The sequence below is a fragment of the Neodiprion virginianus genome, chromosome 6 (assembly GCF_021901495.1).
Source record: "Neodiprion virginianus isolate iyNeoVirg1 chromosome 6, iyNeoVirg1.1, whole genome shotgun sequence".
NCBI classification, from domain to species: Eukaryota; Metazoa; Arthropoda; class Insecta; order Hymenoptera; family Diprionidae; genus Neodiprion; species Neodiprion virginianus.
In genome coordinates, this window is record NC_060882.1 from 27,521,194 (window position 1) to 27,637,845 (window position 116,652).

The 116,652-nt window shown below is 44.5% G+C and overlaps 1 protein-coding gene across 2 annotated transcripts; it reads right to left on the reverse strand.

Moving 5' to 3' along the window:
* Positions 1 to 1,350: 1,350 nt before the first annotated feature.
* LOC124307914 (Kv channel-interacting protein 1-like) lies at positions 1,351 to 105,093 on the reverse strand. 2 transcript variants are annotated; one of them, XM_046770096.1, is made up of 7 exons: positions 104,858 to 105,093; positions 103,855 to 104,011; positions 103,697 to 103,771; positions 20,063 to 20,251; positions 16,931 to 17,004; positions 6,477 to 6,689; positions 1,351 to 1,794 (listed from the first exon to the last, which is right to left on the reverse strand). In XM_046770096.1, the coding sequence occupies exons 2-7, from the start codon at positions 103,976 to 103,978 to the stop codon at positions 1,684 to 1,686; spliced, it is 786 nt and encodes a 261-aa protein (XP_046626052.1). In that variant the 5' UTR covers positions 103,979 to 104,011; positions 104,858 to 105,093; the 3' UTR covers positions 1,351 to 1,683. The 2 variants fall into 2 exon arrangements, with proteins under 2 accessions (XP_046626052.1, XP_046626050.1); XM_046770094.1 differs by lacking the exon at positions 104,858 to 105,093 and adding an exon at positions 104,105 to 104,302.
* Positions 105,094 to 116,652: the final 11,559 nt, after the last annotated feature.

Consider the following 116,652-nt stretch of genomic DNA (forward strand, 5'->3'; position numbering starts at 1 on the left):
ACACGTTGCGTGCAGTCTCATTCTACTGGAGTATTTTTCTTCTTTTTTTTTTCTCTTTGTCATTCTTTTTTTAATATCATTATCGTTATTATTAATTCATATGTTCCTTAAATCGTACATAATCGTACCTTTTTGCGATTGTGATGCTATGTGTGCGAGGACTGTGATCAAGCGTTTCGAATCTCGCGAATAAAGTTTGGAAAAGAGAAGAAACTAAAATAATACATATGAAAAAAAAAAAAAAATGGCAGTGAATACAATAGCTCCATGAAAATAGAGTGATACTGAAAAGGCGTTGAATCGTGTGAGATATTTTATAAAATTGAACCTCAGCATTGCGTATAAGAAAATTTAATTCAGTACGTGATTGGATACGATTGATCATTTTATATTCGATTGACAACTGTGTCGCGTTTCCTGTTGTACAATTTCCACGTGTTAATTTGAACTAAGCAGCCCCTGGAGGCGGAAATGTTCACAGAATAATTTGCGGTGTGTACTTGTGTACCTTTGTGTACGCATGAGGGTGTTTACCATTTGATGCATCAAGAGTTCTGAGGACTCCGTCTGACGTCATTTCCGACTGTAAAAATGTGTGACTATATGAGTCAGATAGACTACCGCCTGTTTACTGTTTTTGCAATTCGATAACCGGTCATTTCGTTCAATCCAACCCCGTTCAATAGAAAATTGCGACCAGATTCTACGGTTTGAAAACTATGTTTCGACTGTTTCATAGTAATTTATTGTTATGAAATGATAATCGATGATCCTTGCACAATTAGGACTGCACAAACAAACAAAATAAAAAAAAAAAAACAATTCGCAGTTCATGCGAAACGGATATAAATTGCAAACTATAAAGATATAGAGGTACGAGTGAATCTTTGATAGCGTGTTGCACGTGTCTTTGTGTTTGCTTGTCGGCATAAAGTGTGCGGCATGTTAATTTATTAATGAATCCCATCCATCCGTTATTCACCCTACACGTATATCCTCCTTACAACCGTGATACTGTAATACTAGACTTAAATAAATATACATAATACACGTAAAATATTTGGCACCGTCGTTTTCTCATCAAAACATTCGTGAATACCTTACACCTATATACTCGTATATGTATAACGTGTGCCCGTACCGTGCGTATTATACAGTCACAATACAACCATAATACACCTACAAAACACGTTTCCTGATTCTATATGTATAACATTCACCGTCATCGAAGGAAAAAATCATCCAGAATTCCATCTTGCGCAACTCTCGCGTCTGTAAATTCAAACTCACGCTCCCGGTCCCAAATTTAATATAACATCCAGATCAGAAATCCCCCCCCCCCGACCAACTCACATCAATTAGCTTCGGAATCAACCTTCCTCGATACAGCATTTTTCACTTTCGAAGGAATTTGCGGCCAGGCTCGAATGATTTTAAATCGGACTGTCCGGGGGACGGAGAACGGAAAATCACACCGTTTTTCCCCGTCGCCTCGCGGTCGCTGCACCCTTCCACAGCTCGAACCCGAGGGCCCGAGGACTTCCGGTAATGGGTCACTTCCGCCACGGGCTTGTCCGGCTCCTCGACCGCCTCGGCGAGGCGCAATCGTCGGGCTCGATTCCACGATTCTCGTTGACGGAGCGACGTTCAAGTCCAGGGCGCGTAGCGGGGCCGCACCGAGTGTCAGAAGGCCGTGTCCAGGGCTGCCATGCTCGCCGAAATGTCCGGATCCTCGCGACACGCGTCCAGGAACTCATTAAGCGTCACCACTCCGTCCCTGTTGCCGTCCATTTTCTGAAATACAAACGCGAGGGAGTCGTCAGAATCGCTCATCCTCTCGGACTGACACAAATTTCCCAGAGTTTTATCCCATTCACAGTTTAGATCAATCGAAGTTGCCTTATAATAATTCGAGAGGTCAATCGGTATATGCATCGAAACCGTCGATTAATTGATTAATCGCACAGCGCTAGTTTGCGCAGAGTTTCAGTTCGGTCATTGCTGTGTATGAAATGAATTCAGAACTAAACGGATTCTCTTAGAAGTTCATCGAATGCGTTAGTGTAAATCTTGAAAACACTCAATTCCCGGACAAAATAAATGAAATTGAAGAGAAAGTGCGATCATTCCGAGAAAAGTACGTGAAACTTTGGGGTTTTGTCTCACTAATGACATTCAGGGGTCAATTTGACCGTCTAAATCGGAGTATTGTTATCGGATATCCCAGTTCCTATTGTTGGCTTAGGTATAGTCAACTTTCGGAAATCACCAGGTCGGTGAATATGGTGAATTAATTTAGGAATATACCCACATTAATTTACCAGTTTGTGTGTATAGGTATATTACGACTAGCGATAAGCATCCGATTCCCCGATATGCACTGTCATACTTCAGACATAAATGCAAATGTATAACTACATTATATCCGTATGATAACGCTGCATCCTAGCAGAAGGATAATTGCGGATGTAAAGGACTTTAACGATCATGTAATCAACAAATCGCTACGCGACTTCCTTTCACTCGTTAGATTTTCACCTAACAAGGACGGTATTCGGTCGATTTCTCCGAATTAGACTAGACTAGTAGACTAAAAACTAAGCGACACATATTTTTTCTTATCTGCCATTAAACACTTTAAGGGGATGAAACCACCCTCCAAAGTAAGACGCGTCAAGGGGCAATTTGGTAGTTTCACTGACAAGAACGTAATATTTTTTAACCAGTCAAACTGGAAAAGTTTTTTCACAACGAGAAATGAAACATGTAATTTTCTCAATAAAAAAAAAAAAAAAAAACTACAACAAGCTGCCAAATCGTCCCTTGACATATCTTATTTCACTGAGTGGTTTCATCCACTTGAGATAAAAAAAATACGTGCTGCTTAATTCTTAGTCTACTACAACATGTTACAAAATATCTGGGATGCCTTGCCAGAAGCAAAAACGAATGGATCACAGAGTTTGAAGGATTTCTTCTTTTTATCGAACTGCACGTTGTAGAAGTAGAAAAAAATAGTTGTAATGAATTTTTTTACTGCCAATTCTTCGATCGCAGTTTTTTGTACCACTGCAGACTTCGGACCGTGAACAATAATATTCCTGAATATTCGAGCACAACGTTACAGTTGAAAACGCGTGTCTAGCTCCAGGTTAGAGTTCGAGTTCTAAGTTTGAATCGCTTCTCAGGAACATAATGAAGTTTCAGCGACTATTCAGCCTGTACTACGATCCGTTAATGATTTTCTCGAGTGAATACCTCCACGTTCACTCTTGCGTGAAATTTATACGGAATATTACGAGATAGTAATTAACGCACAGGCATGAGAAATGAAGTAAAAGCAGACTTTGAATATGAGTAGTAGAACAAAGGTCATAGGTGTACGCGTGTGGTTGTTACAATACCCGCAGCTAGAGTTTTCACCGTGTTCAATTTTGGCCCAGCTGGTTATTTCGTCCCCTGCATCGGTCAGTTCGCCTCGGTCGTTTTGTCGCGTAATTAAATTGCGGCCACCTGAAGGGACGGACGAGTTTGCCGCGGAACAAGGGAGATGCGGATAATTTAAATTAAACCGAGGTCGCCACCACGGCCTATATTTAGATGCATTTCAACGTTGAACCGCTGATGACCCTTGGGCGTGTCTTCATCAGGAGTCAGGCAACAGTCGAAAGCCTGAAGATGTTAGGGAATCTGAAATTGAGTGCACCGAGTTCAGGCTAAACTTCATCAGAACTCGATGATATTACCTGTGACATCCTGGATATTACAGTCAACCCAAATTTGGAAGCACAAGGAAATTCCAAAGTTTGTATTTGTCTGGAATTTAAAGTCGACCGAGGGCATTTTTCACCCCGGTCCATCGCGTCCGATGAAATCCTGTCGGGGTTTTCGAGGCGGCAGATTTTCCCGAGTAATTAGCAACCCTGTTGCAAGCAAAGCTTCTAGCTCGTCAAACATAATTAGGGAAAGCAGGTCCGCTAATGCATCTTCGGCTCTTCGCCGTTACTCCGTGGAACTTGATGACGCTCGAAGCACGCGTTAGTTCGTCTTTTTAAAAATGTGTCAGACAGCGAGGCTGTTTCTTTTCCATTACGTTATTACGTCATTACTTGTCGAACGCTAAAATTTATGAACCAACGTCCTTATTTCCATATCGAATTTTACCACCTTCTGGATGCCAATTTTATCTTCAGGGAACCGCGACACTCCCCGCTTCTCTCAAACTCTTTTTAGGAGTCGGTGGGACCCTTAAAACTTTTCAATTGCATACGCATCAAATGATATTCAGGTTTTTTTTTTATAGAACGTCGTACGACGCGTCCCAAGAGAAACGAAACTTGATCAGTCCATTCAATTTAAATCCACTTATGCAAATTTCCGGGTCCGTTGGAGGTTACTCTTCCAGGTTGACTAAATGAAATAAAAGTGAGTTCGAAAGTTTAAATATTCTATGGAGTAGGTAATTGCTTGTAATGATTCGTAATGTCGCATCTGACACTTTGGGATTTGTAAACCTACGAAAATATTGTGCAGATGAACAGCTGATCATTGCATGGTAACTTGACCCCCTGCGGGATAAAAACAACTGTCCGTCTGCTTATCTTGTCAGCGGGACTTTTTTGGGGGTAAAGATCCATATCACGAAAGCTGTGAAATTAAAGCACCGGGTTATTCGATTCCTAGCAATAGCTTCACTCCGACAGAACGTCTAAATGCGAAAGGTTGAGTCGTTTCAGAAATCTTTCCGCACACGTGATTCGGCTTGAAAAGACTGGCTGATGGGTGTAATAAAATCGCATTATCGAGAGCTTTTCTCTGGGCACTTCAGCCTCCGAAGATCGCTTTTCCTTACTCCATGCTTATCCGAAAATTCTAACGAACGATCATGCCGTTATACATAAATTACATTAAAATAATGACAAAACTTCTCGATATATTTTATTTTCAATGAAAATCTTAGCGCTTAGTTGCCTTTTTCCATACTTACATATATGAGGATTAATCTCGAGACCTTCGGCTTTTCCCGCGATCCTGCGGGGTTGAGTGTCGCCCTTTAAGTGACGGAGGTGGAAAGATTTATGGATCGCGATTCTCCGGCTGGCGGATATGGAAAGAAGACATGTGCATGTGCTAGAGCTGGGTTCTTTCACCCAGATGCGGGGGCGGCTTGATCGATGGCTGCGGTGTAGCGAGTCGAGCCAGTTAATTCCGTCATGGACTGGCTAACTAGCTGCAAATACTCGCATAATCACCGCGCTCATGGAAGAGAGACACACTAGACTCGTTTCTAATTGTCGAGACCAAGGTTCGCTGCCGGGATAAAACACGCGCCGCAAACTTCCAAGCACCGTTCTATCCTCCTCCCCCGGAACGCTAATTGGCCAACCTTGCCGAAGGCTACCCTTAACCGATTGACTCGCCCTCGTTTCACCCTGTGGTTTCTACAACATTGAGATGCGGAAAGCGTGTCTTTGTTATTACCTCATTTCAAGAGCTTGTATCATCCCCGCAAGGTTTCAACATTCGGGTGAACGGCTGAGTCGAAAATCAACCGAACGGATCTGACACCCTTTCGGAACATGCTTCTATCCTTGACCGTTGATCATCGCGGTATCGACGTTTCTCTACCTACTGAGGATAAGACGAAGAAGTTTGGTGTGATTGAAAAAGTACGAATAACTCGACTAGGTGATGAGAAGGCGAGTGATGTAAGGAGACGGTGGAAACCGGAGATTTAAAAGTTGAGCGTCTGGAGGAGAAGTGTACCGCTGGTACCTCGAGTTAAAGTAATTTATATACCGGGGCGACGAGAATCCATTTCCTGTAACCGGCTCCCCCTCCCTCCCATACAACGAAACCTATTTCGACGGTATCGTTTTAGTCCTGTTGGCCAAGCCTCGTGAGGAGAGGATAGAAAGAGAGACGCTGCGGGTCCGTCTGGTTTCATCTCGCCACCGAAACACGACGGAAGGATATGGCCGGCGTGTTTGTTTGGCAGAGTAAACCGCTCTACTTATCCAAAGCAAACACCGCGTTGTTCTGTCCCTCGGTATCCCGGAACCCGCAGCGGGTTCCGGGCGAAAGAAAACGGTGAATAAATACACAGCTATGTAAAACCAGTATCAATTCACGGAATAATCTCTTTTTTCACACCCATCCTGCAGCTCGGACCTGCGAACTGTTAGACCGAAAATGCGAGCTTGTGGATCGGCTGAAAAAGCTTTTTCAAGAACTTTGAACATCACTCTCACCACAGGGACCGATGACATCAGGGTGCGGGATATTTTCCGCATTGCGGGATTCTCCTAGCTCTCTTACGCGGCATCAAAATTTGTCTTCCACCTTTTTGACGTCTGTCTTTTTTCGAGCTTTTGTCGTGTGCATGTAACTCGGTGATTTATGAATATACTTGTACAAATGAATCGCGAGATGGGGCGGAACTCGTATCATGAGCCAAGAGCGGAGATAAATCATACCTGGAACATCCGGTCAACCTTGTCTCGTATTCCATCGTGATCCAGGTTCGGGTCGGCGAATTTTCCCATCAGATCGTAAACTGCTGTGACGATGTCAGTCATCTCGTCCCGCGTTATGCAGCCGTCACCGTTTATGTCGTAGAGCGAGAACGTCCAGCGAAGTTTTTCGTCCATCGAACCCCTCGACAGTATGCTCAGACCGGTGACAAAGTCCTGCGTGTGTACAAGGTGGAACAATTTAATCACGTTTCAGAGCTAAGTGGGAAAAAGGGTGTATAAAAATGGCTGAGAAAGTGAGAAAGATGGAAACAAACAACGGTTCTCGGCGCAATGAATAAAGAAATTTGGAATCTCCGTGTCTATGGGGTTTTAATCCAAAGCATGATTAATGAATAGAATACTAGGAGTTATCATCCTGACAATTAGGATCAGACATTTTCAATCCAATCGTAAGTCAAACCAAAGAATTAACTTGCACAGTCCGCGTCTAATCGGTGATCCAATTTCCTTAAAGATTTTCAAAAGAATAGTAAATTAGCAGTTAAAAGCTCGTCCTTACTAAGACTAGTCAGCTGCATGCGTATGTATACATAATCTGGACCCACAACACGATCCCGGGTAAATCATCGGCGAAACCCTTGGTTTTACGGGCACATATAGCGAATTAGTAAGGATTATCGCTATGCTCCGGGTAATGAGCGGTGGGTAATCTAATCTAGTTAGGTGATTACAGCTTCGTAGATCGAGGTGGGAGGCGGCGAAGGTGACTAGTAACGAGTGAGTGAGTGAGCGAGCGAATTTGAGCTTGAGCTTTCACTGGGTGTCTGCCTCGCCGACACGCAAAGTTTGAAAACCGCGGCTTCGCGTGACGCGATGCGGTTCTAAGCACGCCGAGAGAATTAGTCGAAACAATCAGGCCCGAACGGCCACGTTGGCACTAATTCATGCCGAATGGAAGACACTTTTCAACAGCATATTTATACGTGTTTGTACCCTCGTCACGACAGGCGTTGAAGCTTGGTTAAAAGTCTTAAGCCCAAGTAAATTGCACAGTGCATAAAAGATACAAGAACGTGCGCGCGAAATATTCAGGACTTCGTCTCGTGTCTGGTCCTTATTTAGAATACGTGTCCTCGATTTTAATGCAAAAGAATTCCGCGCCTGTCTCGGAAGCCGTTTCGAGACCTTCGGAGCTGTTTTATTTCACAGCCACTAACAAGCGCGAGGGATGATTTTCCGAGTAAAATATATTCCGAAGAGATATTACTTGTGCTCTGGACTAGTTGCAATACGGGGTAAAATAATAATTAAAAAAAAAAAAAAAAAGAAACAAACTGTTTATAATTTTGTATTCGTTGTTTTTACTGTCAGCGCGACGGTAATGCTAGGTCTAAATTCAAATTGAAATTCGCGGCGTTCGCGTCACTGTCTCAGCGTGGCGTGACGTTGAAATATCTCGAAATTGTGAGAACTGTTGCAGGTTACGATGCCAGGAGACCCTTGTTCCGCGGAATGAATCGTCCAATCTTAAGAGAATCACCGCTGTTCGAGATAATTGATTCTCTCACGCTCATTCAGCTTCCTCGACGCACTTTGCGCGCGATCCGAACGACCCCCTTCGCTGCAGTGTATTATACTATTAATTTTCTTACTCCCTTTCCCTTCCGCCGTTCATTCCCCCTGCTCCTCCCCCTCTGCTTTTCCTCCTCGCCCTATATTTTCCTGACGGTTCGGCGCGATTCGGTTTCACGGTTCGATTTTGCACGTGCGATTTGATCGGGGGTTGAAAGCACCGATGCGGATTGCCGCGCTTGCGTTCGATATAGGCGCAAGGGGTTGCGGCGATATACGCACGGAAATGGTCCAGAAGCAGTGGAAACAAAACAAGACCGTAACTGAAGGTAATAACTCCGAGTACGTCGAGCGACGAACGACGGACGAGAGGAACGAGATCGATATCGCGATCCCCATGGCAACGACTTCTGTCAGTTCGAGTACTTTTCTCCAAGCTTTAACCGTGAATACACATCGTGAATATACCGATACTTGCATTATGTATCCGTCCCTCACCGCCAGCAGATAGACGTCAGCCGGTGCTACGTTTATTACTTCGTCGCACGTTTACGCATTTTCACTTTCGCTCGCTACGATCGTTATCCGTTTATTCTCAGACAAACTGGAACTTGGCCGAAATTAATAGAGCGGTTGCAAAGTCCACCCCAACACTCTTACCTCCATACTGTTCGAGCGGGGCACGTCATTTAATTTTATTCAAATTTCCCTTTTCCTCTACTCCGAATGCCTGAAACGTTTCACAGGCAGATAGCTGGCGATCGGTACTTCCCGCCAAAGTTACCGCTCATGACTGTCTTACAATCGAGTCAGTATGAGAGGAAGCGGTTACTTTGTACTAACTTTACCGCGGTGGATTTGAGCGGTGAAAAACCGGTCGTTATCTAATTTTCGAAGAAAAAATAACTCGCGATTATTCGGGCAGATGCGAATGAAAGAATTCTTGATATCAAATTTTGCAAGTGAACAACGATGCGATTGAAACGGGTTTTCGATAGTTGACAAAAGCCGTTCGAAGCAAACAATGCGACATCCTGGCAACTCGGATTCAAGGTAAAACGATTTCGGTGTTCATGAATTATTTTCTTTTTCCCTTCACGTGTTTTTCTATCAAGTCACGCTGGAAGCTTGGCCCTTTTTCTTTCATCCTGGGAATCCTTTCAGACCGGGAAACTTCTTTCACAGGAGTCGAAGCTTTGACACGCGTGGTTGTCTTATTTTGTTTTCATACACATTCACGTCCACGTTATGATGTTTGTTTGCCAATTTTCATTCGCATATTTATTCTTCTTCTTATTCCATTTCGTCTTTTTTAGCTCGCACTCCGAAGCTCGTATATTTCCGTACGCCTTTCAACTTCTCGCAAAGATTCGCAATGCAGGCAGCGGATCTCTTCTCTCAACTGTTTTATGTACCCATCTCTAACACAGTCGATTGACTTGGCAAGGACTTCCTCTGAACTGAGTCTACTCGTCGACACCTCCTTGGATTCAACTCACAGTTTCGGTATAACTATGCAGTGAGGTGGGTAAAGTACGCGAGTTGTGTAACGGTGTCTATATAAGGGTATACATATAGTGTAACCTAGGGTAAATGGCCTTGAGAAACTTATTGCCGTACTCATTTTCTCGGTAACTACTCGTTCAATCTCTCCTCCCGTCTGATTTATGGCCGGCGCTGAAGTGAGCTTTTGACGCGAGGTTGTAATTTTTGAAGTAAGGGAAAAAAGCTCTCCAAAGTTGTAGCAAAAATTGTAGGAAATCAAACAGGAGCAGAGCTGTGGAAAGGTGGGGAAAAAACTGTCATTTATCCGTCCCGGCTCGAGGATGTCGAGCCTCCTGAAATAAAAAAGCTCGATCCTTAATCATCATAAAATATGGTCTCCGATTTATGGTGTCGCCGTCGCGATTCTTCCGCGAGGATTAAGCCCAAGAAGACTAGAAAAGCGAATCCTTGGAAAAATGGCCCGAGTTCTGCCCGAGTACAATATACGAGGGAGTGACCACCGCATCACCCTCGAACCGGCGAGGGAGACAATTTCATTTTTGCGTCATAAATCCCGGCGAGGAAGCTCTCGGGTCTGTCGGATGAGCGGGCAAAATAATTGCGGAGAAAATTACAGGGTAGAGTGAACAGTGAGAGGATTTTCAAGAAAAACGAGAAGTATCAAAAATGGGACTCCGAGTGGTCTTCGAATGCAGCCAGCGGGGAGACGCTCGATGCTTCGGTACAGGACCCTAATTATAGAAAACTTATCATTGTTGTAATAACATAAGATTGTTCGTTATTGTTATAATCAACGCTACCGCTGTTACTCATCTATTTCCTTGGCAAAATTAATTTTTCTTGCCGTGGTAACGGAATGTCACGCAAGTTTTCAAATAATAAAGTGGAAGGAGAAAGTTGGAGAAAGCGAGGGTGGGATTGTTTCGGAATAGCTGACGGGAAGCCTCGGCCTCTTGTATAAATTTTCGCTGAACAGTAAATCCGCGACATACGTCCTTACCCGACGTCTGTACTTAATCTTGCTTAACATCCGGAGGATCCGAACTCCGGCCCTTCCTGCCACAATTCTAGGCTCCTTCGAGCACTTGATCTCGCACCCCTTTCTGGCTTCTCACCACCAGCGAGAGTCTAGAGGTGAGCCGATGTTACTAGCACGAGTCCGTCAGCCCGCGTTTTGCTATGCGTCTTATTACCCAAGGTAAGGTGGCCAAGAAGGCAGACGCCTTGTACTTGCTGGGACGCCGTTACCCGTTTGTCCGTTTCTCGTACCGGGGCTCGTATAAATTTATGTGCGCTTCGTATTCCCGAGGGAAATCGGATTAAGATATTTTATCAAATTTTTTTCCCAAGAGTAAAAGGTTGTAGGTACATAAGTCGCGAGGCGTAAGGCCGGCTTTTTTCTTTCGGAGAATCTTTTTCTTCTTCATTGTTTTTCTTTTTCTTTTTCTTGTTATTTTTTTTATTTTTTTTTGTCTTGGCAGACCGGCGTAGCTGCTCGGATAACGAATCTTGAAGGATATAATGCCCGGAATGATAAAAGATTTCCATTATTTCTTCACGTACCCACTTGTCGTTCCCGATTTTTCATTGTCTTCAAAATTCCGACGAAAAACTCATTAGCCTTTACAAGAAGCGGAACATCTGCTGATGTAACAAGTTTCCGCAGTGCGTATGGGGCGGTGGTGCCAAAGTTATGAAATTTTTTACCGAGCTTATAACAAAGCTTTTTTTCACAATTGACGAGCTCGTGAAATATTCAGCAATCCCTGAACCGTTGAAAATCGTAAATTATTTCCGCTCATCCCTCTCCCCCCCCCCCCCCCCCCCCACATAATTCGAATACTTAGACAACGATTTACGATGCTCCCGTAAAATTTTTTTCGTACGTACCTTTGCGAGAAAAAAATACGTCCGCTGCATCGAAACGGTGGGATCGATCGCTCCCGTTTCACGCTGATAGAGTTCGACGGACGGTTAATTCTTGATGAGAGGCTTTGAAATTAGAGCGAAAAAACAACGAACGATAAAATATAAAGCCGGAGGTCCTCGGGGGTTGAAACTACCCCCGATGACTAGGCTAGCCAAAGCCACCGCAACGGCGTGTGTGCTCAGGTAACACGACGGGGTGCCACAAACCGCAGCCGCAATCTTTCCCTACGGTAATCGCCGCTCTAAACTTGCAGTGGTTAAAGCCTTCTCTCATGTAAAAGCAGTCCGGGTCTGTACGCCAGCACGTGCTTGTTCGAAGACTGGAACGGATTCAAGGCGAAAGGAGAAAAGAGTTGAGTAACAATTCCTGGAGCAGTGACCTGTGTGTAAAGCAGTAGCAGTTATCCTTCATCTTTAAGATTTCATAGCGAAAATCCCAGGTCAAAGTGATCGCTGTCTATGAGGCTGATTACACGCGAAAGGGTTCGGGAGCTAATATTTAAAGATAGTTGTACGTCACTAAGATATCGGCGAATATACAAAATATTGGAATTATGAACTAGAGCTTAGATATCAGTAGAGCTTAGATTCGATTCATTTTATTTGATGATGATTCGATTCATTGACAAGATTTATCGTTTCTATAAATTCACTGAAACGTTTTTTTGTCATCGATGAGTTGATGTTGTTGAATGTCAAATATGGTAACATTGCACCGATAACGATTGTGCTCAACAAATCGCAACAATGAATTTACTACTGAAAAAAACGAAAATATATAATATTCCAACGACTTTGTTATAGAAACAGATATTCTTAGTAAAATGAGCCATCGTTGGGTAAAATCCAGCAAATGTACCAGGCTTTGACAATTTGGATTGGATTTGAAATGAAGTATAGATATCCAAGCTTTTATTTACAACCCCACTATTTTCTATCTCAGTATTTTCAAAGAGATCGTCGTAGCTTACGAACGTAATAAATTGATAAAAATCCATTGCACGACTATCTCTTAATAGAATTAATAAAAAGTATCGGTTTTCGGCAAACCAGCTTCGCTGAGAATGAAATATTTTTCGATAAAACAATTTTCAATCAGGTCGTGAAGAATTGACTTTTTTATCACGATCCTATTTTCACAGACCAAATTCGGCGCCCAACTAATGGCGCGACAATTCGGCCTGGGGATAGTTCACCGACGGATAAAGCGCACGCAGCAAAGTCCCCCCATCCGTTTGATTTGGATTAGAGAGAAGTCGGGATCGACGAGTTGAAATCCCGGTCGTAATTCGGGTGTTCAATTGCGGGTGGAGCGAGGTTTCGACCATGTCCATTGCCGAGCTCAGGCCCTCCCGACTCCGCGTAAAATCCGGATGTTTGGTTTGATCACGTTGTAGATTGCGGTGGAGGGTGAAAGAGAGAGATGCCTGCCACCCTCCAGCTGCTTGTCACACCCGCAGACCCAGGCGTGACCGATTAGCCGTCAAGCAGTGGTCGAAAGTTGAGGGGTTTGCTCCGAGAGAGGATCACGGGGGTCAAACTTTGACCCATTTCCTGCGTCATTTGCGGCCGGAGGAATTACCGATAGGCTTAAGACGGATATGCGTCGACCTTCGAAGATGGGAGACACTGATCGAGCCGCCTGGGAATCTTCCGCCGAAATTCGTGATAGAAATTGACGACGATCACTGTACAGAAATAGCAAATTGATAATGGTTCACGAAAAGACTTTGGCGCTTTCACTTTGCGGATAGACTTTAGGACGTTCCTATATATGGTCCTCGGTACGAAGACAGAATATTCCAAGTCCATCCTTGGTTGGATTGCGTTAGTTCCGCCCGGACAAAGGGGGCGGAAAAAACGGGATCAGGCTTCTTCTTATGGAAGACCTGTCGAGGGGCACCGAACTGATAACTTTGGGTTTGAAATTGTTCGTGCGAGCGAGCGACATTGGCTTGGGTCTGTGGGGGAGGAACTTTGACGCTGAACGACCCTGTCCCTTATTCACCCCCGGTCGGTATTCCCGAGGCAAATTATTCCGCAGTAGGCAATCCGACGGTCGCGTTTGCTGCCCGGGTCAAGCCGGGTGAACCAACTACACGAAAAGGCTCTCAGGTCTCGGCCGACGATGCAACGTAGGATGATGCTCCACAGGTATCCGAGTAACTCGTTCCCCAAGAATACCGCATTCCCGTTCCAATTTCACCCTCCGTTTTCGAGCCAAAGTGCAGCCCGCTCGGCTCTCCTCATTTGACTTCTAAAATTAGGGTGACGAGCGAACCGGTTGCTCTCCGAGTTCCTGGACGTTCGTTGCGAGCTTATCCTGGCGAGTGTTTTCCCTGCTGACTGTGCGAATTGCGAACGGTTTTGTGACTTCTTCTTCGGGGATAAGAGCAGCGGAACATGAGGGAAAGCTCGGAGCTTCTCTGTTTATCCCGGCGTCAATATATAAGCCAGTCTTTATTCGAGGAGATTTTACTCGGACTTTGGGCTCTTTGTTATTTATACCGCGTCGTTGGAGCGTGGCTCGAATGGCGGAAGGGCGATATGTATATACGGGTTTCCCAATTTCGACGCTGGTCCTTGGGTAAAGGGTGGGCGGGAAATTCGGGGTTTGCACCCTTGTGGATATATAATTTGGCGTGTTCCTATACCGAAGAAAAATATAGTCATTTTGTCAGATTATGAGTATCTCGGGAGTTGGGAGGTATAAATTCGCAAAAATTATGCTTATCTCGATTCGACAGAATATTAAAGCTTTTGAGGTTTCTTCATTCTGAAAACATTTCCCGTTGATGGTTTAACTGCGCGAAAATGTCAAAGAACTGACGTTTCATTACGGATGTAACAACGGTAAAACAAATTGCAAACATTCGTCTAGATTATACCAAAGAAAAAAACAACTTTTGCAATTGCACGTGTTAATTTTAAATACAATTTTCAGCACGTGTATCGTAGACTCAATAATTGTAGGTTCGTTTTGTTACCGAGTCAATTATTCTGAACTGATACAATTATCGTGACGTATATCTGAATTATTTAGCGACGAATTCCGGTCAGTGGTATTGTTCATAAATTTTTAGGCGACACATTGCTCGCAGACTTTCAAATTGTATTTCCAGGAGAGTTCGAACATCCAGGGTGAATGTTTGAGGGGTTAAATTTGGTCCGGTCAGTTTCACCGAGAGGGATAAAATCGGCATTCCTTTATTCGGCTTTCGCGCCCCGTCCGGCGCTGCATCTTTTATTTATTTATTTATTTATTTCTTGGCAGCGCTGGCCCCGCAAGTGCAAATTCCTTCGGCCCTTCGGAGTGGCTTGGACGCGCGAGGGAGAAGGGATGGGACGAAATGAATGGAAATAAAAAACCACCCCTCTACGCGTAACCAAAGTCACGTTCAATCATTTCAAACGAGGTACCGAAGTGCTCGCCCTGCCTCGAAAAGAGCCTAGGCCGCGCTTTTGAAGGGATTTATTAACGTCGGGCTTTGGAACGCAGGCAAGTTTAGAAAAAGTAAGATTACCCGCAGCCATGTTCGTCTGGAACTAACAACCGGGAATTAAATTGAAGCGAGTATTCAAATGCAAGAACGGCAATCCCCATCGCATATATGTAAATACACAAGCACGTATTCGAGCAACGTTATTGCTTCGCACAAAGTCTCGGAGATAAATTGATGCCAGCAGCTGGTCCTTTCGCAAATTTCGCGACACACTTCCTTCCCCACCCTTTTATCTCGGGAGTTCTTTCTTATTTCACGTACTGTCAGAATGCGTTTGACATTCGCCGAGGTAAGATTGCCCGAAATTATTCTCCTCGAATTTTTTTTCTGCTCTCTCACAAAATTGACAATTAAAATCGTGTGTCATACAAGACCGTGATCGATGGCGTAATTGCTATCGTACACCTGAGTAATTTTCTGCTGTGATATTTGGCTGGTGATTTCAACCAAGGCTCCGTTTTATTTCTCATCCAAGAGTTGAGCTAGCTTATGTCCATCGGTTCCAGAAACAAATTTTCGTCCGATTCAATCTTCTTCGGCTGTGGCGTGATTGAAAATAAATCACGAGCACAGCTACGGGATACATAATACACACAAATGCGTATGGAATTAGAGAAGAATCCATTGGAAGCAGGGTACTCGCGTGAAACAATGAATTATAAATAAGACAGATAGATTAGTACCTAATATCGTAAAAGGTAAAGCTGTCACGTGTCGGGCGTCGCAGGCGCGGAACTCCAGTGTTCAAAAGTTAGAAGATAAAGGCAAAAAACACGAGGCGTCGAGTTTTCCCGGATCCGCAGTAATGCAACTAGGAGTCTAGGGTCCATTTTTGGTGTTACGGAAAACCCGCTGCAAGCCGGAGCCCATAAATTGCTACGAAACTGTCAGCCCAATTATCCGCTTGTCCGAAGCCGTTTGTGTTCATGTCCCCGTTTCCAAGATTCTGCAGTAGCAACTAGCCGAAGCACCTCGCCTATTATTATATTCATATCTACTCGGTTGTGCCAGTCGTAACGGAATCCACAAACTTGCGACCACAGTTCGGTAATTCAATGCTGGATTTCTTTCGTGCATCGGTAATTTACTCTGCAATTACCGCGAAGCGAGTGTTCTCGACGAACAAACGTGCGAAAAATTCACCCTCTACCGAGTTTCGCGGCTCGGAGGGGTGGTGGTCAGTTTCACGGTGCACGAAGCTCGGCTGAGGATCAAATCTTCCTCTCCGGAAACTGAAATAGGGAACGTGGCTGAAGTATTGGAACGGTTTTCCATTACCCGGGCTGTCAATACTCCGTTTCAACGTTTCGCTGACGAATTATGTGCGCGGCCAGTCTCTTTGTCGAAGGTTCCGATGAATCGTTCCTCGTTACTGAAACGTCGGTAGTGCCGAGGCGTGAAGAGACCGAGTATAGAATGGGAAATCAAACGCGAGAATCGTGGAGTACTCAGCGTCACGTCACGCGATAAAATAGAGCTTGCGGTTGTTGTTTCGTCGCGATCGCGCTTCTCTGGCTTCTGGCTTTGGCTTTAATCGGGAATCACACCACAAACCGCGTTGCGTACACGTCGCTGTTTTTACCGATCAACAGCAGTCGTATGAGGGCAGCGATTTCTTGTTAGATAAATAAACCCAGAGCGGCTTGAGCGTAAAAGGTATGACATCGAAGGGTGAGCTTCCGATTTTAGGGAAGGAAATTTCGAAGAGCTGGGTTATCCACCCATCCGGAAAGCAGGCGCACTGTTCCTTGGATTTTTCGATTTAGATCACGCGAGATAAGCTTTTAGGGTGCACAGTTTTGTGATCACTTTTCATAAAGTGTAGGAATATTCAAGATACAGGGGAAAAGAAATGCGGCCTGCAGTTTTCGGATACCGTCTACGAGGACTTGTCCGCATTTCTCGCGGTAAAAAGGCATCGTAACGTTGTGTGAAAGTACTCACCTCGAAACTGAGTAGACCGCTGTGATCCTGGTCCAGGGTATTGAATACGTAGTGGGCATATTGGCTCGTGTTGGCTATAAAAAGAAAAGAACAAGAGGAAAATGTTGAGTCAAGATCGTCGTGCAATTGCAGTCTGGAAATTGAGTAATTCAAGCTCACGTGGAGGGTGGAGTTTCTATATTTTCAGAGTCGAAACTTTCCCAGAAATTTCAGCGCTTTTTGTCGGGAAAAACTACTATATTCTACTCGACTCCCACGAGACTGGATTACAGTGCCAGCACTCGTTCCGATAAGACGTACTTTCTAGGTTTTCTTTCAACAAGTTATCGGAGAACGGCAGCGTCTACATAACGTCTCTTTAACTTACCCTTAGCGACGATAGTTTCTTGTTGGCCGAAAATCGAAGCCAGGATAAAAGAAAAACCACAAGGAAACTAAAAATGTAAAACTTCTCGCTAGTTGACAGTTGAGGTTGAACGAGACTTGCAAAAGTACCAAGAACGAAATTTTATCCTTTCATTAATTGGAAGTCAACGATACAAGTAGTGACGTACATCAAAGTGAATCAATAGTCGAACACGTTATTCTAGAGTCTCACAAAAACATGAAAGAGGTTTTAAAATGGGAAAATACGACCTGTTGCAAATATATAGACTTTTGATTTTCCGTCAGTATTGTTACTAACGTTGCGTCGTTCGCCTCGGGCGAATCGGAGATTGACCTCACAGAAACAGAACTAAAGCGCCACGTACGCATGGTTAGAGAAACCTTTGGGCCATGACAGTTTTTACCTGGATCAAAGGAGTTCGGCCTATGCGAGAGAAGTAAATGTATGAATTTTCCTGACGATCCAATACCGCTACTGTGTCTAGGGAGTACCTAATTACGAGAATTCAACACATGGATTGCATCGGCACTTTGACCAGCAGGATATGCGTTTGTTAACGTTGTTTGAATAGCGGCGTTTGTCCGTACGGCGCACCTGGGACAGAGGAATTTAGTCTATTCCGCGTAAAAGTTTTAACTTCGCTTTTATTCTTTCGCCGAGTAGGTATCCGAAGTTCCCCCTTTGATGCCGCGACTAAAAGAGAATCCCGAATGAAAGGGACTCTGTACAGTTACGCCTGCAGGTTGTTAAATGCAATGAATTCCGGCACACCGCACACGCGATTAATTGTTCAGTTGACTCGTTGCGAATACGCGAAACTGGCGCTTCCAGAGCAGGAATTTGGACAGGGGAACCATCCTGAAGTACTTCAATGGTCGGAATGACTGGCTCTTCGGGAAAAGGAGAGTAACTGTGACTTTCTTGCCCGAGGAGATGGGAACCACATTCAATTTTTAACACCGCCTTCAATCTTCGAGCCCCGAATTAAGGGGGATCGCATTTTATCGACCCTGGTGAACGCTTCATTGACTCTTGATGAGAGGCATTCAAACGCACTTGCCGATGCCCGGATTTTGGACGATCGGCTAGACCGACACGTGCGTAAAACGTGGAAAGCTCGTCGCATCTTCGATCGGTGCTTCAGGTTCATTGCTTTTTCCGGGTTCACGAGATACGGCGGCTTGGCAACAGCCGATGACAAACGTGGATGGAGAAAAAGGCGAGGGATAGAACGGGAAGAAAGAACGGAGCGAGCGACCTTCTCAAGAATTAGTCCCTTAATCCTTCGGTTTGTAGGATCAAACGCTTATCCAGCAGCCGTGGACACGGGTCAGTCCCGGAATCAACCTTAATGTGAGGTGGTTTGACCGGACCATCGCAGGGAAGCAATCTAAGATGGGATGTGAAAGTGGCTTGAGAATAAGGTAGCATTAATTTGAGAAAATGAGATACGCGGTAAGCGGCTGTCCTCTTCTTTCCAAATATTGTCAAATTGCAAATTTCGATTCTTAGCTTCGGTGCGTCGATCAACTTATAATGCGTATATAATTTGTAACGCGAATAAAACGATTAACCCGCCTGCGCTGTATCTCTCTGGATTTTTTTCCCACAATATATCCATAATACCTATCGCAAATCCTCATTTATGCCAGATTCGGTATCATCACGTTGAGCAGAGAGGATTTGCTGATGATTCGATTCCCAATGCGCGTGCTAGTGCCATTGCACACGTAAAAACGAACTCACACGCGCACACTCACGTTTCACACTTTGTTTTATTAGACTGTTCGTTAGTTGGTTCGATCAACGGATTTGTGTCTATCGAACTACGCCACCATTACTGGCTCAATTAAAAACATAAAAATTCTCCACTATAACAACGCTGCGTCAAATAAATCCAGCAATTCAATCAAGTGAAACAAGTTGTCCAGAGTGAAAGGGCCCGGTCATAATTCACCTTAATGGTTCGGCAAAAATGTACTCACTTAAAAAATGTTCTACAAAAAACTGCCAAAATCCCGATTTCCACAAGTCACTACGTACGAAATTTTATCTTCGTATTTTCGCTTGCCTGCTGTTGTTGTTTTTTTTTCTTCGCATTTCCCATTTACTGATTTGGAAAACGTGATTGCGCATTTCATGCGAATACTTGGAATAACAGAGCGTTAATGGAATTGAATTCGAATACTCGATGACAGTGTATATTGTCGATTAATAGAGAGATCAATCAAACGGCAGAACCGCTGCCGGAATGATTTGTAAAAATGGATCGACGGTGCCAGCTGCCAGCCGGGAAATAAATCTATACTGTGGTAACATGACGTGACTCGAGTTCCGGTCGAAAGTATCGAAAATCGTCGAACGCAAATGGTTATTCGTATACAAGCCTGCAGCAGCGGACTTCCCTCGACCTTTATTAGTTTCCGAATTGGTCAGTTTGTCGGGGATCCCCCGGCGACGAAACGGTGCCAGAAGCGGACCGTCAGGCCAGCCACGAAACTCGGAGATTCCCGGTCTTCCAGTGCCTGCAGAGTCCTTCGACCCATTGGCAACGATCAATGTCGAAGTGGTCGTTGATCCCGCGACCTTCCATCTCTCAAACTGGGTAAACAATTTTCCCATCCCATCTGGTGATATTTCCCCGTTTCGTTTCGAGAGTGAATAAACATCCCCAAAGTCGACAGCCGGCTCGTCAATGCGTGGCGCATGAATTTTAACGAGATCCAGTATGGTGACCGACTTACCGCCCTGCGGGAAGAACTGGGAGTATATGCACTTGAAGGTCTCCTCCCGGACGACACCCGTGGGACACTCAGCCTTGAAGCCCCGATATATGCGCTTCAGCTCAGCTTCCGTGAACCGTGTCGCCCGACAGAGACTGGCCAAGGAGTCGGGCCGGTACCTGGGAGTCTGTTCCTCCTCGTACTCTGAGTCTGGAAAACCAAATGGAATATTAAAGCGGGTCAATTTGTCGGTATCTCTGTTCGAGAACTAGGTCAAAGGTTCGGAGTTGCCGCAAACCGGAAACCTAGCCGCCACGACGCACTTTTCGCCTTGGGCAATTAGGGGTGGCTGACCCGTTGCGATAAAACAAGAATCGAAAGGTGACCTCGGTCCAAGACGGGGTTGTACTTTAAACCGGATCAATCAATGCCGAGTCAGGTTTTCATGGAGCTTTATTCAGGTTATCCGGGATTTTAATACGCCCCTGTCTGTCAACGAGGTTTCAGACCCTGATCCCGATCAATCATGTTCAGTCCTAGGAGCGCAGTTCGTAAGTCTTACGTTCGATAGATGAAGAAGCTCGATCTCTTTTCGAGTTTGATCCGCAGGGGTTGGAATGCTGAATGCCGAATGCTGAATTGCGGATGCGGTAACTAAGAACACGCAAGAGAGGGAGGGGGGATAAAGTTAACAGGTGAAACATCGAAGGGGTGAAAGCCTTCGATTCATGATATATGTCTACATCTTTGATTTGGAAGCGCGGGCTGCACCCGAGGAGTCTTTCACGTTGCTAGGGGAGCCTCGAGTGGACTTCTACATCAAAGTGACTCTTGTGTGTATAAGGACATCTGGGCGCATTGCACAGACTCTCGTCGAAGTTGCGAGCCCTCGGGGCTGCTTTTCATATATCCTTCGCTTCCCCTGGAGGAAAATATTCTTCCGTCATATATTCACCGAAGGTCAACCTCCTACCCGCCTCAGTACTCGACTCCTCGAGAGACAACCGTGGGCAAAACGTCCTAGGAATAATTTAGGTACAAGAGTTTAACATTCTCCGATATTTGGGCCACGGCTAAATACGAGTCGAGTCCTCGTTTCGTGAATAGGAAAGCGTTTCCACATCGTATTTGAGATTGGGCCGTCTTGAGGGATCAGCAGAGTGAACCGGAGGAAGCCTTTGAACTCTTTGGTCGTGTCCGTGGAATAAAGAGTGTCCAAATTGCGGATTTTACTGAAAGGGTCGTGTACCATTCTTTTCCTCTTGACTTTCTCGTTTACGTTTAGCCTTGTTTTTCACCGACCTTGTCGTCACAGCAATTAGCGATATTACCGAGAGGATCACGGGCGAGAGCTGCTTCAATGGATACCATGGACCGGAGGAACTTTTCCGAAGCATATAATGATGCCTTGAGGTGAGTCTAGACCGAGATGAACGACGACCAATGGACCGAGAGGTGGGAATATTTACTCTTGAGATTGAACCCAGTACAGAGATGTCAAGTTTTGCGCACGGCGAGAGCCGAGGGGTATTTTCATCCTGTGAAAGTGAGGATTAAGTAATTGCCACCGTTGTTGAATGGCTCCGTGATTACTGATTTCATTTATCGAGAATCCTTCGTTATATACGCGAGTTCTAATTTGCAAATTGATCTACCAGTTGCAGCCCCTCCTACCGTGTCCCGCGGTCTGTTGCTTGTTTTCAGTTTGTAATTTGTGTTCCATTGTTCTGCCCCGCGGGGAAAACTGAGAGACCGAATCACGGCTGCACTTTAAAAGTTGCATGGAACCGTGTAACGAGATAATTAAAGGGTCAAGCAGTCTAGCTATTTCCACGAATTACGTAAAGATGTTACTCTGATACACTGCGTGTCTTTGTTCCCTTATAGATGACTCAGGGTACAGATGGAGCCTCGTTTGCACAGCGATGTCATTTCTGTAACGGATCAAGTGGGACTTGACGAGCTCACGTTACTTTGACGCACATTTTGAACAGTGGTAAATCAAACGGTGTTAAAGTAGGATGAGCTTTTAAAAAGTTCAAAATACCTTATACATTCGATGTTTCCAATATGCTTCATCGCGTGACGATGATCGGTGAAAAATCAGGGTTGAGTTTATGGTGTTTACGAGTTTAGTTCGTTAGCAGATATTGTCCGTGGTGGAAATATAGTGTGTGTAAATCGGTGGAGTTAAAAACTAATTCGAACAGTAAGCGTGCAAAAGAAAACGGCTCATTAGAAAGGAATTGGTAGCAATAGGTAGTCGTGACAGTATTTATCGGCGAACAGTCATCCCCTTTTGTCTCTCTCCTTGAGGGGTTTATTTACCGCTTCAGCAGAACAACTCCCGTCCCTTGTCAACTTTTTAGCGGGTTTTCACAAGGCGGCGGGTCCAACGCGTTCGAAACAATGCACTGCACCCTTTTTGTCCCGGGTCTGACGCTAGCCACTGCAGAAGTAAGTGTAGGTAGACGACATGGGGTGCAATTAGGTAAGGGTAGGTACCGCCTGCTTTAACAATGAGTGGATACAGCCACCCAGCGCGATACGACGGACGTGTCACGACCCGGGGATGAATCGGGCTCCTTTACAAACAGTCCCAGTGCTCCATACACATCGGGCACTTAACGTGAGACGTATTCCACCGGAGCGACGCAATCTCGGCAAATATGCCTTGAATGTGTACGTGTATAGCTAACCTGCTGCTGTGGAGGTAGACGTACAGTAAATAACTTGGCTCGAATAAACATGCGCGAATCTTCCTGCACCTAAGCACCATATATTATTTCGCAGAGTTGTAGCATTGCTCTACTAACGGATAACTACAAGTTTGCTGAGTGGACGCATTAATCAGGAAATAAGGCAGCTAGCCACGCTGAACTTGAGGATGTTAGTAGTAATCGGCGTGTGAACGTGAGGGGATGATTTACATATAGAAATAACTTGTCAGTTTTACCAAATATGGCGATAATATATGGAGGAACGAATGGCTTTTTTTTTGTAATCAAAGAAACGTCATTTTATTCAAGAAAAATAAGGCCGATCAATGTCATACGTATTCAATTCATGCAGTCGAATCGACAATACGTTGCTTTTGCCATATTTGATAAATTCAACAAGTTTTCTTCATTGCTTTTACCTCGTATTGTTTACTGACGTATTGAACGAATACCAGTTAAGGATGAATCGGTCGGACCACCTGAATCAGAAGTTAGGAAAAGACAAAAAAACAGTTTGATAAATCTTTATCCATATTATTCTTGCCAATTATGGTGAATACGAATGAACCAACGTAACTGCTGTGAATAAGACAGAAATCTGTGCAAATTCGAACAACTCAAGCCAATATATCAGCAATTTAGGAGAAGGTTTTACAGTTAGAATTTTCAAAATGGTTAAGCTCTGGTATTTTTGATCCGATTCTAGTGTTTGTGGGCTCATTTCACATGTTGACTAAAGTCCCACATATTGTCCGAAAAACCTTCAAGAAATCTCATGTTATAATACATTTAACTTTGCCATTGTTGGCCCCAAGCCTGGGTATGAAAGGAGGAGGGTTGGGTATGGAACCAACGATCCTACCTCATAAAAACTTCACTATTAGGATACTTTACGAAAAAGTCTCGGAACGCAGCTGAAATTGTTGATATCTTAGCCAGTGTTATTCGAATTTGCCCGGAATAATGTCTATCAGTTGGAAGGAACGTTGTTTTACTCGCGCTTCCCTATGATTGGTGCCAAATAACGTTGTTGGGCAATTTCTTCATCTCTTTCATCAACTTTTGATTCAAATGTCCTACCGACGATTGTCCCTCATAATCGGAAGGTCGAATTAGATACCTAGAGCAAACTTGACTCCCGTCCAGGCTTGCCGAACATAGTTGAAGAGCCTCCTGTAGAGCGGTCTCGGTGGTCTCTTGGGCGAGGTTCCCTCTTCCTCGTCGTCGATGTCCTCAGGGTCCGAGGAGCCCGGTACCGGGCCAACGCCGGTCAAAGTACCGGCCTGATTTCTCTCCCCGAGAATGTTCACGACCTCGCGGAGGCCAGGACCGACGCCCTGAAGTCCCGGGGGGTAAGAACCGGGGGCGGCGTTGGGCCCGAGGATGATTCCACCCCCTGCGCCACCTCCCAGGCCCCCCCGTCCGCGCCCCCGGCCCCGACCCCCGCGGCCCCAGGCGGTCGCATTTCCCTGCCGCTTTTTGTAGGAGGGGAGACCCACCACCGGGCCGCAACCCCCCGCACTTCCGGCGACAGAGGAGCTGATGGTGGCGAGGCAGGTGGAGCCCCTGCCGCCCCCACCGCGCTCCAAGTCACGCCGTCGGCACACACCCTCACCTCCGTCAACGGCTCCGCCGCTGCAACCCCCGGTGGACAACACCACGGCAGGCCCGAAGATACGCCCTTCACCGGGACGAGAGGCGGCCGCCTTTCACTCGACGTTGGAGAAGGATCGCTTTCCGTCGATGCGGAGTCTCGTTTCGGGGCTGATCGCCAAACTGGAAGACGGGGGTAGAGAACGGGTTGAGCGGAGATCGGGATTTGGAAGAATGTACACTGAGTCCCGAAGGACAGCGGGAGAAAGGCGGACTGAAAGACGGGGCCCGGGCAGTTAGTGCCTCAAGCATTGGCCGCCATCTCGAGACGAGGAACTCGTTGCAGGGACTGCACGTTGAGACGCGCGTTAGTTGGATCCGATCTCGAGGACCCAATGTTCATCCCCGGTTTTCCCGGACTCGAATTTGTCTCTTCACTTAACGGATTACGGAACTTCCAAATCCGAAAGCGTGCGTCGAACGCCGGGCTCAGGCTCAATCGACGATGACGAGGACGACGACTGAGCGAAGACGGGGATTTTAGGGCTTGAGGCGGTGCGGCTTCCGTGGCAATGACATAGTGTGACACGGCCCTCCGCCCCACTCCCCGGTCTGGTTAGTCTGTTAGTATCTGAAACAGGCAAAGAGGAAAGCTTGCGTTAGAAGGAGTTACCAAAGGCGGGATGTGGTAATGATCGTCGGCTGGCGTCCCTTCGACTGTCGCTTACGAGGAATGTACTCCGGGTGTATCTCACCGATTTTCTTCATTTTGTAATATGTTGTAGTATATGCAAAACTATCAGTTACCGATCTTTTTCTATCAGCCAATTTAGTCGTTCAAGGGTAAAAAATACCTCTGAAGTTCACTTTAAGTCTTAATGATGGTTTTTACCCGTTAAGCAGCTACATTGGCACTTGAGAAAAGGACGTGTTGAATAATTTTTGATTTACTACAACATATCGCAGAATGAAAAAAGTCGGTAGGATACACCTTGGACACTTTCCTAGTCAGGAAGGCTATTTTAGTGGTTAGAAATTAATTTTAACCTTGCAAGAACTTCCAAGTTCAGTATCACTAACTGAAAGTACAGTCATAACGGGTCGATACAGCGACAATTTAGGTAAACTGAGGTGCAGTCGCACCGATGAATCAGTAGGTAGAGTGAGTAGTGTCTCTGCAATGACGAAGAAGTTCAGCTAGGGCTTCTGACAATAAAATGATGGGAATTTCGGAGAGTTTTCGGAGGTTGTCCAGCTGCGAGAAACGTGACCGATTAATCACGAAGCGAAGCTGAATGCTTGCAGGGAATGGGGTGAATATATTCGCACGTCCGTAGGTGTTACATATTTCCACGATTGAGTGACGAGTAGCTTGAAATTTATTTAAGGCAAGGGTGCGATTTTTCATCCTCAAAATAGCTTGCAGTTAGGGTTTCAAGTAGATTGCCGTCTCGGGGGTGGGAAGAATAATAGGAGGCGAGGAGGATTTATTGGCTAGGTGGCGTCGTGGTGGAGGCTTGAACCTGCGTTGTCGCTTATCGAACTCGGTCATAACCAGTCTCAAGACTCTTCCCAGACCTCCTCGAGTTCGTCTCGGTGGCATAAAACAAACGCGTCTCTACCGTTCGTCGAAAGTTCCTTTTTCCTCCCTTCCTCTGTTACTTCTCCCTCTTCACCGTCCTTCGTCGCTGACGGAACAATGCTGACCTGATCCAACCTCCGCGATGTTGCTCCTGGTCCTTCGACCGTGCTCGTCGCTGCAAGATCCCGGTATTATAGGAGATGCGTGGCGGTAAAATGGGCTTCGGGATTTTCGTTTCCTGGGTCATTTTTATCGGCAAGAAAGAAGCACCCGCCTCCGATGCCGCCCCTTTTTATCACCGCTCTTCTCCCTCCCGTTCAACCTCCTCAGCAATTTCAACACTCCCTTATGGAATGGCCGGTTATTTTCCTGCACTCGAACATCACGGAGGATATAATTACACGTCACGACGTCTGCAGGTCGCGTTTGTGATTGACGATATTGGTGTGTAATCGACACGGCGTTGCAGTTTCATCGGAAAAGTGCGCCACGCTGTTCGTGACTGATTGAAGTGACAGGTTTCTCTCTGTTTGTGGAGAGGCAGAAGCGAGCCTGTGTTTGTCCATATGATCGACCGAATGTTTGGCAATTAGTCAAGCTTTCAATATTGGTACAAGTCCGGCACCAAGCAGTTGGAATCGGTAAATCGAGGGCAGTCATGATGTTAACTCGTTACCAACTCCACCGCGTTGCCCAGACAACGAGTCTCGCGAGGGAGGGAATTATCACTGGCTAAGCGTCGGGTGATTCTCACGTTGAATTGTTGGCACGTTGCCGAAAACGATACAACCCTCTAATTTCTTTCTCCTCGTTTCTCGGGGTTCTTTTTTTCTCCTTATTCTTTTTTCGGAGAAGGTGAGGGGCTAAAAGGAAAGCCTACCCCGCAGAGTTCGGGGCGCAAGAAAGAATCGCGAATAGCTTTCTCTCACCCCCGCGTCGCGCAGATGCGAACTATAGCGGGAAACGTAAGCTGACGGAATATTCTTTCTGATCTGGAAACAAGGATTTTCCACCTTGTATATATATATACATATATAATACAAAAGGATAAAGTCAACCGTGGAAAGAGCGGGGAACATCGAAATCGGAAAAGTTTGTAGAAAAACAAGTTTCAGCTTGTAGTTTATAAGTCTTATTTATTTTCATGTATCGCTTTTTTCACTCTCGAGATCAAGTCGCGGAGCTGGACGGAAACTCTATCTGCCACTGAGCCGGAAGCAGAAACGGACCCGGATGGATTACTGCCAGGAGGCCGGGAAAAAGACGGGTTCCAGACCAAGTGGCTAACGATAAGAGATCCCTCGGGCCAAAGTAACCGTTACTCATCGTCAGATCAGGGGGAATGGGATCCTTACCTGTAGGAAAGTAGGAAAACGTGTGCGAGACGCGGAAGAAAATTTCTCAGTGATTTTTCCCGGTACATAAATTGTACGTAAATGACCGCGTCGAAGTTGCTTGACTGTCAACAATTTTCCGTTGATTTATATTCGGCGATAGATTTTATCCCCCGCTTTTTTTTTAATTATGGACGGATACACAACACGTTTCCAGTTTCCCCCGCAGCTTCAGATCGTGAAACAGTCACCTGCTACCCTGGGAAAATACAAGTATTTTACACAACAACTTCTGCCGCATCTCGTCTCCGTGTTTACTATTTTTTGAGGATAGAGTTGAATATATTATATACGCTTCGAAACTTTGTTTACTTATCACGCGTATTGTTTTCTTCAAAAGTTACTATTGAAAATACGACTCGACCGAGTGTATACGTATTCTTTGTGAGAAAATTCATATTTCTTTTTCAAATTTTTGCATTTTTATCTCAAAAGTTTATACTTGTATCGATGATTCAATCGGATAGAGGTTTCTATTCGAACCAGTGAATAGTTTCAACTTTTTTGAAAACCGATTCATACTGCTCAAATCACGCGCATTATGCGCTGATTAAAATAATTTGTTTAAAAAATCAACTTTGACGAACTAGAAATTTGTGTTTCTTTTCCGTTTTTCGAAGCTGACAACATAAACACGAAATAAAAAAACATAAAATTGTGCTGAAACTAATTATCGTCACTGCAATCTGCGTTCATTTTGTCCGTGTTATTCTATCGCACGTGTAGATTGATGAGCGTTTTTCATCAGTGCATGGGAGCGAAAAAAAAAAGAAAAAAGAAAAAAGAAACATACATTACCTTTGCACAAGAAACGAAGGGCGAACAGCATATTGGACCGGAGGATTTGACGTTGACGTTATTATCCCGGAGTTAACGCGTAACTATCGAGGTGTTAAAACGACACGTCAAGCTCGGCAGCCGTACAGCGGCACAAATTTTCATCACCTGAATGCAGCCGCGAAGCGACGCAGCGGGGGTGTTAAATTCGGGCTGCTGCCATACTCGTCGAAAATTGACGAAAACTGTTCGCGGTTGGAAATTTTCCGGCAACACAGCTATCGGCCTGCGGGGTTTGAAATTTCGAATATTTTCACGCTGCAATAACAAAACGACCAGTTTCACGCAGCACCCGCCTGTCCTGCTTATTTAAACAAATGGGTCGCTGGTAACGCCCTGCTGAGCCCGCTATTTTGTTCCTACTAACCAATGGCCCATCCATATTTTCCCCAATTCTCTCCTCCACCCTTCGAGTCTGTATTTCTATATCCTTCGTCGGGCCAATTTATGTGGACAATTCGAAAGGTCGAATTTTTGTCAAAGGTTTTTCACGTGTGACATTTGATCTGGAAATTTCACCCCCGTTACGAAACTTCGTTTACGCACAAGGCGAAACGTTGCTGCAGCGTTGATTTGCAGTATAAACTGGTATTTTTATCGATATTTCGATCTTTTATTTGCCTACGGAAAATGTATTTGCATTTATTTCATCCTTTGTTCTTCAGCATATTTTTTAACCTGCAGCTTACAATAAAAAATTTGATGCGTATGTCTAACTTCTTTCAGACACTTTGATCTGTCCAAAAAAAAGGCACTCTGTTCTTCGGAGATGGAGGCAAAAAAAAAAAAAAAAATAAGCAGACAAGAAAAATTACAGTCTTGGAGAATCGGTAAAAATATTAACAAGATTTTCTTGTCTCGGGAGAATGTAATTCGTTTTTCGTAATATCACGAAGGGGACTTTGTATCGACAATACAATTTATATCGAAGTAATGATCCTTGGAGGAATAAACTCCCCGGCGCTTAAATAAAAAAAATGGGGCCGGTGCTACTCAACCGAGGCGAAATAAGGGCTTGATCACGATGTCGAACGTCGCGTCGAGGGCTGGTCCTGTATCGAGGGTGGAACGGAGTTATTAAATTAGATGCACCCGTTCGTGACCCGCTGGATCGATCCGAGAATCCGATTCCATGTTCATACGCATTTACGCGAGGGCGTGACGTGCAGCTGGTGTAAATATGCGTGCGCGGTTTTTGTCCGCTCATTCTGAGCCGGGCGACTTGAAATGGCAAAAGAAAAGCCCCCGGTTCAACTTTGACACGCATCGATTTCACCCGGAATCCGAAAAAAGATCAGCTCGCGGTTTCTCCTCCGCGATAAAGCTCATCTATGTGAAATTGTTGTTCGGAATTGGATTGATCATGGAAGATGCGAAACTACCTTCTTACACTATAAAAAGTGTCGCATAGATTTGTAAAGTTGTACGTTAAGAGATCACATGGGCGGGTGAAAATTTTACCCAAACTTGTGCAAGTTGTAATCAGTTCGTAAAAAATCATACGAATTTCATTCTGAACAGGAATATTTCCGCCAACTTTACATAGCTTGGTGAAAATTTTGAACGAATTTGTACGGAATGTAAATTGAATCGGAGAAGTTGCCAGTCTTACGCTAAAACGTGTGAAATTTTACACCAGTAATTGATTCACGTTTTTGACAGTTTGAATCTTGATCATCGATCTAGAGCGATGATCGGTACTGTTGGAGATGAGATTAAATTGAGATTTTGAAATGGAATGAAAAAAGAGGGTCAAGTAGCTGACTGCACCCATCGAATTACTTCAGACGCAAAAAACCGTGGTATTAAATTTTCCATATAACCTGTACAGCTGAAAAATCATCCTTCGGGGAGAAAGTTAATCCGATTTTCGTACAAATAGTGTGCATCTATAGGTTCGCGGCTTATTTCTGAAAACTGCAGAATGTGGCCTTCGAGTTGAAGACGAATTTCGAATCCTTTTCCCGGGGAATGTTGATTAAACTTTGATTAGAGTGCGGGAATATAATTGAAGCGAAAGGGAGACGCGTGAAAGCACCGAAGTTGAAATTCTCTCGCAGATCGCAGAGCTTCCAATTAATTAATTTCCCGTTTCATTCGCAGCCTAGCTGCCTGCAGAGATATCTCGAGAGGTTTTTCCCCCCTCTTAAACCATCGCTCGTGAAACCTTGTCGTGAAAATCAAATTTTTTCCCTTCCTCTTTTCCGTTCACCCGTCGATCGATCGCAAGCTGCAACTTCGCGGTTGTCTTTGTACGTACTTGCCCTCATTTCTTCCGCGATATCTGAGCACCAGCTTTGCACGTTTTACCGCTGCAGGCTGTTATTACGGAAAAGATGAACTTCGTCGAAAGTTCAAGCTGCTTAAACGATTCTGCAACCAACGCGGAGCTTTTTCGAGCCAAGACACGCGGCTCGCTCGGGGAAAGCGACAGGTGTAAATAATGATCGATTCGCAATTTCCTCGCAGAAGTTCTCTGGCGTTCAATTCAAGTTCGCCAAGTTCGCGCGGCCGTCTGACTGCAGAGCCGATCAGGCTGGATTTTAAAGTCGGCAAATTGAGGGGCTTTTTCGGTGGGCCGGATCTGAGCGAGCTCCGAGAGTACTTTCCAGATTGCGGAAAGGATACGCCGCGGCCTCTCGGCGTGATTAATGAAAAGGGGGAAAAGCCCGAGGCTTGCTCACCGTTACGGCAGGTTAATTTTATGATCTTAGCCTCGGCGGCAAATCCACCCGAAATCGGCGTAACTTCGTTCCGTTTAATATCACTCTTTATAAAAGAATAAAGGAAGAGAGAAAAAAAAAAAAAAAACAAATGTTAAAAATTAAAAAACGGAAGGGAAGAGAAAAAAAGAATCGCATGAATTAATTAAACGTTTTTCAACGCGTCAAAGAAAAATTCTCATTCTCTTCCTCTCTTGCCGCTGTATTCAAAGAAACGACCGCATTATGCTTTCCTCGGCTCTGTATACTCGCGGTGGTAAAAAGTCGCGATCGTTACCTCGTATCTTCATTTGTACCACGCTTCGAATTCGAGGTTTTGATGCCCGTTGGATCGAGTTCGGCATACAACGCTTCGCCGGGTGTGCAACCCTCATAAATATCCGAGAAACAGCCCTGGTCGCGTCCGCGTAGGTATTTATCAGGCTCCGAACGAATTTCTTTTCCTCGTATCGCGCTCCCTACGACATACATTTGCTCTCACGGCTCGCTTCGGCTCTGTATTCCATTTGAAACGGAGGGAGAACGAAGATAAAAGAAGAAGAATAAGACTATCAAGGCCAGCGTCGGTTTGCCATTTGCAGAATACCGACGTGATTTCGTTTGTATCGCGAAGAAAGGTGTATAATAAATATTGGTGTGATAAATATGGCAAATGGCGTAAATTACACGGGCCAAGAAAAAATATATCTATTTTTTTTTCGAGTTTATATTTAAACAGATGAATTGTGATTCTATACATCGAATAATAACCAAAATCATCATTTATTAGTTATAAAGTTTGATTTTGTCTTTTTAACGTTGACAAATACCACCGGTCACTCGGTTTTCGAGTCTGAATTCTAGATGTCAAACTTTGATCACTTGTATTGAAAAATTTAATTGCGAAACTGAATTTTGTTTAATTCTTATTTACAATACATGTTCGAAAAAATGGACAATTTTTTTTTTAAATCCTAAAGATTGTTCTGGTTACTTACAAAAGCAAACTTTATCTCCTAAAACTATTATATTTCTTATTACTTATGTGAAAGAAATCAAAATTTGATATTTAGAACCCATACTCAAAATTCGTTTTTCTCGGTGTTACAGATAGAAGTGCAATCTAGAAAGTCACGTCGGTGTTATTTTATCAGAAATTCAAGAACTAAACGAGGTGCTTAGACTCGTCTTTTCGACGGAAGCACTCGCTGCTCGCGTGTCTATAACACGGGAGACAGGAATGAATAATTTATCGAAGTGAGGAAATAACGCCCCACAACACGACACGGACATTCTTTCACGAGAGAAGATATATTCGAATAAATGAGATAATGGAACACACAAACACACACACACACACACATACACACACGCTCTCTCTCTTTCTCTGAGAGTCGAGGATCTAGAAACGGCGATGAGTTAAACGGTACTCCGGGTTGATAAACGCACCGAGTTACACAATTCGGGTAGCTAATTTACCAGGCATGAGGGGAGAGTTTTAAAAGGGGTCCTTTACCCGACGGCCTTGGCTTCCTTGTAATCCTTCCTTCCTCGAGGGTCAATGAGGTCTGTGAGGCGCAGGGTCCTTCTTTAAGGAATTTGGGCATGGCTCTTATCTTTTTATAGAATAAAGAAGAAGTTAATGAAACCGAGTTCAGAAATATAATGTAAGTGAATTCAGGCAGAAAAACAGAGCATATGCTCATCGGATAAATGAATCGCACAGTTGCGATTCTGGAGAAGAAGTGCCGGGGATTCGTCTCGATAAAAATATATGAAACGGTAAATTTTATACTTGAAAATATCCGGTTGATTGAGATATTCTGAAACGGAAATGCAACTCGGTTTTCATTGCAAAAACTGGTGAAACATATTTAATTATTTCTCTTACGATTTCTTGAAATTCTTATTTTTCTACCGATCTAAACAAAGTTTTATGATACGTGACCAGAAAAGTATTTTGTTTCGAATTAAATAACCGAGCCAGGAGCTTTTTATACGATTTCCGGTCGAATCGTCTTAACCGAAAGCTCGAAAAAGGGACAAAAATAGTAGGAACGTTGTTTCATTATTGGAGATTTTCTAAACGTTATCTTCTATTTCCTCGATTCTTGATTTGGACGGTTCTGCCAATACATCCTTAACAATGATCCCAGCCATTAACTAAGTTTCCAAAGTTTTATGAATGCGTTTAGCGCGAGACAAAAGGGATCTGATGTGAGGAAGGCGATCGATGCAGCCTCCCGGGGCTGCTGATTACGTTAATATAGATCTGCGAAGAAAGGGAGAGAGAGACGCGAGCTGGAGCCAATTACGAAACAACCTGGTTAAATCTTCGCCGGTTTATCGTCCAATTATCGCGTACACGCGCCGCCACGCACATCAACCGCGTATCTGACACGCGTTCGGCTAACCGCTGGGGCATGTGTCGATTAAAAGCAACACAAGCCGCCAGAAACAATACGCATGACGGTGGCTTTCGGTGCCCACGAGTGGTTAACTCCCCAATCAATTAGCCCGCTGCAAGCTCCGGATCTTCCTTCAATTTATACCGGAAGCACTTAACAGTTACAGGAAATTTCGCCCAGATCCTCGATCTGCGAGATATTGATCCAAGAACGAGATGCGGTGCTTCATTATTATTATCGGATGGCATTGATTTTTAATCGCATCGTTATTGCGCGTTGGTTGCAGCTGTTTGTGAAAAAAGTCTCCGGAAATCGATCGCGGAGTAATTACGTGTACGCTTGGAAAATTGAAAGACCCAATTATAATATTTATATCTATACATTGATCGGGAATATTTTTTTTTAAAACGACTCGCCATTCTCCGGCTGCGAATTTCTTAATAACGCAGTTTCATTACACCGGCTTTATATCTGTGCAGGTCTTTCGATGTCTTATAATCGGTTGACGAGGAGGATTAAACTCGTCGGGAGAAAAGTTTTTCAATTTAAACGACCAAGTTGTACCTCACTCATTGATTTACCTCTCGTTGCTCTTTTACTTTCCTTTTTCATTCCGTGCATTTATTCCTGGCAGCGCGTAAAAAAAAAAAAATAATTTCCCGTGCGTATATCACCTGTCGGGATGAAAGGGGTGAATTTTCATCCTCGAAAATTGGATTCACTTTCATTTGTCTCTCGTTCGTGTGAGTGGGAAATAAGAAAGAGCAGAATTAGAGGAAAAAACGAGACGGCAAGATAAGGAGACTTGGAAACATTGAGTTCGGTTGTTTTCCGACACGGATAGGTGGTTCCTTATTTTCAATCCAATTTTCCCCGGTGAAGTTTGTACCAGATGCTGCAAAACAGCAACGAATTTCAGAATAATCCTCGGCATGACAGAGAGAGAGTCGAAACTTCGACGTTCTGATCTATTGTACGAAATATTCGCCAACCTTATTCAGTCGTCATCCGTCTCCGGGTTTTCCGATTTCTGTTTTCCAGCCCGCGACGCCGCGAAAGGTTGTGAAAGGATTCGGTCGATTAACACGAAGCGATGCCGAGCTCCATGCAGCGGTCCCTGCTCTTCGATCTGCTGCACGTATTGTCCGACATTCAGATTTCAAAATATCTCGCTTGAGAGCGTCAGCGTTCAGCGGAATTACTCACCAGTCTGTGTACAGATTTGCTTCAGCAGCTTGATAAATGCACGCTCGCTTAGATTCCATCCACATGTATACAAACGATGCAATTCAATCCCGCGTAGGATGAATCGTCAAGTCTGGCATGCACGGAAAGCGGGATTGAATATAACACACAGTCATACTCAGATACCGTATCTTTGATCGGGGAAAACGACTCGACTGTAAAATCGAATCTCATCTCAACCGAACGTCAGTTTCAGCATCATGTGCACGACGCCTCAGTTCTAAAATCAGTCCCATACTGATTCAACTCCTAGTGATTGGACTCGAGCTGTAATGCCTGCTCGTGACATTTTACGACCTAATTTTCCGAGATGGGATCATCCGGGCTCCAGAAATACAAGGTGCACTTTCACCTGATCCTCATCGTTACGAAACCTTCTCCTCCATTTCCTTCATAAAACCCCAGGAACTTTGCTTCTCTCTGGAATCTCGCTAGTGGAACCTCCGAAGGTTGTCAAATTGCAGGTGTCACACATACTCACACATTTGCCGAGGCGTTAGTGCGGGCCTTGAGCACCCTTTGACGAAGGACCGTGAAAAACTCGAGTCGTAGAGGAAGAGGAAGCGGGCTCGTTCACCGGGTGAACCTGGGGGGTGTCCCTGTAGTGCGAGTGTTAATTTTGCTCGGAGGTGCGAGGAGCAGAGCTTGAAGCCGAGCGGCCGGGTGGCGCAAAACGCGAAATTAATAGGCCGGCTTCCGCAGGTAAACGTTCATGACGCCGGTGGCAACAGGTAGGGGATGCATTACTTATGTAACCCCGTCTGCGGCTCAGGCCGCCCCTTTCAGCCTACCGGTGGACTTTCGAGGTGTAACCAAGCCCTCGAAACGGTCCTCGAGAGTTTTCGCTGTCGCGATTCCTCGAATATCGCGATAATTAATAGCGCGGGATAATTCTTGCAGGCCCCCGAGTTATTCCCTCGGGTATTTTTAATCGTCGTCCGAAAGCTCGGCCGCCCCTCCAACTTCGTTTCATCGTCATCTTCCTCGCCACGTGATCTACGGCTACGGTTCACTTACATTAAAATAATTGCTCGCCAGGTTGTATAGTGAAGCTTATGAAGGAAAGTGGAGCTTGTAAAGCACGGTAATTAGAGCTGCTATTATTATCGAGAACAGGGCAAGGTTGTCTTTCGGGATAATTACTCATCGGATCACACGCCGTTCCTGCATCGACGTCACGCTGCTTCGTGTAAACAGCAATTTACCTTTTCTATCAACCGTATGTTGACAGTGTGAAATTACTGTTACTCAAGTGTCCAGGATGGAGAAACTGCTTGGCTTTCGAGTCTCTGTCAGCTGTAGAGCAGCTCGACTATCGCAGCTATTACGATAACCCCCGTTCTTTGAACTCCCTTTCGAAAGGGTTTCGGTACAGGTATCTTTTTCAACGAAATACAGACATTCGAAACGATAAGATAACTTGTACGAAATATTTTATACGGGCTAATTATCGCTACCGCTTCGCTACAGATTCGATTATTGTCTGACCTACATTACATTGTGTTCGCCACGCGTTATCCGGGCCGCTAAATTCTCCTATATATGTACGTTTAATGGGCAGATAGGTACTTGGACGTTAGTAAGCGCTCCGTTTGATCCGCGTCCTCTGCTTCATCATCTGAAAATCCCTGAATATTCATGGGCTCGTCGCTCCACCGTCATGCTTCACTTCATTCACGCATACTTCCGCCGGTTGCACGCTAGGCTCGCCTTTCCACCGGTTATAGATCGAAATTCCAAACTGATGTATCGCGCGAGCGATCCACGTATACGTATATACATGTATATAGTCAATTTCCGATGATGACACGATAGCATTTGACACTTTTTCGAACGCAACCACTTTGCGGCCGTCTCTCTCTCTCTCTCTCTATCTCTCTCTCTCTCCTCTCGAATTATCCGATACTCCGTGAAGCGGATATTCTCGTCTCATTGATCTACTTACAATATCAGGATTTTAATTCGATTCGGACCAAGTATCAAAATTTTTTGTATCAATTCGTCAAGAAATTTCGAAAGTATACAACATTCTTAGTCATTCTCGTTTTAAAATTACAAGCATCGTCTTTCGACGTAACAAACGCTTTCGTAAAACAGTTTCTTACCAATTAGTGTAAGCAACTTTCAACGAGGAGGTTTCTTCAACCGTGCTAATAATTCCAGCAGTCACGGATAATTAGTACCTTTGGACCCAGTTTTTTTTGCTCAACCAACGATCTGACAAAAATCCATATCATCGAAGCAAATGAATCCGTGCAATTCACGTTTTATACACTCTCACGTATTCAGGCGGCAACATGAGCCAGCTGTTAACGAGGGGTGGATTATTCGTTCTTCTCGCTTCCTCGCAGCTTCGTCGCATACCTGTAAATACAGGATCACACCTGTGTGTTGTGTTTTCGTAGAGCGCCTGGCTCTACCAGGGACCATGAAACTTGTGCCTGTTGTGAGTATATTTGGCTGCGTGGGGTGCGAATTCTGCGAGCTTCTATACGCCGGAGCCCCTGCATCCCTCGAGCGTGTTTCGAAGGGTTGAAGGTCGAGCACTCAGGGGGCGTATCTGGGCTCGAATAACTGTGAAAATTAATATCTGACATTTTGCGAAATGACGGCTCCCACTCGAACAGACCGAAATATACACCGTGTTGTTTCCATGTTGTGCGAAAGCGTTACGTGCTGCAACGTAGATATCGTTCTTTAAAATATCTCGAACTAAGTAATTTGGTGCCTGGAAAAATTTAATCGGTCGCATAGTCGGTGCGATTGAAAAACGCTGGATCAGGCTCTAGATTTTTCAATATTTCGATTAAACGTTGAAACGAAATCTATTCTTCAGTGAGCCGCGTGGTGTGAGAGGAGAATAAAGGATCGACAGGGTTTTTAATCCAAAAGAGTGTCGAGTTCTCGGGTGAAATAGGGGAAACAAAATTCCGCCCTTCGTTCTTGACTGAGTGAAGAGAAAAAGAGAGAGAGAGAGAGAGAGAGAGAGAGAGAGAGAGAGAGAGAGAGAGAGAAAGGGAAATAAAACATCGATTGTCTTACGAGGCTTAGAGTAGTACTAGTACACTCAGTTCAGGGCCCCTCAAGTACCAGTGGAAAAATAATTCAATTCACCATCTGACACTTAAAAAATATCGTTCAGACTTAGCGCGCGAAGAAAAACAAAGGAAAAATATTCCCCCTCGCACGGTTCTTCAAACCCGCGAGCAGAATACGCGCGTGTATAACACACGAAATATTTCTCAGAGGTTATATCGCACGGAGGCAAGGTGGGGTGAAACAAAACTTTTTACCCCCCCCCAATTTTTATGATTCTTTTTTAACTACGTTTTTCGATCGGTAAGATATTATAAATCGACGCTCTTTTTTTACTAGTTTCAAATAATACGGGTCTGCAGACTTTGCTCGACTTCGACAGGATTCAATAACAGTTTGTTTTTCAAATCACCAATCTCCAAAGCTCCAACTGCAACAAAGAAACTTCTGATTCGAGAACATTCTAAGAGAAACAACGGCGGTGGGGTTCGGTTACGTCGAGTTAGTTAGCGAAGTTCGTTGTGGATAGGACGAAAAAACAGTGCTAGCCAACATTTGAGGGTTGTAGTTTCATCTGAGGGGGTGTCGAGGGAACCGAACGGTTGCCAAGGACAGGGGATCCCGGCTCGAGGAGTATCGTGCGGCGAGCGAGTCACGCGTGATCAATACCAAAGGACCAGAGGAGCCGGAGTAGGACAGGGGTAGTAATCGCGAAAGCTCTCGTTCGTGAAACCAGAGCCACGTCGCGATAGTTGGGCCGGATTCATGTCCTGTGGCGTCGAAGCCGAGCCTGGAATCATCCCTAACACCGGCTATTCACTACTCGGAGTACCGGATGCGTTTCGCACTCAACAATTTCGGGCTTCCGGCTGGTTGAGGTTACGGTCACTCGATGGTTCCACGGCACGGTGGAGGATGTCAGAATTCGGATCAGAGACGGGAGATAAATTCACGAGAGGGAAAATGGTCTGTGAAATGTTGGAGAATCGATCATTACGATTTCAAGTATAAATTTATTGGAAACAGAGCGAAGACTGGAAATACTGAATCCCGTCGAAGTAGGTCGAATCAGCCGAGGTCGTTCGTCAGGGTTGTTGATTGCAGCGGGACCGCAGGATGGATTGAGGGACGCGTAAATTATGCTGCAACTGCCGCCATCGGGTTAAATTTACGATCGACCGTTTCGAGTCTGGAAATGCAGGGAGGGTGACCGGAGTGCCAAAGAATGAAAATACGAGGTTCTCAGGGAACGGAGAAGACAGGAGGTGTACAAATAATAATTGGAACTCGGGGAATATTGCAGGAAGTCGGGAGTTCGCGAGTGGATATTGATTGGTAGAGAAATGAGGTTCATCTAGCAGCGAACCGACTGTTGAAGGAGTACAAAAGAGGAGGAGGAGGAGAAAAAAAATATAATAATAATAATAAACGGAGTGAAGAAATGAGTCGAGAGTACGAGGAGAACGGAAAAATGTAAAAAACTGTCTGGTGAAAATATTTCTTCCTCGTCGTTATCGGACTTGGAATTATCCTTGGTTCAGACAAAGAGAACTAAGGCTGTAACGAAAGGGTTCAATCCAGTATTTGGTGAAAAGGACATGGTGATGCAATTCTCACAGTTTTGTTACTTGCAACACGGTCCGATTCACTCATTGTCATATCATTTTTAGCTTAGGAACAACGGATGAACAACGGCGACTGTGTTGAATAGACGAGATCGAATTGTGCCGTTTATTACACAGGTTACAGTTTTGCTAATTTTTTTGTTTGAATATAACTTGATAGGAGGCCAATCGTTTATGACTGTACTCACTGTTAGGCTTGAATAAATAAAGAAATAAATGTAATAGACGTTATTTCCATCACAGTGGACAAGGATTTGCGAAAAGAGAACGAATACCGAATTGAGGTCGAGAAGGGTTCAAGAATTAAAACAAGACACACGAGATTAAAACTCCGTTGATTACAATTTATTTCGAACATTTCTCAGGACTATGATTAAATTCCAGGATGTAAGAATCATTGAAGAAACTGTACCTGAATTCGTGGACAAGCGGAGTATTGTAGAAGGGTAGAAAGATGGACGAGAAGTTGTTTTTAAAAGAAGCAGAAAGAAAAACAGAGATGAAAAAAGAAACGATATAATATAACATATTTCTTCATTTTGCGCGAGGCAGCAAAAGACGTGAGAAAATCATCGTCCCCTATACTTTTTGATGAGAAACTTTTTTATCAGAGCGTCGAAACTTGGATCTTCCATTAAAAGAATGAGACTCGATTTATCAACTGCTCAAACTTTTTTCCCCGACCCTCAAATCATTTTCTCGGGGCCACAGAGCCGTCGGGGGTTGCGTCCCGCCTGAGGTTTTCGAGCTTGCAGCAGCTTGAGCTTCCGCGAATTTGTAGCCTTAATATCGGCGGCGTCAAGGCCGCTCCGAATTAGCCCCGAGACTCATTTTAAAGTACAAAGGAAAGGTGCGAGGAGAACAAAGGCGGAGGACACGGCGAGACGTATCGTAGGAGGTTTTTATCCCTGGGGATGAGCCGGGAATCCTTTGTATCGGCAAGACGGGAGACGAATGCTGCAGGATACTCGAGTCCATATTTGCATTTTAACGAGACGAATCGTGGCGGGGGAAAAGCGCGATGGCCACCCTCCTGTATTATTCAAAGACGTCATACGCCGCGGCGGCGGCGGCGGCGACCATGTAATTTTTAAACCCAAAGCTTCCGCAAGCTCTGCGTCCGATAAACAGATTGGCTCGCTCTTACTTTCGACTGCAGGATAATAAACGGGCAGCGCGGTGTGAATCGAGATCTTAGGAAGAGTGAAAAAACCGATTGAAAATTTTCCAGCAGTGTTATGGGATATTTTCGTTTCATTCGCGTTCACTTTTTCTCCTTTTCCAACTTTTGATTAGACTCATTTATTCTTGAGGACACGCTGTCGAATCCCGTTTACACTGTAGTTTTGCTCACGAATATTACAATTGTAAGTAATACAATTTCTTATTCGTTTAACATTCGAATGATGGAATGGGAAACTTGTAAAATACAAGTTTCCAGTAGAGTTTCTAGTCGTATATCCGCATTTGAACTTCTTTCATTTCCGAGACCCAATGAATTCCCACAAAGCAAGGTTAACTGACGTATTTTCTCCTCGTTTTGATACCCAAACGAGTGGAATCGTACGAAAAATTCGTGGAGTTAGAGATGCTCTTCAATTAACCGGGGTAACGGCCTTGGGCTCATTCTACGGCAGAAATTTGTCGGTTTTTTCCCAAAGGAATGAAACTTTTCTCCCTTTCTTGAGGTAAAAAAAAAAAAAAAAATCGCGTCCGGAATTATTGCTTTTAAAATTCGAAAAAATGAAATGCTACAACGATACTTCAGCTGATATGTGAAATTGTTTTCACTCCGATAGTTTGTTATTTTATCAAAACAGCTATTGCGATTGAAAATGTAGACAAAAGACGCGTTTCTTGATGGAATAAAAATGAAGCTATTGCAGGTTAAGTTTCTTGCTAAATTTCGGTATTCAAAGGGCTATCATTTGTAGTCCGTAAGTGATGGTGGCCTGTCTCGAAAAGACGTCCACGTACTTAGCGGAAACTCAAGAGGCGGAGTAGCCCTTAACCGTGTCCTTGGAACAAAGGGCGAAACGCTCCTCCAGGAAAGAAACTCGAGATTAAAACGAGGAGGTCTACTCTGATAATTGTGAGTTTTTGGTCAAAGAAACACGGTAAAATTCTGGCAAAAGCGTATTCGGGTCAAACTATCAATCAGTCGTAGCGGTTTTTCTCGGGTCAAACGAAGACGAAGCCGCCCAGCGATCCAGGCTGCGTTATTGTCCCTGTGCCGAGCTGAGACGCAACAAAAACCCTCTTTGAAGATCGGAGCTTAGATGCGAAGCCGAGAGCTAAGGAGGAAGGCTCCTCCCCTCTAATTTCTTACCGGAGTAATTAATTGCTTTCGAGTAGTGATCTGGCAATGAGAGAATCCGTTAAAGCCTCTTGTTCTCCGGCTTGGAACCGATCCTTGTTTCGAGGAATAAGCCCTCTTCTCATTCTCGGTTCTCCTTTTCCACTGCAGGGTGGTGACAATTGCCATCGAATTATCGGACTTTCAAAGGTATCGAGCAGCCAACTTTTCCCAGGAGTTTGGAAAGCTTCTTGTACTGATTTTTAAACTTCACCACCCAGCCATTGAACGTGTCTGTCGACTGCAGTCACCGATATCCATCGACGCTTTGGACGATTTTGACGCACAAAGGCCAGACAATTTAACTTTCGTAACGGGGCAACTTAGATTGGCACATTCCAATGAAAGCCACCCTCTCTTCGATTCCGTCAATCATCACCAGTGGGATGGAGGGCCGAGTACCAATCGGACAATACTCATTGTCACTCTACGTTATTGCAAATTCTCTGGAACTGACTTGACGGCCAATCTCATCGTCTGGGTATCCCGATCACCGATCGAGTGACCATTGCTGTAGAAATCTGGATTCCAAGTTTCTGAATTAAAAAACAAACTCTATGCCAGTCCCGGATTTTGTTAATTATTGCTTGACGGCCAAAAATATGCACCGATTCTCACGTCAAGGAAATGCGCAGGATTCCGATGCTTCGATTGAACGTCAGTTAAGAAATAATATCGCATGAAAAATTTAACCATTTGAACGTGACGGTGGCTGTCTTGACTTTCTACCGAGCGTTCGTCCTTGTTCCGTTCTTAGAATCCGTCCTGCCGTCTGAAGTTGAGTGTGAAACAATCACTGAAATCGATGAATAAACCCCACAAGAGGTGATTTATCGTCCGTCGCCAGTTGAACGCTGCACATCAGATAACGAGAAGGTATACACGAATCCCAGCAGTGGTAGCATTGATGCGGGCTAAATTCACGGCATTATCGGCTACTCGGTTGATCCCACACCTGAAGAAGTTATTGCCTCTGTCACGAAGCACTTTGGTATCCGAGAATCTTCTCCTTTCTTTAAGAAGGCGGCACTTCAAGATCACTTCTGATTGCAGAAGTAGAGGTCGTGGGACCCACATTCGAGAAAAACGAGACCAGAGAGTCGGGGATGTTTTCGGACCGGATGACAATGGCAATCTCATTCCGGACCGAACGGAGGACAGGAACACTTTCACCACAATGGGCACTTCGACAACGGAATGGTTCTTCGGTGTGAAAACAGAAATTTGGACCTTGAAGTGGAGAAGCATAGCCGGTAGAACACGCGCCAGAAAGTACGAGAAGAGATAATTCGAATCCGGGCACAATCAGCGGCGCGAATCGTTGGCCAAATTGCGTGCAGCAGTCGCGTCGGTGATTATGAACGTATAGATTTTAATTAACCGAAGTTCGTACACACGCGTTTCCGAAGCACGCACATTCGTGCCGAGGAACTTTTACGCAGGTCCAATGTACCTGAGTTACAAAAGTGATTGGTATAAATAACGGGCAGTAATACCACGGGGGCCCTTGAGGCACCTTCGCGCTGGGGTTGCCATATTCCTCCCCTTGTATGTAGCCCCGTAGCCATGGCAACAGGTGGCGAGAAAGATCCCTGGCTCGACGGAGCCTCAAACCCTGTACCGTGCTTTCTACGCTCATCTCTCTCGTACACTTTTACGACGCTGCTTTTTTACACTCCTGCCGCTCAGTACTGACCCATTATAGAGCTTTGAAAGTGAGTCAGAAAAGTCCGATCAATTACCAACTGGAATCTCGACTAAGTGGTCCTTCACTTCTTCGAGCCTCGAATCTTGACAATTGACCTTCACGATGAGCTTTTACTCAAACGCGTTTCCAGAGCTGTGGGGTATGAGTGATAGAAAGTGAACGATTCGGGAGTTCTGGTCCATGAACGTGAGGCTTAGACGAGAAAGTGGTTCATACAGCGTACTAGTTGGTCAACAGTCAACGGGAAGATCAGACGTTGTTGCAAAATTCATCAACGAGGGGCTCGGGAAGCCGGACAAGAGCTGTGGGAAGAGCATCAAGTTCAGGTTTGGCTGATTGCTCTGCGGATTGAAGGATTATGAATGTATCGTCGGGTCGAGCGGTGTTCGAGCCGGGCAATCGATGGCTTCAGGGTCCTCGTCGGTACGGGATTGGGAGTAGTCGATGCGGTGAGTCCGGGTAAAAGTTCCAAATTTTCAGAGTTCAGTCTGATCGTTGCATCTAATATGGAAATTCCGAATTTTTGAAACTCCGGATGGTCCAAATTCTGACCAGGGCGAAGTCTTGACTGTTTCAAACTTCAAGATATTCGGAGTGTTGACCGTTTGAAATTTTGACTACTCGAAGTTTCGATCATCCGATGTAACGATCAGTCCGAACTTAGACGATGCGAAACTTTGACTCGTGCACCAATCCAGAATGCTTGTTATTCTACTTCATCGTCGTTGTTGCCAGTCAATGTCCTGCATGTCCTGCAGCGGTGTTCTTATCGAGGCTGCTGATCAATTCGATTTGCCGTAGATGGCGGCCCGACTAATCCGATCAAAGTTTCTTTCCGAAAGGCTTCTTGATGACCTCTTGGTCACTCGGTACAAACGGGGAATCAGGACTCCACGTTGTATATGGTGGTGGGTTTGGCTGTCATGGACCACGTCCAGTCCTTCCGCTTTGCGCAGCGCCACGTAGTTTGCAGCGGGGTTGTAAATGCATTTCGCTGCATTATACGCGATAATGGAGACCTAATTAGGAGATGGCCTGAAATAACCTACACCGACGAATGCAGGTCGTTGTGAAATTATAGTGCTCTCGGTATACACGGACCACGGAAATATTGTGTATGTAATTGCTTTTACTCGTACGGAACGGTAATGAAATTCGCGTTGAAATGGCTCTGGGGCCAGTTCACGTGGTCGCAGTAATTTATGGTCGAATTTATCATCGCGATTCTCTATACAGTGAACCGTATCATTGCAGCTTAGAATACAGAACAATAACGACGTCAAATTTCGCGAGTAGTCGAGTTGTTTTTACTTCATGGCTTGCAGATGATGTAAACATTTGTAGTTGTCAAAGTTTAGAGCGTGTTTCATCATCCTGCGTGTATCGTGTGAAACGACTTTGACCGGCAAATTTTCGACCCGACTGCGGTTTAAGATGCTCTTAAGAAATGGCAATTTGCAGAATACGCGTAATCCCGATATCACTGGAACAGCTGAATATTTCAGCGGCTTCTGATCTTCTTGAAAACAAAACTTTTCGAATGCCTTTTCTTGGATATCCTTGAAGAATCAAATATGCAGCACCAAGACGACTGTATACATATAATAATACGAGGAGAGAACTCAAGCCGTATCGCATTTGCTGAACGCGACTGCTCGCGTGCGTTTTCTTCAACGTTCCTAAGAGGCTCCGACGGATGGGAAAAAGTTAAGCCCCTACATCAAAGGTCGGGAAAAAATTATATCCCACTGGGCAGACTCGCACTCAAAGAAAATGGCCATCGAAGTTATACGTGTAAAGAAGCTGGTGAATCTCTGACAAATACCGCACTCCCGGTTTTTCTAAACCACATCGTTTCCGTTCCCATTAAATTCCAGCGACGAGATCGGTCTTCAGCGAATCGCTTCCCGTATCTTGGCAAATCGTTGAGACGACAGGAGAATCTTCTTCCTCCAAGTTTCAGGGATAAGAGATTCTGCTGCAACGCTGCATCGTCGTATAGCTGCTCGGAAGAAAAATCCCTCGGCCTTGATCCCGCATTCAGCAGCACCGCCGCATCCACACAGCCGGATTTTACCGTTCGACGAGATATAAAAGCGAGCCCCGAGTTTTCTTTATTGGAACGAGATATCCAACTTGGCATAAAACCCGCCGATAAGAAACGATCGGTAACTGTCAGGCAGGCGGGGATCTACCTACGTATACGATCCTCAGTTTCGCCTCGGTTGGAGGTTTCCAGTTTCCAGGCATAATATATAAAGAAAGCCCGAGTCTGGCCAGCGCCACCGATTTTTTCCCTTCGGTCGAGAAATTTAGCTCCGTTGGGTAATTAATTATATCAGCTGTATAATTTCCTCCCCAATTTGTCAATGGTACCCTACTCTGCCGTATTCCTTTCACCCCCGATGTTCGGACTGTTGCTAATCAACGGAGGAGTCTACTGCTTCTAATTAGTGTTCAGAGAATATTAATAACAATGTGCACAGAAAAAAAGAAAAACGCAGAAAGAAAAAGTGAATTAAGAGAGAAGTTAATTTCAGTTGGTATATATTACGTAAATTTGCGCGAGATATGGCGAGGCGTAGGTACTCCTATTTTATCGTTACTCCCAGCTCCTGCTTCTCCGCTGATACGTATAAAACTCTCCGTTAAAAAAGAAAGTTTAAATCTGTTCTTATAATGTATTTTAATTTCTTAGTTTTTTCACCCCATCTTTTTTTTTTTTCTTTTACCTGCTGAGTGAAATAATCGCGAATCTGGGCGGCAGGTTGCCCGGGATGTAATGCTTTTTTCTTGTTGGCGGTCCCAGCACGGTGCGCCTGCGTTTTAGGGGTTGGCAAGTTTGGCACCTCGCCGATATTCCGCGTCAAGTTTGTTTATTTTCCTTGTTGCCATTTCGAATGAGCCTCGTTCCCGGATTAATATTTGATCCTTGGGGGCAGCTGCTGCGCCTTCTCGATAACCGGATTGTCGATATTGAATTCATTTAGTTGTCCATTTATCCGGATGTTGCAGCCTTCTTTTCATTCCGGTCTTTTGCTTTTAACCCCGTAAAAATTTCCGATAGCGCTCTACATATATCTCGAAATACGACACCTTTCAAATCCCAAAAATCCTAAGTTCAATTCCTTTCTATTTCCCGAGTGTGAAACGGTCCTGTACAAGTTTTGTTATTCAACTTATCTCAGACGTGATTCTAAAATTTCCCTCCAAAAATCTGACGTCAAATTAGCATTAGAACTTTTGTCTCACCTCAGTTAATTTCGCGAACTTTGATCCGTCCCTCTTCTGAAAAAGTATATCACCTGCAAGAACAGTTGGAATTCCGTCAGTTCATTCATCCCGAGAATAACAAGAGCCGAAACTTTCTATCTATACGTACACGACGAGTAAATAAAAAGTTTTTCCTCGACTTGTCGACGCCGACTTTCGACCCCCATGCACTGTGACTTACTCGTGAAATAAAATGGAACTCGAAGAATTCTTTCCACGTCTTTTGCCAACGCGAGGTGCGCAATTTGGCCGAGGAATTGCGTAACCGGTATCAGGATCATTACTGCCCCGCCTGTGGCAGCTGTGACACGATTACGGCAGGTACCTCGACGTTTCGTGGCTCGACGCCAGGCGTCTGCAGGCATCTCGTGACGGGCGCAAGAGGGTGGAGAAAACGACACGCGACACACGCGACCTGTAAATCTTCGCATCGGAAACAGTCACCTCAGTTTATCCCCACCGGAAAAGGAACCTTCCCCATATTCATCACAGGGTCACGGATGGAAGATTGATCTATCGGGTGAAGAGAGCTTGCGATGTATCAAAAAATCCGCTTGCTCCCGATACGCGTGTAAAAATTTTCTCCCGTTATTCAAACCGTCGTACGAAGAGAAAATTATTCACGCCAGGTTGTGAACAATATAAAGTTCGACGGAATTTATCGGCTCTGTACTTTGTTATCGGTATACTATATTTCTTATCAATTCAAAAAATCATCAGGAAGGAAAGTATCCAATTTACTGTTGCCATGGGATGAATCTATTTGCACGATTGATCGAAATTGCGTTGTAGAAATTGTCGGATTGTGGACGGAGGTGCGATATTCGGAATAATTTACATTGCGGAACGAGCTCTGGGCGAGAGCGGTCGGGTCTATTGACATGCAAACGGAATGTAGTTTCCCATTTGTTCGTGCTGGAGATAGATGCAATGTTGTATGCACGGCGGAAGCAATCAGAGTTGTTCAAAAGTCACATCTAGATTCAAGGGATTCCGAGTGCGTCCTTTATCTGCGGTGACAGCGTGCTATTACAAGCTGGGCTGTCATTGAGAACGTAATCGCGATAAAGTTCTATAGACGTATACCTAAAGATCCGGATAAAAAATAATGAGCATTCTCCGGGGCGATCACGTGATAAAGAATTTCTTTCGAAAAAATAAGCAAGAAGTGAAACGAGGGGGAATAAATTTCTGACGGACGTCATCGACTCGGTCTCATTTTCTTCAAGATTTCGCAGCGCGTCGTCGATCGGGATTTTATATTATAGACTGTTCGTCGATGTATTAAAATTGGCTCGACAGACTCACCTGTTCTGGTAAGTATATCCGCTCGGAACAGTGGCCGGATAAAATTGGTGAGATAAGAACATTTCTACTCCGATATATATATGTATACGTATACATATAACTTCGGCTCGTCAAAGAGCACGATTTTAATATTCGGCTTTATCTCTCTCAGCGAATCAGACATCGGAGAGGAAAAAAATCGTTACCGAATTGTAATCCGCATTGCTCGAAAGGAGGGAGCCGAAGGCTTTTTCGTGCAATCAAAGTGAACGAGTTCCATCTTCAATTCCGTGAATACCGCTCGAATGAAACTTCAACGTTTTTCTCGTCGCTCTTAGGCAAGCGCCAGAGCGCATAACTGCAATATCGAAAAGTATTTTCAGTACACTCGTACAATGTATGTATTTGTTTGGGGCACGCGATTCTCCGCCTCTGTCGTAAAAATTTTTATCGATCCGTTTTATTCGTTTCGAGCGATCTTTATTTATTACAGTTCGGCTATCGGCACTCGCCTCATGTCGCAGAGACGTCAGATCAAAGTGGAAAAGTTGAAAACACACGGGAAAAACGCGACTGCTTGCATCATCGCTCGCGCAATGAATAAAAAGGCCGAATAAAACTGTAGCGTGGAAAATGCGAAGACAAATTTCAGCTCGTATTACCGGGGACTCGGTTTTTCTCTCTCGATCAAAATTTGGCTCGGTTCGATATTCGGCCGGCTGCCGGGCGATATTAAAAGATTATTCAATAAATCTGTCAGAGTATATTGATGGGAGCTTTTCCCTCGTATTACAGGGTAATAAAACATCTCAGTCTCCATCCCGCCCCTGTCTCTCGATCGCTCTGATGCGGGATGATACTCTCATAATCAGTTTATATCACCCCGTGAAGAATCTTCTTTTTTACACCGAGCTCGTGGCTCACCATCGTATATATCTGATCCGCCGATTTTAATCCTCGTCACAAGATAACAGCTCTGACTCGAGAGCGTCAGGTTGACGGGATTTTGATACGGGGAGAAAAAAGTCATTGAATCAAATAAATGTGCGCTCACGGGTGGCGAAGTAAATATTTAATATTTGGGTTAATTCAAGATCTGTTCGTCTAACAAAATGTTTAGTTGATTGCGTTGAGTTGATTTCACAAATAAATATTTACTTCGCCGCCCGTGAGCGCGCGTTTAGTTGATTCGATTACTTTTTTCTCTCAGCGAATGATCGGACGATATCTCAGATTCGCTGGTTAACACATGTGTTTACAATTGCCAAATGGGCGCGTGCAAGGAAATTCGGGAGGATGTCAGACCCTAGGAACTTTGGTTCGTCAAGTGAAATTTGGCGAGGAACGGGATCGGCGCATATTGACGTTGCTCTAAGTGCCCCAACGTTTACCCAGCAATAACCTAGAAATCTTTGGATTAACAAAGAGAGTGGCTGAAGATGAACAAACAAAACGTGTACAAAGTTCGAAGCGAGATGCCAAAGGGCAGAGAGGAATCGAGGGGGAGCAGAAGAAGAAGTTTGTTCTTCGAAGCAAAGTTCTTCCGAAAATCTAAATTTTCTTGTACACCAACTTTCGCCCATTTTCCATCTCTCGTTTTTCTTTACAGCCCAATTGCTCGGAGTTTAAATTTCCCCGGTTTTATGTCCGGCGGTGAATCGCTGAATACAAAGTTCCGCTCGTCTTCGAACCCAAGCGTGTATAAACTTGCGGTAAAATCGGTCCACGATTATGTGAAAGATTTCGATCATTTAACTCCGTCTCCGGAGTTAGGATCGGATGAGCGATTGTACGATTTGCCTGAAACTTAAAAAGGTCGAAATCAGGCAGAAGATGCGAATACTCGGAGAGGGTGTTTGGCTGATGCAAAAGGTCACGAAGGCACTTGAAGAGGTGTAGAATGTTCCAACGAGTGCTTTTCCCCAAGTTTCGATTGCGGAGCTTGGTACCCGGTGAAAGTTTACCTCTTTTAAAAGATTTCATTTCATTTCCCGCCGCAGGAAAACCGGCTCCGACAACACGATATATTTCATACTCTACTACAGCATAATGTTAACTTTTTTCACCTGAAAAGCGGGAGAAAAAGTGACACATTATTCCCTCTGAACTTTTTTCCCTCCTCTACGGTAATTCGACTTTATTCCCTTGTTACGTAATGCACTGTGACATCGGTAAATTCAACGAGGCTTGAGAATTTGACCGTAAAAAAATGAGTCGCAGAAGCGAAGAATTCGCGCATAAAACCGAGGAAACGAAACGGCGGCGTGGCTTTCTCACCCTACCGCATTAGCATTAAAATATGGGAAATATCGGTGGCGCCGACGGAGGCAATTAGGCGGAGACGTCGGCACCAAAGACTCGCGCGGTTATATCGCTAACGATCTCTCGCAGGCTTGAAGTGAGTACCGCACACCTCTGCTCCTTGACTAAATGACAGGCTATACAGACTCTCGCGCACAATGGAAGTAGTCAAATTTACACGACCAATTTCTCACCGCCTTTAATTTTTTTTTATCCACTCGCGGTTCTCTTACCGGACGATAATAAGAGCTCGCAAAGAGCGACACGTTGTCAGGTCGTTAGCTCAAGCCGGGCAATTGATCCGTGTCATTGATAATTCGAAGGGAATCATTTGTTTCAAGCGACTGGTGAAAGAAACATCTGGGTAAAAATAATTTTTGAAAAATTATAGAACGACTTTGCAGGTGTTGGCCTTCAAAAATATAAATGTGTTTTACTTCTAAAGTAAACTAAATTTCAGATAATACTAAAGGTGCGAAGTAACGATTCTTCCTAAATATAAATCGTTGCATCAACGTTGCTAACTGCATTCTCATAATTATTCCTACTAATTACTACCGTCCGCAGTTTTATAAAACTTTTCCCAAAACACTATATCCGACACGACAGATCGAAGGATTGACGCAATACCGCGAGTCGAGATTTAAGATCTAATACCGAGTTGGGATGAAAAATCTTTCCCGCTAATCCCGAGGGCATTAATTATTCCGGCACCGCAGGATCACTACTTTCTTATAATCCGCGTTTATTATTCCTGTTTCGTCGCGTTAACGGCTCTGCTGGGTGTTGATCTCGAGATAATGAACACGGATTACCGGGTGCGTTTCGCGTCTCTCGGCATTATTCATTCGGCTTTCAAAATTTAAATTAGCTTCGCACTGTTGTTGCTGGAAAGCTTTGTCAAGGCTGCTTTGTAAACGCGCCGCCATTGCGTCATTAGTTTCCCGGTTACTATAATAAAGCCCAGTTTTCAGAGACTAAGGATAGTTATAGCGGTTATGTGTATACAAATTTTAGCTGTCGTCTATAAACCAACTTTGCAATTATCTTGCTGGTTAATTAAGGACCATGTTTGAAACGTACTGAAATTATATTCGCTCGAGTAATTCGACAGGTTTGAAAGAATACTTTTATCCGCTGGTGCCGACTCAAGGAAACGTGTTCTTCGTACAAGAGGTTGATTGCATCAGTTTAATTCAGAGAGTCAGATTCTCTGGATTGCTCCTCCAGCGGAATTATCATCAGAAGTACCTAAGCTTGAATTAAATTTCCTCAAAAACGAGTTTCCGCAAGTGTCGTGAAATTCCAAAATTGATTTACGTATCCGATTTTCATTGCTAGATTAGCGTTGTTTCTTTCATTTTTCCTGGACGCTGCTGTATTCTTTACGATGTCCAACAAATCGCAAAAAATTGAATCAAACATTGTTCGCAGCCCGCACAATAAAATCAAATGATACTTTATCTCACTGAAGATTTATGCCACAATACTCTGCACGGTGTTCATTACGAACAAAGTAAGTATTATTTGAGGTAAGCGTTTTCAGGGGTGAACTTTTTTCCTTCCGCACAAAGTCACGCTCTGAAAGCTGCAGCACCGCGATTTCCGTGTTGTGGGTGGATAGTTGCCGAGTACATTTGGAAAAAGCTCGTTCTGAAATGGTGCAAATTCTCTCCTTAACGTTCCCTTTGCTCCTCCCCACATCGCAAACTTTTTTATTTTTTTTTCACCCCCATCCCCCATCTCACTCTCTTCTCTTTCTTCAAAAGCCCTTCGCGCGTTCAAAAGACTCTTTATTGTTGGTGTTATTTAGCGAAGGTCGCGAGTATGCGTTGAGTGTGTATCGACGGAAAAGATTGATCGGAGCTGCGTCTCCCTCGAGCGATATACCCCGCATGTCTACCCACTTCGCAGTATCGTTCAACCCCAAACGAATTCCAAAACTCGTGACCCGGCAAGCGATGCGTCGTAAATAAGGATTTGCCGGACGAGCCAGTCTTGACCCTCCGACTGGACGAGCATAAATCGGCTCCGGTTTAGCGTCGCTCTTGTATAACACGCAACGTTACCGACTAAAAATTGTTTCCAATGATCCAGCCCTGTGTTTGTTTTTTTTTTCAAAAAGCTCCACTCTACATCGGTCGGTCGGAATTTGCTTTGTACAGGGTGACACGTGACGCTTTGCACTATATAATCTTCTAGTCTACGAGACGGGGATTCCCCCTTTGCAAAAAACTTTACCCCCGACCTTTGGAGGGATGGTTTTAAAGTAGAATCTTTTTTTCCACCATCCCACGTCCGTGTTCGAAGTGCGGTATTTTCTTTCTGATCTAAATTAAAACTGCTTGGAGGGTGGGTCGAGATTCAGGCGATTAGTAAATGTCCAGGAAGGGAAGCTTCGGGGCAATGTGAAGGATTTGATTGATTTCAGGTTGCGAGATACGAGCGTCGTCCATATTCGGCTAGTCATGCCGACGGACAGATCGGCCGATCCCATTGCTCGATGGCCCTCGAGGGGTGCGTGCGTCGCGGCGGCGTCGAGGGGGAACGGCGAATCTACTTCGCGGTCGAATATCAACCCTTCCACAAAACTCACCCTCTTTCTTTTCGGGGGAGGAAAGGTCCTTCCGGGTTCTGAATACCTACTTTCTTCGGGGCGCTTCGCGACTCCGACGTAATTACAGAGACCGGGGGTGAAGAGGCGAAGAGGCGAGGCGGTGAGGAGGTGAAGAGGAGGAGGGGGGGGGGGGCGCCATTCACGAGCAAAAGGCAGAGTCGGGAGGCTCCGAAGCACGGCCTCATTCTGTCAATAATAATCCTTGTTCCGAATTTTGATCAGTATATTGTACACCGATATTGATGTAAGATTGAAGACCTTGCAGCATTGTGCATCGTTTCGCCCGCGGGGTCATTTATCCCAGCAGTCACGGTACGTACGAACGAATGTACGATGCACGTGATAATTTCGATTTATTCCGATGATCTGCGAGTGAGGCACACGGTGATCCAACCGTTGGATGAAGGGATGGGAGAGGAAGTGAGATTAAACGAAAAAAAAAAAAAAACCGAGAGTCTGCGGAAGCAGGAAGGTTGAAAAGGAAGAGGGAAAAATACTGGAGGCAACTTGTGGCGAGAGGTGGAAAATTTTTAAGGTTTAGAATGTAAGAGCTTTGAAAATTAAGCTCGGTGCCGCTTTGAGACCCCGACTACTGTGCACACCGTGAAAATTCTGCAGATGGCCGTTATAAAAGCGGTGATGAAAACCGGCCGGAGGGGGTTTGCAGCCGGGGGCGAGGAAGGAGGGCATTCGCCGGTTAAAGTACGTAACGCGATGCGTAAACGAGCCGGGTGAATTCGTACACCGTGTATAAGCCGTGCAATAAAAAAAAGCTGTTAAGGGGGGGGGGGGGGGGGGGGAGGATCGGAGAGACGAAGAGAAAGGGATGAAAGTGTGTGCATAAGGTACGGAACGAAATATATAAATGGAAATGGAACAAAAGCGAGGGAACGACCGCTGGTCCATCGTCGCGAAACTTTTGCATACCATGCATATACATGTGGAACAATTTTTTTTTTCCATCCCTTCTGCCGAATCCTCCGGAATTTCTGTAGGGTTCGTAGGAAAAGATCCTGTTTTTAACGTCTGGAAATTTTTATTTTTTTTTTCTTTCTTCAAACGGTATCACATCCTTGCAGCGTTGATGGAGGACGATCTTTTTTTCAATTTTTTTTTCTTTCTTTTTCTCGGTGAGTGACGTAGCGAAGAAAGAGAGCGAAATGGTGGAACGAAAATGTCGCAGTGGCTCCAGTGGGAAAGAATAACAACAGCGTGTGAAGGGAAAAGTGGTGGGAGGAAAAAAAGGAGAATAATAAACGAAAAACTCGAAATGCGTATACGACGTCCTACTGATGTGTTATTCACATGAGAGCCGGGGTGAAGTGACGGGTCGCTGCTGTGACTCGGGCTCATTCTGTTTTCTCCGTCTTATTACAACCCTCGAAGAAACATCGCGGCTTGTGCGACGCGAGAGAAACGCATCCCTATGATTTCTGTCTGAGCCAACTGAGCCTCTTTTCACAACTGTGGCACTCCGGGCTGTCAGCGTTTCAAAAACTTGGAGTAAAACACGGATTCAGTCAAGTTTCGGCGGAAATGAAAGAAGAACGTTAATAGCGAGGATTCGGTTCGATTCGCAACTCGATCCTGATAGAAACTGATACTGCACTGTATCGGGTTTTAGAAAACGTGTAAAGGTGTAAAATCCGAGGATTTTTGATTTTATTTCATATCTTAGCAAGTCGTAGGTTGAAAATTAATTATAATTAATTGGTCGCGTGTTTTACTTTTGAATTCGAAACGATAATCGAAACAGGTAGAAGAGATTGAAAAAACGTAGTTATTGTGACGTCAGTTAACAAGTTAAAGTATGTCTGTATGCAGTAAAATTTTTGCTGCGCGTAAATTTTGCAATTACCGTTTTCAATGTGAATGAAAAAATATCGTACAGTTATTTCGAATTGCTCGCGGTAGTTATTTTTCGGCAAAAGTGTTTCAGTTTTTGAGAATTTCCTAACGCATCGGAAGCCTCGTCGCTACATGTTCGTATCCGTGAGAAACGGGAGAGGCGCGGATTACAGAATACGTGGTAAATTGTAAATTGGCACATCGATGGTGGGGTGAATAATTGAGGAGACTTTAAGGGAGGTGAAACATGCACGAGTACAGAGAAATACGGTATCACTGCGGATGCGAGGTCTCTTAGATACGTTGCGAACGAACGTAATTTCTTGTACGGCTTACATCAAATATTCGAAACTCTGGTAATGCGAAAAGTTTCGACTTTCCTATAGATTACACTCCCACGTTATCCTTCTGCATTTCTTGCGATATTGCGCAGCGCTGGAAAACTTGCAGACTCGCAGCTTTTCGCTGTATTCACAATATTCGCATTATTCGACAGCGATCCCGTACCATTCATATTGTGAAAACAAATTGTTTCACATCATTTTATCGTTCGATATCTACTTTCGCAAAAATATTTCAACAGGTATAACGCATTTTCGACGAGTAGAAACTTCGGGATCGTTTCCTCAGCGCTTGTAGGGAATAATAAAATAAATACACCGACAGGGGAGACGGAGAGGAATGTTCCATATAAATTGATGCCAATGTCATCTGAGGTAAATAGATAAATGGGGCAAAGGGTTAACCGCGTCGCACCCCGACGATAAATGTTGAACGACGACGAGACACTTCGGTATCTACCCCTCGTATCTTGGCATTGCGGGGGCCATAAATATTCGATGCGAAGTCAAACTGTAGGTACATACGTACAGGTGGAACATTTTCTCTGGAGCTTTTTTCTCTGTACCAATTTCTTTTCTCTCTCTTTCTCTCTCTCCGCGAACACGAGAAACGTGGCGCACGATTTCTGGTCTCTGCGATATTAGAGGCGCAGCCATATCTCGGAGTTTCGTGAATTTAATCATTTTCAACCCCGGTGGTTGCGCCAGTCTCCCAAAAATTTTCCAACCCTTGTCCTCCGGACGCATGTCAAGCTCCGGGATGTCGCAGGGCTGCCCTCTTAAGGGCGCCTCAACAGCGCGGCATATTTTCGTATTTCCCCGTGGGTTCATATTTCAGCCCTCGTATGGCACCTCCGCGTGATCTACGTTCTCCTTCGGTTTTTATTCCCTCCCAAAAATCCCCACCACCGCAGCTTAACTCGCGGCCCGGCATGGCAGGGAGAGCGTGCTGAGTCGACTTGAACGTATGAAGTAAATCAGCATTGCGCATCCGCCTAAGAAAGCTTCGAAATTTAACGCTGAGAGCGGTTATCGAGGATGCAGGATCGGTGCAAGCTTAACAGCCTCTGTTCGTGATCGAAGACGAAGGACGGACAGTTTTTTTTTTTTCTCTAAAAACGGAGAAGAAGGAATTAAACTAAAAATTTTCTGTTTTTAACACTCTGCGGAATCGGATATCTGAAATCGAATCAACTTGGCTGGCTCCATTCTTCACGATAGCAGCTTTCACTCCGAGTGCTTCGTGCGATCAGTGCCGAAAACCACAGTTCTAAAACCCCCAGCTGCTGTTCTTCCGAGATAACCGCTTTTTTAATGTGATTTACAGCTTGGCGGCTTCCACTTTACGGTCTTATCGACCCTGTTCATTCTTTGTGTGTTACTATAGCAGGATATCTTTTCCTCAAAATCGTTCGAACGAATATGGCAGGGGTTTGTCTGTCAGGACGGAGCAAACAGAACAAAAAAAGAACAAGTCTGCGACTACGAATTGTAAAATCCACCTGACCCACATAGATGCAACCCTCGCACTTTCCCGGTATCAAAACCATCCAGAGATCAGATTTGTTTTCATTTTCGGATTGATCCTTTGGAACTTCGTTTCGCTCGGAAAACATCCGATCGGCTTGAGTGAGAGAAGCGAGATATCTTCACCGTTGAAAACTTGGCGAGATTGTTTGCGGGTCCGCGAAATTGAAGGTGAAATCAACGATTGGCGGGTATTCTTGAACTGGATACCCGTCGGGAAAGAATCATGAACTTGATCTTTGTGACGTTAGTGATAACGATGCATTTTTCGGAAAAAGCGTTACTTCGCAGCTTCGTGGGATCGTTAGGAATACAGTTAAATGTAAAAAAAAAGAATTCAAAAGTTACTCAATACATTTTGAAAACTTGATTTCTTCAATGTAATTCTAAAATTCCCGAATGATGATTTTTACATCAGTGTTTCGTGACGTTAGGGAAATGCTACGGACTTGGATATCTTTAAACATTAAAGTCCGCGAATCACGATCGCGCAAAAAAACAATAACAGTTAGAGTGTACGTGCAATTCTGAACAGAAACATATCAACGCGTTTCGATTTTACTCAAACATAAATATATGGCCGGAAAAATATGGCATGCCATTTCTTCATTTTCGCATAACATTCATCGGACACACCATATCGGTGTGTGATTCTTATGAATTACATGTAGAATACGGCTACTACGCCCTTTTTCAAGGTAACATAGAAGAAATTCACCGCAGTCGGTATTGAGTGACTTCAGCATTCCCTTGAACTGCGATCCAAGAAAGAAATTGCGTGTGAATCGGTCAAAGTGACTTTTTGAAACAGAAACCAGGAGATGGTTTACAACCCATTGTTAAGAGACTTGTTTCCACAACATCGCCTGGGGCAGTTCTTTTGCATATTGGCTATTTGAATATTTAACGAGATAATAAAAAGGAAGAATTACATCTTCAAGGACCTTCGTGCCTCCCTTTGTTCTCCGCACATTTCTCACGACTTTTCCGACTCTTCATTGTCCGGAAAATAATTTATCGTCTCGATTTCAGGCCATCGCGTTGTACAATCGAAAAAACGGCCTCTTTGCACTCTGGGTCATTAAAGGAAACGATTATTTTCCCGTCGTCCTGTCGCGGCTGATCAGTAACCGACCTTTTCCACTCGGTCGACCCGCAGCTCAAAGACTTTCGGCTTGAGTTGTATAGCTCATTCGTTAATTAACGGACTGATACGTCTTGACGGAGGTCCGCGGGACTTGGTGAATCATTTATAACGACGCCCTATCGCATCACGCATCCGTCGTCAAGTAACCGCGTTGGATTGATGGTCATTTTCCGAGCTCGATTTGTACATGCCCAGCTGCGGAAGAAATCCTCCGATAAATAAGTGTCAAGGGATGTAGAGTGAAATATTTTCTCAGTACTGTTTTTACAGTTAATTAAAATCTCGTTTCAATTTACCACTTTTGTTTGTATGTAATTCATCGCGCTTCAGATACTCTGGAAATATTTTTCACAGGGAAATTCCGAGCCGGCCGAATCAACGGAATCCGTGAATAAATGTTGTTTTGACGATGATTTTGCGATTATAATTTCACCGCGTTGTTTATTCGCGTGTGTATTTGCTGTTTGTTCAGTGTGGAAAGTTGAAATTGACGGAAAACTCGGTGTAATTATTACGGACGAACTTCGGAGTGTTTGTAGAGCGATGATTAGACGAGTTGGCCTATAAAAATATGTGCCCACGTCATTGATTGATCAAATGCAATTCTGATCAGGGGATAAAATTGTCAGCTCGCTGCGAGGATCCGGAGCCTTCGGCCCTCGTCGGGCGATGTTTGTCTTGCCGTATTATTTGCTTATTCTCGTTCGCGACGCGAAGCTTGTTGGCAATGAGATTTTCCCGCTCTTTTTTCTCGGTTTTCCACCCACATCATTGTTATTGTTATCGTACCGTATACGTTTCCCGTTCTCCGTTTTCGTCTGAGGCGCGTCTCTCTCAACGGTACATAAAAATACAACAAATTGGATAAAAGAAGAACGGAGCACCGCCGCGTTTTCTCCACCGTTGAAAACAACCCCGGTCTTATACATTATTTTATCAGTCTCTGAAGGAATAATTCGGCTCTTTCCTTCTGTACGCCTCGCTCTATCCATGTCGTACTCTAGAAAAATACGACAAAGGAATACCTTTGACGCTATTCGTCGAGTACCCTGCGTCGCCGAATTTTTTCATTCCATATTTACACTCGCGAGGATTTTCTCAATGCGCTTTGTGAAATTTTGCAATTTCTTTGAAAATCGTTATTGCGAAAACTCAGAGAAGGAATTGGCTTGTCCCTTCCGCAAATTGGAAATATAGTAGAGAATCAAAATCTTGGTTTTTGCAATTTGGGGAGATTGATTGACCGCTAATCGATACTTTTTAATAATTTCATTACGATACGGTCTTACATTTAGTAACTATTCACCCTTTGTAACACTATCAAGCCACGAAGATCTCCTTGACGAAGTAAACAGAAAATATAGAGTTTCAGCCAATCAACCTTTTTCAAACCCCCCGCGAAATTAGAGTCTCGTTGAAATTATGTTCCGAAAAACCGTTTATGTTAGTCAAACAAAAATTGATGACACACGAATAGGAAAAAGTTGAATTAAATTTTTCCTGTCGATTGTCGTAAAACGGAGAAAAATTTAAAAAAAGTAAAGGAAAGAAAATTGCTGAAGATAATTGTTTCCTCTCACCGGAAAATTAAGGTGCATCATTTCTCCCTAGAATAGAGATTACCTAGAGAGAAGAAACTGTTTGCGCCTAGTTTCTGTTTACTCTGACGGCGTGAAAGCTGCAGGTAAGAAGCAGACAACACCGAAAGGAGAAGGGTGGTTACATTGGCTTCGCAATTAGAGCCAGGTAGCAGGATTTAAGACTTATTTACGATCGTGGCATCTGGTTCAAGATCCTGCAGGTTCGCATTTAGCAACGGGCAGCGAAGGGGTCGGAGGTGAAACGAGGATAATAAAAGCGAAAATGTGCGCGGTGGCATTTTATTTTCTTCCTCCTTTCACAAACCACTGTCTCGGGAATATTACTTATACAGTTACCATTGTTGCAATTGCTGCCATTGTCGTTTTTCCCTTTATGATTATTATCATTATTGCTATCATATCAGCATTACAGCCACCTGCATGCATGTACGTACGTACGTACAATTTCACGGTATGCGAACCTCGCTTCTCTACTTCCGCAATTTCAACCGCCGAGATTACCAACCCCTGGCATATTTTTTATTTTTCTTATTCTACTTTTTCTTTCTTTTCCAACCTCTGCGTCATCTCTCGCTGCCAGCGTTGACTGAAGTCGCAGTCAGCTGACTGCGCTTTTTAATCTTTCCTCGCTTGCGAGTCTTATGCTTATATGCCCGTTATTGAGTGTACCTGTATCGAGAAGACGCGACGCTGCACGGCGCAGCTTACTGCCACTAATTTTAATATAAAGCTATTCGTCCTCGTTTCACCTGTCAGAAATTTTTAATACCCTAATAATTAAGATTTGAAAGCATTTAGAAAAGTGCCCGATTATTAAATTTCACCACTTTTCTTGTCTGTTAGATGAATGACATTAATGCGGATTAATCTCGTTTCAACTTTGTCATGGGAATTCTATTAAGATTATTTAATATTTAGGTATAATACAGTTCCTTTTCGTACATTAATTAAGTTTAGTCAGTTCTCTGACTCAACGTTAATTGAAAATTAAATTGAGGATCTGATCAACGTATAAATGAAATGCGAACTGACAGCTTAATTTATACTTCGTTTGATAATTCGAACCATAACACTTGTTGCATTTGAAAAACTAGTTTTGTGCCAAAATTACCCAGATTTCTACATCCGCACAGTAATGAAATTTGAATACCTTTACACTTTTTTACACCTTGATTCCACCGATCCTGCACCATGGTAGAATAAAAAAGGGTTAAAATCACGTCACGGGATTCTTTGATCTCTTCAATTTCCTCCACTTCTACTTCTCCATCGCACGCTACATCCGACCTCCGGGGTATAAAAATATCCGGTGCAATTTTAGCGACTGCAGGAGGATTTCGTTGACCGTGTGTCAGGCGACTTAAGCCACCGTGCATCCCCTTGTCTCTGAGGGCCGCAGACTTTACCTTGCATCGTAAATCTCTCTCCAGCATGGCGATCGATAAGCGTTTAACGGTTCATCCGGGCCCCGATCCAACGTCCGCCTCACCTATTAATCGCCCTCAATCGAGCCCGAGCAACAAGGGATGAAAATCGGCTGATTCGGCGCCTCGTTTTCACAAACACGGAGAAACAGGGTAGCGGCTCAATTTGGATTTGAAAACTGCCCGAGATTTCCCGGTTTTTCAGGTTTTTTACAAGATTGATCATTCTGAGAAGGCAATAAAATATTCGGGGCCAAGTGATCACCGATCTCCAAACACCCCTCGATTGCTTCTATACATCGCAGCCGGCACGAGTTGTTAGGCACGCGCTTTGAGGGCCCGGGGGCAGTTCGTTTGGCATCGTTTCAAAGCGTGTTTAATTGCTCTCTTCCCCTTTCCACCTTTTTTTTCTTTTTTTTTTGGCACATTAACGGCCGGCGGATAAATCGCGCCGTTTCCGCACCCTCGCGTCGCGCGTATCCACACCTGGGGTTTCCTGACGTATGGAAACAGCCGGAGTGATCATTTTTCAGAGAAATTGTACAATCGTAATTATGAAGTTCGGGGTAACGAATTTGTTTTCGCTTTTTTCTATAAGATAGGACAACATCGAGTCTAAACTCGTATAAAGTCGGCTATTATTTGGAGGCAAAGTTTGACGGGACAGATTCGATCGTGCAGAGCAACGTTCGTTCGTCGTATCTTGGTTGTTGGATGTTGAAAACGGCCGAAATGATCGGGTATAATATTTGCGAGGCTTGGTTGGCCGGCGTGTGGCCACAGTTTGCATGCATGTTTTATACGGTTGCGGGGTAAAACGAACATCGAGTGAGAGCTGCGGTGAGGCGGGAATGTGTCAGCAGCATCGAGGGTGAGTTTTGGAAGTGAAAATAATAAAAAAAAAAGAAAGAAAAAAAAATGGAACACAAAAGAAAAAATAGATTTTGGCAGATAGCATTTGCGCGAACGAAGAAACCGAGGTGCGATTTAATTTCAGCGAGTTGAATTCCGACACCAAGCGGGTGACCCTCCAGGAATAATTAAAACGGTCCGCCGTTGGAATAAAACAGCCCTTGGCTCTATTTGAATTTACGTTTATTGCCCCCGACAATAAACAACCCGCCCCCTTGAATTCCAAAACTTTATCGCGGTCGCGGTGGGTACGCGACTCTTTATTTCCCGCTTTCATCTTCGCGGTCTGCGGGGGTTCCGCAAGCACTCAGGGTGTCCAGGCTAAGAGGGTTTTGCAAAAAATACCAGCCGTATACCGCGTTCTCGAAATTTTATGACTTTTGCGTAATAAACAGCCGCGCGGAAAGGAAGAAGAGAGGCGGAAAACTTACGCTTCCGAAGTTGTATCGTATACGTCACACGGAACTTTGGCAAAGAGGGAAATCCAATTTAACCTCAGTTTGCTAGAATTGTTTTTCTTTCGTTTTCAATTCAGAGAAACTCACTTGTTCCAGTAGACAACTGCGCGTATCGTTAGTTTTCCTTTTCCTTTCCTTTCCTTTTTTTTTTTTCGTTCAATTAGGGAAAGAGGCGCCGAGAGTGATCGTCGAATTAACTACGCGGTCAGCCGTCTTCCTCTTTCTGTTAACATTTTCGCAGATGGATGTAATGGAGTCTCGAGGGATTCGAAGCTCGTTCCGAAGAAGGTTCGTGAGCCTCGGGGCTTTCCCGCGCGGCGGCACAGCGGAAGAATGAAAGAGTGAATTTGGTATCCCGGTCAGGCGTTCTCCTCACTTTTCACGGTTTCAATTTGACCCTTCACCGCGGCGAAACGATTCGTCAAACTTGTCTCGACTCTGCAGGTTCTTGGGAACTTTGCTCCTCCTTGTCAACCTTTTGCCCACGGTGTTTGGTGAATTTTCTCACCGCCAAGGTTCGATCCTTCGATCTCATGAGAGAAAGGAAACTCCGTTTTTCTTCGCATCCGTTCAAGCGATATCTCACGAGATCTGCGTCAACGCGAACGGCTTTCGCAAACACTGATCGAAACTCGAATCGCCTCCTCTTTGACCGCAACGAGGTTCGCTCGAAGGAAGAGGACACGGAGGATCCCTTGTTAACCAATATCGAGCCAACCCCAACCTTCGGTGCTGAGTAACTTGTTTCGGAAGTTGGGTTTCCGTCCTGAATTTCACTCCGATTGGGTCCGATGGTTGAATGTATTGGTTAATTACTGGCCGGCCTCGACATTAATAACTCTCCAGGCTTATCCCTCCCTATCTGCTGCTCAGGAAGAACCTAATTTCACCGAGAAACGGGGCGCCAAAAGAACAGTATATAAACAGCTTTCACGGTGGAAATGGAGAAACTCGCATCCTATGAACGAAACAAGTATTCCATACCAGACGAAAGCTCTGTCAAAGACGTGTAAAACAAGTTTTCACCTTAGGAGGGATGAGAATTAAATAACAAGGAATGCTTTTCGAATTCCCTCAAAGATCTTAGGGAATAACCGCGTAGCAGCACACACGCGGTTATTATACAGAAGAGCTTGCAATCTCTGCAAGGTGAGAGTCTGTTTGCTCAGCGATGAATTAATTCTGTGCGACGGACGTGAGTCGGTCTGCGCACTTGGTTGCACTCTGGCGGGTTCCGGTTTCCCTCGAAATCGGGTGAATAATTAAGTATCAAATCTGGTAGTCTCGGTTTTGCTCTCTCTCTCTCTTTCTCTCTCTTTCTCTCAGCTCCGCAGAAACTCGGAGAGGTTATCTGCCCGTCAGCCGTCACCGCGTGTAATAAAATCGTGCATAAGTTGAACCCCCAAGCCACCGCTTAGCCTCAGTTTCCTCAAATTCATCCATGAATGATTTCCAGGTTTCTCTCAGAGACGATCTACAGCAATTCCTCGGGCAGTTTCCGTCGCCGCTTCAAAGCTCCTGCAGTTTGGGTACTTCGCCCGAGCTTTCCCCAGAGCCGCGAAGCCGAGTTGCACCTCCTCCGACGCTATAATAATAATTAGTAACCGTCCCGGCGGATGCTTCGCCAACTGAAATTTCGAGCTACGCGCGCTGAGGCAATAACGTGTTTAATTTTCTCCTGCCAAAATGCACCGCAGGCATATTTCCCTAATTATTATTCACGCGATCGCGGTTTTCGGAAGTTAATTTATCGCTCGAGTACTTCGTTTTTTTCATTCGCACTTCCAGATTCTCGCTATTGGGAAATAAAATTTCACCCGCCCGTGTACGCGGTGCTTTAATGCTTCAATTATACATATACTGTGATCAACGTTGCTTTTCAGAGGGATTTGTCGTGGAGGTTTTTAAAAAAAATATAACCCTGAAAAAATAATAACACACCGCGTGTATAACGACTTTATCCAGGTATAAACGGAATGAATTTTTCAGGCCAAGATGTTTATTCAAAAGCTCAAAACTTTTATTCTTATTTTGCACAAGTTCTTGAATTTATCACAGCTGTGCAGGGTAGGCTCGGGTTCATAAATAAACTCTGCAGCGTACCTCGGTGGTTCTGAATTAAAATTGTCACCGAGAACGCCTTACTTTGTTTAGAGTATTCCGATGAAGTTAGGAGTTTTATCAAAGTTTGAATATCATTGCTCCCGAAATTCCTACTCGAAATGTCGCCACTTTCGCTCACGCAGAAGCGTTTACTAAACCTCGGCAAAGTACGATGAAGCATTCTCGACTGATCTGGAGGAGAGGAAAATTTGGCAGATTTGTAAAGTGGCGGATATTCGGGAGACTCGTAACGATAACCGAGTCCATTTCGGCCTGCACGACAGGCTTTGGCGCATTTCGCGACGTCGTTCCAGGCCAGAACAATTTGCATAATTCGGGTTGTTTGCTCGGTGGCGTAACTCCCTTCGGTTCTGCACCGATCCCGTGGGTCGTTGGCGTTTACAGCCCCGTGCATTATGTATTAATTTCGGTCGAATTCGCGTTACTAACGAATAAAGCGCGTCGCTTGACTTCGATTTGTCCCATCGTCATTGCATGCGTACCGTTCTCCGTAAAAGTCTCTTTGCTAAGATCTCCCCCCTTCATTTTATCAATTTCTTAAGCCACTCGGTAGAAAATTGCTTCTGTACTATAAAAACCTGCTGCAAATTGACCCTTTGACATATTAACCCACGCTATCCGACCGAGACGCCCGGCTGCGCGGGCTAAATTTCCTCCAAGGGTATAAAAGCCCCGAAAGCTAGCTTCCGCGGGGACAAATAAAACGACCGCAGCGGCAGCGAAGCGGTTCATCAATTCTTAAAAAAATATTTACCCACTTTCACCAAACCGGCAAAGTTTTATCATCGTGAATTCGAATTTATCGTACAATTTCCCATTCCCCGTCACGCTCGTACGAGTATATACGCGTGAGTGTTTTTTTGCTTCACGCATACACCGACCGTTTTTAGTGCCGAAACGTTTATCCTGACATGAGTGGTAATTCGGTAAAAAAAAGTAAAAGGGATCAAATGTTGACACGAGTAATTATAACGCAACTTCGACGACAAAGAATTTTTTTTCAATTTTCTAGACAAACAATCGGGCCTAATGGGCTGTTCCCGAAATTATTTGTCCCGAGATGATTAGCCGCGCGTAGACGGGTGAACTTTTGAGGAGAAATTTGGCTGAGACGGCGTTGTCTGCCAATGAATATTCAATCAGCCAAATTCGTTGATCATCCGTTATTGCCAGAGTTTCCCAAGGGGGTTAAAGGGGGGGATGGATTTTGGTGCCGCTTAGGAGGGCCGACAATGAGCCAGGAAAATGTTTCGCAAGGGATGATTGATTACACGCATATACGTATATGTATACGTATGTACGAAGCGGAGATGCCCGGCATCGGGTGCATTATCCCGTTAGCGTCGTCGAGCACTTGGATTAATTATTTCCCGTCACCCTTGGATCGTGCCCTCGTCCGGCTTTTCAAGAGGCCTCCGGTGTTAATTCGAGGCATTTACGATGCTCCGAGGTTTTACTAGATAATAATTCAGTCCCTCTACCGTGGCAATAACTAGCCCCCGCGGAATAATTTTCACCGGAAATAACGAGACTGGAATAGGTGCGGACTGTCGGAGGTATTCCGTTCGCACGTTCAACGGCAGGGTCACGGTCTTAAGGGCTTTGGGAATAGGGTGAGTACACGTAAATTTACGGTGGCTGCAGCTCGGCCTGGAGAACGATGCGGTAAACGTAACAACGAGGCAACGCTGTCGAATCAGAGCCGCGATTTAAGCACAGGGACATTTACACACCCCCGCCGCCCCCTCGAGCTTTTCGCCTCTCGAGATAAGCAGGAAATTGGCAACGAAGTCGGCGTAAAAAGTACACCGAGGTTAACCGCGAGAAGAATTGCGGATATATCTCACTGAAATCCTTCTGTAAGCTGTCTGCAAATCCCCCGAACTTGGCACCGTTGCAGTTGCTTTCCGCGGTCATAAAATCCGAGAAGGCGTCATCGCCGTGGTCGAGGGACGGAAATGGGCATCGAGAAGACGTTTAGGACTGTTTGAACAACCGCGGATTCCTTTTCTTTCACACGATATTGCTCAGCGTGCGCCCTTTTCATGGGATTATATTTTATTCCTCCCCCCGCCCCCATTCGCTTTCTCACGACGTTATTCCTGTAGGTACCTGTTACGCCGTGCAGCCAATCAGGCGTGCGATCGATCGTGTACTTCAGGGGACTATCAGAGAGAGGAAGAGAGAGAGGGAGAGATGAGGGATGATGCGGCGAGAAGTTGGCTTTGAATCGGTATTGCGAAGAAGAATGAATTATTGAACGCCGGTGCGAGGCTGAAGGTCAGATCCATCCGATCCCACCGCTGTCACCACTTTTTCTGATCTTGAAATTGATGCGGTTTTTACGAAGAATCGAAGGGTCGCGGAGTGAGTGACGTTTTTTACAAGGTTTCGCGAGGAGAAGACCCATGTGGCGCGCGAAAAGGGTGGAGGTAGTATCCGAGGGGTGGCGTGTTGCTGGCTGTAACTCGTTTCGCAACAACAACAACCAGGCTGCGCGGCAGCGGTGCCATAAATCTGGGAACCTTGACCCGGGCACTATTTTGCTCTTCCTCTTCTCGGAATTTATGTTCATTAAGCGCCTGGTGGAACTTTTGCTTCGTACGCGCAGGCCTAGGGTGCTCGTATATTTCAACTCGACAATTGCTATTATTTACCAGGCCTGCGGAACCGCTCGGTTTATCGTAAAACAGCCTTTGCCACGGCGCGTTCATCCCGGAAGGTTTCAACGGAGTTGGGGATTGATCCTCAAGGGTTTCTCCTCTCCTTTTCGCAAACTCCGGGATCCATTCATCCCTTATCTTTCATTCGAAACGGACGCTAAGTGTGTTTACTGGCGATCGAAATTACCCACCAATAAACAACTAACCCTTCTCCTTGCGCGAACAAAGAGGAGACTGACGGTATAAGTTAACGCGTTTGTTATTCGCGCTGACTTTTATCTCCACCCCCGCGCTTCGCGCCGAGAGCTTAAACCAATCATGAGAAGAGCTCACGCGAGCAACGCAACACTGCGAAATTGGACTGAGGAATGGGATGAAACATTAAATTCCTTCCGTCCGAAAGAAACCAGATACAGGCTCCTAACTCTCGTTAGTTTAAACTTAATACAAGCGCTGGAACCAAGGGTGAAACTGAGCGCCCAAGAAGCTCCTGTGGGAATCCAGATCTGCCCGGGTATTCCGGATTCCATTATATCCCGGCTTTCATCGTTTCGCTACACTGTACCGCGATTAGTGCTTGGGAGGCATTCCGTCTTCCCCGTAACTCCGTTGAGAGGAATTCCGCGCTCTGTGTACTTCGCGGATTTATTGACCGACTGCACTCGCTGTGCTGCGTTATGCCAATCAGTCGGCATACGGTTTCATGCGGATGCTCTCGGATATTTTGCAAGGAGATTATGGGGACCGGGAGACGGGATTTGGTTGCAGGCGACAAACGGGCATTCGACACCGTAACGCCGCCGCGCTGGCGGATCTCCCCCTTCTCATGTGCTTCGTAAATTGATACCAGAGTCCATAATCCCGGGGTGGATCGCTCGTTCAAACGAAGGATTTTCTCCTCGCGGGAAAACCGATCTCGCCGGGATGAAATTCTATCGGGAATCGTCGCCGTCTTCTTTATCAATCTATATTTTTTTCTAATTTTACCTACACGCATGGCCCGACGGTGTATATCGATAAACGGTAGATGATGAATCCAGAAACTCAGTATAGCTAATTTTACCGTCAAAATTAAACAGGTTGATTGACCAGAAACATATCATTTGAACTTTTTGTATATGTAAACATGGAAACCATAGAAACATTACGAAAATAAAGATTGAAATATCGATGCTTCATTTCAAATGGTTACAAGATTTTTCAACATTGCGTTGATATTGAATATGAACAACAAATAAAAATTTCAAATTTACTACTGAAAATAAAAACAACAGTAGCTAGCTTACGAATATATAACGGCAGTCTAGAGAATACTCAATGTACGATTATTTCATGATAAAATGAATAAAAATTAACGTTTTTTGGTCAACCGACCACCTCAAGCTGGGATTTTGTTACTTCTAAAAAGTTGTATGCGAAAATGTTGTTCACAGTATCCTGTGAACAATGAAAACCAGTAAATTTTTAAAAGAGGTATCAAAGCGGTTTCGAATGAGCAAACACTCTGGATATAAAAAAATAACGACCAAAGAAGTATACAGGATACATTCCGTGTTAAATTTTTTCGAATTTCTCACCCTCGGTCCCAATCTCGTTTTCTGATTTATTCATTTCCTCGTGTTACGACCTCGGATTTGATACCCCCGAGCGACTGGAAATGTCATCCCGTTTCACCGCGTTGGAAGTGGGATAATAAACTTCTGTAGTATATTACTGCTACCAATTTCCATTTACAAAATATACAACCGGGCACTGAATTCAGTCGGAGTCAAATGCGGAGTGGAATAATCATTTGGGTACTTTCAACGATTAACAATGTAGGGCTTTCTCCTCTCTACGTTCATTTACAAACTGCGCCTCTATTCGTTTCGATAAATCTCCGCAAACGCGGCGTAATTATCCATATCACGCATCGTCTAAAAGCAAGATGAAGTTTAATTTCGGACGTGAGAACGGAGGGAAGGCATAAACATAACACGTGAATCGTATTCAACGATGCGCAATTAAAGCGACCGAACTGAATTGAACGCAATGCATTTTGTATAAGTATTGTTCAGAGCTGGTTAGAATGCAAGCTCATGTTTAAGCTCTTCCCCGAAGTCTGTAGCGTTCGGATCGTTTCCTATTGTTTTGGGTGTATTGTTAAGGAAGTGTACCAGTTATTGACCCTGTCCCAATTATTGATCTTTTTCGGTTGTATCTGTTCGATCCTTAGTTCTAACTTGAACAAAAACTCAATTTCTAGAGTTCAACGCTCTAGCAATGGGTTTTAGTCATCGAGAAATTGACTATTTACGCGGTAAATTTACAATATTGTAAACCAAAAGGGTCAACAATTGGGTCTAAAGGTGCCAATAACCGGTACACTTACCTTAAGTTGCGAGTCGGGTACATCCTCTTGAAAATTAATGCACTGTCGTAATCCAGCGTGAGGAATTCTTGTGTGCTTTTCCCTCTTTAAAAAGCACGCGATAGTGGGAAGCTCGTTCCAGTTTTCGGGGTGTGGAGGGAGGGGCGTTTGGAAAACGACGCGGGCGTGCAGAAGCTACTTTCGTAAAATATTGACACAAGGGGTGTCGAGTAGGTGGAAGCCGACTACGTGTTAGGCGGGCGTCCCGACGCCCCGCGACGCCGACGCCCCTCGTTATTGCTTTATTTTACCGAGGATGCGAGATCGCCACGCGTCCGGACGGCTGTACAGTACCGGAAGTAGCGTGCCGCACCACCTTCAAGATTCACTTATCTTCGAGCCACGTGTCTGCGCTCCTTCACGTGGCGATGATGTAATTCAATTCGCCATGGATCGAGTCAGATGGCGAGATTCTTTGTATCCAATTAACGCTTCTTCCAATTTCTGACACACCGGCTGACTGCCGCACTTCGGTTTATGTCGCCTGACATTTCAAGGATCATATAACGCCTCAAGGAAAGCGAACAAGGATCATATTTTTTCTCTACTCCGCAGTAATTTTCCCATTTCTTCTGTCCGACGGACTGTCCGATTGTTATCTCTGGGGCATCGCTGTCTGCACGCGCGAACGTTGAACTGATGTCGATCACTTTTGCCGAATTTGGAAATGCACTAAGATCTCGTAACTTGGCGATTGGTTTCTGCGAAATACTCGTACATGCGAATGAACTCGATGTACAGGTTTTATGAAATTCGTTTCAATCCGTCGTTCGTGGTTACAGAAAAATATCAAATAGCTGCGACATTTCCACTATAATTTAGGCACCGTACTCCATCAATCCTTCAAAGAAGTAGCTACCGAAGAGAAACTTTGTCTGAACTATGTATTCTGTACGTACAAACGTAATTGCTGGTCCTCTATAAAAATCTCCATCGCTTAAAGCCTGACCGATCTGAGAAACGATCGAAAAATCACACAGATTCACTCAATTCAGTTCCGTAGCAACGGAGTAAAACCTCCTTTACGAACGAGCTGTGAACACTGCAAAGTAAAAGCCAAACAAACGTAACTAAATAAAACGAAAGCCCCGATGGTAAACGTTGAAAGAAAGAAAGTCGCGGAGTCTCGTACCTTTGGGAAAAGTCGTGGATTTACACAGTGACAATTGCGTATACAAGAGGAACGTCGCGTCGCGTCGCACACGCATCACTGAGCCTGATCCGATGGAACACGAAAAACTTTCAGGGGATGTTATACGCGTCTGACAGGTTTGCAATGCTCGGAAATGTATTTATTTGTTCGCTGTCTCTCACTCTATATATTTATACATCTATCGTATTTATTATAATGGTATTAGTCAACCGGGTGGGTCTTAGGCAGACGCCAAAACCCACGCAGGGTGAGGGGGAGGTTCTTAGGTCCTGTATAAACCAGGCAGGTATCGATGCGCCTTTCGCATCACGATACGTTGAAACAGTAAAACTGGGTCGTACCCCCTCCCCCCATATTTCAAGATGGTGTCGGGACGACGTTGCGTCCTAACGCACAGACCCGAAACCCAGGGATTGCATGCTTTTCGAGGGATAGAGAGATCAGGGAAGGGACGCGGACTCGCCGAATATTGCGCATTTGGTATTCCAGTCTCCCTGGATATACCCGCCAACACGTCTCTATTATGCACCCATCGGAGCTGATTAATGCGGAAAGTTCCGGGTAGCTTGACGTGGGTGAAGTGTTCAGGTATCCTTGCTGTGCGCATTCCTCTACATCCGCGATGCTGAAATCACCCAGCGTTGAATCCGGACGAACGAGTCATCTCCTCGATCCGAAGATAATTATTCATAGCGGCGTAATATCGTGAATGCTGTTATTTTCTTAAGTTTGAAACGATTCTACCGCTCGGAAGAATAGAAACAGTGTAACGTAATAACTGCGACTTAAAGGTACTTCGTTACATTAATATCCTTACTTAATGATCTATTCATTTATTCATTTTCGTTCAATGAGTTCGTAAAAATTATCTCTGTCGAAACGTAGAATCCAAGCTTACATCAAATTGTAGAAAAATTACGTGCTAGGAAGTAACAGGAATTGAAAGGCGATTAATTTTCAAACAAAACTAATTCACATACTAATGTGTAGCTCTTCGATCCCTTAAAATTGTGTTTTCTTTGTTCTTTTTCTGCTCCGTTTCTTTTCATTCTCCTTATTTCTCAGTGAAATAAAGAGATGGGCTACTTTCGAGGAAAGGCCGTACGTGCGGCATAAACGCTTATATGTATTTCTTTGATAGCTTTTTCCCAAGTTTTACGACTTGGAGAAATATATTACATGCATTATATGCATATTTTTTCCTCCGTGTCTCGCATTGCTCATCGGTTGTAGTATAAAATACAAAAGCGAAATGAAACAAATTTCGGTATAACAAAATAACCCCGGATTTATCGTATATACGACACACGTATACCAGCGAGTGATGTATTCGTGCATTATTATAGCGTTTGAAAGAAAATCCCTTCTATGTTTCGTCTACAACACCTTTGTAGCTTTATACGTACGCCTGAAACTCGACCCCCTCGCAATATCAACTTGAGCAAAATTTCCGAGCTCTTTACCGTTTCTCAGAATTCAAATAACACGTGGAATGACGCGATTTTTCCACCTCACATGGCTAAGCTTTACGACAGCGAGGAAAAAAGGGGGTAAAGAAAATCTCGTAAAGGGGTTTTAAAGAGAGTCGGCTGAAGTCTCGGCAAGGATATCTGCTTTGAAATATAGTTTTTCAAATGTGTTCTGAAGGTGTATAAAAGTAGCCGTTTACATGTTATACCGCTTTTCAACCGACGCATAACAACTTTGCGACTGTTAAAAGGAGGATAAATGCATACATCGCATCCTTTAAAGACCTTTGAATCTAGCGCATTGAAAGCTTCGCAAACGTTTTCCCGAGCGTAATCAAACTTTTATGTATTTCAATTTTACCCGGTAAAAAACTCTTTTCCGTATAACTTTATAAGCGCGTATTAATTCTTAGATAAATTTTCCTCAAAAACATCGCTATGACATATCAACCTGCTTGACAAAATATCGGTTAACAGAAAAAATAAATCCCTGCCTTGTCATTGGCCGCACGTTACTTTTCAGCCAGAATTACGTATTCGAAACATCGCTGTCTCTTCATTATTCCAAGCTGCAGCCACTCACTGTTGAACGTGTTTCCAGCCAGCGTTCTCTCCTATCGGCAGAGTCTGCGGTATCTGCGGCAGAGCCTTACGGATGCAAATAAGGTGTCCAAAATGCTGATATAATAAAATACGGTGGTAAATTAGAGAGGATCAGGGCGGAGCTTCCGTGGCTAGAGCAAACAGGATGCAGCGAGTCGTGCGAAAAACAAAAATTCCGAAAAGCGCCGGAAGTTCGGACGTGACGCGAAAGCTCGGACCTAGAGGTGTTGTTTTCGCTGACACGTCCTCGCTGGGATACTCGAGGGGCGGCAGCGTATGAAAACTAGACCAGGCAGAAGAACAACGCCCCCGGCAAGGCAAGTCTGCGAAAGAGTGTTAAACGCTACGTGTTGCAAAAAGCGAGAAGAACGGGCTTTGCACTCACAGTCGTTCTCAAAGAAATGCAAAACCTCTCATCACCGGATCCTTGGAAGGAAGAACAGTCCCTGAGGTCAGCGTGTAAAGTGATTGAGAATAAAGAGCGACGAAAATGGACGCTGAATAAGGGATGATGCACGGCGGAGGATGTCGAGGTGAGCTTTTCAAGGATTCGTCAAAATTCTGTGTTCGACATTTTGCGAAACGTCGACGCTGTACCCGCCAATTTTATGATCGAGAATTTCTACTATCTCGATTATTTTCAAACCCCCCTGCGCGAGGGTTCGAAAAATTGTTGTACAAACAGCCGGAGCTTTTGGCTTATTTGATTATCGGCTGAAATAACAAGACATCAGGGGATGTTTCACCCGCGCATTGCGTGTACAGCGTTATATACCTACTGGAAGCTTGGAAACTTCTCACGGCTAACTAGCTCCGATGTTTATAACGTCCTAATTACCCGGGGAATACATGCGGATTATTATACAAAGTTTCAATATTCGCTTCGGGAAAATGAAGACGCCCTCCAGCTTGGCAGGCGGTTAAACTTTCTCAGTGAAATCTGCGTTGGCGGAGGATTTTCTTTTCCTTCCTTTTTACTTTTCTCTTACGCTGCGAAGTCACGGCAAATTGTGCATTAAAATACGCCTTCCTGTTATAATTGTCGCACATGTGACGTTATATCGTTACAACGAAGCCAGAATTCTCGTCTGTATTTTCGTATACGTAACACATATCCATCGAAAGGAGAAAATTTCCCGACGCATGGGAAACTGTGAGAATTTCGGTAAGCTTACGACTAGCAACGTCAATCCGTCGTGCAAAAAAATTACCTGATATACACGTGGAAGAAGCTTCTGTTCGCGTGCGAAAGATACGAGCCTGCAATGAAGAAGAACTCGTAAATGTCAAACTGAAAACGAAATTTCCCGGCGGTAGAACAAGAAAGATGTTATGGCGGGTGGAGAGTTTCATTTGCATAAAAATATTTACCTTTCTTTTTATGCTACAGAGATACCCGCTTTTACAGACGAAAGAGAAATGTGCAATTTCGTTTCAACAAATATTTTTACAGTCCTCTTTTATCTGGATATTACCGTAGAAGAATCGAGGTAACAATTCAACGATGCAGCCGTGTATCTCGATTCTAGGTTTATCCGGATACTAAAGGATAAAAAAAAAGGAACTTTCAGAACCCGCGTAAATTCAATTAATATATGACGGCAATTATGATATTTTTGTATCTGGAAAATGATGCAGTATTTGGGATAAAATTTCGCTAAATTTTCTTCGTTCCACGCTGAGAAAAATTTCTAAGGGTCTCTTTTTGCGTGGATACAAAACCGAGGTGTAGTTTGTTCGCGAACACGCCATACTCGGCTTATCAATTCGCGTATCTGCAAGCTGTTCGTGTCAGGGTTGAAAATTCATTAGCGTAAAAAGTGGTACAGGATATTAAGTAATTACATAAACAAGTTTGTACCAAAGGAATTTCAGCCGGTCAGGGGATCTCAAGATATTGATCAACCGGCTCGATTCCAGGAGATAAGAATCGAATCGATGCGAATTCCCGTCCATCTTACACGAAGAAACTCTCCCTCTGCGTTCGTTTTTTACCGGCGCTGCACGCGACGAAAAACTTTTTATTGCTACCTATAGACGTACGGAAAAGTTTCGAAACGGTGTTTATTTCGCGTTGCGTGAAAACGAATGTTGTCGATGTTGGAACTTTACTGTTTGACGGGATTGAATTTATGTATGAAGAACGAAACAACAAAAAAATAAAAGAAATAAAGTTCCACCGTTCAATTTACACACGAATTTTGTTGTTGGCACAGTGTTTTATACCTATATCGAAAAAGAGTTCCACTCTTGGAAAGGTACATGCAAAGTTAAATTTATTTTATCGTTCCTCTATAGCTACACAACGTTTAAATGCGTAACATATTACTTCGATGCGCATTTCAGCTTCATGGCTTTACGTTAACACCTTTTGCTAATCCATTGTTCCTTTTCGATTTACTTTCAGGTATAGGAATGCCACGTGAAATCAGACGATCTGGATCCTACTTTGCTAGCTGAGAGACAATTTTTAATTACTGAACTCCTCCAATTTTAATTTTCAACCCCATACCGCCCGCGCCCTTTTCTCCTAGTCCCTCCCTCTTTCCTCTCGCACATCCATAACGCCAGTACTCCGAAACCCCGAGTTTACACTCGAGCTCGCCATCCAGGATGCTGCGTTACAGCCATAAAGGGGCGCGTAAGGGTTGAAAAATTTTCGGTAATTTTGGCCCCGAAATTTGACGGCGAAGTGCGCATGGCTCGACCGTTTCATCTCACCCGGGTGACCAATACACCTGTTAAAAACTTCTCGCATGGGGATGTAGAAATACTTGGCGCTTCGAACCTGGCACATCAAACTTGATTTTCGTGGGCGTAAATTTTCGACCGGAGTGTGACAGCGCGTAAACGAGGATGTAAAAACGAGGAACAAAATCGTTACTCACGAGTGTGGATCCGGCAGATTTCCCATCAGTAGTAACAATCCAAAATTTGTCCTTTGTTGCCGTTTGTCGTGTCGCGTCTTTGGTGTACCGCGTGTTGTGCACACCGCGGTTCCCGGCGCTTAGCCTCGGTGCTAAGGTAAACAATGACTCTGACTCTTTGGAGGTGCGGAGGTGGCAGGCACCTCTCAAAATCGTACGTAAAACGCACGGAGTGTGCGTGTCGAAGCGTTGCGGGGCGCGGACTGAGCGAGGGAGAGAGTTAAGAGCAACGACGCCGACGCCGACGCCGACGTCTGCGGCCGCGCCGCGCCGCGCCGCGCCTCGCCTAGCCTTTCTCGTCTCATCGTCAGCGCCAACGCCCCTGCGCACTGGTATCACGTCCCGATGATCGTCCGGGGTGTGGGGTTGTTGCCTGCCCGTTTTTACGAGAGTACCCCAAAACGTGTCCATTCTCGAACAACCGAAAGCGCTAGAAAAAGCTCGAAAGCGCAAACCCTTGCCACCTTGCCGTGCACCGCCTCACTGAGCCCTCTTACGCGGATGTTACGAGGAATGGTCAAATTCCGGTGCGAAACTTCTCCTCAACTACTCTGAAAGCTCCTTCGGTTTTGCCAGGTGTAACCTGTTTTCTAGAACCTGTTCCGAGCCTCCGACGTGTACTCAGGGAACTTTTGGCGTTGGGCTTCTTAATTGAGGTTGTTGCAGCGGCTGACCCGTATCGGTAAGCAGCTAAGTTTACAAGCTACTTTGCTCGTTTCTTGGTCACGTGGCTCAAGGTCGCGTGGACGAGATGTTGTTCGAAACATTTTCAACGGACACTTTCTTGTTGCGAAGTTCGTCGGAGCAATCGTATGAGGTGAATCGGTTACGGCTGATGGTCTATAAAGTAAAGTTATTCAAAGGCGAAGCGAGGTTGGTATCGGTTTTCGCCGGTCCGATGAGCTTGGGTGAAGTTTTGATTATGCCGTTGAGTTATGAGTGGGTACTAGCCAAGTAGATAGTTCGCCTCACGATGGAACTTCTTGTACTACAGATGTAGACCGTTGGGTACTCGTTAGTTGATATCGCAACCTTGAAAGGTAAATGTGCCAAAAAGCCTGTTGATTCGGAACCCAGTCGCCCAAGTGCACTCGATCCGTCCCTTTGAAATCAGCTACTTCATACCCAAGTGCCGGAATGCATTTCTGCCTTGTCACCGTCCGGCTATGAAGGATCAAGTAAGTGGAGACGCGCTCAAAGATGCATTACCAAAGTGCCACCTAAGGTCCAAAGAACGCGAGAATTCGAGTCCCACCCTTCAGAATGGCCGGTGGTGGAATATGAGGGTCAAGGGTCGAGGGTGGGTGTTGAAGGCCCGGGCTCATAACGCCGTAATCCCGGTTCGCACCTGGCGTAGCCAAGGCGTGAGTGAAAAGGGATCTAGAGATAACCGATCGCCAATTTTGCACGCTCTCTGTCCTCTGCAAATCGATGCTTTCCTGACTTCAGACTCGTGTATACAGCCAGTCGGTGCCTTTTCGAGTTGCCTTCGATACCCTTCGTGATACGGCGATACGATTATCTGACCGGACAAGCGCCACGCACGGAACGCTTCGGCGCTCGTGTATCACCGGATCATTTTACTCGAAGCTTCGTGACGTATCTGCGTCTTCACGACGTGTTCCTGGAGTCTTGTTTTTGTCGGCGCGATCGGGAGTCTCGTCGGCCAATGAAACACGAATAAGGGTGCAGGGCACCTATGTCGGTTGGCTCGAAGGGCGAGGCATCGCGAGCGAAGAGTCGATAACCCCTCGAGCTCACAATCGGATGGTTTCATAGCCCAACTTGAGAGTGACCATAAACCGACTTCCACTTCGTGGTGCCGTAGCCTGTAGCACCTGAGCAAAGATCCGACGAATCTGAAATTCTGCGTACCTTTTGAGGGGCGGTTTCATCCTGGAGGTAGTAGTCGCATGAATATTTACACTCAGGAACGTGCAGACGACAAAGCAAATATTCAATCTCGGTATCAGCTGGACTCAGCTTTCAGGGCTTTTCGTAATATACCGCCAACAAATTTGTCCCATCTCGGGAGTTTTTGACGCGACATCGATGCTATCGATGAATTGTTTGAAGAACCACCGAATGATACATTGATCCGGGAGTTTCCACGGTTGCGCTATTCGCGCGGAAAAACCTCAAGGGCCTTTTGGTATCATCCGCAATGAAAACTGCCCCAACTTATTCGAATCGAAGGGGATCATTTGTCTGCCGTAGTTCATGAATTGAATCGTCACTTGCTCACCGCGATCTGGGCGCGTCTCTCGCCACTTCCTTTCGGGGTGTGAAGCTGTGGAACCACACGTACGCTTTGGCGGTTATGGTGCACGTACGTACCCTACATGGCGGTGAAAATGGTGTCAATAATCACCCTATGATACGAGTCAAGGCACGTATCCTTGCATCGCGTAGACGGGCGCACGAGGAGGCGATCGATTCATCTTCTCTTGGCAATTGCTTGCAGAGCGTAGGCAAGACGTGCCAGTTCCAGATAACGCGCACACCAAATTGACAAAGGCCGCATCACGCACACTACGAAACCAGCCCGAGCCCTAGTGTAGCAAGTCAAGTCTGCAAGCCAGCCGCTCTGTGTAGCCTCGGAATGTTGTTTGATCGGCTTAGTCTGGAACTACGTCACTGGCTCTTGTACAACGGCACACGTGTGTACACGCGTTAACTTCCCATTGGTGCACACCAAGTGTCGATAGACTTCAAGCCGTGAAATGCCGAGGTGCTGTCCCTGATTCATCCACAGTTGTGGAAAACTTTACGATCGGTGTAATTGTTCCGTTCCCTCGTCGTTAGGCTCGAATTTCAAGCGACAAGGGACCGTGGATTAATTGAGATTCCTGGGATGACCCGAGGCCCTAGAGTTTTTTTCGGATAATGAAGCGGTGACGTTCTCCTGTATGTACGCATCTGCATAATTGTGTTTCGGGCTGCGGGGTTCCGCTTCCCAACGTATAACACGACACGCAGGACCATCGTCGAGATTAGCGGAGTCCAGAATATGGATTTTCTATAATACCTGTCCCATATTCATCGCGCGCGCAGCTCTTCGTCTTCGGCTAATAAACTTGATTCAATTTGACTCTAATGGATTCAACGCGAGCTCGTGCTTTGCTTTTTCAATCTTCATTATACGGCTCAAGTTGTCCCGAGTCAATGTTCCGCTACCGCATGGTTTGGGGAAACTCTTCTGGAATGAAAGGGACTGCTCGTCTTTCCAGGCTATCACTCGGTGACTGACCTTGCGTCAGGGGCCTGAAAAGATACGAGGATATTTTTCGATCGCGAGTTTTCACCGTCGCATATCGTATTTTGAGGGCCTTGAGCAGTTGTCAGTGCATCAATTAATCGACGAACCCGGTAATCTAAAATGTTCTCATATTTTCGAGGTTCAAATTATCCGTACACTTTAGTCCAATAAGGCTTATAACGACAAGGAGGATTGAGGAGGAAAATCTTTCACTCGCTCGGTTGTGTCACTTTAAGATTCCGGTCGGATTTCCGAAGCCCTTAGCCGATATTTTCGAGTGTATCGTCGAATTCGAAGCGAAGCTCGACTTTGGTTACCGGCCACATGTATAGTCCAGAGCAATCTAAGCCCTGGCGGAGTCGGTGGAACGAAACCGTTGCGGTTGGTCGCGATTTGTACCTCTCGAGAAAGTTTTATTGCTGGGAAAGCAGTGGCGCTGCGGTGTTGAATAATTTGCTCGAAGCCTGAGGGGCCTCAGTCTGAGCGTCCGTTGGGTGGGGAAATACTTTTTCATTGATTCGGGAGATTTGATTACGAAATTTCCCCAATTCTGGTCCGACTTCAATGCCGGGGTATTCCCATATCATGCCAGCTACGCTCTCTTCTTCACTTTTTCCCTGCCAAACGGGCGATCGATTCTTCGTTTGGCCGGGGAATCGTTTTACAAGAGAGGCAGGATGCATCGTCAGATAATTTTATCACCGCTCCTGGCGAAAGTCTTATCGAACTTGAAGTTTGTCGGGCACATATGCGCTCCCCACAGATAAAGGTCTAATTACTTGTTATGACAAAAAAAAAAACCTGGCTACGTGCCAGCGTCTCTTCGTAAATTGTGAAAATTCAGGAAGATTAAAATTACACCGGTTCGTATATTATGTATACATCCCTCGCGCAACCCACCGACCTCTTTTATTTCGATGATCGTTACCACTTACAAATTCGCTTTCCGTTCACCCTTTCTTTCACAACTTTGTTTTCACGGGCTCTCCTTCTTCCAGGTTCTTCATCGAGCCCTTCGGACAGGCGAGCATCCAGCCGCATTTATAATCCAGACGCACGCAGCAGACGCAGTAAGCTAAGTAGGCCGATTTTGTTTCATCGGCATATAAACTTGCTTTCATTGGCAGTCCTTCGCCGTCGGACGAGTCCCCAAAGGCCTCGAGGATACAAAACTCGGATACCTCAGACCGACGTATTGCAAAATTTATCATCGAGCCAGCGTTCTGTGGCCGTTGAGCAGTCGAAATCAGTACAAAATTGTTCCGCTGTTGCAGGTTAAACGAGGACTGCGTGAACCGACCGATCTTTGATTATCGGTTTCCGGTGGAGAGCCGAGAGAGAATGAAAGAGCGCTCCGTGTGTGGCAGCGGTGACTTTTTCGTCCACCCTCGAGCATCGTTTGGCCAAAGTTCGATAATTGGGAGCGATATTTGATCCTGCAGCTCTGCAGGTCGAATTTCCAAATACAGGTAACTCAAAGTCGTCGGTTTTGATTTCCCACGAGGGTTAAATACGGGGTAATAAGTAATTCCGTGACAAAATTTTGTCAGAAATTTGGAACGGAGTGCAGACAAGTGGCAGCAATGCATTTCACCCGGGAATTCAGTCGAAAACTCGCGTTGTTGTTGCTTATTTTGAACCGGCAAGAACCCGCGGTAGCAACGTGCTGATATCAGGGATGCGTAGGAGAGATTTTTCATCCTGTTTGCATGGTTCGTTTGCCGCGAATCCCGCGATATTTTTGTTCGAGCTGTTTTGTATGCGTACAGAATTCTCTGGGCAATGTTCGCGGGAGCGAATCGTGAACGGCGGATGAATACGCACGTATGCGCGATGGATATTTCTCGCGGGGTGTGAACAGCGAAATCGATCGAGCTTTTCGCAGGCGAATTTCGCTTCTTCGCGAATCGACGCAATTATACACCGTGTATGAGCTACCGCAGCACCGGTACATGCAAACAAAATGACCAACTCTTCGACAACCGGTGCTGAACGGAGCAGGACTCGATCAAGGAACGATTGAAACCTGTTGGAGGCAGCGATTCTCTACCTCTTTGAGCCCCTCTGCCATTTCAGGGTTTCCAACTTCCATTATCGGATTCCATCTTTCCATTCTAGGCACTGGAATTGCACAGTCGATTTGCCGGTAAATAAACGTGACGCTGTGCACGGTGCAGCTATTTTCCGTTATTACCACACGCGAGGGACTTTTGAGCTCGCGGATCGAGCCGCCCGTCATTCTTCATTTTATTCGCTCTCATTCACGTCTCGGCATTGTCCCGATGCCAGGTAATTGTTTGAACACTCAAGGCGGACCGTAGAAAAATTGATCATCGCTTCGGCGTCGCGAACAGTCGAGTTGTTCGCGAAACAGAGCAGCGGGGTGTTTGGGATAAAACGATTAGCAGCAGCTGGTTCAGCGATGCGCAGATTTGACGGTGATTTCGTTAGTTCCCCGGAAGCGTCACATCGGATTTCAGGGTTCCGTCAACTGTGAAACTCGAAAGCTGCGGCGAACCAACTGGCTCGAGTCTCGAGTAAGAGCGAGGAGATGCTCTGCCTGTTCTTGTTTGTACGGCTACTTCGCAGCGTCTGAGAGAGAAGTAAATCGATTTGCCAACTCAAACTTGGTTAAAACGGCTGTTATAGTCGGAGGCATGGTTAGCCTGGGTGTATTTAACTCCGACAGCTCATGCCGTTGAGAAAAACATTCCTCTGGAGAAGTCGACTCGCGGTTGACTCTGGAAATGAATTAAACACAAGCTGGTCTTTATTGGCGGTGCTGCCGGTGGCCGAGGCTTGAGGGAATTCCTAATTCAATTCGATAATCCGCATTCATGAATTTAGAACAGACAGCGGCTGATGGAAATTCTTCGACCCGAGTTACGTACGTCCATTTACTAGTTTATCAGAATTTCCTATTCACCCGGACAGACAAATTCCCGTCGGTTTTTGTTGCCGGACGAGTCATACCACTTCATATTTCAATATTTTACGAACTCCTTCAGGGCACAGTGTGGGAATCCAATAACTGATCAGATATTCAGCTCTACAGGATCGCGCCAACACCCGTCGGACACGGCAATATGATCGATTCGGCTCGGCGTTAATATTCATTCGATGTGAAACGAGGAAGAAACTCTTTCGGTGGAAGTGTTGAACCCACGGACAGCCAGAGATATGCAGAGAGAAGGTGGCGGAGGGAAACGCTGGGAAGGAAATAACGAGGTACGAGCTACCTACTCGGATCGTTGCACTAATTAACTGTCCCCTTCGACCAGCTGTTAACGGTATTGTGCTTCTTTGAACGGTTTTCGCCGTTTGCAAACGAGCTGTTCTTTCAACGAGACCGTAGTTTAACGTCAAGAGCACGTTCTCCCGTCGAGTAACCGACAATCCGAAGCCCTCCCGTTTTCCAATTACTCCTCGAACTGGTAATCAAGCTCATTTTTCTCGCGGCAGATCCTCGCCACGTGTTTCTTCGAATTCGGCGCTAATTCGCGGCGGCAGATTGCCACGATCACCGAAACGAGCGTTCTCGCCCCGTTCCGGTCGTTCGGCGAGGCATCGATTCAATTCTTATGTCATTTCGCCCTCGTTTGGGAAAGCGTCCCGATTTTCTCACGCGCCGCGCCGCCTCGAGGCCTCTCCGGGAATCCGGGGCGGGGGAAGGAGGGACGAAATTTGCCAGACAGCTCCGGCGGCAAATTTCGATGGAAATAAGCCGGGCGTCTTCTTCGCGAAACATCCCCGAGAGGGCCGAGAGTCATGGACGGAAGCAGACAAGACGCAGAGCGAGACTAATGAAATATTTCTCTTTCAACTCCGTCCTCTGCTCGAGGTCCGCGTACGACTCGCAAGCTCGGAGAGCTTTCGCGACCGCCGCGGCAGGTTCGTGCGTTACGTTAATTTTACCCGCTGAAAAATCTCGCGAGATTATTGTTACGATGCGAATGAAACTCAACCGCTGCAGGCGAATTGATAATCAAATAATTTTGCGGATGATTTTAAATTCCCTACCGCGTACCCTTATCCGCTTACCCCTAATTGGATGAACGCTAATTCGGAGAGAACGACGCACGGCGCGCAGCGTCCCGCGGGAACGAAAAGGATGAGGCTGAAAAGATTCGGCGAAATGGGTCTCCGGAGTATATACGCTCTCGCATCGACCATTTCGACGGAGTACAATTTTATAGACGGCTCAGGGCGGCAGAGAACCGACCAAGTCCCGACGGACTAGCTGCCGTGTCTTATTCCAAAGTCCGAAATAATTCCGACGACTCCGTCACTTTGTCTCCCCGATTATTCACTGCTTCTTTTCGAATCACGCTTTCGCTAATGCTGCGAAGCTCTGTTGAACTCGGCCTGGAGTTTAAAGCTCAGTTCTAACTACCGGATCAATGGTATAAAAGCTCGAAGCTTTAAGGGTCGTCAATTTTTCATTACATTAAAAGTTGAACTCACCCGCCGGAAGTTTCGTTATAAAACTGCGGTCGGCTGCTCCCGGCGTAGTTCTCCCAAGTCAGAAATCAAGTGACGCGTTTTTCTGACGTCTCGGATAGTTTTATATCTCACTCTCGCCAAGCAAGAGCAGTTGCTCGAACAGCTATATATCTTATTCTTTCCAGCAATCGATGAGCATGTGTTGCGATCGGCAAGGCTGGTTATTCTTCTTCAAACAAGTTTTATTTCCTTGGGAATAGTGAATATCCACCAGGAATATCAAATACCCGTGCTGAATTCTAGATATATTTAAAGATACCCAACTGCGGTAAATTCGCTTTCTCACAATTCTGGAAATTTCACTGTACAAGCGTATCTCTCCGTGATCTTTTATTCTCCATCTGTTTCCCCGATGAAGGTTTATCTATATTCGGAAATACTACTCGTCGATGATACAATTCACATCATCGAACATATCTTTCGGTGGAGAACAAAGTATAGCCTTTCTAACATCGTGCTCAATCACAAATTTTGTATAGAGGAACTTTGCAAATGCTGTATTGCACAAGACGCTTACACAGCATTACGATACTTTCCAAGCGGAATAAAGCTCTTAAAATCCCGGCAGTCCAAAGGTGATAATCTTAACAAAGATGAACGGGCATTATCTGATGAATTTTCTCACCGAACCGCGATGGGAGTTGCTGTGATTTAAACGAGTCAGGGCGGTAAAGTGAATCGACCTTACAATTCCAATTGCGCTACGAGCAGCCGTCGAAAATCTTTCCGAAGGACGTGATGTATCAAGTACTGACGAACCAGGGAGAAGCGAATCTCAGTTGGGTTAAGCACGTGATACGTCACCGAGCAGGAATCGATCGGGGCTTTGATAGATGCCGCGGCATTTGATGTAACCCCTGAGGGAAATGGGTCCATCATTGATACGCCCGGATCGCGATACATTCGGGAGCCCACATCGTTTGCCGGTACGACATGCGTGGAAATCAAGATTAAAAACGCCGTGTCTAAGATCCAGCGATTAAGGCTCGGGAGCTTTTCTTCATACCGGATGCATGGATAGCCAAAGCCGAGGGCGGAGAGTTGAAGAGACAAAGGAAGTCGAGTGTTTGACGAAGAGAGGCACTGATCCCGATATGCGAGTGGGCTCTGCTTTTGGCGCAGAGAAGACTTTCGCGGATGAGAGAGAGAGAGAGAGAGAGAGACAGGGAGGTATTAGAGGGAATTAAAAGCACCGCGAGGAACGGAGGGAAATAAAAACGCAATAAACTCTGCAAGCGCAACGATAAGAGCTCGGCGATATTAAGCGGGAGAATATAATACGTGCTAATTGGTGCAATAAATTAAATTCGATCGGATATCTCCGTTCGGCGTAGGAGAGGAGGGGGATGTTCTGGGAACTTGGAAAGTTCTCGAGGCACAGAGATTTCAGATACGAGCTTTGCAAGCTTCAACGCCCTCGGGCAAATCAGAGCAGCGAGAAATTAGATATATACGTATATAGCCCTATATAACTATAGATAACCTATTTTTTTATTTTTTTTTATTTTGCATACAGACTCAGAGCTCTGGAATTGTACGGTTTTTTCTGCTTTCTTTTTTGCGTTTTATTTTTTCTCTTTTTCCGGGGCTCGAACCGATTTTGAATAAAATTTATTCACCCAGTCTTATCCAGCGACGGTGAAGCTGAGCATTTTACTCGATTAACGCATCGTTGTTTCTTCACTTTTTACCCCATCCCGTTTTGAAGCGGTTCGCGTTTCAATCCGCAGATATTGTTGTCTGTTTGTAACAAATCGTACGCCCGGAGGTGGATCAAAAAATATTCAACCTTCATCTCTCTACATCATTCAGAACCATGTGCCGACTTTTTCATTCTCTTTTTTAGAATCGCGCGATTTTTACCCGCTACAAAATCACTCCACACGTAATTGCCCCTTACTTTTACGCTCCAGAGGCGTGTAATCATAACGGGCGATAACGTCTTGCCGTTTTTTTTTTTTTTTTTAAACCTTCTCCTTTACGAAAAATTTTAACCTAAAGTAATTTCGTACAGATTATACGTTTAATACCGAATTAATGCGGAGGATAGCGCGTTTGCGGGGAGCAATAAATCTCCAGGCGCGATTTCAACCCCCGGGAGGAGAAAGAGTCCCGGGGGGATAGATAGAGGATAAACTACTGTAACGTCGCGACGTGTACCAGCAGCTCTCCGCAAGGCTGTACAATTCTCGCCCCCGATTCCGAGTCATAATTATCGATCGTAAATCGCCCATTGCTCTCGGCGCAATTAAATACGGCCAGGACGAGTAGATTGAGCGAACCTGATCCCGCGGAATTTAAAACGACTCTCGAAGCGAAGCGTTACGCTCCGCGGTTTCCGCCCCATCGGCGTATATAAAAGTGAGACGCATGCGGCTCTGAAAATAAATTGCGTTTTATGGTGACGCGAGCCGGGGGTCGTTCGAAGATGAAATTGAAGATCAGTTTATGAGGCAGTTAACGGGCCCTCGGCTTCGCCGCCTCCGTCGTTAACTCGCGAGCCCCGCTCTGAGCCCGGCTCACATGTAACACTCGTCGTTAGGGAAACGCCGGACCGCGATAACGCCGGCGTGTTATTGAAGCGCGGATTGGTCAGAGCGTCTTTGCCGTTCTCAACTCCTCCACGATTTCAGATGCATACGTGTTACTGCTGGACGACAGCGAATGAAGAAGCAGGAAATTGCACCATGAGCTGCAGCTTTGAGGAAACAGCTCGGATCGTATATGAAATAAATTGAAATATACCGGGAGTATTCTAATCAACAAAGTTCCCGCGGATCGCCATGCCAGAGCTGAGTGTTCACCCGAATGGCCAAAAAAGTACTCGGTGTATTAATTTTTAACAATAATTTACGAGCGATCGAGTCCCGAGTGAAATACGACGATGAAAATCTCCTCTTCTCGTTTTTTTAATTACAACGTCTGATGATACTTTTTTCTTTTCTTTTTTATTTTTTATTTCGTTCTTTACTGCGCCCTTCATTTACCCCACACCCTCATCGGAATCCCAATAAAGATACCTTGATAGGTTCGAGAGTATTAATCACGGTGACCGTAATTTCTCGCGATTGATGATCCTTAATTTTTATACACATCCAGTAATGGCTCGCGGCAGCAGCCAGAGACTCGAACTGCATCCCTTAATTATTCCGTAGCTCGTGAACCTTTGAGACCCCGGCTAACCTCATTTGATCAATTCATGGTGGAAGTTCAGTCAAGCCCGTTTGAATTACTGCAGACTTGGCTCTCAACTGGGAATTAAAGAAACTATGCGCCTGTCTGCAACAACTTAACTCTACTCTGTAATCAATTATGCAAATTCTTCACTTGTTCGTGAATTTATTAGCTTGAGAGTAACTTTCTAATTCTGTGAAAAACTTTCAACTCAAGCTCTTGCAAATTGGCGCTTTAATCGCTCGATAGCAACTGAAAATTCTCGACCTTGAAACGTACGATTATAAAAAATCATCGTACTACGTCAAGTTCAACCGAATAGTTCGAGCTTTAATCCCTCCTCCGTATCAATTCGAATTTTCGAAACACCTAAACGTCGTACAATTTTAAAGACCCGTTAGGGAAATCTGATTTACTTCACGACGTGAATCAATTTTTCATTTCAAATCTTTCATAAATTTAGCAAAAGAAATTTCAAACAATACATCGATGATTTATTGGCTCTGAAAAAGCATCCCGGACCTCGTGTCATTGGGGACCGCCCGTCTCGTTGATCATTCAAAAAGCAAAAGCGTTTTTTTTTGATTTTTTCCTCGGAGAGTCTGATCGCCGCTTCGCGAAGTGAAACATATCCCCTATTTCCGAAATCCGTACAGCGGCGAACAAAGAAAGCGATACGCCGTAGGGGGATGTTCGTAAGGGAGGTACAGCTTTATCATAATCACCGGTGTCCGAGCCGCTGCCTGAACTTCGCCGCGGATGCTCCTTGTAATACCTTCTGAAAATCTTGAGGAATTGGTATTCCGATCCGCCGTTTTCCCCGCCGATTCCGAACTTCCCACCGCGATAGCTACCATGTGAATTATTGATTCATTCGGTCCCCTTCTCTGTCCGGCTTTCACCCTCTTCCCGCCCTCCTCGGAGTGTGTTTCGCATATATTTGAATAAGACACCAGGCGTGATCACGTGCTGAAAATTAAACGTGTCGCTTACTTTTACCCCCTGCATTTTTCATCCCGGGTTTCAATCCGAATCGTGAACAGATACATCGGTATCCTTTCGCAAATTCCAACCCCTGTTTTCTTCATTTCTTTTTCATTACACTGTATTCTTATCCACATATTTTTGAGCAAAGGAAAAACTTCGGCGACTGTCGGATAAGAAGAGAACAAGGGGTTGAAACGGAGGCGGAATTTACGCAGTAGTCAAAATTGGTGAACATAGCTCAGTTTCGCGGTCGTTATTTCCTCGGCTGTTAATTACTTCACGTACTTTCTGCGGTTTGACCGCAGCCGAAATTCGCGAAACGAGCTTAAGACTCAGGTTCGTGTCTAATTCGCGTGGATAACAAACGCGTGTCAAAAACAACAAATTGAGGCATAGCAACGACGTATGAAGGAAAAATAGACGGAGAGGTGAAAAAAGAGGGGCGTAGAAAAAGCGGATGAGCTTAGTGAGCAGACGCCCGTTATTTGCGGCATACTTTTTTCCAGCTAACGTTGCTTGAACGCTCGTATATAATTTGAGAAGTTTCCTCCGGCTGATGTTCCTCTTTTATTTCACTCGTTTTTCACCATTCCCCGTCCTCTTTATCCTTCTCTTTCTCCCGCTCTCTTAATCGGCTCTCTAATTCCCGCCGGATTTGCGCACTCGTAACCCGAATCTTTAATTCGCTTTCCCGCGAGCTCCATGGGAGAAAATTCTCGAGGTATATTAATCGGGGAAAAAAAAGGGAAATCGGACAGGATAGATAAAAACAATAAAGAATTGCTAACCAAGAGAGTAAATGCAGAGTATAAATTGCATGAATGCAGTTTTCGTTTATTTGGATTCGTAATCGAATTCAAAACGTTCACTGAGTTATTTCGAAGACATTCGACAGATAAGTTGAGTGAGTCTGATAATTTTGAAAGATTGTTCCATTCATCATCGAAAGTTGAGAAGACGTCGTTGATATTTTTTATTCATGTTAAGCTATCGATTCACTGCGAAAAAGTAATTCTTACGTTTCACTGTCTTTGCACATAAATCGCAGTGTCGAGATATGAGCAATTCATCGTTATGATTCTGCTCGTCGCATCACTGTGATTTATCGGGTTACTTTTTCAAGAAATTTTCACCAACGTACAGCCATTTCATTCTTAATTTATAGTCGTGCTTAAGCACAGCTGCGCAGTCGAACGTCTTACACTTTTTTATTCCCCCTACACTTTGATACCTGAATTCAAGATTACGGGAAATTTCCGGAATTTTGAAGCAAAACGTCAAAATGAAACGCAGTGTAAATTCATACAAAAAAAAAAAAAAAACTCCTTCCCCTGAAGCGTCATCATAAATTCCCGGCGGTAGAAGCAACAGATGATTCTCCGCCTCTGCGGTGTCATTGCATCAGGCTGGAGAAAAAACGCACTGCACATGTAAAGCACTTTGCATAGCTCACTGTGAAAATTCGGCCGTGGCATTTTAGCGGGCTGCACTTTTTCAGCAAAGTGATTCAATAATCGCGGAAGCTTTTAAAAGCCGTAGGAAAAACCGACACGACACTCGAGGCTGGATTTTTTCACCGTACCCTGCGTCAGCGAAAGAAGTAACCGCGTCTATCAACCCCCCGTGATGAACTCGAGTACAAAAACAGGTGTGCAAAAAAAGATGCGTTTAAATTCAGAGGGTACAAATGCAGGGGGATGCGAGAGGAAGGAAGAGGGATAGCCGGGACGTGCAGGGCGGATTTAGCCGATCCCCGACCGCGTAATTTATATGCTAATGTCTCCCGGTGACGGTGCGGAATCGACGCGCCCCATCGCTTCGCGTTCAAGGGGTCAATTCGCGATGGAAAACGAGCAAAGAAAAGCCCTCCAAATCGCGACAGCTTCGAAGCGCTCTGCCTAATCCCACTAGATCACTGGCAACTCGCCACAGAGTCTTTCGCATCCTCACGCACGCAGCCGGCATCAAAAATCGAAGAACTACGCCCATCTGCTGTCGGTCCGCGATATCCTCAAACGCTTTTCGCCGTTTCAGCGAAAGATTTTACAGGGATGAAAATAAAAAAGGAGAAGGAAAGAAAGAAAAAGAGAAGAAGCAAAAAAAATGTCGCGAAAGAAAGGAGAAAGAGATCCGCAAGGTGGGTGGGGGAGCTTTCTTTCCGAAAGGGGTAAATTTCTTTCAAAAGAAACCCCAGCTTCGTTGGATTGAATTGCAACGGTATTACGCCGCTTCCAGCAGGCCTGACACACCCATTATTTTCGCACTTTTTTTTTCCGTCGACGTCTCGTAAAATGACAAAGCCGATAAATAGTTGCGCGACACTCCGCGAGGATGCTGCTCGTGACGTTCGCGTCGCTTATTATGCCGCATGAAATATTGATGACGGTGGCATCGCATCGTCAATAGAATACGAGCTTTTCCGTCCGGCTGGTTATGCATCCCCATATAACGAGGTTATACCCTGCAACGATTCGTGCGCTTGTGAATCCCTTGCAAATACCTCAACTGCCTATACATGTATTTTTAAATATAAATTTACTATCCATTGTCCGCTCGAGGGCTTTATACGTTTTTAGAATTCCCGGTTAATTATCGGTCATAAAATATCCATGTAGGTATCGAAAACGGAAGGTAAACGACGCGAAGTCTGCGTTAGGGGATCGAATAATTGAACCGTCGACACGAATCGTCCTGATTTTACCTCGCGTCAATATCAATATCATTTCTTTCTGTCTGTTTTTCGACAGTTCAAAAACGAAATTTCTCAGAATGCATCTGAGTTGAGTAAAATTTCAATACCGGTAACCAATATGTTACGACCTTTGATGCCACGAATAAAAATTGTTACCTGCAAGTTCGGAAAGCGATTATCTATAGTTTATTTTTAAACAAATTGAGAATAAATCGTATCCAAAACTCCATGCAGGAGTGACCCTTTTTCGGTAATATATTGCATACAGAATTTGCGCATTGTGGCTAGAGTCGTGGGTAGGTAGGTTACGAATGGTGTTTTTCCCAGGGGAGATTTTCCCGGATTTCAGACAGAGCATTATAGAGCAGCAAATACACCCTGCAGCTTGGTCTATCAATTCGAACCTGTGTCGCGTCGACGGTTTCTAAAGTATACGTACGTATGTCGGTGTTTGGCGTATACGTAACACGTATATACCTATACATCGAACCACTCTGTAGCAAAGAAGAAAATCTTGCGTCTTTTCGCGTCCAATGTGCAGGTTAAAGCATTGGCCGCGGATGCGCAGCTTGCGAGGAGCTTCGGCTTCAACCCTTAATCGTATATTTCACCCATACCTTTAGAGCTTTCGACGCCGGGCACGTCGAGATCCCGGGACGCGAATAAAACCGTGGGTCCACGTCCGTCTGCAGCTAACTTCGTCCTCGTATATCAAGGTTCATCCTCACCCAAAATTCTTGGCCGAATTTTACGCCGTGAAAGCTCGTTGTTCGCGATTAAGATCATAACGACCGCGATAACAAGCTCTTCCGGCTTTGCGGTTGTAGAGACGATTACAATTGTCTCCCTTATATCCCCCAACGTGGGAAGATATTATGACAATTATATAAATATAACTGTTCCAAAGTTATACCTTATACCTTCACTTCGTCAATCTCTCGAGCTTTTATCATTACGCTCCGGAAACGAAGAGCTTTCGAAGAAATTGGCCTCAGAGTGGGGTGTATTTTTCAAAAACTAACTTCGGTGGAACACGGCCAAAGAGAACCGTAGGAACGACGCTGCCGGGGAATTGATAGAAAGTTAAGAAAGCACGTTTGAATTTGCGAGAATCGATCGAGACGTTGGAGGAAGAACTCGGCCTGACGAGAAACAGGCAAAAAAGTGCGTGAATATATTTTCAAAAACTTGTGGAAGCTATTTTAACCGAATCGTGCTCGAGATGTAATCCTGCGCCTCCGTGAGACAGAAAAGTCGTGTTATGATAACCGGAAACGTGATCCGATGCCAGCATATTGTTAGAGTGTATGAGGAGAGCGATGAGAAGGTATAAATCGGCTTCATCCCCAATTCCAAGGTCTCGTCCCAGACTCTCCTAGAGTAGAAAGTAAAAATTGTTTCGAGCTTTTTGCTTTTTGTCTATTGGAATAACGCACCGAGTGACCTTGAAACAAAAAATACCGCGGTCAGAGCGTGCAAAAAAGCTCCCCAGACGGCTTGTACGCACGACTATTTGGATTCTCAGACTACTCTTCTTCAAAATTTATAGGGGTCATCGGGAGCGGCGGAAATCAGATTTTTCTCTCGGAGGACTGCGGAGATATTGGATCGAAAAGTACGAGCTTGGCGAGTTTGACAACCTCGCGTCGACGGTTTCGTCCTGCTGCAAGCAGGACCGAGGCTCAAACTCATTCGGCAACGTTGCAGAGCTTGCGACAGAAAGTTACCTAGGTACTATTTGCGAAACGGATTGAGACGAGCATCTCGCTTCGTGCTGCAGCATTCTGAGGATTGTTGAACGCGAGCTTTCGTGCCGGGTTGACCCAGCAAAGCGGTTGTCCCGGATCTGGACTTGACTTTCTTGCGTGTTTCGAGGCGTGCCGGGCAGAGTTGCGACCTCCTCTACTTGACGATGCCGGTCGCCTGGCTCACAACGTGTATAATAGGCATGTAGGGGCGAAACGCGTGTGCTTAGTAAAATGCCGTCGCCCTCGTCGCCCGAAGCTGTATGAGGAAAACTTTTGCAATTAGCGCAAGTAAAGGCGGGAAAATGTTAATTCGCGAATAGTCAGGGCTGTAATTGCTCCAGGATATCCAACCCGTCGGCACGTGAATTCGTCGGGGCGATGCGCAGCTTTGGTAATCCGGTAGCAGCGTGCATATTCGTTGATCCTTTTTCCTATAATCTCCGCGAAGTGAAACGAATTGGGGCCCGTGGGTTTGTCGCATCGTTACAGAGACGTTTCGCAACGAAATTTCACTGAACGGTGTTGAAAACTCTATACAGTGAGAGAAAAAAAAGAAAAAATTTTAAAAACAAGGGATCGTTTCTTTTTTTGAAGCCCGCAGTGCTTGAAGTAATATTTACTCTAAGATCCAGCTTTGAGGAAGTTTGACTGAAATATTAAGAATCTGCAGTAAGATTTTTATCTTTTTTTTTACAGAAGATTAGTTCCTTATACTTTATGCGCTTCACAGCAGCTCTTGGTTCTAATCTTGACCCGGAAGGTGTCAATTTATGCAGCTCAAAGATACATGAACCACGAATGAGGTAAGTTTAAACCTTTACTCTTGACCTCATTAAGACCTATTCTGACGCAGTTTGGGAAGGAATTCGTAGTAATGGTAACAAGTATTATAAATGTGTGTCGATTCTCTACAGTGTCGTTCGATACGAATCTCGTGAATCTTTATTCTGTTTTCGTTTTGATTGCCTTCTTTTTACGGACTGCAGATGATGCTCCTCGATCGATCGATCTCATTGAGTCAGACTTTGCTTTTTTAATCCTTAGGAATCTTTGACGGGGGCAAACTAGAGGATGAATGAAACAAGGTTCAAGTCAAAGATCACGGTTAGGATGGCGAAGCGTAAAGTAATGCAGAAAAGTACTACGATTTCAGTTCGTCACCTACAATAACAATAATAACAATATTAATATTACTAGTTAGGGTGGAAATTCGTCTCCTACCGAATCCACCCTCCTTGACGTAAAATGAAGGACGAAGAGTAATGAAAATTTTCACGGGCAAACAATCTTCGGGCAGGATCGTGTCGTCGGATTATTATATTAATAAAGCGTGGGCTTGGGTTGAACAAAAGAAAAAACGACATGATAGAAAATTTTTAAAGCGCCAGCCCTGAATTCCCGGGTTCCACCGTTTTTGATTATAAACACGGGTAAATCCCGTACGCTCAGCAATTTTCTGGGAGTATCATAAATCTGATTTACCTGAAGAACGTTTTCCTACCTCCCCCTCTCTCTCTCCTTGTCTCAGATCGGTATCGATAAATTACTCCAGAGCCGGCAGCCGACTTTGGCGAGTCAAGCTGTGTGCGTGAACTCGGTGAATTATTTAACGTTAGAGAGTATATCTCGTGCGAAACACGTTGCCGGATTTTAGGGGGGAGGTTTCAGACCGAAGACGCAACTATTTCCCGACGCGACGGGGGTGCAGAAATTTCTCCCGAACACAAAGCCTGGAACTTACGAGGGGGAGCCGCAGGCTCCGGTAGTTCCACCCCCTCGGCCTGAGGAAGGTGACGAACCCGTCGAGGCACGTGGAACACGTACGCGAGCCGTGGGGTAGAGGCGCATTTATCTCCCTTCCTAGGACAATGGAAAGGCATTTCTTTGGGGTAGGGACTAGCGACTGAACCCCGTCGCTGCATGTCGTATCGCGAAGTTTGAGCTACTAGACACATTAGAGTGTGGAAGAATAGAGACCACCAGAAGAGCTTTTGCGGTGCTTTCCGGCTGAGCTGACGTTGCTCAACCTCTTTCCCGATGACACTCGACTTTGTCACCCGCGCTGCAGGTATTTCACCTCCCCGACCTCCACCCCTCCGCCGCCCAGCTCTAGGATGCGAAATTCTACGCGTCTTGTCTGTAAGGAACCCTGTTAAAAGATCCGACGATAGTCTGACGATCGACATACCGGATGCAGGGATAAATCGAGAAATGGAAATACTCCTCCTGCGATTATGCTTATACCCCCGGTTTTCAATTATGCGAGATCGGACTTCATGTACGGGGTATGTGGCTGCAGTTTAATAGACTTTCGGGTACATACTCGCGGATACTCGGTTCGACAGACGCGGAAAGCGTTCGAAAGTTCCTCGATTTATACTGAAAACTTGCAGAGGGAAGTATATCAACATTTCGGTCGGGGTAGAAGGCGCTGGCGAAATTCCCTCATCCAGGCAATTCGCTTCGTGGTCTGTGCCGTTTTATCCAATCGGTTCGTGCGAATATGACCGAGCAGAATCGTACCGCAAATTTATAACAGGACGAAGACAGGATGGATCTGGATAAGCGGAGGATGAGAAGATTGAAACGGAACGGGACGTATACCAAGGAAAGACGATATTCAACGATTGATATACGTAAGAACGGAAATGTGCAGAAACAGATGCTGCGGGTGTCCGCCGCACCGGAAACCACTAACACGGTAAAATTATTCTCAGGAAAATGAATTCCGGAAACATCCAGCACCTGTGACGAGATTGATGCACGCGTCTAAAGTGCAGGTGGAAAAGAATCGATACCTTTCGATTCGAGCCGCGCTCGTTTGGAATCATCGGCGTTCAAAAAGCCTCCACGTCGTAACTTTCTCAAGTCTGTCCTACGAATCGCTTCTCTTTCATCTTTATTTCGAGCTTTATACAGTGACGCCGTCATACCGCAGCTCTCGACGGCCGACGGAGAACCAGCGATTCAATTACACCTATCAGTCAAACTTCCGGGCTGCTCGAACCAGGCTCGAACAGTTTGGCTCCCACTTTGCCCAAGTTTAAAGTGGCCATCAGGCAGGCGTGTGCCGTTCGTTTCTGCCGGTGGAACACGTGTTCAAAGCAAGTGTATTTCAGCGCTGTTCCTGCACTCCAAAGACGAAAAGGATCCCCAGAGCTGTCGAGTTCGGTGCATCGTATCTCCCTACCGTATCTTTGGCATGCAGTTAAAGCGAATTTTATAAATCGCGAATGAGGGAGTGAAATAAAATCTGACAAAATTGTCACAGCGCTATGCGTCGGTTCAATTTCGATTTCGTTTCTCCCGCGTCAGCTGAATTTTTGGTGCTGGGATCGAAATTCATTATTCTATTACTTCTTCCCCCATTCCGGCAATGGTTGTTGAATTTGTCCATCGGGAGCTTGTTTGCAAGCGGTGCGTTTTCATTACGTTCCATTTCAACGGGCTTGGAATTCCTTGGGAGAACGCTGAATTTCACGGTTTATCGCAAGCCATGGAGTCTTGATCGTAGCGTCCCAACTTCGAGGGTATGTAAAGGGGACTATCCGAACGCAGAAGTGTCTCGGCGCAATGCAATCCCTTGGGAACAATTGACGGAGGGTCAAGGAACTGTAACGATATTACATGCGAGTCACATAGAATATAAAGTAATTCGTATGTACGCGCCTTAAGCACATACAACGTTTCAAAATAAAGGGCAAACGCTTAACTCTAGGTGTCACGTCGGTCAAGATCACCTATCCGGTGAAATAAGTGTAACTCTCTCTCTCTGCGAGCCGGGGTCGAAGCGAACGGTCGATATAAAGTCTAGTCCTGTCATATTCACATTCTTATAATTTCGTTAACATTTGGGAAAACAAAACAAGTAAAAAAAAAAAAAAAAAAAAAGGGGAAACAAAAAAAAAAAAAAAAAATTAAGACGACGATTCATACCAGAAGTGTAACCCAACGCAATCCGAATCTTTCGGAGCCTGTGAGCCTAAAGAACAAATCCAAATATCTGATCGACGAACGACCACGCAGTATAATCGGTGAAGACCGATTCTATAAAAGGAATATCAAAGAACTTCAACATCCATGATCATCTACGGAGCCGTTAGGCCACCTCTCTTCATCAGAGATATTCCGAGCTAAGTCATCTTTTCATTACTGATTTGTAGGTGGATTGTGCCACAAATCTGTAATAGCCTTCTTAAGTCAGTATTTTATATCTTCGTCTGTTAACTTTATTGTAATCTCACCATAATTTAGAGTCCTTTGTCAGTAGATTCATTCTTTCACTAGAATCATTTTTAAATTTGAAGCATAAAGGAAAAGAGAGCCAGTCTTTCGTTAATGTGGTACAAAAATTTTACCAGAATAATTATATACAAAACGTCGGTAATCGCATTGAGTAATTTTAACGTGTGAATGAAAGAGTGAATGAGATTTTCTATGATTGCCTGTTCTTTTAAAAGGTTATACCAAAACTCAATAAATCTGTGTTCTACATTGTTTCCTCCTGATTTAATGTATTTTGTTTATTGAATATATCTAAATTTCTAATATAACATAAAATCAAAACGTATCGGTTGAACCTCAAAAAAAAAAACCGTTACAAAATGGCGCCCGAACATAAAGTTTAGACATAAAGAAAGTAAACATAGGATTAAATTTGAAACTTCGTCGTTGAATGTTTGTATGATTGACCTTAGGTAGTAATTGTAAGAAACATATATTACGCGATAAATAGAAATATAAGAATTTCAAAAGTACATGGCACCAACGATTAAAAGAACACCTGTTAAAACTAGGTCAAGGATCACAAATAAACCAAGGAGGTCAGAACCTGACATATCAAAAGCAGGCAATAGTCAAATACGAAATAATACAGGCGAGATGGAGGGAGAACTGGAGCGTTTGAAGGAGGAAATGGCGAGTTTCGCGGGTTTACGAAATACGATTGAACAGCTACAGGCACAACAAGCAACTAACGCACAGCTGGCAAACGAAGTCGCATTGTTGAAGCTCCAGAACGAACAACAAAGACAGGCTCTTCAACAGATACAGAATCCAGTTCAACAACCAGTTACCAATAACGATCAAATATCGGTGAGTGAGTTAATAGTAAGTTTGCAACGAAGTCACATTGATGCCAAAGCTCCCGAGTTTACAGATGAAGAAGTTATAAATCCTATTGAATATTTGGAAAATTTGGAAAATTATTTCAGGTTAAAATGTGTGAAGGAAGAGTGTAAATTGTCGATAGTCGAAAGTAAATTATCAGGTAGAGCAAAAATATGGTGGGAAGCGAGTAAAGAAACTATCAACACGTATAATGATTTTAAAGAAGCCTTTAAAAATAAATTTTATTCCATTCCAATCCAAGTTAAAGTCAAAACAAAGTGGAGTTCAAGACGGTATAATCAACAGGATGGTTCACTTCAAACATATTTTTTTAAACAGCTTAAGGAAGCAAAATACCTATTACCGAAACTAGACCAGTTCGAAATAAACTATACCATTATCCAACAATTACCATATAAAATTCGTGATACTCTAGCAACTGTGAATATGGCGGATACAAAAATAATAGAACAAGCTTTATCGCAATTAGATGTAAATTATGAAGAAAGAAACAATAATAAACACAAATATCAAAATCAAAGTAACAACAATCAAGTGAATAATGTAAACAACATGCAAATTCAACATAAACAACAGCAACAGATAAATAATACAAGTAGGCAACAAAATTATCCAAATGCTGCAAACAACTTTTATCAAAATCCTCAATTTGGTACAAACTTATCACCATGGCAATATCAACCGCAAGTTCAAGCATCAACAAGCAACCAAATGAATTTACCAAACGTCAATTATCCACCACCTTATTTCTCAGGAACCAATAATCAGATACAGTCATTACAAACTCAAATGCAAACTAACACCAATAATTTACAAACCAGTCCAAATAGAAATTTAAACTAATAAACAGCTCGATGTGTATAAGTCCGACATCGAGTTGGGATTATGCAAATTTAGTTGAGGACTTAATGCACGAAATTGGTGATGCTGAAGAAAAAATTGAAAGAGTAAAACAAAACTTATCGAATGGTCCAAATGTAGTAATAAATGTGTTAAATTATCGAATGGTAGCTTTATTTGATTCAGGAAGCCAAGTAACATGTATGTCTGAAAAAGTATATAAATCTCTCAAAGGTAATCATAGTTTAAATGAACTACCAGTTACAAATGTAGTAGTTTTACCAGCAATTGGGAAAAAGCCCACAGCGGTTAAGCGACAAATTTTGGTTGATGTTCATATGGGATCGCAGAAAATCACAACAGCTTTTTTAATTATACCGCATCTGTCTAGTAGTGTGATTTTTGGTAACGATTGGCTTGATATTAATAAAGTAGTTTTAGATTACGGTCAGAAAACAATTAGTATTAAAGGTAAAGTAATAGCTCCACCACTTTTCTCATACGACCGGGAACCTGCGGAAAGGTTGAGCTCATTTGCACAAAACGCGAAAATATATATCAAAATTTTAAGAACTGAAGATTCAGAAAAAGAATATGAAAAAATAGGCAAAGAAATATTTAAAAAGAATTCAAAGAAAGAGAATAATAATGAAGAAAATAAAAATGATGATGAAGATATAAAAACAGTTTTTGAAAATATCACAACTAAAGATCCTGAATGTGATAATGATGATAAAATGTCAGAAACACATGAAAATGTGATGCAAATTGACAATGAATCTGATTGTGTAGAGGAGAATAAAATTGATGAAGAAACAGAAATAAATTTAAAATATATCTTTGTAGAAAATGATGAAATTGATAAAAATATTTTAGTAGATAAGGAAAATATATGTGTAGCAATAAGTGAATTTGATAAAATTGCATCGGTAGATCAAAGAGATAATCCGAGAAATAATGAATTAGAAAATCTAAATTTGATGTGTGTAAAAAATAATATAAAATGTAATGAATCTGTATTTCAAAATGTAAACGAACATGAACAAAATAACGCAGAAACAATAGAATCACAAGACCATAATTTTTACAAAAAGAATTTAGTTTGCCAGAAAACAGTAGAATCGGAAGATCACAATTTTTTTAAAGATAAATTGGATGAAAATATCGAATCAATTTTAATAGAACAAATTCAAGTAACAAGATCTCAAACAAATGATCAAAACTTTTTCGAATCTGTCCGGTCGATCGCGAATAATCTTATGGGTACAAGTGAAGAGCAAAAAGCTGAGCTGGAAAAATTGCTAATTAAATATGAAAAACTATTTTCAGAGAAAGCCGGATGTACAAACATTTATGAACACTCTATCAAATTACTAAAAGACAAGCCAATCGTTAAAAAATCATACCCGGTACCATTTAAACTTAGAGAAGCAGTAGATGCAGAGATAAAGAAAATGCTTCAAGCAGGAATTATAGAAAGATCAAATAGTCAATACTGCAATCCATTGCGAATAGTACAAAAGAGGGAGAATGGAGTGAGGTTATGTTTAGATGCCAGATATATAAATGACATAATTGAGTCTGATAACGAATGTCCACCACCAATAAATGAATTATTAAGAAAATATCATGGTGTAAAATACATGACATCTACTGATCTAACACATGGATATTGGCAAATCCCGCTAGAGAGAAATTCACGTCAATATACAGCTTTTTTACACGGTGGCACTTTATACCACTTTTGCAGAATTCCATTTGGTCTCAAGACGGCAGGAAGTGGATTCATACGTGCCCTAAATATGGCATTAGGTAATGAATTTACCTCCTTTCTGACTTGTTATATAGATGATCTTTTAATAACCTCAACTGATTTTGATTCTCATATGAAACACCTAAGCCTAATATTTGATCGTTTAATGAAACACAATTTTACACTTCGTCTAAATAAGTCACTTTTTTGTAAGAAGTCAATCGCATTTCTCGGATACGTTATAACACCTGAGGGAGTTAGTCCCAACCCAGACAAAATCAAGGTGATTAGAGAATTTCCAGTACCAACAAGTAAATTGATTTTACAACGATTTTTAGGAGCGTGTAACTTTTACCGGCAGTTTAGCATAAAATATTCGAACTATGTCACGCCCTTGAGAGATTTATTAACAGACAATACACCGTTTAGATGGACAGAGAAACATACGAAAGCATTTAAAAAGATAAAGGAAAGTTTTATAAACTGTGTAACCCTTAATCACTATTTACCTGGCGTCATATGTAGAGTACAAACAGACGCAAGCGATCTTGGAATAAGTGCGATTTTGTACCAAATTGATGAGGAAGATAACCATAAAATTATTTCACTTATAAGTAAATGTTTGTCGAAAGCAGAATTAAATTACACAACTACGGAAAAGGAATTACTGGCAATAATGTATGCATTAGATAAATTTAGAATTTGGTTAATTGGAAGTCCATTTGAAATAATAACAGATCATAAAGCATTAACTTTTATAAATACAGCACCGTTTTTAAGTCCACGATTATCACGATGGGTTGTAATCTTACAACAGTACACATTCACAGTCAAGCATTGCAAAGGAAAAGATAATGTGGTGGCAGATTTTTTCAGCCGAAATATCAACGGGAAACAAAGTACAAACGAACGTAACAAGTTACTAATAGCAAAAATAAACCAACTGCTAGTAGATAATGTAGAACTCGAACTAAACAAAATCGCATCTCAAACTATTAAAATGAATCCAACGTTGATAAGAAACCTGAAAAATTTAAAACAATTGCAAATAAAAGATGAGGAATTGAAAAATATCATAAATAAATGCAATACAGATTCATCTGATGGTTGTTACAAAGTACATGAAGACTTGTTGTTTTATAAAAGTAAATTCGATCAAAATTGGCGAGTAGTAATCCCACAAAGTATAGTAGATTTACTCGTAATTTCTGTACATGAAAAAATAGGTCATATGGGTGTATATAAAACATACCAATATATTAACAGATATTATTACTGGCGAAAAATGAGAGAAGGTATCAAAAAACGTATTCAAGCATGTGACACATGTCAAAGAACAAAGGCATTATCCTACAGCATGCAAGGAAAGTACAAGCAGGTAACAGCTGATCACCCGAACGAATTGACTACAATTGACTTCTATGGCCCTCTGCCGAGATCTATTGGGGGAGTCCAATATTTGTTAGTTGCAATAGATGCATTTTCAAAACTAGTTACGTTATACCCCATAAAACGAGCTACTACAACAATAGCATTAAATAAAATAATCAACGAGTACTTTAAAAACGTAGGAAAACCAAAAAGATTGCTATCCGACAATGGAACTCAATTCACAGCTGCTAGATGGAAAGTCGAATTAGAAAAACAAGGAGTAGAAGTTTGCTATTCATCAATTAGACACCCACAATCCAATCCTACTGAACGAGTGATGAGAGAACTGGGGAGATTTTTCCGTACCTTCTGCAATGATAAGCATACTAGATGGGCAAAATATGTCAAAGAAATCGAAAAATTATTAAATTTAACAACACACCATAGCACCGGTTTTATTCCATACGAACTTCATTTTAATAAAACAGCGCATGATGAATTAACAAAAATTGTAAAATTTCCAGACAGAATTGAAAATAGTTACGATATTAAAATATTGTTAGCCAAAGAAAACTTGAAGAAAAATTTTGAATATAGAAGCCGGAATCAAAAATCAATTTCAACTGTAATTTTAAATGAAGGAGATCTAGTTTTACTACGTGTACCATATCCATCCTCCGCTATCGATAAATTAACACACAAATTCTTCCATTTGTTTAAAGGTCCGTACAAAATAAACAAAAAAGTTAATGAAAATGCATATAATTTAATAGATACAAAAAATAAAAACAAAAACTTGGGAACTTTCAATCGTGTGAGTTTACGCAAATATTATCAGCCCACAAATCCAAGTGCTAAATAACAGATAATTTTTTGTAATGAAAATTCACGAAAAACTCGTCATGAATCCTTCAAATGTTCTAATAAGTCCAACATGCATAGATTATAGAATTTTTTTAGATGTAAGTCCAGTTAAACAAAATGTTTGCTAAAAGAAAATGTGATTAGATTTTAAAATGATAATTTTAATGATGAATGATGAAGGATGAATGGATTGAATGATTGATAAGTAAGAAGTAATTTAAAGAGAGGTTTTTAGATTTTACTGCAAATATAGGATAACGAGTAATTTTCGATATTTTCGTTCTCACAACAATCTCGAAAATGGGGGGGGTGATGTAACGATATTACATGCGAGTCACATAGAATATAAAGTAATTCGTATGTACGCGCCTTAAGCACATACAACGTTTCAAAATAAAGGGCAAACGCTTAACTCTAGGTGTCACGTCGGTCAAGATCACCTATCCGGTGAAATAAGTGTAACTCTCTCTCTCTGCGAGCCGGGGTCGAAGCGAACGGTCGATATAAAGTCTAGTCCTGTCATATTCACATTCTTATAATTTCGTTAACATTTGGGAAAACAAAACAAGTAAAAAAAAAAAAAAAAAAAAAGGGGAAACAAAAAAAAAAAAAAAAAATTAAGACGACGATTCATACCAGAAGTGTAACCCAACGCAATCCGAATCTTTCGGAGCCTGTGAGCCTAAAGAACAAATCCAAATATCTGATCGACGAACGACCACGCAGTATAATCGGTGAAGACCGATTCTATAAAAGGAATATCAAAGAACTTCAACATCCATGATCATCTACGGAGCCGTTAGGCCACCTCTCTTCATCAGAGATATTCCGAGCTAAGTCATCTTTTCATTACTGATTTGTAGGTGGATTGTGCCACAAATCTGTAATAGCCTTCTTAAGTCAGTATTTTATATCTTCGTCTGTTAACTTTATTGTAATCTCACCATAATTTAGAGTCCTTTGTCAGTAGATTCATTCTTTCACTAGAATCATTTTTAAATTTGAAGCATAAAGGAAAAGAGAGCCAGTCTTTCGTTAATGTGGTACAAAAATTTTACCAGAATAATTATATACAAAACGTCGGTAATCGCATTGAGTAATTTTAACGTGTGAATGAAAGAGTGAATGAGATTTTCTATGATTGCCTGTTCTTTTAAAAGGTTATACCAAAACTCAATAAATCTGTGTTCTACATTGTTTCCTCCTGATTTAATGTATTTTGTTTATTGAATATATCTAAATTTCTAATATAACATAAAATCAAAACGTATCGGTTGAACCTCAAAAAAAAAAACCGTTACAGAACCGGTTTTCTCTTATCTAAAGTATACATTCCATAATACTAGGAATGGGGTCTAGTTTTCAGCTTTTCATGCCGTTTGGAGCACCGCGGAAGGTCTAAATTCTCCTATAAACTGAATCCTAAATTCATAAGTTCGACACTCATACTTGTGAAAGAAAATTCTGACGATTTGCAGATTAGCGAGATCGAGCCATCTGTGCCGTATTCTAAACGGAAACGATGAACGTGGCTTTTATGTTCAATAAAGAGACGCAATTCCTCTTCTACCTGAGGTTATTATATTTTTTTTAACCGCACACTTCAACTTCCGTCTTTCAAAGGGTTTCCGTCGAATCATCGCGTGATTTATGCGAAGTAATTTGGAAAAGCTGAGTGCAAATTCAGGTCTGAAAAGCACCTTCCGTTAATTTAAAGTCGATCTACAAAAGCCCAATGTGCTTCCAGGATTTCGAGGCGAAGAATTGAAGTTCTCGAGAAATTTTTCAAGCCTCAATTTATTGTTTATTGTTTAATTGACAAGTCGGGAATTAGACGTCCCTTTTTGCGATCGTACAAGAAAGGCACCTGGCGTGCAGAACGCATTTATCTGCCAACGCCGCGAGCCTTCTGACCTACCATCGATAACAAGTGGGACAAACGGTAAGTTATCGACGAAGGTGTTGCCACCCGTAGCAAATCAGCAGGTACGATCATCCATCGATAAAGTAGGCGAGAAAAATCTATATTTCTGGTCTACTCACGTAGGGGGATATCCTCGTTGCCGGATGATTCCTCAGAGCTCGATTCCTGGCCGTCCGCTTTCATCCTGCGCCAAGCTGCAAAAAGTCGTAAAATATGAGCCGCGACAGTAGCATTGAATTAGAATTTAAATCTGCAGAGATATGCGATAAGCCCGTACCCTTTCTGATGAGCCTCTGAATTCCAGAAGTAGAACGTCTCTTCCGTTTTTTCCGCCTCCTTGCCATCGAGCCCAGCTCACAGCCCTCTATCGAGTCGAAGGAGTCCTCGGCGCAGTCCTCCATGTAGCTGGAGTCTATGTCCAAGAAAGAGGAACTCTGAAAAGAGTTAAATTAAATCACCGCGGGCTGTTGAAGTCGGTGCGGTTGGTGATAAACTTTTGGGCGAATGGCTGAAGAAGGGTACGTTACGCGAGAGGATGACAGCGCCAAGTCTTCCCACATCGCCGATGATTTATGTTCTTCAGCTGGTGGTTCACGTCTACGCGCGATGACGACAACGACGAACTCGCACGTGGCCAACGCGAATCTGGTACTCGAACTTGTTCCGCGATTCCAGCACGGCACGGCACGGCACGCGACTCGACGACGATGCTCACCCGCAGGGAGTCATTCCCGAATACTATTACAATTGCGGATATTTTCGGACCGCTAGGCGTTTATCTTCCCGAGCTCAAGTTCCACCTTCGCCGCTCCCCCACTTCTTCATGAATGAGCCATTTTTCACCATCTCTAATATCTATATATAGCCCTAAGCGCCGCGGGCTGCTGTCTGGAATCTCAACATAATTGTATCCATCTGATTCCGCAGTGTAAACGTAAACAAGCCGGACCGAGTATTGATGCCGATGGGTAAACACACCCGGCTCACCAAGGCGGAGAATTTCTCTGGTCTAAATAAACGATCAATGTCTATCGAAGTGAGAGGGCGTCAGGGTCGGTCTTTAAGTGGTATCCGGACGCCACCGAATCCCATCGGGATGACACGGCCTCATGAAAATTGGACAATAGTTGAAGCCTTTTTTTTAGAAATTCAAAGCCGTGTCGAACGAGATCAGAATTGTCACTCGAGCAACACGGAATGCCCAGGGAATCAAACGCGAGCCGCACAATAGTCGGATTAAAATAAAACTGTCCAGTTCGAGTAAAGTTTGGCAGACTTACCCAGGTATAACCTGCAGACAGACGACAATAAAGAAGGTCGGTCAGGGTTTGACGAGCTTCTTGCAAGGCGGAAACGAGTCTGAAGGTTTCACTCAGCAATATCCGGACCCGTGTTTCGACCTGAAGCAGCCCTCCGATACTTCAATGAAAACGATGCACTGGCTGGCGTAAGTTCCAAGGAAGCGAGCGACAACGGGCTTGATACAATGTAACCCTTGATTCACCGCAGAACAACGCGTTTTAAGAAAGGCTAGAAATGTACGCGACGTCGCGACGTCGACCGAATCGGAGGCGTCGTTGTTTTTGGCCTAAGGCCAGCGTCACCCACGCCTGGTGGACACGGTACGATTTCAATGCGATCATCGCACTAGTTCGCTATTGTAAGAGGAGAGAAACGACGGAGCCAGGTGGAAACACGGAAAACCGAGTGAATTCGACGTGACAATCGCTTCGCAACAGGTTTGCTTCTCTTCCGGGAGTAACCTTGTCATTTTGTCTAGTTGCGGTAGAGCAACTTCCGATCGAAGAACATCGATATCGTGCAAGATAAGGCGAGGATAATTATTTCTCCAAATTGACCACCTGTCCATTTTGCCGAATTTTGTTCGCTGTTTGTAAAAAGAATCGTGTTGAAAGTTGAAGACCTGACTGATGTGACGGTGCCGAGGCGTGTAAAGAGAACGGTGTTGAACGCGTGTCTCGCAATGTTGGCGGCGTGAGAAAACTACCGTGCCTATTCGATGTCGGATCGCTGAGTCTTTTAGCCGTTTGCCGCGGCTAATAACTAACTGTTGTTGGGCGTTTCGTGTTTTACCCAGGCCTCGGTTCCAGATAGTAACTGTCCGCGGGCAATCATGGCGTTCCCCAGCTAAGGAAACCCATTTAATGTTTCTCGCCGGCTGTGACACTCTGCCGGGTTATCTTCTCGAGGTTTGATCGCAGCAAGAAGCTTCTGCAGTTATCCAGCCGCCATGGCGAACCTGAAACGATCGCGAAGTCTTACCGAGAAAATCACTGAGGTTACGGACGCGTCGACGTCTACCCGTATACGTCACCAGAGCTTGTGGATGGAAGTGAAAAATGACGATTCGATCATGCGATGGCCAAGCTGTTTTTATTTTCATTTTCATTTCGAATCCCTTATTGGCAATCGGAGCATTTGGGATTTACGAGTCGGGTCGTCAACGTTGGCTACGGGTTTGAAATGTCCTCCGGCTGTTTAGGCGAGTGAAATAGCCGGGTCCATCGGTTCAGCCTACGGAAGAAGAATCGGAGGAAGAAGAAGAAGAAGAAAGAGCTAGCTCTCAGGTGGCTGAAAATATTTGGGATTCCCTCCGCCCAGTTGTAAAACCGAGACGAACCCGGACAATGGGATCGGTAGGATGTCTCAATAGTCGGGATGTGAATAGCGGATGGGTTACAAGAATAGACGCATTGTCGAACGGGCCGAAGTCACGTCGAGTTTAATGAACCAAATGGAGTTAACACACCCGGGAAACAGCGCGGGGTGCGGCGACACTCCGAGCCCCATGAACGAATATGCCCGGATCATGGTGCAGTACAAACGGCGAGGGTACTTTTCCTACGGAAGCCAGGGAAACGGTCGGCGTGTTTGTAGTGCCCGTGCTACGGAGAAGAATTTCGTCCGATGATCCTTGGGGAGTCGGTAAACAAAAATCTTGCCTTAATGCGTGACACCCGCGTAGACGCCTGTGGAATAATAAAGTCGAGCCGCAGGTCCGCGCGGAAATGGCCGACCGAAGGGCTCGACCGGTGAAAATACGAGGCTGCAGCCTCCCGGGACATTGTCTCGTATTCCGGTTTCCCACCAGTGCGGAAAACTGCACGGATTACAGGCGTGTGCACCTATAACCAGGGAGAAAGAAACCCGGTGAAACGATCGTCGTGCGGTGCAGGAAAAATAGGCGACATATATGTTTATACCGGTTAAACGAACGCCGACTCGAAGCCGAATTAATTACACCAGAGGAGTAATTACTCCGCGAGCAATTTAGAGAATCGCCGATCTCCCCGCCTTGAATCTTGGCCGTCTAGTGAACGCAGATCCTGTTGCAAACGGTGCCATCGGCTTCTTCTGCACCGCGATCACGCGCCGCCTCTCATCAAATCGGTGGCTGTCAAAGCGTACATTTCCGCGGAAATTTCACCGACGATCGTCGTCGGTGAATATTACGCGGTGGACACCCGGCACGGCACGTTAGGTCCGAACCGAGGGAACAAAGTGCAGGTGCAATGCCGACTTTAACCTGCGGAGGGAGACCGCACAGGGAGAAAACCGGGGACGCACGGAATAACGACAACCATAATTGTCGCAGTGCAGATACAGAGTAACACAATGTTGCCGCTTCTCACCCCCCCCCCCCCCCCCCCCTGCCGGGGGTGGAACACTCGAACCGGGCGCTTCGCCGGGGGCCGATGCGACGGCGAGGATGCGAGGACGGAGGACGCGGAGGACGCGGAACGGGAGTTTTTTTAAACCGGGTTCGGACTGGGGGGCTGCCGTTTGTCGGACATACCTTGGGGCCACCCTGGCGTCTAATTGCGCGTAATGCGCCAGGGCTTGGCCGCAGGACTCGCCGCCAGAGAACCGCGGGAAAAACTCGGGTCGCGTAGTGACAAAACAAAGTTGCGGGACGCCGTGCTATGTCCGGCACGCTCGGACCCACACGACGTCGATCTCTCATCCGGAGGGAGGCCAACGCGAGGTACGACGTCCGCTACGACCGCGGAACTCGCTCCGGCCACCGGGTACTTACTCCATTTTCTACCGGGCAATTATTACACACGACTTCGTCAACGGGCCTCGTACAGTGCCGCGCTGTTCTTCGCCGAGGAGGTAAGAAATCGGCTGCCGCAATTTCGGTTCGAAAGGACCCTGAACTTCAAGATCGGTTAACGAGTTCTTTTCAACCACGTCGAAGTAATGTCTGAATTATTTTTCGAAACTCTACCTTATCGTTTCGCTCATTTTTACGATGTAGCATTACGACGAGTTATAACGTACGGTTGAATTATCAGTTTGTGATATAAAACGATGCACGCAACCGTTCCCAATACTTTCGAATTTGATAATTGTGTGAATTTTTGAGGGAATCGATATTGTCTACTAGTGTTTTTCGAGAAATCTATAGAGCCAGCTGTATTCCATGGATCATGGATCGTGGATGCCGACCACTTCTACTTTCTAAGAGTTGAAACGTAGATCAGCGGGATTTGTGTGTCTTGAATGAAATCCGATGATTGAAGTTAGCTGTGTACAATATAATCGTCTTGCAACACCGACGAGTATTACGGAGAATTATATCGACGGTTGGAGCTTCCGGCGATAGGACGAGGATAGCTCATATATGGGTGCCCCGCTCCGTATTTGTGTTTCAAAAATTCGTCATACGTCACGGGCGTATCATTAGTCAGGAGCTTGTTAGCCGGCATATAATACCTATACACAAGTAGATGATTCTTTTTTCTTTTTTTTCAATCCTCTCATTTACCTTTTGATCGTTTTTCCGTATAATGGTCGGCGTTTCAACACGCGACCGTTATTAACTCCTTCCCTCTTGCAGAGGATCGCGGCGGGAGGGAGGGATAGTGAAGGGGGGGGGGGAGGAGGAGGGTGGCCGAGAGAACGAGGCGGTGGCTGGACCACCGAAATATGATGCGGTACACAAACCATTATTCATAATAGCTCGATGACGAAAAACTTGCCCGAAGAGTTATCTGGCATTGCTAAACGTTTGTGTCACGTCTTTCGGTGTATCTTTTGTTTCGATTTTGCCGCTAATGGTTCGCTCCGGGCCGCGAGGAACGGCGGTAATAACGTATCTTTTTCAACAATGAGAAGAGAAAGGGAATGATAACAAAACTGAAGAACGGAGGGTTCAAATACGATTCGGATATTTTGTACCCACCGAGGAATTTTGATTCTCGCATAACGAATCGCGAGTAAAGATCTCAATCTTGACCGGAAATACCAGCTAGAAATTTTACGGCCAGTAAAACAGTGAAGAAACGGCTTCATCCGTTCTCTTCACCGATTCGTTACGAGGCAAAGCGAGTTCTTTATCAAATAGTACAATAACCCGCTGAGTCGACGACTTCAGAGCTGTAACCGGAAGTCTCCTTCGTCCCTCACCAGAGGGTGCATACAAAACAATAACATTGTTATGAAAGGGGCGCATTTATCTTTGTTGCGTCTTCTTTCCGAGCTCTCGTTGCCGCTGCGCTGCCTCTTCAATACCCTCCGAAGGGGTTGATTCCGGCAAACAAAAAACGCACGAAGCGAGGGTCTGACTTTCATTCATAAAAATATTTTGGAAATACTACGAAGGAATTCGATTGATAAATATGGGGTACAAATCGAGGGGATGAGTCGACGACTTTTTTAGCTTCCTCCAACTGCTTTATGTGAGAGAATTGAATTGAATTGGCTCGGAGAGACATTTTTATTCCACTTATTGTTTGTTCGGTATTTTCCTGGAAATTAATATGTCAAGTATCTATGAGATTTACGGAATTTTCGCTCGAATGGACTTCCATTCGTCAACAACTCATTATCAGACTGAACATCCTATCCTTCCGGTCTTGCGATGGGTTGCACAATAATCGTGCAGTGCATCATTGCAAGCACAAGTGGAAAAGCACAAGCTGTAATAGGCCAGCGTGTATAAAAAACAGTACGTGATTCTCGAAAATCTTGTAACGTGTATTCGTGGTACCGTAATCAATTTTACCAATAGGTTTAAATGACATCAAATTTTAGTGTTAATGAAATAACGGTTTGGACGAATTTTATTTTTAGACTCGTGACGACAAGCCTCTAATATTCAAATATTAATGTCCAAGTGTTTTTTCTGTCTTCTGCGCAAAGTATTATGTGTTTGCACTGAGCGAGATCAAAGGGAGAAGGTGCCGAACCTATTATTGGTTTACGACATTGTGAAACAAAAACTGGAGGCGGACTCCTGGCTTCTGCGACGCGGCATTTGTCAGGTATAAATGGGGTAAACAGGTCGCACGCCATGTGTCGAGATTGTTTTTCTGAAGTGGCGATAGTCCCAGACTATGAGAAGTAAGTTTATTCCCCAATCGTTGGTCTACAGGAAATTGAATTCTTAACGATTTAATAACATACACCTGTATAATAGTTGAAATAATAATTTCCTGTTTCATTTATTCGTCAACCTCACAGCGTAGATTACTGTCGTTGTTACGAGCAAACACAAAGTATTGTTCCGCTTTCGAGATTCCGTGATAATTGTCAGATGCCGAGGAAAAAACTTCATCGTTGCATTGTAATTGTGCGCAGTCGAGAAACTGCACGAGTTGACATCGATCCGACCAATCGGAGAATTGAGTTTCTCAGCAACTTTGTCAGGAATTGTATAATCAGGTCCGTTTAGCCATGACAAGATAGCTCGCTCACGAGTTTCCAGAGTGCAGTTACACTTTTTCTAATCAATTCCAAGCGCTGCTGCTACACTCCAAGCAATTAACTACAACGCGGTACTGGACTGCACCCACTACCTACTCTGTTTCGTAACTAATCATGCGTATATCACAAGTAGTTAACTATTTCTACGAACACACGATTCAAACGGCGAAGAAAAGATCAGACGGTGAAAAACGTAAGAATGAGTAAAAGAAGTAGAAAATTGGCGCATCTACGTGAAACAGCGCCAAGTTCAAGGAGGAGGAGACAGTAAAACGTAGGAGTGATTGGAGCATCGGAGCAAACGTCCGACGGCGGGTTTACGAGCCAACAGATGACAGGGCGCTCGACGAGCGGCAGCCCACAACCTTCTATTCGATTTACCTTGAGAAGAGAAAAATTGAGGCATTCGCCTGGCGAGGATCACTCTCCGAGTCTGCAGGGCCGAAGAGCGGATTTAGCGGAGAGTAGACAATGGACCAATTTGTAAGACGGACGATTCTTTTGTCGAATTGTTCTGTTGCTCCGAGATGCATGGAGTTGGTATCTTACGGGCGGTGGTCGGCACGTATTTACGGACTCGGAGCAAACCACGAGGAGATACCGAGTAGTGGCGTCAAGACGCGTTGTCTGGTGACGCAGTCCGGAGCTTCCTCTTAGGCCAGACTTCCTGTCGGAAACAATCGTCGCTATTAATCAATCGCGGTGCTCATTCTCAAGCTGATTAAAGTATTTTCCCGGTATATCAAAGGCCGGAACTCCCCGTCACGATCAGTCAAGAGTCATGGTTCAACGCAACTGCGGACTGGACGGGGGATTCCGCTGAGAACCATTGCGATAACAATGCAATGTCGTTGAGACGTGGACTGCACCGGGACAGTCGGACGCTCGCGTACGTGTTCGCGCGTGAATGAACGTTTGGCATACAATCATCGAGGCGATGTCTGCCGGAGATTAAGGAGTAAACTGCAGCAGAGCGAGCTGGGATCGTCTGGGCTTTTCACAGCTTCCGAACACCCGCGGAAATATTAGACGAGGAAGATTTCTCGCCGCGGAAGGGGTACCGAGACTACTGAAAGTCATGGAAAGTTAAAAAAATCTACGAGGAACTTACTATATATTGGTAAAACTGGCGGGGACGGGCGTGCAGGCGACTGATCGGCGTCAGACAATGCCGAAAAGTGCGACATCTGCGGCACCACATCCGGCGGAAGAGGCCACGGCCGTGCATATCAATCGCGCTACTCAGTCATGCTAATGGATTCGTTTAATTAATCGATGCATAAGTGCACGCACTTAGCGCCTCTCCCGCCCCCCTCTTGGGTTGTGCGAGAGTTTGGCCAAGGCGCTGATCATGCACGAGGCGCCAGCTTGCTCATCACGCATGTATAACGCGGGCTTCTTCAGCAGCGATCATGTGAGTTCGGCGGTACTCGGGACTCGCGGCACCGACATTCGCCCGAAGATGGTGATCATGACTTCCTGTGCTGAAATCCGGGTGACGTTTTATCGTGAGGATCTGGAAGACGACCCTGAGTGAAACTGAATTCTTTGGGAACATGGTGCAGCTGCGTACGAGAGGATCGATCCGACTCTTGGTTTCCATTCGATTTTCAAGATGCCGTTCGATCCTGCCAGTAAACGTATCGTCAGAGCATTATTGACGTGTGCAGGTGTCTAGTGTTACTACACTTGATGCGCGTGGCTCCAGGATGTATACAAAGGTAGGTTCCAGGAACGGTGGTCGCGGTGCCCAGCGGGAGGACAAATCGAATTAGTCTTATCTAGCCAAATGACGTGAGGTCACAGGCAGCGAGGTCGTCGGACGAGTGATGTCGGGTAAGTCATCGATCAGGTGAGCACGTAGTCGAGTTCCGCGAACTGCCAGACCTAGACAATACGTCCAACGACTTCACGGCGTCGCGACGCGCTGCGGCTTCCCCTGAGCTGCAATCAGGTTGAGGGAGGAAGAAGCGGATCATCAACAGCCACGTGCAAGCGTCGATGAGAACAAGTACTAACAAGTGCGAATAATTTGAAAAAATTCTTACTTTCGAAACTAGCGAAGACCAATTTCCACTGATTCGGGTCTCTTGGACCCAGTTAGAGTCGAGCTGGTGTCCGAGGATGGCGCGCCGCTTATCCCTACTCGAAGAGCAGGAGGCATCGAGGACGGAAAAGGGGGGAACAGCGTAGAAGGGGGCAGGGTAACCAAGGGGGGTAAGGGGAAGACTGCTCATCATCGGAACGCGGAGGAATATGAAGAAGGGGAAAGAGGATGAACGAGAGAAGCATTGCACCGTGAGGAGTGGACGTCATCCCACCGTACAACCCGCGGTACCTACTTTTACACTACCAACTGCTCAACCGAAGCCGTGGAACGGCCAATCATGTTCCGATCCATCCATCTTTGATCTGACGATAAGATTATAGATCTTGCCTATAATCCTTGGCTCAAATCGAAGTATGAAGTACCATGTACGTTGTCTGCCTCATCAAACTTGTATTGTAATATCAAGTGCACGCAGGATCAGTGCCGAGTCAAAAGTCATGGAAATGTACAAACCACCAATCGATAGTACGAATTGTATGTTTGTAGCCAGTGAATCACCCTTCAGGCATAACTGATCTTACACAGAACTGAGTGAGATTTCTGGAAGTCAGTCCGATCTTCCAGCAAAACAGACCCGTTTTCTCTGAACTGAAGAAACCTCTGTTTCTCTTCATCATCCCAGCACCATCAGCGGTACGTTCAGGGAACTAACCAACTTGCTCCCTCTTTCCGAACACCTGCAATCGGTCGAATGTCGTTACAGTAATATGCCGCTATGAAATTTTATACCACAACGGTTTTGATACTCGTCGTGATACTGTTTCAACCTGTTTGTAAGTGCAGGAACGGTTGCATAATTCTTTTTTCCGATTGGTCTTCTCTCTCGAAGCTCGCTCTATCCGAAAGAAGAACATACCTATCTACCATGCCACGTCCACGGCTCCTCTGTCTCGGGTCCGACGGGTTGGTAGAGATATCTGGGATCGAGCCGTATCGATCAGAGCTGATCCCTCTCACACAGCCGAGTACCTCCAAAATGGCCGGCAACTTTCCGAGGAATGGAGGTGCCGGATGGCTGCACCGGAGGCTGGGCGGCGTCGCGTCGGATAACCAACGCCGCGAAAAGAGTCTCTTTCGATTTCCAAACTCTACCGCCGCCCTTGGCTTTGCCTTCGGCGTTTTTACGCGTATTGGCACGGAGTATGAGCGAGGAGCTGCTGTTTGGTAACCGCAGAACGCCTCCTATGCCGGAGACTTCGACGAGCAGAGAGCAGAGGAAGAAGAAGAAGAAGAAGAAGAAGGAGAAGAAGACGAAGAAAAGAGCGGGGTGCGGGTCGTTGCCCGGCGAAGGCCGCTAACAATGCCTAATCTTTTCCAGGAAGCTGATGCACAACGTGCCGAGCGCGCGCGGGCGACCGAGAATCTGGCACTAGCTTGGAGATACGCAGGTGTAAAGAAATTAATGCACACGTAGGTATGGTGCAGACCCAAGTTTCGTAAAGCTTTTACTGTTTCGTCCGTGGGAATCATGATACTACATATCTCGGTGCGGAAGTTTGGCTTAATTACACTCGTGAACATCGCGGTCTAAAGAAATGATAACATTCACCCAGCTTATTGGTTCGCGTGCGGTGCCAAATAGGTGTGCAAATTGAATAATATATTCCGTTTAATTTTCTAAAAATGGTTCCACCAAAGTTCCGAAAGAAAGAAGAGAGAAAAAAATTTATCAGGACTATCAATGCTTGCCTGCATGTGTTTGATGTGATAGGAATTTCTAGCTCTTTGCGGTTTCCAAAGTGAGCACAACGGCATCTATTCAGCCAATCGTCCTAAGAATTGCTCTTATATCAGAGATTACTCAGACTTCAGTTAATTTCTTTTCGGCATTTATATTACGTTTTTATTCAAGCATTCAAATTTTTCGGTTGGGAAAACGTTTTTGTTCATATCAGTCAGACGTTCAATTTCGATTAGAAACAGTTCTACCAGAATCTGGATTTACAATTTGGATCCGCATTTCAGAATACAGTGTCTTCTAATACCGTCCCTGAAAAGCAGTAAAAAATTAGTTTGCGGAGTTGGAGCATTGCGTGTCGAGTATTAATAGAATTGAAAACAAAGAAAAAATAATAGATAGTACAAAAGGTGTGGATTGCTATTTGTGTCTAAGTCATACTGGGGCCGACGTTGTCTCTCGGTCGAATAACTCGCGGTCTGGTGGTCCCGACGTATTGTTCAGGTCAAAGAAGAGAGATCCGTCGGAGGGAAAATCTGCTAGTCAGCATCTCTACTGGAATACGGTGGAATATCCGCGGAATATATTGCTAGGTAGAAATCATCGAAGGGACGGAGGAAGCTGTGATTTGATTTAAGTGACGAAATCCAACTTGCTAAGTACCAGAAGCCGAAAGCTGATCAGATGTCTCTTAAATTCTCCGGGGTTCTAGGAATCACTCTATAGCCGGTACGCGGGAACTTTTATTTCGATGTAAAAAAAATAGAGTAGCATGAAAAATCAGAGGCTGATCGGGGAGCTGGTAAAGAGAGAATTGGAGAGTAAGAGAGAGCGAGGATCTATTAACGAGCTTCGGGAGTGTAATATTAATTTGATTAGAGCGTTCTCGTGTAGATAGGCGATGCTTCTATACCAAGGTTCGACTGAGGGTGAGCAGGAGAAGAGAGCTGGTCCAGAGGAGAGACGGCGGCATCTTGCCGGTCACAATTCCACGAAGTTTGCGCTGTGTTTGCGTCCTCCGAGGGCCCGTGGCCCTTGCGGCCATCGCTATGCCCGATGATGCCTCCCTCACCTCGTTATACCACTTTATATGTACGAGGCGGCGATCGAACTTTCGTCAATCCACCCAGGCCCTCCACTTTGCTTCGACCTTACAAAGTTATTCTCGATCAGAGGAGCCACGACTAAATGAGAGGGAAACTTCAAGCTGCGAGAATAGAAGGAAGTGTTTCGACCGGAAAGTCTTTTGACGCTGGAAATGCTCGGCAATACTTTGACACCCGTTGTGATTATAGTCGAATTCTGAAAATTTACCCGAAGACGAATTTTGTAGATTATATCAGCACCGAATGTTCAACGATTCTAAGAGAAGATCTGAATTCTTTTCCACTATGAAACGATACTGGTAACATAAAAGCATTCGCCACGAGCCTCGCCTTCAGATTTGATGGACTTGAACCATTCGAATAAAAAAAAAAAAATGTTATCGTGACCGCTGTTCATCTATGGAAAAAGAATCGGCAGCATACAAATAGAATCTCCGCCATTTTGTCGATCACTTACTGGGCGGTACTTTTTTGGCGAAAGTTACGCTGAGGACAAAAAAGTGTCGCTTATGTGTTGCGAGCAGTGAAGAAGGAGAAGAATCGGGGAATATTATTCCAGAGATCAGAGTTCTCCAAAACAAGTTCAATCTTTATTTCGATTTCCATGCATCATCGAGACGCGTGAGAGGAAATACGTAAGTGGGATATACCCTGTGATCGAGCAGACGATCGGGCAGTCAGGCGTCTTCTTCCCGCGGTGTCCGTCTTCGATCTTCGAGATTTAGGAGCTGAAATGCGAAGGCTTCCAGGAAGAGTGATGCGCTGGTTCAAGTCATCCAGCCTTGGTGTCCGCGCTCTTCTTCGTCTTATAGGTACCAACCGGATCACCGTATCCTTTTTATCTGTTAATTAATTCAATCATACTGGCAGTAATTAGTCGTGAATGCGTCGCGGTCCGACTATTTATGACCATCCTCCAGCTACTGGCCAATTACGAGCTAACAACAACGTCCTGTGTAACGTGGTATAAAATTTTTCGGATGTTTTTGCGAGGGAGGGAAAATTTGGTAGATATAAAAATAGATTCCCAGAATAGTTTTTATGCAGTTCAACAGGTAGTGCGTAGGCGGAGAAGCAACGAGAGCACATCCTGTGGAGATTGTCGGATTCCCGATTGAACAAGGACGCGTCTACAAGCAACTATGGTAACGGAAAATAAAAAGAACATAACGACGCGTCAACCAGAGTAAAAATCAGATTCTGAATTATCAGAATCGGGATCGGATCGTAGGTGGCGTGGGCGGCGGATGGTGGATGCAGGCGACGTCAAAACGTGCGGGGTTGTTCCTGGTAGCAAGGCGCGAGGCCGGTTCGCGGAACCGGAGAAATGGAGCGGAGACGCGAAGACCTTCCCCAAGAGCCGAGTCATCCCTTGATCGATACTCTTTCTTTCGGGCACACGAATTTTCGAATATTTTATCAAGCGCCCCACCGCGATCCGCCCATCTA

Excerpts from the sequence above, each read along its gene's own strand:
- LOC124307914 (XM_046770094.1), bottom strand. The coding sequence starts at position 104,137 with ATGTGGGAAGACTTGGCGCTGTCATCCTCTCGC. Across the intron at positions 17,005-20,062 it reads CCAGTTCTTCCCGCAGGGCG|CCAACACGAGCCAATATGCC; the intron begins GTAAGTCGGTCA and ends TTCTTTTTATAG. Across the intron at positions 6,690-16,930 it reads GCGGTCTACTCAGTTTCGAG|GACTTTGTCACCGGTCTGAG; the intron begins GTGAGTACTTTC and ends GTACACACGCAG.